This window comes from Pseudophryne corroboree, chromosome 1, assembly GCF_028390025.1.
Source record: "Pseudophryne corroboree isolate aPseCor3 chromosome 1, aPseCor3.hap2, whole genome shotgun sequence".
Lineage (NCBI taxonomy): Eukaryota > Metazoa > Chordata > Amphibia > Anura > Myobatrachidae > Pseudophryne > Pseudophryne corroboree.
Window position 1 is genome coordinate 383,651,950 of NC_086444.1, and position 141,611 is coordinate 383,793,560.

The 141,611-nt window shown below is 46.4% G+C and overlaps 1 protein-coding gene across 2 annotated transcripts; it reads left to right on the forward strand.

Moving 5' to 3' along the window:
- Positions 1-9,459: 9,459 nt before the first annotated feature.
- Positions 9,460-108,430, forward strand: SLC7A4 (solute carrier family 7 member 4). 2 transcript variants are annotated; one of them, XM_063913165.1, is made up of 5 exons: positions 9,460-9,733; positions 87,898-88,961; positions 92,690-93,384; positions 93,965-94,073; positions 99,654-108,430. In XM_063913165.1, exons 2-5 carry the CDS (start codon positions 87,980-87,982, stop codon positions 99,848-99,850), a joined length of 1,983 nt encoding a protein of 660 aa, XP_063769235.1. In that variant the 5' UTR covers positions 9,460-9,733; positions 87,898-87,979; the 3' UTR covers positions 99,851-108,430. The 2 variants fall into 2 exon arrangements, with proteins under 2 accessions (XP_063769235.1, XP_063769236.1); XM_063913166.1 differs by lacking the exon at positions 9,460-9,733 and adding an exon at positions 9,745-10,161.
- The last annotated feature ends 33,181 nt before the right edge of the window (positions 108,431-141,611 follow it).

Genomic DNA, 141,611 nt, shown 5'->3' on the forward strand with positions numbered 1-141,611 from the left:
CTGTTTGTATCTGGGTCCCTCTGTGAAGACACCAGGCCACTGTTACCTATATTTGGAGTGCCACACCTACCTGTGTATTTTGTCAAGATAGATAGATAGATAGATAGATAGATAGATAGATAGATAGATAGATAGATAGACAGACAGACAGACAGACAGACAGACAGACAGACAGAAACAGACAGACAGACAGACAGACAGACAGACAGACAGACAGACAGACAGATAGATAGATAGATAGATAGATAGATAGATAGATAGATAGATACAGGGTGATGCCAAAAAAACTCACAGATTTTCAATGGCATGGATTATGCTTTTCAAAATTTTAGTACATAATCTAAAAGTGCATGGAATAGTTAATTTTGAATTGGTTTTGAATTGAATATTGTAATTTCTTGGCGTATAGCAGCCTTCAGTTCATTAATGGTTCTTGGTTGATGTTTGTAGACCTCAGCTGTCAGATGGCCCCGTTGGCAGAGACGGATTTAGGGGTATATTTACTAAGCCTGTGGATAAAGTTGCTGGAGATAAAGTACCAGCCAATCGGCTTCTAACTGAAATGCCACAGGCTGGGTTTGAAAAATGGCAGTTAGGAGCCGATTGGCTGGTACTTTTATCTTCAGTGACTTTATCTCCATCCAAGGCTTAATAAATAGACCCCTTAGACCTCAATGGGCCCTAAGCAGGATATCAGTTTAGTGCCCCCTCCCTCAACTGCATGCAATTTCACACACACACACTGTCCCCATAGCCACGCACGCACACACACACACACACACACACTGCCCTATAGCCACACATACACACACTGCCCCTTAGCCGCGCAAAAACTGACCCCATAGCCGCACACACACACACTGAACCATAGTCGCGCACACACACACACTGCCCCATAGACACACACACACACACTGCCTCCATAGTCTCACACACACACACACACACACACACACACACTGCTTTCTTCGCTGCACACACACAAATGACCTTACTGACACGGACACACCTTACTCATAGAGATTTCACTTGCTGACACAAACACAATGATGCAGGCACACTGAAGCAGACACACTGACACAAACACTTACTGACACACACTTATTGACACAGACACCACTTACTGACAGACACACGTACACAGACACAAACACACTTATGACAGACACCCTTACTGGCAAAGATACTGCTTACTGACAAACACCATTTACTGACATGGTCACCCCTTACTGACACATATTACTGTACTCTTACTGGCACAGATTACACTTACTGACACAAAAACAAGGACAGATAGCACTTATTGACACAGGCACCCCTTACTGACAGACACCACTTACTGACACAGACACCCCTTACTGACAGACTCCCCTTACAAACACATCTTACTGACACACACACTTTTGCCCTACCCCATACCTCCCAACATAACCCTCTCCAAGAGGGACAGAATGCTCTGTTTCTGGACTTTTCTCTTAATGTATGATTGCCACATTGGCGCTTCTATAATGGGTGCAGTGTGTGCGGTGCACACGGGCCCCTGAGTCCTGGGGGGGCCCCACACCGCACACACTGCACCCATTTCTCCTATACTTACCTTTCCGGAGTCCGTCGCTGACCGTGTGTGGGCCCCCTCCTCTCCCATAGCCGTCGCTGCTAGGGCACTGACCACTAGAGACTCTGGCACAGTGCCAGAGTCTACAGCGCATGCGCAGGACTCTGAAAAAATGGCGCAGCGGCCATTTTTCGGAGTCCTGCGCATGCGCTGTAGACTCTGGCATTGTGCCAGAGTCTACAGCGCTCAGGGCGCTAGCAGCTGCGCGACGGCTACGGAAGAGGAGGGGGCCCGCACACGAAGTCTGCACACGGGTCCCCTCCTCTCTAGAGACACCCCTGGATTGCCGGCACCTGTTTTGGACAGATTAATGGATAAGAAAGGTGTTTCAGCACAGGTGATGGCAATCATAAATAAAGAGGGTAGTCCAGAAGCAGAGCATTCTGTCCCTCCTGGAGAGGGTCATGTTGGGAGGTATGCTACCCTGACACACACACTACTGACAGCCCACCCGCTGACACTCCGCCCACCACTCCCGGCAAGCCCTTCCACATTTGGAGCGGGTGAAAGTTAGTGACAAATTATTAAGCTGCAGGAGGTGTACGGAACCTCTCCTTCAATTCTTGGATCCTCTTTGAGAACTGTAGTTCAGCCCTACTCCTTATCTCCCTCATCACTGTGGTCCACAGTATAAGTACTGTGCACTGGGAGTCAACCCTGTTGGTTGAGATTTTAAACTACCTCTTAAACTTATGACTTCTCCGGAAACCCCACCCACCCAATGACGCTAACTCCAGCAGCCACTTTCCAGCCTCATCCCATCCTGCACCCTCTTATGTGCCTGGCCGCGGCTACCTACCTAGTGGGAGCACATAGATACCTTAAACACCCAGCGGTATGTCCAGCAGTGGACACTCTGCCGGGTACAATGCCTTGGCCGGTGGCACCTCCTTCTGCTGTCTATGTGACTGATGGCTGATGGGGCGAGTCTTATGGGAGGCAGCCATTATGCCCACTTGGCCTTACATCTTGGGATGATCTCACACCCTTTATCAGGTCTGGATTTCGTGGGGCTCGGTTATGGGTCCCCTGGGACCTGCCGGGCCCTAGGCAGGTGCTTAGGTCGCATAGTGGTAAATCCGGCCCTGCCCGTTGGCTGTGTAGAGGCCTTTCAAAAAGCTGATGTTTTCCGCCCAGTTACAAAACTTCCGCTTATTACTGTAGCCAGACAGATGAAAGTGACCGTCATTAAGAAATTGCAATGATAACGGGGAATGACCCACTGAGTGATGCAAAACTTCAGAAATCGACTACAAATGTGTATCACAAATGAAGGCAGCCATATCATATTTTCTCATACGTCCTAGAGGATGCTGGGGATGCTTCAAGAACCATGGGGTATAGACGGGATCCGCAGGAGACATGGGCACACTATAAGACTTTGAATGGGTGTGAACTGGCTCCTCCCCCTATGCCCCTCCTCCAGACTCCAGTTAGATTCTGTGCACACTGAGGAGCTCTCCAGAGTTTCTCAGAAAAAGACTTTTATTAGGTTTGTTATTTTCAGGGAGACCTGCTGGCAACAGACTCCCTGCATCGTGGGACTGAGGGGAGAGAAGCAGCCCTACTTCTTCTGAGTTCAAGGGCTCTGCTTCTTAGGCTACTGGACACCATTAGCTCCAGAGGGTTCGATCACTTGGTACGCCTAGCTGCTTGTTCCCGGAGCCGCGCCTTCACCCCCCTCACAGAGCCAGAAGACAGAAGCCGGGTGAGTATGAGAAGATCAGAAGACTTCAGTGACGGCAGAAGATGGCGTTTGAGGTACCGCGCAGCGGCCGCGCTGCGCGCCATGCTCCCACACATAGCTCGTCACTGCAGGGTACAGGGCGCAGGGGGGGCGCCCTGGGCAGCATGAACACCACAAACGCCACTGGCATAAGTTATAACAGTGCCCAGGCACTAGTTAAGGGACCCCCGCCAGTATAAAGATAATTTTGAGCGGGACTGAAGCGCTCCATGTAGGGGGCGGGGCTTAGCCCACACATCTCTGACCAGCGCAATTTTCTCTTCACAGAAGCTGCAGAGACGCTGGTCCTGACTGCTGTACAAGTAACAGGGTGTAAAACGGGGGGGGGGGGGGGGGGGGGGCACAAGTGATTTGGTACTGAATTATATATATAGAAAGCGCTAACAGGTCTGGGCAGTCTTGTTAATTATTCAGTACCGGGATAGGCGCTGGGTGTGAGCTGGCAGAACTCTCTCTGTGTCTCTCTTGCAGGCTTTATTGTGGGTCTGTCTCCTATAGCCCCAGTGTGGTTGTGGGTGTCGGTACGTGTGTATCGACATGTCTGAGGTTGAATGCTCTTCCCAGGAGGAGGCTGGAGTGGGGACAGAAAATGCTGTGAGAGTGGCCGTGCCGGCACCGCCGACGGATGATTGGGGGAATATGTTGAGTGTTTTAAACGAAAATGTGACTAGGTTGACTAAGAGATTTGACAAATCTGAGTCTAAGAACCAGACATGGAGGAAATCCATGGAAGATGCTTTGTCACAGGCCCAGACCCCTTCGGGGTCACAGAAACGTGCATTTACCCAGATAGCAGATACAGACACCGACATGGACTCTCATTCCAGTGTCAACTATAGTGATGTCAGATTGCATCCAAAACTGGCTAAGAGTATTCAGTACATGATTGTGGCGATAAAAGAAGTATTACATATCACTGAGGACCCTGCTGTTCCTGATACAAGGGTCTGTATGTTTAAAGGAAAGAAACCTGAGGTAACGTTTCCTCCCTCTCATGAACTGAACAGACTTTTTGAGAAGGCTTGGGAAAATCCTGACAAAAAGATACATGTTCCCAAAAGAATTCCAGTGGCATATCCGTTCCCCTCTGGGGACAGGGAAAGGTGGGAGTCAATCCCCACAGTAGACAAAGCTTTGTCGAGTCTATCCAAAAAGGTGGCGCTTCCATCCCCTGACACGGCAGCCCTAAAGGATCATGCGGATCGTAAGCAGGAATATACACTAAAATCCATTTATGTCACTACAGGGTCGCTACTCAGGCCTGCCGTTGCTTCGGCATGGGTGAGTAGCGCTATTGAAAAGTGGGCAGATAACTTGTCATCTGAGGTAGTTACCCTAGACAGGGATAGTGTGCTTTTGACTCTGGGTCATATCAGGGATGCTGCAGCATATTTAAAAGAAGCTGTGAGGGATATTGGCCTTTTGGGATCAAGGGCCAATGCCATGGCAGTCTCAGCAAGAAGAGCATTGTGGATTCATCAATGGAATGCTGACGCTGACTCTAAGAAAGCGATGGAGTCTCTACCGTTTAACGCTAGGGTCTTGTTTGGTGAAGGCCTTACTGACCTGGTGTCTACGGCTACCACGGGTAAGTCTTCATTTTTACCTTATGTTCCGGCACAGCAGAAGAAATCGCCTCACTATCAGATGCAGTCCTTTCGGCCCAATAAATTCAAAAAAGGACGTGGGTCCTCCTTCCTTGCTGCGAGGGGGAGAGGATGGGGAAAAAGGTCACAGGCTGTGGCAAGTTCCCAAGAGCAGAAGTCCTCTCCGGCTTCTACCAAATCCACCGCATGACGCTGGGGCTCCTCTGCGGGAGTCCGCACCGGTGGGGGCACGTCTCAAGCTCTTCAGTCAGGTCTGGGTGCACTCAGATCTGGATCCTTTGATAGTAGACATAGTAACCCAAGGGTACAAGTTAGAGTTTCAAGACGTGCTCCCTCGACGATTTTTCAAATCGGCCTTGCCAGCTTCTCTTCTAGAAAGGGAGATAGTAAGCGCTGCGATACTAAAGTTGTGTCAAAATCAAGTAATTGTCAAGGTGCCCCCATCACAACAGGGGGATGGCATTTATTCGAGCCTGTTCGTGGTCCCGAAGCCGGATGGCTCAGTCAGACCGATTCTGAACCTAAAATCCCTCAATTTCTTCCTAAAAAAATTCAAATTCAAGATGGAATCTCTCCGAGCAGTGATCTCCAGTCTGGAAGAGGGGGATTTTATGGTGTCGGTCGACATAAAAGATGCCTACTTACATGTCCCTATATATCCTCCACATCAGGCTTACCTGAGATTTGCTGTGCAGGATTGTCATTACCAATTTCAGACGTTGCCGTTTGGTCTGTCCACGGCTCCGAGGATTTTCACCAAGGTAATGGCGGAAATGATGGTTCTCCTGCGCAAGCAGGGAATCACAATTATCCCGTACTTGGACGATCTCCTCATAAAGGCGAGGTCCAAGGAGCAATTGTTGAAGAGTGTTGCCCTTTCACTGACGATTCTGCAACAACACGGTTGGCTCCTAAATTTGCCAAAATCACAGTTGGATCCGACGACACGGCTGTCGTTCCTGGGTATGATTCTGGATACAGAATTGCAGAGAGTTTTTCTTCCAGTGGAAAAAGCTCTGGAAATACAGAACATGGTAAAACAGATTCTGAAACCGGCAAAGGTGTCAGTTCTTCAATGCACTCGTTTGCTGGGGAAGATGGTGGCGGCCTACAAGGCCATTCCGTATGGCAGGTTCCATACCAGGGTGTTTCAGTGGAACCTGTTGGACCAGTGGTCTGGGTCTCACCTGGATATGCACCGGAAAATAATTCTATCTCCCAGGACCAGAATCTCCCTTCTGTGGTGGCTGCACAGTTCTCACCTTCTGGAAGGACGCAGGTTCGGGATTCAGGATTGGATCCTGGTGACCACAGATGCAAGCCTCCGAGGATGGGGAGCAGTCACACAGGGAAGAAACTTTCAGGGAAAGTGGTCGAGCCAGGAAGCTTGTCTACACATAAACATTCTGGAATTAAGAGCCGTTTACAACGGCATACTGCAAGCAGAACATCTTCTTCATGGTCTGCTTGTCTTGATTCAGTCAGACAACGTGACAGCAGTGGCTTACATAAACCGCCAAGGCGGAACAAGGAGAAGAGCGGTGATGGGCAAGGCCACGAAGATTCTTCGCTGGACAGAAAGACATGCCACCGCTCTGTCAGCAGTCTTCATTCCGGGAGTGGACAACTGGGAAGCAGACTTCCTCAGCAGACACGATCTCCATCCAGGAGAGTGGGGTCTTCATCAAGAGGTCTTTGCAGAAGTGACAAGTCATTGGGGAGTTCCTCAAGTAGACATGATGGCGTCCCGCCTCAACAAGAAAATTCAGAGATATTGTTCCAGGTCAAGGGACCCTCAAGCGATAGCGGTGGACGCCCTAGTGACACCGTGGGTGTTTCCGTCGGTATATGTGTTCCCTCCACTTCCACTCATTCTAAAGATGATAAAAATTATAAGAAGAACAAGGGTTCAGGCGATCCTCATTGTTCCGGATTGGCCAAAAAGGTCTGGTATCCAGATCTTCAGGAATTACTCATAGAAGATCCCTGGCCTCTTCCTCTTCGGGAGGACCTATTACAACAAGGGCCGTGCGTGTATCAGGACTTACCACGGCTGCGTTTGACGGCATGGCGGTTAAACACCAAATCTTAGCCCGGAAGGGTATTCCCAGTGACGTCATTTCCACACTTCTTCATGCTAGAAAAGAAGTAATGGCAAAGCATTACCACCGTATTTGGAGAAAATATGTGTCTTGGTGTGAGTCCAAGAAGGCTCCTACGGAAGAATTTCACCTGGGGCGTTTGCTCCATTTCCTACAAGCATGTGTGGATGCGGGCCTAAAGTTAGGCTCTGTTAAAGTACAGATTTCGGCCTTGCCGATCTTTTTTCAGAAAGAATTGGCTTCTCTTCCAGAAGTTCAGACCTTCGTAAAAGGTGTGCTGCACATCCAACCTCCATTTGTGCCTCCTGTGGCACCGTGGGATCTTAATGTGGTGTTGCAATTTTTGCAATCACATTGGTTTGAACCTTTGCGAAAGGTTGAGTTAAAATTCCTTACTTGGAAAGTGGTCATGTTGTTGGCCTTGGCGTCCGCAAGACGAGTGTCTGAATTGGCGGCTTTGTCTCACAAAAGCCTCTATTTGATTTTCCATGCGGATAGAGTAGAGTTGAGAACTCGTCAACATTTTCTGCCAAAAGCGGTTTCATCTTTTCACGTAAACCAGCCTATTGTGGTGCCAGTGGCTCCTGAGGCCTTGGCGGAGTCAAAGTCTCTCGATGTAGTCAGATCTTTGAAAATCTATGTCGCCAGAACGGCTCAGATTAGGGAAACAGAGGCTCTGTTTGTCCTGTGGGCTCCCAACAAGATTGGGGCTCCTGCTTCCAAGCAGACTATTGCACGCTGGATCTGTAATACGATTCAGCAGGCTCATTCTACGGCAGGATTGCCGTTACCGAAATCGGTGAAAGCCCATTCTACCAGAAAAGTGGGCTCATTCTGGGCGGCTGCCCGAGGGGTCTCGGCATTACAGCTTTGCCGAGCTGCTACTTGGTCGGGGTCAAACACCTTTGCGAAGTTTTACAAGTTTGATACCCTGGCTGAGGAGGACCTCTTGTTTGGTCAATCAGTGCTGCAGAGTCATCCGCACTCTCCCGCCCGTTCTGGAGTAGTATAAACCCCGTGGTTCTTGAAGCATCTCCAGCATCCTCTAGGACGTATGAGAAAATAGGATTTTAATACCTAGCGGTAAATCCTTTTCTCTTAGTCCGTAGAGGATGCTGGGCGCCCGTCCCAGTGCGGGCTGTATCTGCAGTTTGGTTATAATTACACTCATGTTGCGTTGAGTTCAATCAAATCTGTGACTGCTGTTGATCATGCCGTTGCATGCGTTGTTGTTGAATGCCATGTTGTACGGTGTGTTGGTGGTGTGAGCTGGTATGTATCTCACCTTAGTTTAAAATAATTAAATAAATCCTTTTCCTCTAAATGTCCGTCTCCCTGGGCACAGTTCCTATAACTGGAGTCTGGGGGAGGAGCCAGTTCACACCCATTCAAAGTCTTATAGTGTGCCCATGTCTCCTGCGGATCCCGTCTATATCCCATGGTTCTTGAAGCATCCCCAACATCCTCTACGGACTAAGAGAAAAGGATTTACCGGTAGGTATTAAAATCCTATTAAAACTAACTGAAAATAAACTATATTCCATGCACTTTTACATTATGTACTAAAATTTTGAATAGCATTTAGCATAACTTGTTTATTAACCTTCAACATTTCAGATTGTTTTTTTGCTTATATACCTACATTATATGTACAATAGCTATATATCCATATATAGATTTATATTATATATCTATAATATATATATATATATATATATATATATATATATATGTCCAAATAGGGGCACTCTCAAGAATTTCATACTGTATCTGCAAATAACAATTTATTGGTTAATATTGCATACTCATCTTGAATGTTTTCGGTCCATCCGGACCATCCTCGGGAGTCACACAGCATAATACAACTATAATGCATAGCTCATCACAGTCCAGCAGCCGGCTATGCATTATAGTTGTATTATGCTGTGTGACTCCTGAGGATGGTCCGGATGGACCGAAAACAGATGAGTATGCAATTTTAACCAATAAATTGTTATTTGCACATATGAAATTCTAGAGAGTGACCCTATCTGATCACCTATGTGTCGACACTTTGCTGTATTGAGGGTGACACCCCAGTGGATACAATATGGAAAATGAGAATGCGACCCTATAATGATATTTATATATATATATATATATATATATATATATATATATAGATATAGGTATAGTATAACGTTACATTCAGGCGTTTTTTTCTCCTATAAATCTATATATACTGTAGATGCATATATATATCTATCTATCTATCTATATATATATATATATATATATATATATACATATCTATCTATCCATCTATATATAACGACGCTTAGCTCTGGTAACATTTGGTTGAAATGGTTAAAGCTGTAGCTCGACGTCATCAGTACATGGAAATGCTGTGTCCCTTTAATGACTCCAGGATCTGTACACATTGCTCCTCCCTGAGCACCCTCAGCAGCTCTCATTATACACGGGAACCCCTGGCTGGCTGGCTGGCTGGCTGGCTGGCTGGACTGGAGTAATAGCAGGCTCGGTTTGTGACAGGTGAGGTGACCGGATCTCCTCATTGGTGCACACTGTTCATCGGCCTGACGGCAGCAGCAGCAGCGCCCGGCCACCGGCTCCCCCCTTCTCTGGCAGCCCGAACTGGGCGGGTACAATACATCAGGAACAGGTGAGGACATAACAGCTGCCTGGGAACATGGGCTTAGCTGGGGAGAGGCTGCATGCACCTGCTAGGGGCATATACTGATGGCACCGTTAGGAAAGATGAATCCATTAGGAAACCTGTTACCACCCTGTGTGGGCACACTGCCTCCGCCACATTACTGGTTTTATCATGTCGCCCCGGTCGCTCAGCCTGAAGGTGGCCTTGCTCTTTCCAGTGCTAAATAATGAATGATGGTTTGTGCTTGCCTGCTTCTACTCTGCCGGAGCATCTGTTCTGCCCACTGCCTGTGTGGGTGATGAAGCACAATCATGGAGCCTGGGAGCTAACAGGATTATGGCTTTCTGTCGTTCTACAGGAAATATTGGTTTAGCAGGTCTGCGTGTAGCATGTCGTTCCACTGTAGCCGAGGAGCAGCCCGGGGTGTACTTACTGTATGTGACCCACAGCACTCTGTGCTAGCATGCTTTCTGCTCACTGTATTTCATTGTTTGCACAACTTGTACATTTATTTTGTGTAGGCTATACTGACACATGTTATCCATGGCACATCACCTGTACATTTGCTGAACAGTTTACTGTGTTTGGCAAAACATTGCATCCCTCTTATAGAATATTGGTATGTTATATTATGAATTTAATAATAATTATAACAATGTGCCTGGAAGAAGCTATTCATTTTGCAAAACAAACACAATGTAGCCGTAGGCCAAATATACCCAAATATAATACAGAAAGGTTATTTACATTTGTTGTAAATAAAATATTTACAAACCACTTTTTATTAAATTAGTTTGTAAACAAAAATTATATATATATATATATATATATATATATATATAATTTTTTTTAATAGCGTAATAACAGCTCAGGGGAGCAAAGCATTTTGATGTGAAAAGGTGACATAAATGTTTTTTTACAAGTGTCATGCAAACCTTACATTAGATGCAGGCATACAAAGATGTCACAAACCTGTTACATTGGGTGAGAGTGGCATTCGGGGACTGAAGCACATTCCCTAGTTACAGTATTACTACTATGCTCACCGGTGACTGAGTTTTTGTTTTTTTACAATGTATTCTATGTGGGGGGTTTTAATGCCTGCAAAGTACTGGTCACTGAGAATGGCACTAGAAACCAGGGCTTCTGGTGTTACCATACCCATTGGCGTTTTGCTTGCAATGTGTTTCAGTTGCATTTTTTGTTCCTTTGTAAATGCAGGGTAAACACATTGCGTTATACCTAAAGTGCTTTTAGTAACACATAGAATTGCGTATTCCTTAAACCTATCTGAGGAGATGTATCGTGTAATAACACAATTGGTAGTACTTAACGTTTAGGAAAGTGGTCAACATATGGGCAGATATTTCTTAATCCATGGATATCGACAATTTTGTCATGTGAAAAGAAAAAAGACGTATAATTGTGCAGATTATTTCAAATAGGTTGCAGATTTTATTAAATGGATCCACTTACAAGTGTAGACTTTAAATTGAGCCTGTCCCCATCAGAGAACTCTGCTGTCATCAAGACAGAGTAGAGAACTGGATTATTCCTCGGACATCAGGAACTTACCTTTGCTGTCTTGCCAGTGGGGCACCCGTTATGCTGTATTTCTATCAAGTTTTTGTAAGTGCATATGTGTATTAAAACTTTGGATTGTTTTTACGTACTCGCACTATTTATATTTCTTCCTTACGGTATTGTGCATTCTCATTATGGAGTCTGCATGAAAGTTCCCCTACGACCTTGAAAATTGATGTACCTGTCCGTTGCTGTATTCTGCCAGTTTTGGAATTCAATCAGGCTCAATTTAAAGTCTACACTTGTAAGTGGATCCATTTAATAAAATCTGCAACCTATTTGAAATAATCTGCACAATTATACGTCTTTTTTCTTTTCACATGACAAAATTGTCGATATCCATGGATTAAGAAATATCTGCCCATATGTTGACCACTTTCCTAAACGTTAAGTACTACCAATTGTGTTATTATTCATATTGGTGGCAGACGTCTGTTTGTGGTGCTTTATAGAAAAATATATTGTGAATGTGGTATTCTCCTTAGCGCTAGATGGTGTATATCTATCTTCTTCTTCTAAATCACCCTTCCTGAGTAATACGGATGCATTACTCTGATATACTTAACTAGCTGCATTATAGGAGGTTTTTTTGCGCACAAGAAACTGGTAACACCTTGTATATTGAGATGTATCGTGTGCAAATAACAAAAATACTAAATAAGAGACAGGGACATAAATTTGGCAGAAATAACATCAGCTGTTTATTTAATGAAATATATACTTATATAAATAATATATACTTTGGTGGTAAAGAAAGGACAGCCAGAATCCAAACAATCCACAATGCACAATAACCAACAAGAGGCCTTAGCCCAAGGTGCAGAACTCAACTATAACACACAACAAAGAGCATCCACTCAATCTTTTTACTTGGCTGTCCCCGTGGGGTGGAACAGTCAACGAAGGAAGCACACCCAAAATTAAATGATTGTACCCAGACTCGTGAGCTGCTTTTCTTTCCCATCGTAAAATAGCCAGCAATTAATCATCAAACAATAAAAACTATAAGGCAGGGCACTAAAAAAAAAAGAGGCTTTTGGCCCACAGCCCAAGCCTTTAAGGACTGTCCAACACAGACATACCCCTGCCACACCACAGGCAAAATAATGGGCTGATTCAGAGATGGACAGAAATACAATGCTGCATTGTGTTTCCGTCCGATATCCAGGAGGGTCATGCAGGCTATGTCTCAGTAGAAGAGACACCTCCTGCATGTATCTGCAATCCCAGCACTGCGACTGACGTTGCAAGTTGGGATTCAGCTGGTCGCGATGTTCCACGCAGATGGCAAGCTGAGTTAGCTCCAGTCTACTAGGCTGTCTGACAGAAGCGGCAGCTACGAGACCAGCAAGTCTGCGTGGTGACACACAGACCCCAGGCTCTTTCCTCTCAGAAAACGGGACGACATGCAGCAGCCCGGGCATGGGTAATCAGTACTTGCCTCCCCCCTTACAGCTCCTGTGGCTCAGAGGAAAAACCCACAGCTAACTGAATTTCCCACTTATAGTGCATCCTTTTTTTTTTTTTTTAACTAATGGTTCTCCTAATGTATTTGCGATTGTATAGTGCATCTCCTGCAGAGTTTCTTAGAAGTTACCACCATATTCTATGTTGTATAATACAATGTAATAGCCTCTGGTGCCACGGGGCTCATCTGTACATAGGGCCTAATTCAGAGTTGATCGTAGCAGCAAATTTGTTAGCAGTTGGGCAAAACCATGTGCACTGCAGGTGGGGCAGATATAACATGTGCAGAGAGAGATAGATTTGGATGGGGTGTGTTCAAACTGAAATCTAAATTGTAGTGTAAAACTAAAGCAGCCAGTATTTACCCTGCACAGAAACAAAATAACCCACCCAAATCTAACTGTCTCTGCAAATGTTAAATATGCCCCCCCTGCAGTGCACATGGTTTTGCCCAACTGCTAACAAATTTGCTGCTACAATCAACTCTGAATTACCCCCATTGGCTTTACCACTATTTCCAACACTTGCTCACGGGTGACTGTACAGAGGGGGTAATGTATCTGATCTCCATAATCTCTGTGCACAACAGAAGTTCAGTATGTGGGCACAATGGGTCGTTCTGGATATAGTCATCTGATTTGTTTAGGTGTAATGTATTTCTCATAGACTAGTTAATTGTACAGTGGTACAGATGCATCCTCCTACATCTATCCTCAATATGCCATGCAGCGCAAGATGCCTGGCATGAGTGAACCGCCAGGTCCCGTATGACTCTACTAACGCCTGGCATCTATGTTTTTGCCAAAAATGCATCTTAGTCACAAAGACATGAACTAGGATGCAAAAGGAGACTGTGCGTATTAATTTAATATATGACTCTTGTATATTGTGTGTGACTTAGTCTGTAATACGGAGCAGAGCAGAACTTGTACTGGAAAAAAATTGCTATATTTATTAAGGGGGTGGATTGTCAGATCGTCAGTCAGAAGGTCGACAGTCAAAATGTCGACAGGGTCAAAAGGTCAATATGATAAAGCTAGACAGTACAAAAGGTCGACAGGGTCAAAATGGTCAACATGAAAATGGTTGGCCACAAAAAAAGGTTGACGCAAGTTTTATTTTTATTTTGTATGTTTAAACATATATTACCCAAATTAGTAGAAAGTGTACCCATGTCAGTTTAAAAGTTATGGGGGGGGAACAGTCATTTTTTCTAATTTTTATTTCCAATTATGCCCAGAAAGGCCGGGTTTGACCTGTTTGGGCCCCCAAATAGGTCAGTTTTAGCGAGCTGAAATGTGTCTCCCCGCAACTGATCAAGGACGAATGGAGCAACGACTGAATTGCTCTGTCGGGCGCCCTCTAGTGCTGGCTACAGGAAGAAACAATTGAATTCCCCCCAGAGACTCAGTCATACACAATTATACAGGATGCAGTCATGTGACCGGCGGTCACCATGGTGGCACCGGAATCCCGAGCACTCAAAATGCCGGCAGTCAGAATGCCTACCCACAGGGTCTATTCCCCCGATTTCCCCCCCCCACACCCCTCCTCCCCTTTGCTGGTACTCTGCTGTTCCAGGATAAGTATGCTGATTGCTGGGATCCCGGCAGGCGGCAACGCGTGCGCATCTCAAATATACAAGTGTCACATATACTAATTAGTACAGTCTCCTTGTCTGTCCTGTCGCATTGAGTAGCAACTAAGACACATTTTTGGCAAAAAAAACCCAACACAACCCTTAAGATTCTCAAGTGACCTGGTGTGGCAAGAGGGGATGTTTGACATGACTGCAGCTAAAGATGTATGAGGACATATCTGTATTTACTGTAGTGCCAGTATGTTGAAGGTACTGCCTATCTTTCTCATAGAGGCTATAGAGGATTATGTGCTGCTACATGGACAAACAACATTCTGGTGATGAAATTGCACGTGGAATGTTGGCCTTACATTGAATGAACTGAGACCCAGACATGTGATCATTGAAATCATGTTTGCTACTGTTCATCTTTCACTGTATATTGGGGGTCATTCCGAGTTGATCGCTAACTGCCGTTGTTCGCAGCGCAGCGTTCAGGCTAAAAATCTGCATTTCTGCGCATGCGTATGCACCGCAATGCACACGCGCGACGTACGGGTTCAAAGGCTTTTGTGGTTGTTCACAGCTTCTAGCAAAGTTTTCAGTCGCACTGACGGCCGCAAGAAGATTGACAGTAAGGGGGCGTTTCTGGGTATCAACTGACCGTTTTCAGAGAGTGTTTGCAAAAACACAGGCGTGTCTGAAAAAACGCAGGCGTGGCTGGGCGGGTGTATGATGTCAAATCCGGACACGAATAGGCTGAAGTGATCGCAAGCGCTGAGTAGGTTCTGAGCTACTCAGAAACTGCACAAACTCTTTTTGCTGAGCGCGGCTGCACATGCGTTCGCACTTCTGCAAAGCAAAAATACGCTCCCCCGTGGGCAGCGACTATGCGTTTGCACGGCTGCTAAAAACAGCTAGTGATCGATCAACTCTGAATGACCCCCATAGTAAGTAAGGTTGTACTGTAGTAGACTCAAGAAGAAAACTGAACTTTCTCTGACTTCCTAAGTGGATGCTGGGACTCCGTAAGGACCATGGGGAATAGCCGCTCCGCCGGAGACTGGGCACAACTAAAAGAAAGCTTTAGACTAACTGGTGTGCACTGGCTCCTCCCACTATGACCCTCCTCCAGACTTCAGTTAGAATCTTGTGCCCGGTTGAGCTGGATGCACACTAGGGGCTCTCCTGAGCTCCTAGAAAGAAAGTATATTTTAGGTTTTTTATTTTACAGTGAGATCTGCTGGCAACAGACTCACTGCAGCGAGGGACTAAGGGGAGAAGAAGCGATCCTACCTGACTGGAGGTAGCTTGGGCTTCTTAGGCTACTGGACACCATTAGCTCCAGAGGGATCGAACACAGGACCCGACCTCGATCGTTCGGTCCCGGAGCCGCGCCGCCGGCCCCCTTACAGAGCCAGAAGCAAGAAGTGTTCCGGAAAATCGGCGGCAGAAGACTTCTGTCTTCAACAAGGTAGCGCACAGCACTGCAGCTGTGCGCCATTGCTCCTCATGCACACCTCACACTCCGGTCACTGATGGGTGCAGGGCGCTGGGGGGGGTATAATACACCTTGGCTGGCAAATCTACACCATATATAGTCAGGAAGGCTATATAGGTGTAAAAATACCCCTGCCAGAATTCCAGAAAAAGCGGGAGAAGTCCGCCGGAAAAGGGGCAGGGCTATCTCCCTCAGCACACTGGCGCCATTTTTCCCTCACAGCTCCGCTGGAAGGACGCTCCCTGGCTCTCCCCTGCAGTGTCAAGCTACATAAGGGTAAAAAAGAGAGGGGGGGCACTAAATTTAGGCGCAGTATATATAATATAAGCAGCTATAAGGGAAAAAACACTCATTTATAGTGGGATCCCTGTGTTATATAGCACTCTGGTGTGTGCTGGCATACTCTCTCTCTGTCTCCCCAAAGGGCTTTGTGGGGTCCTGTCCTCTGTCAGAGCATTCCCTGTGTGTATGCGGTGTGTCGGTACGGCTGTGTCGACATGTTTGATGAGGAGGCTTATGTGGAGGCGGAGCAGATGCCTATAAATGTGATGTCACCCCCTGCGGGGCCGACACCTGAGTGGATGGTTATGTGGAAGGAACTACGTGACAGTGTCGACTCCTTACATAAAAGGTTTGACGACATACTGAATATGGGACAGCCGGCTTCTCAGCCTGTGCTTGCCCAGGCGTCTCAAAAGCCATCAGGGGCTCTAAAACGCCCGCTACCTCAGATGGCAGACACAGATGTCGACACGGATACTGACTCCAGTGTCGACGACGATGAGACTAATGTAACTTCCAATAGGGCCACACGTTACATGATTGAGGCTATGAAAAATGTGTTGCACATTTCTGATGTTACCCCAGGTACCACAAAAAAGGGTATTATGTTTGGAGAGAAAAAACTACCAGTAGTTTTTCCTCCATCTGAGGAGTTAAATGAAGTGTGTGAAGAAGCGTGGGCTTCCCCCGATAAGAAACTAGTACTTTCTAAAAGGTTACTAATGACGTACCCTTTCCCGCCAGTGGATAGGTCACGTTGGGAAACATCCCCTAGGGTGGATAAAGCGCTTACACGCTTGTCAAAGAAGGTGGCACTACCGTCTCCGGATACGGCCGCCCTAAAGGAACCTGCTGATAGAAAGCAGGAGGCTATCCTGAAGTCTGTATATACACACACAGGTATTATACTGAGACCGGCTATTGCTTCAGCATGGATGTGCAGTGCTGCAGCTGCGTGGTCAGATTCCCTGTCGGAAAATATTGATACCCTAGACAGGGACACTATATTGCTAACCGTAGAGCATATTAAAGACGCAGTCTTATACATGAGAGATGCACAGAGGGATATTTGCCGGCTGGCATCTAAAATATGTGCAATGTCCATTTCTGCCAGGAGAGGGTTATGGACTCGGCAGTGGACAGGTGATGCAGACTCAAAAAGGCACATGGAAGTTTTGCCTTATAAAGGTGAGGAGTTGTTCGGGGATGGTCTCTCGGACCTAGTTTCCACAGCAACTGCTGGGAAGTCTGCATTTTTACCCCATGTTCCCTCACAGCCAAAGAAAGCACCGTATTATCAGGTACAGTCCTTTCGGCCCCATAAGGGCAAGCGGGTTAAAGGCGCGTCCTTTCTGCCCAGAGGCAGAGGTAGAGGGAAAAAACTGCAGCATACAGCCAGTTCCCAGGAGCAAAAGTCCTCCCCCGCTTCCTCTAAGTCCACCGCATGACGCTGGGGCTCCACAGGCGGAGCCAGGTACGGTGGGGGCCCGTCTCAAAAATTTCAGCGATCAGTGGGCTCGCTCACGGGTGGATCCCTGGATCTTTCAAGTAGTATCTCAGGGGTACAAGCTGGAATTCGAGACGTCTCCCCCCCCCCCCCCCCCCCCGCCGTTTGCTCAAATCTGCCTTGCCAACAACTCCCTCAGGCAGGGAGGCAGTGATAGAGGCAATTCACAAGCTGTATTCCCAGCAGGTGATAGTAAAGGTGCCCCTACTTCAACAAGGACGGGGTTACTATTCCACAATGTTTGTGGTACCGAAACCGGACGGTTCGGTGAGACCCATTTTAAATTTGAAATCCTTGAACACATATATAAAAAAATTCAAGTTCAAGATGGAATCGCTCAGGGCGGTTATTGCAAGCCTGGACGAGGGGGATTACATGGTATCACTGGACATCAAGGATGCTTACCTGCATGTCCCCATTTACCATCCTCACCAGGAGTACCTCAGATTTGTGGTACAGGATTGTCATTACCAATTCCAGACGTTGCCGTTCGGTCTATCCACGGCTCCGAAGGTCTTTACCAAGGTAATGGCCGAAATGATGATACTCCTTCGAAAGAAGGGAGTTTTAATTATCCCGTACTTGGACGATCTCCTGATAAAGGCGAGGTCCAGGGAGCAGTTGTTGGTCGGGGTAGCACTATCTCGGGAGGTGCTACAACAGCACGGCTGGATTCTAAATATTCCAAAGTCACAGCTGGTCCCTACGACACGTCTACTGTTCCTGGGGATGGTTCTGGACACAGAACAGAAAAAAGTGTTTCTCCCGGAGGAGAAGGCCAAGGAGCTGTCATCTCTAGTCAGAGGCCTCCTAAAACCAAAACAGGTGTCGGTGCATCACTGCACGCGGATCCTGGGAAAGATGGTAGCTTCCTACGAAGCAATTCCATTCGGCAGGTTCCATGCAAGAACCTTTCAGTGGGACCTGTTGGACAAGTGGTCCGGATCGCATCTTCAGATGCATCGGCTGATAACCCTGTCTCCAAGGACCAGGATGTCTCTGCTGTGGTGGCTGCAGAGTGCTCATCTTCAAGAGGGCCGCAGATTCGGCATACAGGACTGGGTCCTGGTGACCACGGATGCCAGCCTCCGAGGCTGAGGGGCAGTCACACAGGGAAGAAACTTCCAAGGACTATGGTCAAGTCAGGAGACTTCCCTACACATAAATATTCTGGAACTGAGGGCCATTTACAATGCCCTAAGTCAGGCAAAACCCCTGCTTCAAAACCAGCCGGTACTGATCCAGTCAGACAACATCACGGCGGTCGCCCATGTAAACCGACAGGGCGGCACGAGAAGCAGGACGGCGATGGCAGAAGCCACAAGGATTCTCCGATGGGCGGAAAATCACGTGTTAGCACTGTCGGCAGTGTTCATTCCGGGAGTGGACAACTGGGAAGCAGACTTCCTCAGCAGGCACGACCTCCACCCGGGAGAGTGGGGACTTCATCCAGAAGTCTTCCAACTGATTGTAAACCGTTGGGAAAGGCCACAGGTGGACATGATGGCGTCCCGCCTAAACAAAAAGCTAGAAAGATATTGCGCCAGGTCAAGAGACCCGCAGGCGATAGCTGTGGACGCTCTAGTGACACCGTGGGTGTACCGGTCGGTTTATGTGTTCCCTCCTCTTCCTCTCATACCAAAGGTACTGAGGATAATAAGGAGAAGAGGAGTAAGAACTATACTCATTGTTCCGGATTGGCCAAGAAGAGCTTGGTACCCGGAACTTCAAGAAATGATCTCAGAGGACCCATGGCCTCTGCCACTCAGACAGGACCTGCTGCAGCAGGGGCCCTGTCTGTTCCAAGACTTACCGCGGCTGCGTTTGACGGCATGGCGGTTGAACACCGGATCCTGAAGGAAAAGGGCATTCCGGAGGAAGTCATTCCTACGCTGATTAAAGCTAGGAAAGAAGTAACCGCAAACCATTATCACCGCATATGGTGAAAATATGTTGGGTGGTGTGAGGCCAGGAAGGCCCCAACGGAGGAATTTCAGCTGGGCCGTTTCCTGCACTTCCTACAGTCAGGGGTGACTATGGGCCTAAAATTGGATTCCATTAAGGTCCAGATTTCGGCTCTATCGATTTTCTTCCAGAGAGAACTGGCTTCACTACCTGAAGTTCAAACTTTTGTTAAGGGAGTGCTGCATATTCAGCCCCCTTTTGTGCCTCCAGTGGCACCTTGGGATCTCAACGTGGTGTTGAATTTCCTAAAGTCACATTGATTTGAGCCACTTAAAACCGTGGAATTGAAGTATCTCACGTGGAAAGTGGTCATGTTGTTGGCCTTGGCTTTGGCCAGGTGTGTATCAGAATTGGCGGCTTTGTCATGTAAAAGCCCTTATCTGATTTTCCATATGGATAGGGCAGAATTGAGGACTCGTCCCCAATTTCTCCCAAAGGTGGTATCCGCTTTTCATCTGAACCAACCTATCGTGGTGCCTGTGGCTACTAAAGACTTGGAGGCTTCCAAGTTGTTGGATGTAGTCAGGGCCCTGAAAATTTATGTTTCCAGGACAGCTGGAGTCAGAAAGACTGACTCGCTATTTATCCTGTATGCGCCCAACAAGTTGGGTGCACCTGCTTCAAAGCAGACTATTGCTCGCTGGATCTGTAGTACGATTCAGCTTGCACATTCTGCGGCTGGACTGCCGCATCCTAAATCAGTGAAAGCCCATTCCATGAGGAAGGTGGGCTCTTCTTGGGCGGCTGCCCGAGGGGTCTCGGCTCTACAACTTTGCCGAGCAGCTACTTGGTCGGGGTCAAACACATTTGCTAAATTCTACAAGTTTGACACCCTGGCTGAGGAGGACCTAGAGTTTGCCCATTCGGTGCTGCAGAGTCATCCGCACTCTCCCGCCCGTTTGGGAGCTTTGGTATAATCCCCATGGTCCTTACGGAGTCCCAGCATCCACTTAGGACGTCAGAGAAAATAAGAATTTACTCACCGGTAATTCTATTTCTCGTAGTCCGTAGTGGATGCTGGGCGCCCATCCCAAGTGCGGATTGTCTGCAATACTTGTATATAGTTATTGTTTAACTAAAGGGTTATTGTGGAGAGGCTCAGTTGTTATCATACTGTTAACTGGGTATTGTATCACGAGTTATACGGTGTGATTGGTGTGGCTGGTATGAGTCTTACCCGGGATTCAAAATCCTTCCTTATTGTGTCAGCTCTTCCGGGCACAGTATCCTAACTGAAGTCTGGAGGAGTCATAGTGGGAGGAGCCAGTGCACACCAGTTAGTCTAAAGCTTTCTTTTAGTTGTGCCCAGTCTCCTGCGGAGCCGCTATTCTCCATGGTCCTTACGGAGTCCCAGCATCCACTACGGACTACGAGAAATAGAATTACCGGTGAGTAAATTCTTATTTTCTTTTGCCCCCAGTGGGGTGGGGAGTATGTGTTGGCCGCAGTACACCTAAACGCGCTTAGTCCATGTGGTAACAATCCTTTTTCCATTTTCCCCATAGGACAGGTATGCTTAGAACAATAGTTTATAACATGTCATTCTGATGAGGGTTTCAGGTCACGCGTTCTATGGGGGTCATTCCGACCCGTTCGCTCGCTGTGTTTTCATGTAGCAGAGTGAACGTGAACGGGTCCCTGCTGCGCTTGCGCCGGCGCCTTTGTGCGCCTGCGCACGTGGGACGACCGACGGCAGTGGCAGGAAAGCAATCGCCTCTGCCTGATTGACAGGCAGAGGCGATCGATGGACGGGCAGGGGCGAAACGGCGGCGTTTGGCCGCCGTTTCGTAGGTGCGGTGGCCAGACCGAACGGTGGGCGTGCCGCAGCAGCTGCGTGACGTCACACGCAGCCGCTGCGGGCCAGGGAGTGAGGGGTAGCTTCCGGCCAGCTCGCTAAAACTGCGCTGGCCGGGAGTTACTCCTTAAGTGCAAAGGCATCGCCGCTGTGCGATGCCTTTGCACTTCTGCGAGGGGGGCCGGACTGACATGCGGGGCGGACTAGCCCCATGCTGGGCGTCCCCCTGCATGTCAGGAAAGTTGATCGTAGCTGTGCAAAATTTTGCACAGCTACGATCAACTCGGAATGACCCCCTATGATCTGTCTTGCTTTATGTAAGCAGTTTTGTAGGATGACCAGAATCATGAACCTAAATTACATACATTTTGTTATATTCCCTGCAAGATCCATCAAAAGGATTCAGTATCCATCCTTTCTCACTCCACTCATTATGTTGGCATCTGTGATCTGATCCTTTATACTACAGGACAAATTAAACATTAATAATTGAATATGTTTAATGTATTCACTATTGATATTATTTGTTGCCTGCAAAGGAAGGTACGCATCTTTGTAGCTAAAACAAAGACTTGTAACTGGTTTAAAATATATGGGTTGACCCAATGTATTGTGATTCAGAGAAAATAGGAGTTCTTGTATGTAATCCATCAAAATGTATGTGGGGAAAAAAATCAGGAAGCCAAACACAGAATAAACAGTGATGTTATAACAGCAGAGGTTAGAGACATTTCTAGTTCTAGTTGATATAAAGGTAACAATCCATGAGAAAACTGTACACATTTTTTTATTTCTTTTACGTCCTACAGGATACTGGAGTTCACATTAGTAACATTGGGTATAGACGGGTCCACTAGGAGCCTTGGATACTTTAAGAAATCAATAGTGTGCACTGGCTCCTCCCTCTATGCCCCTCCTACCAGACTCAGTTTAGAAAATGTGCCCGGAGGAGCCGGTCACGCATAGGGAAGCTCCTGAAGAGTTTTCTGCATTTATTTTCTATCTTGTTGTTTTCAGGCAGGGCTGGTTGGCACCAGCCTGCCTGCTTCGTGGGACTTAGGGGGGAGAACGGCCCAACTTCATGGAGAGTTAATGGTCCAGTTTCTCAGCTGACAGGACACTGAGCTCCTGAGGGAGTTATTCGCAGGCCACACCACGGTGCAGCGTACCCTCCCGCAGCACGCCGCCACCCCTAACAGAGCCAGAAGAAGAAGAGTGGTGAGTACAGCGCCGGCGTCCCGGTTAGTGGGTCGCCGGCGGGAATGGCGGCACAAGGGTAGGAGCGCAGCATTGAGTACAGGCTGCACTCCAGGGGATTCAGAAGGGCATGCGGCTGCGTGTGTCCCGCTGTGAGGGGCGCGCTGAGCCACCAATGATACCCACACTGGCACCCATGGCTGACAAGCGTTTTAACCCTCTGTTAGTCTGAAACTTACCTCAGGCCAGTCTAAATAAAAGCGGGAAGCCGAGCGCCATTAAGGGGGCGGGGCTTCACTGAGAGCGGATCCAGCAGCTCACCAGCGCCATTTTCCCTCTGCAGCATGCTCTGACAGGAATCTCAGGGAAGCGCAGCTCCTCCACAAAGACTCCAAGTCTCCTCAGGGGTACCGGGGAGTCTTAGAAGGGGGGGAGCAGTGTTAAGTATTAAGTACTAAGTACTCTTAAGGGACTTAGGGGATAATTCAGTACGGATCGCAAGTAGAGAGTCGTACGGAATTATTGTGGGGGTGCCACGGGCGCATGCGCAGCGGGCCCTACTGCGCATGCGTCCTTATTTTCTGCGGGGGGCCGTAAAAAATGCGATCGCTTCTGCCTGTCAATCAGGCAGAGGCGGGGCGGGAGGGAAGCGGCAACGCTCCATTTTCTGGGCGAAAACGGAGCGTTGCGAGGGTGTGCCAGCCCAAACGGTGGGCTGGTACGTGCGAACGGGGGCGTGTCGGGTGCAGTCGCGGCAGCTGCGTGACGTCACACGCAGCCGCTGCGACAGGAAAAATGGCGCCGGGACTCCTGCGGCCGCAGCTAAGCTGCGCCGGCAGGAGTCATCCTTACTTTCTGCTAACAAGCAGAAATTGTGTGCTGTTAGCAATTTCTGCTTGTTGAAGTGGGGAGGCGCCGGTCAGCATGCTGGGCTGCCTTGCCCAGCACTGGGCGGCCCCCAGCATGCGTGCTAAAGATTAGCAAATTCTGCTGATTAGCAGAATTTGCTAACCTTACTGAATTGGCCCCACAGTGTGGCGACCCAGCTGATAATTTCTTGGCTACAGCGGCGCTGTGTGTGACTGGCTCCAATATCTGTGTCTCCCTGGGGGCTCTGTGTGGGTTAAACTGTGTTTTTCCCCTTCTGTGTGTGGGTGTATGTGTGTGTCCCTTCACATTACCATGTCCAGGGACTATGGGGGGTCATTCCGAGTTGATCGCTCGCTAGCAGTTTTTAGCAGTCGTGCAAACGCATAGCCGCCTCCCTCTGGGAGTGTATTTTAGCTTAGCAGAAGTACGAACGAAAGGATCGCGGAGCGGCTGCAAAAAAAAATTGTGCAGCTTCAGAGTAGCTCCAGACCTACTCCTAGCTTGCGATGACTTCAGACTGTTCAGTTCCGGATTTGACATCACAAACACGCCCTGCGTTCTCCCAACCACGCCTGCGCTTTTCCTAGCACGCCTGCATTTTTCCAAACACTCCCTGAAAACGGTCAGTTGACACCCAGAAACGCCCACTTCCTGTCAATCACTCTTCGGCCAGCACTGCGACTGAAAAGCTTCGCTAGACCTTGTGTAAAACTGCATCGGCCGTTGTGAAAGTATGTTGCGCATGTGCATTGCGCCGCATACGCAGAAGTGCCGTTTTTTTTGCTTCATCGCTGCGCAGCGAACATTTTCAGCTAGCGATCAACTCGGAATGACCCCCTGTGTTTCCTGCACGGCTGAGTGCCTTTCTTCCCCTGGAGACGGAGACTCACTACCCTGTACCCAGGATAGTGCTCATTCTCAGGCTAGTGGGGTATAACCCCCATGGTTAGCTTCCATTAAAGGGATGATATTGAATATTTCAACTAAATTATCCAATAATGAGAAAGAGACACAAATTTTAAGACAGTCTATGGATGACCTGATAAATAGAGATTCAATTCCCAGACCAGTGTCTCAAAACCCCACCATTTGCCCACAAAAGCGTTCTCTGGCCCAGCTCATGCAGGATGACACTGATGACGATACATCAGATCCAGAGGAGGGTCAGGTGGATGCGAGCAGGGGATATGCTGTCTTATCACAGGGCATACAGGCCCTGATAGAGGCTATCAGAAATGTCCTGCACAGGTGGAGGAGGAATCCTTTTTTCTCTATCGTCCTAGTGGATGCTGGGGTTCCTGAAAGGACCATGGGGAATAGCGGCTCCGCAGGAGACAGGGCACAAAAAGTAAAGCTTTAGGATCAGGTGGTGTGCACTGGCTCCTCCCCCTATGACCCTCCTCCAAGCCTCAGTTAGATTTTTGTGCCCGGCCGAGAAGGGTGCAATCTAGGTGGCTCTCCTAAAGAGCTGCTTAGAAAAGTTTAGCTTAGGTTTTTTATTTTACAGTGAGTCCTGCTGGCAACAGGATCACTGCAACGAGGGACTTAGGGGAGAAGAAGTGAACTCACCTGCGTGCAGGATGGATTGGCTTCTTGGCTACTGGACATTAGCTCCAGAGGGACGATCACAGGTACAGCCTGGATGGTCACCGGAGCCTCGCCGCCGGCCCCCTTGCAGATGCTGAAACGAGAAGAGGTCCAGAATCGGCGGCAGAAGACTCCTCAGTCTTCTTAAGGTAGCGCACAGCACTGCAGCTGTGCGCCATTTTCCTCTCAGCACACTTCACACGGCAGTCACTGAGGGTGCAGGGCGCTGGGAGGGGGGCGCCCTGGGAGGCAAATGAAAACCTTTTTTGGCTAAAAATACCTCACATATAGCCTCCGGGGGCTATATGGAGATATTTAACCCCTGCCAGAATCCGTTAAGAGCGGGAGACGAGGCCGCCGAAAAAGGGGCGGGGCCTATCTCCTCAGCACACAGCGCCATTTTCCCTCACAGAAAGGCTGGAGGGAAGGCTCCCAGGCTCTCCCCTGCACTGCACTACAGAAACAGGGTTAAAACAGAGAGGGGGGGGCACTAATTTGGCATTAGAAATATATAAAAAAGATGCTATAAGGGAAAACACTTATATAAGGTTGTCCCTATATAATTATAGCGTTTTTGGTGTGTGCTGGCAAACTCTCCCTCTGTCTCTCCAAAGGGCTAGTAGGTCCTGTCCTCTATCAGAGCATTCCCTGTGTGTGTGCTGTGTGTCGGTACGTGTGTGTCGACATGTATGAGGACGATGTTGGTGAGGAGGCGGAGCAATTGCCTGTAATGGTGATGTCACTCTCTAGGGAGTCGACACCGGAATGGATGGCTTATTTAGGGAATTACGTGATAATGTCAACACGCGCCAAGGTCGGTTGACGACATGAGACGGCCGACAAACAATTAGTACCGGTCCAGACGTCTCAAAAACACCGTCAGGGGTTTTAAAACGCCCGTTTACTTTAGTCGGTCGACACAGACACAGACAGGGACACTGAATCCAGTGTCGACGGTGAATAAACAAACGTATTCCTTATTAGGGCCACACGTTAAGGGCAATGAAGGAGGTGTTACATATTTCTGATACTACAAGTACCACAAAAGAGGGTATTATGTGGGATGTGAAAAAACTACCGTAGTTTTTCCTGAATCAGATAAATTAAATGAAGTGTGTGATGTTGCGTGGGTTCCCCCCGATAGAAAATATGGGCGGTATACCCTTTCCCGCCAGAAGTTAGGGCGCGTTGGGAAACACCCCTTAGGGTGGATAAGGCGCTCACACGCTTATCAGAACAAGTGGCGGTACCGTCTATAGATAGGGCCGTCCTCAAGGAGCCAGCTGACAGGAGGCTGGAAAAATATCATAAAAAGTATATACACACATACTGGTGTTATACTGCGACCAGCGATCGCCTCAGCCTGGATGTGCAGAGCTGGGGTGGCTTGGTCGGATTCCCTGACTAAAAATATTGATACCCTTGACAGGGACAGTATTTTATTGACTATAGAGCATTTAAAGGATGTATTTCTATATATGCGAGATGCACAGAGGGATATTTGCACTCTGGCATCAAGAGTAAGTGCGATGTCCATATCTACCAGAAGATGTTTATGGACACGACAGTGGTCAGGTGATGCAGATTCCAAACGGCACAAAGGTGTATTGCCGTATAAAAGAAGAGGAGTTATTTGGGGTCGGTCCATCGGACCTGGTGGCCACGGCAACTGCTGGAAAATCCACCGTTTTTACCCTAAGTCACATCTCTGCAGAAAAAGACACCGTCTTTTCAGCTTCAGTCCTTTCGTCCCTATAAGAGTCATATCTGCCCAGGGATAGAGGAAAGGGAAGAAGACTGCAGCAGGCAGCCCATTCCCAGGAACAGAAGCGTTCCACCGCTTCTGACAAGCTCTCAGCATGACGCTGAGACCGTACAGGACCCCTGGATCCTACAAGTAGTATCCCAGGGGTACAGTTTGGAATGTCGAGACGTTTCCCCTTCGCAGGCTCCTGAAGGCTGCTTTACCAAGGTCTCCCTCCGACAAGGAGGCAGTATGGGAAAAAATTCACGAGCTGTATTCCCAGCAGGTGATAATTAAATTACCCCTCCTACAACAAGAAAAGGGGTATTATTCCACACTATATTGTGGTACTGAAGCCAGAAGGCTAGGTGAGACCTATTCTAAATCTAAAAAAATTTGAACACTTACAAAGGTTCAAATCAAGATGGAGTCACTCAGAGCAGTGATAACGAACCGGGAAGAAGGGGACTATCTGGTGTCCCGAGACATCAGGGATGCTTACCTCCATGTCCCAAATTTGCCCTTATCACTAAGGGTACCTCAGGTTCGTGGTACAGAACTGTCACTATCAGTTTCAGACGCTGCCGTTTGGATTGTCTACGGCACCCCGGGTCTTTACCAAGGTAATGGCCGAAATGATGGTTCTTCTTCGAAGAAAAGGCGTCTTAATTATCCCTTACTTGGACGATCTCCTGATAAGGGCAAAGTCCAGGGAACAGTTGGAGGTCGGAGTAGCACTATCTCGGATACTGTTACAACAGCAGGGGTGGATTCTAAAGATTCCAAAATCGCAGCTGATCCCGACAACAAGTCTCCTGTGCTTAGGGATGATTCTGGACACAGTCCAGAAAAAGGTGTTTCTCCCGGAAGAGAAAGCCAGGGAGTTATCCGAGCTAGTCAGGAACCTCCTAAAATCAGTGCATCATTGCACAAGGGCCATGGTAAAAAAATGGTGACTTCCTTCGAAGCAATTCCAGTCGGCAGATTTCATGCAAGAACTTTTCAGTGGGATCTGCTGGACAAATGGTCCGGATCGCATCTTCAGATGCATCAGCGGATAACCCTATATCCAAGGACAAGGGTGTCTCTCCTGTGGTGGTTACAGAGTGCTCATCTTCTAGAGGGCCGCAGATTCGGCATTCAGTTTTGGATGTTGGTGACCACGGAGGCCAGCCCGAGAGGCTGGGGAGCAGTCACACAAGGAAAAAATTTCCAGGGAGTGTGATCAAGTCTGGAGATTTTTCTCCACATAAATATAGCTAAGGGTAAATTTATAATGCTCTAAGCTTAGCAAGACCTCTGCTTCAAGGTCAGCCGGTATTGATCCAGTGGGATAAAACATCACGGCAGTCGCCCACGTAAATAGACAGGGCGGCACAAGAAGCAGGAGGGCAGTGGCAAAAACTGCAAGGACTTTTCGCTGGGCGGAAAATCATGTGATAGCACTGTCAGCAGTGTTTCATTCCGGGAATGGAAACTGGGAAGCAGACTTCCTCAGTAGGCACGACCTCCACCCGGCAGAGTGGGAACTTCATGGGGAAGTTTTCCACATAATTGTAAACCGTTGGGAATTACCAAAGGTGGACATGATGGCGTCCCGTCTGAACAAAAAACGGGACAGGTATTGCGCCAGGTTAAGAGACCCTCAGGCAATAGCTGTGGAAGTTCTGGTAACACCGTGGGTGTACCAGTCGGTGTATGTGTTCCATCCTCTGCTTTTCATACCTAAGGTACTGAGAATTATAAGACGTAGAGGAGTAAGAACTATACTCATGGCTCCGGATTGGCCAAGAAGGACTTGGTACCCGGAACTTCAAGAGATGCTCACAGAGGACTTATGGCCTCTGCCGCTAAGAAGGGACTTGTTTCAGCAAGTACCATGTCTGTTCCAAGACTTACCGCAGCTGCGTTTGACGGCATGGCGGTGGAACGCCGGATCCTAAGGGAAAAGGCATTCAGGAAGAGGTCATTCCTACCCTGGTCAAAGCCAGAAAGGAGGTGACCGCACAACATTATCACCACATGTGGCGAAAATATGTTGCGTGGTGTGAGGCCAAGAAGGCCCCACGAAGAAATTTCAACTCGGTCGATTCCTGCATTTCTTGCAAACAGGAGTGTCTATGGGCCTCAAATTGGGGTCCATTAAGGTTCAAATTTCGGCCCTGTCGATTTTTCTTCCAGAAAGAATTGGCTTCAGTTCCTGAAGTCCAGAAGTTTGTCAAGGGAGTATTGCATATACAACCCCTTTTGTGCCTCCAGTGGCACTGTGGGATCTCAACGTAGTTCTGGGATTCCTCAAAACACATTGGTTTAAAACCAGTCAAATCTGTGGATTTGAAGCATCTCACATGAAAAGTGAACATGCTCTTGGACCTGGCCTGGACCAGGCGAGTGTCAAATTGGTGGTTTTTTTCTCAAAAAAGCCCATATCTGTTTGTCCATTCGGACAGGGCAGAGCTGCGGACTCGTCCCCAGTTCTCTCCCTAAGGTGGTGTCAGTGTTTCACCTGAACCAGCTTATTGTGGTGTCTTGCGCCTACTAGGGACTTGGAGGACTCCAAGTTGCTAGATGTGGTCAGGGCCCTGAAAATATAGGTTCCAGGACGGCTGGAGTCAGGAAAACTGACTTGCTGTTATCCTGTATGCACCCAACAAACTGGGTGCTCTTGCTTTTAAGCAGACTTTTGCTAGTTGGATGTGTAATACAATTCAGCTTGCACATTCTGTGGCAGGCCTGCCACAGCCAAAATATGTAAATGCCCATTCCACAAGGAAGGTGGGCTCATCTTGGGCGGCTGCCCGAGGGGTCTCGGCTTTACAACTTTGCCGAGCGGCTATTTAGTCAGGGGCAAACACGTTTGTAAAATCCTACAAATTTGATACCCTGGCTAAGGAGGACCTGGAGTTCTCTCATTCGGTGCTGCAGAGTCATCCGCACTCTCCCGCCCGTTTGGGAGCTTTGGTATAATCCCCATGGTCCTTTCAGGAACCCCAGCATCCACTAGGACGATAGAGAAAATAAGAATTTACTTACCGATAATTCTATTTCTCGGAGTCCGTAGTGGATGCTGGGCGCCCATCCCAAGTGCGGATTATCTGCATTACTTGTACATAGTTACAAAAATCGGGTTATTATTGTTGTGAGCCATCTTTTCAGAGGCTCCGCTGTTATCATACTGTTAACTGGGTTCAGATCACAGGTTGTACAGTGTGATTGGTGTGGCTGGTATGAGTCTTACCCGGGATTCATAAATCCTTCCTTATTGTGTACGCTCGTCCGGGCACAGTACCTAACTGAGGCTTGGAGGAGGGTCATAGGGGGAGGAGCCAGTGCACACCACCTGATCCTAAAGCTTTACTTTTTGTGCCCTGTCTCCTGCGGAGCCGCTATTCCCCATGGTCCTTTCAGGAACCCCAGCATCCACTACGGACTCCGAGAAATAGAATTATCGGTAAGTAAATTCTTATTTTAATGTAAAAAAGAAATCATCATCTACTTTTCATGCATCAAGGGAATTGAATGCCCTGTTTGAAGAAACTTGGCCTAACCCTAACAAGAAATTTCATATCCCTAAAAGGTTGATAACATCCTTTCCCTTTCCCCTGGATGATAGAAAGAAATGGGAAAACCAGCCGATTGTCGAAGCATCGGGATCTAGATTCTCACGTAAGATTGTCTTAATGGTGCCTGGGGCAGCATCCTTAAAGGACACAGCTGACCGCAAAATTGAGAACACACTCAAATCACGTCGTTCTGAGGAAGCCGCCGATCTGTCTTGAAGGCGGAGAAACGCATAAACCTTCTTATTTATTCATAACAAGCCGGCTTTTTTCATTTCCATTACATTGAGGATCAACTTGACCTGCATGCAGTGGAGGCTATTGGGTGCTCAGGGAGCGAGTGGCATCTGCAGCGGTGCCTGCCGTGCGGCTCGTGTGCGGCGTGCAGCCCGACACAGAGCATGGAGGGAGCCAGCTACGAAGCGGTCTGGGGAGAGAGCAGCACTTGAAGCAGCGCCTGCCGCACAGTTCATGTGCGGCGTGTAGCCTGATACAGAGAACGAGGTGAGCACTCATTATTACACCTCGCCCCATTGGGAACATTACTGGAAAGCTCTCATACCATCAGCTAAATAACCCTTCGTTTAAAGAGAATCTCTGATCCGTTTATGATATACTGATTGAGAGACTGTTTCACCTTGATTGAATACTAATTGAACATCACCTGATGAGCCAATATCACTTTCTGGTAACTTTTAAACAACTACAAGTTAAACGTTTTCATTTGACCTCCTGATATGTCCGCATATAAAGGAACTGCTACCAGCGGCCGGGAGGAGTGATTATAATAATAATGTTGGGCTCACGTTTTAGGTGGAATAAACCATCAGTATTTGGATATCTAAAAACTTTAAAGGACATTTCTCTAACGTCCTAGTGGATGCTGGGGACTCCGTAAGGACCATGGGGATAGACGAGCTCCGCAGGAGACATGGGCACTTTAAGAAAGAATTTAGGTTCTGGTGTGCTCTGGCTCCTCCCTCTATGCCACTCCTCCAGACCTCAGTTTGATACTGTGCCCAGACGAGCTGGGTTCTTTTCAGTGAGCTCTCCTGAGTTTGCTGAGAGAAAGTATTTTGTTAGGTTTTTTATTTTCAGGGAGCTCTGCTGGCAACAGACTCCCTGCATCGTGGGACAGAGGGGAGAGAAGCAGCCCTACTCTCTGAAGCTAGGTCCTGCTTCTTAGGCTACTGGACACCATTAGCTCCAGAGGGATCGTACGCAGGATCTCACCCTCGCCGTCCGATCCCAGAGCCGCGCCGCCGTCTCCCTCGCAGAGCCGGAAGACAGACGCCGGGTGAGTATGGGAAGCAAGAAGACTTCAAATCGGCGGCAGAAGACTCTGTTCTTCACTGAGGTAACACACAACACTGCAGCTGTGCGCCATTGCTCCCACACACCTCACATACTCCGGTCACTGTAAGGGCGCGGGGGGGGGGGGGGGCCTGGGCAGCAATTGGGACCTCTTTTGGCTAAAGTTTAACATATATACAGTTCTTTATTTTAAGGATTGTTCAAATAGTGGAATACATTTTATTATACTTACCGGCCGGTAATAACAAAAATAATCTTTTTATCAGATTTGAATAATAAACCAAAATTATATATATTGGTATATGGTGTATTTATTAATAATAACCTAATTGACAGTTTGGATACCTTACCCAGGTGGGACATTGTTTTACTCCTGCAGCATATACAAGATTTTGCTAATTTTATGGTGGAGGCCTAAAAGGAAATTGGTTTGCTCAACGCATGCACCACTGCCATGGCAGTGTCAGCACGCAGGGGATTCTACGCCAGTGGACTGCGGGTGCGGACTCCAGAAAAGGGAGTGGAAAATCTGCCTTTCTCAGTAGAGGTCCTGTTCGGGGATGAACTGGATAAGCTAATATCCAAAGCTACGGTGGGTAAGTCTACGTACCTTCCTTCCGCTACAACCTCAGCTAGGGAAATCTACACTGCTCCAACTCTGCAGTCTTTTCGGACAGCCAAGTTCAAAGGCAAGTCCAAGAGTTCCTCTTCTACCTTCAAAGGTAATAGAGGTAAAACCAGGAAACCAGCAGCTGCATGTTCTCAGGAATAGACCTCCGGTCTGCTTCTTCAACGCCTTCAGCATGACGACGGACCGCAGGTGGGAGCACGGTTACATTATTTCAGTCACGTTTGGGCAATTTCTTGCCAGGACCCCTGGGTCACCGACCTTATTGCCCAGGGATACAGACTGGAGTTTCAGGAACTTCCACCTCACAGATTCTTCAAATCAGGCTTACCAGCTTCTCCGGAAGCAAGTATGACTTTACAGGCGGCAATTCAAAAACTGGTGCTGACTCAGGTCATTGTCCCAGTTCCACTTCAACTACAAAACAAGGGTTATTACTCCAACCTGTTTGTTGTGGTACCGAAACCGGACGGTTCGGTGAGACCCATTCTCAACCTCAAATCTCTGAACCCGTATTTAAGGGTGTTCAAATTCAAGATGGAGTCTCTGAGAGCTGTGATCTCAGGTCTGGAGGAGGGGGAATTCCTGTTGTCTCTGGATATCAAGGATGTGTACCTTCACATTACGATTTGGCCGCCTCATCAGGCGTATCTAAGGTTTGCACTGCAGAACTGTCACTATCAGTTTCAGGACCTGCCATTTGGCCTCTCCACGGCACCGAGGGTATTCACCAAGGTAATGGCGGAGATGATGTTTCTCCTCTGCAAACAGGTAATGAACATAATACCATACCTGGACGATCTGCTGATAAACGCGCCTTCCAGGGAGAGGTTGTTGGACAGCATTGCCCTCTCAACCCGACTACGCCAGGATCACGGGTGGATTCTGAACCTGCCAAAATCCCACCTGGAACCAACACGGAGATTTCCGTTCCTAGGAATGATCCTGGATATGGAGGAACAAAAGGTGTTCCTTCCGTTGGAAAAGACATTGGTAATCCAGTCCAGTGTGCGGGATGTCCTAAAAAACCAACCTGGATATTGGTGCATCTGTGCATTTCCCTTCTGGGGAAGATGGTAGCCTCTTGCCAGGCCATTCCAGCTGGATATGTTGGACAAATGGTCCGGATCGCATCTTCACATGCACCAGAGGATATGTCTGTCGCTAAAAGCCAGGATTTCTCTTCTGTGGTAGCTCCAGACTTTTCACCTGACTGAGGGTCAATGGTTCGGGATTCAAAATTGTATTCTACTAACCACGGACGCAAGCCTCAGAGGTTGGGGAGCAGTCATCCAAGGGGAACAGTTCCAAGGAAAATGGTCAAGTCAGAAAGCCATTCTTCCGATCAACATTCTGGAACTACGAGCCATATATAACGCCCTTCTACAAGCTTCGCATCTTCTTTAAGATCAAGCCATTCAGGTTCAGTCGCACAATGTAACGACAGTAACATACATAAACCAACAGGGCGGAACGAAGAGCAGAGCTGCAATGTCAGAGGTAACAAAAATTCTCCTCTGAGCAGAAAGACACGTGGTGGCGCTGTCGGCAATCTTCATTCCGGGAGTAGACAACTGGGAAGTGGACTTCCTCAGCAGACACAACCTCCACCCAGGAGAGTGGGGCCTTCACCCGCAGGTGTTCGAGTCCTTAACAAGTCTGTGGGGAATTCCACTGATAGACATAATGGCCTCTCGTCTCAACAAGAAGCTAAGGCGCTATTGTTCCAGGTCGAGGGACCCACAAGCAGTGGAGGTGGACGCGCTGGTGACTCCATGGGTTTACCAGATAGTTTACCTGTTGCCACCTCTTCCACTGATCCCAAGAATTCTCAAGAGAATAAAAAGGGAAAAGGTTCAAGCAATTCTCATTGCTCCAGATTGGCCGAGAAGGGCATGGTACGCGGATCTATTGGAGTTGCTCCTGGAGGACCCGTGGCCTCTGCGAGAGGATCTTCTGCAACAGGGGCCGTTCGTCTATCAAGACTTACTGCGGCCACGTTTGACGGCATGGAAGTTGAGCGTCAGATTTTAGCCCGAAAAGGCATTCCAAGCAAAGTTATTCCAACCCTGATTCAGGCTAGGAAGGGGGTAAGGTCTAAACATTACCACCGTATTTGGAAAAAATGTCTTGTGGTGTGAAAACAGGAAATTTCTTGCAGTGGAATTTCAACTGGGACGTTTTCTCCTTTTCTACAGTCAGGGGTGGATATGGGCCTACGTTTGGGCTCCTTTGAAAGTCCAGATTTTGGCCTTATCTATTTTCTTCCAGAAACAATTGGCTTCCCTCTCTAAGGTTCAGACGTTCTTGAAGGATGTTATGCACATCCAGCCGCCCTTTGTGCCTCCCACGGCACCTTGGGATCTTAACGTGGTGTTGCATTTTCTGCAATCGGACTGGTTTGAACCTTTACAGGAGGTTGACATTAAGTTTCTTACGTGGAAGACTGTTACACTGTTGGCCTTGGCTTCTGCAAGGCATGTGTCTGAACTAGGGGCGTTGTCTCACAAAAGCCCCTATTTGATTTTCATGAGGATAGAGCTGAACTCAGAACTCATCAGCAATTTCTTCCTAAGGTGGTGTCTGCATTTCACATCAACCAACCTATTGTGGTTCCGGTGCTTACTGACACCTCTGCTACCTCAAAGTCCTTGGATGTTGTGAGGGCTTTGTACGTGAAGAGGACAGCTCTGTATGATCCCAAGAAAATTACGTGTCTTGCTTCAAGGCAGTCTATTGCTCGCTGGATCAGGCTTACTATCCAGCATGCTTATTCATGGTCAGGATTTCCGCTTAAGTACAGGCCCACTCTACTAGATCAGTGGGTTCTTCCTGGGTGGCTGCCCGGGGTGTCTCGGCTTTACAGCTCTGCCGAGCGGCTACTTGGTCTGGATCTAACACATTTGCTAAGTTCTACAGGTTTGATACTTTGGCCTCTGAGGACCTTCAGTTTGGTCAATCAGTTATGCAGGCATCTCAGCACTCTCCCACCCGGTTTGGGAGCTTGGGTACATCCTCGTGGTACTAATGTGGACTCCAGTATCCTCTAGGACGTAAGAGAAAATAGGATTTTAATTACCTACCGGTAAATCCTTTTCTCGTAGTCCGTAGAGGATACTGGGCGCCCGCCCAGTGCTTCGGGTTTCCTGGCATGTTACTTAGTTAAAGTACTGTTGTTGGTTCAGCTGTCACTGTTCCTGTTCAGTTTGGTTAGCACAGCTTTCCTCTTGTTTCTGTGTGCTGGTTTGACTCTCACCACTGTTCTGTTACATCCTTCCTCAGGATATGTCCGTCTCCTTGGGCACAGTTTCTAGACTGAGTCTGGTAGGAGGGGCATAGAGGGAGGAGCCAGTGCACACTATTGATTTCTTAAAGTGCCCAAGGCTCCTAGTGGACCCATCTATACCCCATGGTACTAATGTGGACCCCAGTATCCTCTACGGACTACGAGAATAGGATTTATCAGCAGGTAATTAAAATCCTATTTTTTTTATTTCTCTGATATGCAATCTTTCTGTGCACTGTGGCCGCAAGACTCTTCTGGTATAGGGCGTATTTGTTGACAAAAATGCGTCTTACTCGCAATGCACACTGCTTAGTCACACTATGGCGAACAAGCAGACTGTGCTGATTAATTTAATATGTGACACTGGTATATCTGTGTGCAACTGAGTCTCTGAATCTGTATGTCAAGTGCTACTAAGCAGAAGCCGCTGCTTCTTATACAGACTCCGTTGCACAGAGATAGACAAGTGTCGCACATGAAATTATTTAGCACAGTCTCCTGGTGTGACTAAGACGCATTTTCAGCTAAAGAATATGCCCAACGCTAACAGTCTTACTCACTCTCGCCAGGCATCTCGCACTGCGTGCTGTATTGAGGTTAGATGTACGAGAACACAACTGTATGTGGGATCTACTAAGCATGTGCAGTCCTGCGCCAACCAGAAGAGGCATAGCGCTCTGCTCTTTTGAGAGCAGCACAGTAAATTCAAGTGGGTGTGGTACAAAATGTTGACATTCATTTTGTTGACACCATAATGTCAACATTCAGTTCATCAACATGTTCACAATGTCGACATTTGACATATACCCCTTTCAGACCGCCAGCTTGTAACCCGGGTTATTGCACATCAACTCGCCAAACCTGGGTTTCTGTGCGGTCTGAAAGGGCCCAGGGGAAATATCCCAGGTCGAGCGACCGGTATTTTAACCCTGGTAGTGCCTAGGGTTGAACACAGTTTCAAGCCTGCCCGCTGTGCGGTGTGAACGGGTTGCCAGGTCGATGCGACCTGTTTCCCATTCAAACTGTATGGACGGGCTTGGAGATAACCTCATCTACAAGCGCCACCCCGCACCCATCACTGCTGATGTCACAAACCCGGCAATGGGGGTAATTCCAAGTTGATCGCAGCAGGATTTTTGATAGCAACTGGGCAAAACCATGTGCACTGCAGGGGAGGCTGATATAACATGTGCAGAAAGAGTTACATTTGGGTGGGGTGTGTTCAATCTGCAATCTAATTTGCAGTGTAAAAATAAAGCAGCCAGTATTTACCCTGCACAGAAATAAAATAACCCACCCAAATCTAACTCTTTCTGCACATGTTATATCTGCCTCCCCTGCAGTGCACATGGTTTTGCCCAATTGCTATCAGAAATCCTGCTGCGATCAACTTGGAATTACCCCCAATATGCTGGGCTACTGACAGAGGTGTGAACGGGGCTCAGGCAGATTGCACCTGTGTACGGCTCCTGGGTGCGACCCACCTTTTGTTGTCAGAAAGGGGTAATAGTGTCAACGTTTGCATTATGTAGACCTTATGAGTGTTGACAGTCCTATTTTAATTGTAAATACAAAAATAAAAGGGGGTGCACTGCGCTCAGCTGCTAATGTGTACAGTGAATTCGTAGTAGTGTTTATTCATCCTGCATGATAGGTGATAATGTGTCTTTCCAATCAGCCTGAATAAGATACAGTGTTTCCACAATGTATAGTTTATCAGAATAGCAATAACACTGAATGATTATTCCTTACAACATAGTGATTTATGATTTGAATTGTAAATACATTTATTCAGTATGGAGTCACAATGCTCCATATGAGATAAATGCTATGTACACGTGGTATACAATGTGATGGTACAGATAGTTAAAAAAAAAAAATGAGTATCACACTGCGCAGGTGGAGCTAATTCTTATGTATGTTTTTTACTATCTGTACCATTACATTGTATACAACGTGTACATAGTATTTATATTATATGGAGCGTTGTGACTCCATACTGATTGCAAAGACACATTATCACCTATCATTCAGGATGAATAAACACTACTATGAATTCACTGCACAATTACTAGCTGAGCATAGTGGATCATAAGGGATGTAATCACCATCCCGGAGGTCAGCATACCGATGCCGGGATCCCAGCTGCCAGAATGCCGGCAGGGGGCTCAGGACTATTCCCATTCGTGGGTGTCCACATCAAACATGGGGGCAGATGTATTAACCTGGAGAAGGCATAAGGAAGTGATAAACCAGTGATATGTGCAAGGTGATAAACATACCAGCCAATCAGCTCCCATATGTAAATTAACAGTTAGGAGCTGATTGGCTAGTGCATTATCACCTTGCATTCAACACTGCTTTATCACTGGTTTATCACTTCCTTATGCCTTCTACAGGTTAATACATCTACCCCATGGAGTGGGAATAGAACCTGTGGCGAGCCTGCATGGTTCTCCGTTGCACTTGCCCCTCTGCCGGCATTCTGGCGGGTGGGATCCCAGCGTCGGTATGCTGACTGCCGGGATCCCTGCCACTGGACGCACAAACCCAACCTGAGCATAAGTATCCTAGTCGGGAAGGTCACCTACTAGCACAGCAGCTTGCTTGTTACATTAGCTATACTACGCTCAGTGCGCAGTGAGAAGTTCGATAGACTTCTTGGAAAACAGCCACTAACCCCTATTGCACACTGTAACTGAAGCCGCTGCGGCTGCTGTAATAAATACTCTGTCCCCAGTTAGCGTACACACGCCGGAATAGCCGTGCAGCTTACACTTAGTGCATACACACAGACCGACACGCTGAGAGCACGAGGCAGCTCTAGGTGTGGCAATTATACTATACAAACGCTCAACAGAAACTGAATGCGACACCAGTATTTGATTGTATGTTGTGGTCCAAAGCAGCAACAAGTAATAATATATTTGTAAAAGGGGGTTACAATAAGTTAAAATATAATGGTACAACACAATACAATTCAATCACAGAGAGAGAGTCACACCCAATGATACGTACGCTTTGTCGCTTGCGCCACCCGGATCCGGTCCCCAGCCGTCTGGCAAGACGACCTATGAGTCTTTTAAAAAGCAGAGAGAGAGTGACCGGCCCAGGTGCAAGGTTTATATACCCTTGCCCAAAATACAATACAGTGGGGTTGTATGCTCTCCACTGATTGGTTGGAGGGATGGTCGTTTACAGTACAGGAGAGGTCATTGGTCGGTTTGAAGAGATGGGCGATGCCTTGATCCAGGGGGGTGTAGCTCTGGATTCCAGCCGCATACCAAGTACATAATAAACACAAATATACCTTTAATCTGCCTTTGCGAATAACTATTCGCAACGACATGCGATCTTCTCCAAACCAACACCGGATTATTACTCATAATTATCCGAACACGTAGATACCATGCATGATGCTCTGATCAGTTACTGTCCCCTCGCATACTGTAAAGGTGTATAATTCCCTTGTTGTGCCTTGCAAATAAGTAAAAGTTGCATGAGGGGAAAGGGGAGTCTATGTGCAATGTGTGCACCAAGTTTGGGAAACATGCAATGTGTGACAGATATTTCCATGTTCATTAGGTTACCCTGTCATGCGATCTCTCAAAGCAACATGATCCTACACATGAAATGACCAACCATTCTCAAGATACACACACACACACATATATATATATATATATATATAATTCCAAGAATTTTGACTATAAATGTTACACCTCTGATTCATGTAAGTTGTCAGCTGCTAGTGATCTGTATCAGCAAGGCCTGTGCTCTTTGTATAGTATATTTTTCTCCTATTGTCCTGGTTTCCATTAAACAATGACAGTTTGGTTTGTGTGTATCTTTCTTCACAGACCAGGGGGTCTGTTCAAACATTGGAATACCAAGACATTGTGTTGGAAGGATGTGCATGTTTGGTTAGATTAGTGTGTGTGTGAACAGTGACTCGACACAGGCTGAGCACTGTGGCATGTCTCTGCATTAATAGTAGGAATCTTTCTGTAATTGCTCATACCACACCCGTACGCGCACTCCCGTGGGAGGCGATTGTACGCAATTTGCGAGTATGCTGCACGCACGCCAGACTAAGTACATATATGGATGCCATCTGTGTGGTGTTTGCATGTGGTGTGTGTATTGCAATATTTTCCGACTTCGACAGTCCACCCTTTGGCAGTCAACAATAACTGCCACTAAAAAAAATATTTACATGCTATACATTACAATGGGCGAGTATGTACCTTGGAAGAGGGAGAAAAGGTCATAGGTGAGAAATGGATGGCCTAGTGTGATAGGAAAAACGTGTATGTATGAGTAACTGCCTGAGGAGGATGTATCATCGTGCATCACTAGCTTCTAGGCTTTGCGAAGTATTCATTATATTCCTTCTCATCCCGTATTAAGGGTCTGTACATGGTCCAACAAACTCCACCGAGCTATATGATAAATGGGGAGCACATTTATCTGATGATACATCGTGGGGATCCATATGTGTGAGCAATTATGTGTCCCTATTATCTAATGACTATGTTTGTTTCACTAACCTAGCCCTACAGAGATGAACAGAAGACATGTAACGGTACATACAACAATAAAATGAAATTTTTGGTGATTGATGAGTTGGGTTCCGGTTTGTGGATTTCCTTTTTCTGATGCTAGCCTTGGGAAAAGTGATACGCTGATCCTGGGGTCCTACCAACCCGTACTCTCCATCAGAACTCACTCCAGATCCTTGCTCCACCTCTCTGGGACCCTCACAAAAACAAGTTGTCCTTATTAAAACCAAAGTCACTAACAGAACCCGAAATGCAGTCTCTTATAACCGATCCATTTCGTTAGGGGAAAGGAGGAAAAATAAGAAGGAGAAAAGAAAGGAAAAATGCAGGGGGAGGTGAAAAAAGAAAATGGTACGACAACCGTTCTAACTCTCGTTATTCTCCGTGCTCAGATGCCTTTCAACAGTCCTGCCTCTCAACTTTCCCGGAACAAGCACTCTAGTGATACGAGGTTCTCTTCCACCTGCTCTTTGTCACGAGTCTTCTGCGGGTCAGCGACCTTCTTGCAATGGGACGAGTGGACCCAAGTCTCTCTCTCGGCAACCTTCAATGCTGTTGTGCTGGTTAACAAAACTTGGTATGGTCCTTCCCACCTGTCTATGAGGCAACCTGAGCGTAAGAAATTTCGAATCATCACATAATCCCCAGGTTCAATGTCATGACAATTACTGTTTGGTAGGTCAGGAATCGCCAGCTTTAGATTTCTTTGTTGATTTCTGAGCTGCTGGCTCATCCTAACCAAATATTGCACAGTCACTTCGTTATTACATTTCAAATCATCCTGGGGGTCAATCATTACGTGAGGTTGTCGCCCAAAAAGAACTTCAAAGGGTGATAGGTTAAGTGGTGACCTGGGAGTGGTTCTGATGCTGTACAACACTAGTGGCAATGCCTCTGGCCACAACAATCCAGTTTCAACCATCACTTTGCTAAGCTTGTTCTTAATAGTGCTATTCATTCTCTCCACCTTTGCGCTCGCCTGTGGCCGGTACGGAGTATGTAGCTTGCTATTAATACCCATCAGTTTGCACATGACCTGAAAGACTTCACCTGTAAAATGGGTACCCCTATCACTTTCAATTATTCTAGGGATACCATATCTACACACAAATTCCTGCACAATTTTCTTTGCAGTGAACGTAGCAGTATTTGTGGCAGCGGGGAATGCTTCTACCCAATTTGAAAAGACATCTGTACACACTAGGACATATTTCAGATTCCTACAGGGTGGTAACTGTATGAAGTCTATTTGTATTACCTGGAAGGGTCCGTCCGTAGGAGGGATATGGGATGGTTCCGTCGGTATTGTCTTCCCAACATTCTTTCTCATCCAGGTGATACAAGCCATTGCCCTCCTACCTGCATGAGATGAGAACCCTGGTGCACTCCAGTATGCCCTGACTAGTTTGCACATACCCTCCTTGCCCAAGTGGGTCAGGCCGTGAGCTGCTTCCGCTAGGGCTGGAAGATATGCCTTGGGGGCCACTGGCTTACCGTGCCCATCTGTCCAGAGGCCCAAAGACTCTCTTCCATATCCCTTCGCCTTCCAGACGGACTTCTCCTGCAGGGAACACAAATCTTGCATTTCAATGAGTTGTTGTGTGCTTATTGTGTTAAATGTCATCAGTGGTGAGATGTTGGTTAGTGTGGCTAAACTTGCTGCTGCCTTGGCAGCTTCGTCTGCCCGGCTGTTACCAAGTGACACTGGGTCTTGACTGTAAGTGTGGGCTTTGCACTTGATAACAGCCACTCTGTCGGGGTCTTGTATTGCTGAAAGCAATCTTTTGATGTGGGTCGCATGCGCCACGGGTGTGCCAGCAGCTGTCATGAAATTTCTGAGGCGCCATAGGGCCCCGAAATCATGTACCACTCCAAAGGCATACCTAGAATCTGTGTATATATTAGCTGACTTACCCTTGGCCAGTTCACACGCTCTGGTTAGGGCGACCAGCTCAGCAACTTTTGCTGAGTGCGGTGGGCCCAGGGGCTCAGCTTCTATGATACCTCTGTCGTCTACAACTGCGTACCCAGTGCACAGGTCTCCCGAGTCCGTCTGGCTGTGGCAACTACCGTCAGTGTAGAAGGTAAAATCTACGTTTTCCAGTGGGTTGTCACTAATGTCAGGTCTCGCAGTGAAAGTCTGGTTCAGATATTCCATACAATCATGCGTATCTGTGTCTGCACTAAATCCTCCTTCACCAACATTCTCATCCTCCACCCTTTGTGTCTGTTCAGGCACACTTGGCAGATAAGTTGCAGGATTTAGTGTGCTGCATCTCTTAATGGTGATGTTTACGGGGGCCATTAGTGCTAATTCCCACTTTGTAAATCGTGCCGATGAGACATGTCTGGTTTGAGCGGAGTTCAGTAAGGCTGATACTGCATGAGGTGTATGGACGGTCAGGTTGTGTCCTAACACTATGTCTTCGCTCTTACTCACTAGCAAAGCTATCGCTGCAACACTTCGCAAGCATGTGGGGAGAGACCGTGCTACAGTGTCCAACTGTGCACTGTAGTATGCTACTGGTCTGCTGGCATCACCATGTTTCTGTGTTAAAACACCTGCCGCAGACCCAGCACACTCTCTACCATACAATTCAAAGGGTTTCCCATAATCTGGCATACCTAATGCAGGTGCCTGTGATAGGCACTGTTTGAGTCTCTCAAATGCCAGTTTGGACTCATCTGTGTGCGAAATCCGATCTGGTTTGTTTGAACAGACCATCTCTTGCAAAAGTAAAGCCAGTATGGAGAACCCTGGGATCCAGTTTCGGCAGTACCCACACATTCCTAGGAAAGTGCGGATCTGTTGCTGGGTTTGTGGCAGAGTCATGTTGCGAATCGCTTCTATCCTATCAGCAGTGAGGTGTCGTTGTCCTTGTGTCAAGCAATGCCCCAAATACCTCACCCTTTTACTGCACAACTGTAATTTATCCTTTGAAACCTTGTGTCCTGTCTGGGAGAGGTGAAGCAGCAGCTGCTTCGTATCTGCCAAGGACGTTTCAAATGAGTCAGAGCACAACAAGTCATCAACATACTGTATTAGCACTGAGCCATTTTCAGGTTGAAAGGATTGCAAACAGTCATGCAGTGCTTGGGAGAAGATACTTGGGCTGTCAATGAAGCCTTGGGGGAGACGAGTCCAGGTGTACTGTACTCCCCTGTAAGAGAAGGCGAAAAGGTACTGACTGTCTGGGTGGAGAGGGACAGAAAAGAAGGCAGAACAGAGATCAATGACAGTGAAGTATGAAGAGGTTGCGGGGATCTGCATCAAGATGACAGCTGGATTGGGCACTACGGGAATTGACTCTCAACTATTTTGTTCACCCCTCTTGAATCCTGCACTAGCCGGTAACCCCTCCCCCCACTCTTTTTCACAGGGAAGATGGGGCTATTGGCTGTGCTGGACGTCCTGACTAGGATGCCCTGTTGTAGCAACCGCTCTATGACGGGGTACACTCCTAATTCTACCTCTGGCTTCAGAGGATACTGAGGGATTTTTGGAGCTATCCTACCATCTTTTACTTGTACTACTACTGGGGCTACATTCGCCATCAATCCAGTGTCTTGTCCATCTTTGGTCCAAAGGGAACCCGGTATTTGTGAGATAATTTCCTCTACCTTTGATGGACACTGGTCTAGAACAGCAGAGTGCGACATTAGCCTTTGAGGGGTGTCTAATATATCTTGCACTTCTTGAACGTGATTCTCGGGTATATCCAAGAAGACACCCTCAGGAGTACAATATATGACACACCACATTTTACACAATAAATCTCTGCCGAGCAGATTAGTCGGAGCCGATGCAGCCAGCAGAAAAGAGTGTTTGGTCTGCAGGGGCCCTATCGTAATCTCTGCCGGTCTACTCAAAGGGCAGTGTTGCACCGTTCCTGTTACTCCCATAGCCGAAATGGTTTTGCCCGTGGTCAGTAAATTGGTTGGAGCTTTGAGTACAGATCTGGCCGCCCCTGTATCTACAAGAAATGGTTGTAGTGTTCCTGCTACTTTGACCAAGACCTCAGGTTCATTCCCAGGGCCAGCGATCAGCTTCACAGGCTGCAGACTACAGGTTTGGCCTAACCTCTATTGGGGCCGTGGACCCACCCTTTGGGCGTTGGCGGCTATGATATGTGAGGGGGATAACGGTAAGTCTTCGGGGGTTCGCCAGTCCTCCCGTGGTGGATACCTCCTTGTTTCCCCTCTATGCGGCTCGTACTCTCTCCTATATGATCCCTGATCTCCTCTATGTGTATAATTACTTTGCTCGTGTTCTTGTCTAGGGGGTCTGAATTTTTGTCTGCTGTTACAATTGCTGGCATAATGCCCTTCCTTTTTACACAGATAACGAACTCTTGACTTTTTCCATGTGTCAGGGGCCTGGGGTTTTGGTCGAGTTGGTGCTCCTTCCAGTGCTTGGATGCTCATCACCATCAACCGCTCCCCTTGTGCCTCCCTGGTTTTCTGGATATTACGGTCGTGCTCCAGTGCTGATTCCCTAAGTGCAGTCACCGTAATACCCCTCCAGTTTGGCATAGAAGTTTGCACCCTGGTTTTCAGTGCCTCCTTCAATCCCTCCATTAATACAGAGACAGCTACTTCCCTGTGGTTGACATTGTCTCTAATATCCTCAACCCCAGTGAATTTAGCCATTTCCATCAAAGCTCTGTGGAAATATTCGGATGCCAGTTCATTCTCTTTCTGTCTTATGGAAAAAATCTTATTCCATCTAACTACGGCTGGGAAATACAAACCTAGTTGTATATTGACATATATATATTGGTAGATGCTCAATTAGCTTAGTGATATCATTCAGGTGCTCGAAAGGGAGGGGTATTTCTAAGCAAGAAAAAAAGGCATTTGTTTCCCCCAGCACCCTGAATGATAACCGTAACCAGATATAAATTCCACATGATAACAGAATTCAGAGATCTTCGTTACACATATTTGCGCAAATGTGTGAATAAGCCCCAAAGCCGCATCAAGGCGTCTCTGTATATTTGGGGTCCCTAGCGCTATATCTAGGTGCAGGGTGTGGCACCCCAAAACACCAGCATAAGCCAGAAAGCCCAGCGTAGCATACCAGTGAAAAAACTATAGTGTTAATAAATTAGTATTTAGGAAGCCGAAGCTATAGAGAAAGTGATACAAAAATGAAATGCAATTAAAATAGAGAAATAGTGTTAAGAAATGAATAAGTGAAAAGTGTTAATAGAATGTAAAGGTATGCCACACTAAGGCCATCCAGCTAAGCCAGTCCAGAGGCAGGTGTGGTGCCTCTGGACTGGCTGAGCTGGATGGCCTTAGTGTGGCATACCTTTACATTCTATTAACACTTTTCACTTATTCATTTCTTAACACTATTTCTAAATTTTAATTGCATTTCATTTTTGTATCACTTTCTCGATAGCTTCGGCTTCCTAAATACTAATTTATTAACACTATAGTTTTTTCACTGGTATCCTACGCTGGGCTTTCTGGCTTATGCTGGTGTTTTGTGGTGCCACAACCTGCACCTAGATATAGCGCTAGGGACCCCAAATATACAGAGACGCCTTGATGCGGCTTTGGGGCTTATTCACACATTTGCGCAAATATGTGTAACGAAGATCTCTGAATTCTGTTATCATGTGGAATTTATATCTGGTTACGGTTATCATTCAGGGTGCTGGGGGAAACAAATGCCTTTTTTTCTTGCCTAGTTGTATATTGATTTGCCTGACATTCTCCTGATTGTAAGCATCAGTGAGTGGCACTTCTGCATCTAGGTTGCAGTCTGTAATAAATTTTGGGATGTCGATGTTAGAGGGGAGACTCGCTCGCAACACCGTCCGCCAATCTTTGTTTGTGGGTTCTTGGGAAAGTCCTAAATCTTTTATATATTTCTGGCATCCGACTAACTCCTTTCTGGGGTCAGGGAATTCTGCCATAATTGACCTCCGCTCCATACGGGACCAGGGACAGTACATTGCAATGTTCCTGATTGGGGTCACCCCCTGAGTGTCAGTTCTCCCGTTAGGGACTGCAATCACCCTAACTGGATGCAACTCAACCACATCTTTCTTGTTTGTCTCTACAATACGGGGAGTCACTGTTTCTGCATAATGGACGGTACCGTACTTACCAGTCGCCACGATCTCATCTGCCCCCTCACCGGCTGATGTGGCCACTGCCCTTGGTGGTTGGGCAATGCCCACCCTTGTGTCGTGTATGGTGGCAGCCAGGGCAAGGGCTGAGATCATGCTAGGCTCATCCTCTACGTTGCTGTAATCTTGGGGAGAAGGTAAAACAGGGTACAAGGTACAAGCGTTAGTTTTAATACATTCGCTGCGCATTTCCCTGACCTCTACCTTTGTATCATTGGTGGTGACACTCTTCTCTCCATCAACATATGGTGGTGGTGGTGCTGTCGCATTCACGCTTCTGCCTGGTTTGGAACTTGCTGTGCGAGCAAGCTCCCTTTGCACATCACCCTCTTGTTGCCACAAGTTTAAACAATCTGTATGCCTTACCCTTTGCTTTCTGGATTTGAGCAGACATATTATAATCCTTACATTGTGTAGTACCTCTGGATCAAAACTACCTATCCCAGGAAATGATGCTTTATCCCCCATAGTCATTCGTGTCCATTCATCACAAAAGGTCTCAGTGTGGGGACCATACTTCCCCCACATTACCAACCGAGCTGATTCCCTGGGTCTCAATTCTGCTGTCTGAACCCTGACTGAGGAACGTCCCTGTGTTGTGCACTTGGCTCCCATTGTGGACCCTTTTAACACGGGAAAACTTCCTAAAATGCTCCAAACACAGTAGTCTAACGGTGGAAGTCCTCAAAGTTCTTCCACTAACTTCTTCTGCTCCGAGTACCACGGATCCGCCCTATTTAGCAGACACGCGTAGCCAGTGCAGGCCCTACTTCGGCCTATATCCCCTGGGCCTTTAGGAGTAACTTACCGTACCCAGTGAATATCTGCCTAAAAGACAATTTTTTACACAAATCACGCTTGCATGTGCTTTACACCGCGTATGATGACGAGATTTACGCACAAATATGCAAAACTTCGTATCACGTTGCGCCACGTATCGCTCACACAACCGTGCGGTCCAATCGTACATCTTATAGACACTTGCTATCTATAAGTTGTAGGATCACTGGAGTCTTCACACTGTGCTCCAAAACAGCCGGAGTGTAATACCAAGAAAAAAACCTTTAAAACAACAATTTCACAAAGCTTTATCACACTCCGTTGCACGTGTTCACCTAGACCGTGCTCACCAAGTTCACAGAGTTCACCAAGTTCACCAAGCGGAGTTCAATACATTCACGCCTTTTTCAGCCCACACTAACACTCTATAGTTTTCTGATCAGAAAAATATCCTTTCCTGTTAACTGATAGCTTTCCCCAGAGGTAACACACTTTATCAATGTTATTCTAATCTGCGTTTGAAACCGGATAGTTATGTGCTATTTGTAGATAAACATCTACTACTCCGCTTTAAATAGAACTATTGTGTGGTTTGTCCTTGGCGTTAGCGATCTTACGCAACTTGCGTAATTACGCAACCGCACGTGCCTTTTCACGCTTGTGCATGCTCACGTACTTTGTCTGGGCCACGTGTACAAAAGTGCGCCCGCACTAAAACAAATCACACAGTATAAATGTGAGCGATATAAACTATTGTCGCTCACGAACACACCCCACAATTGCTCTGTTTTAACCTAAAAGACTAGGCCAGAGCTGCGTTTTGTGTTCTTACAACTATATCATTAACACAGTTACTTCAAAATGTATATAGCAACACAGATGTATCCGGTTTCACACAAACCTATAAATGACCGTTGTAACCTATGGCAACAATATGTGGGATGGATGCAAAGTATGGGTACGCTGTGTGCGCCTTTACGCAAAGTTACATGTGCAAAAGAAAAAACAACAAACTTTTAAATGGCCTTTTTTTTTTTTTTTCCCCTTTGTCCTTGCGGTTCACGCCAGCATCCCTAACCAATGCAGTACAGGCGCGTTTCAGCAGCACAAGATAGCTCAACACAATATAATAATGCTAATCCACCCTTGCTGCTGGCAAGCGCCTGTACTGTTGTGCAAAAGCCGGGTATGAGACGAGCCGGACGATGTCCAGAATTGAGAAGTTCGATAGACTTCTTGGAAAACAGCCACTAACCCCTATTGCACACTGTAACTGAAGCCGCTGCGGCTGCTGTAATGAATACTCTGTCCCCAGTTAGCGTACACACGCCGGAATAGCCGTGCAGCTTACACTCAGTGCATACACACAGACCGACACGCTGAGATCACGAGGCAGCTCTAGGTGTGGCAATTATACTATACAAACGCTCAACAGAAACTGAATGCGACACCAGTATTTGATTGTATGTTGTGGTCCAAAGCAGCAACAAGTAATAATATATTTGTAAAAGGGGGTTACAATAAGTTAAAATATAATGGTACAACACAATACAATTCAATCACAGAGAGAGAGTCACACCCAATGATACGTACGCTTTGTCGCTTGCGCCACCCGGATCCGGTCCCCAGCCGTCTGGCAAGACGACCTATGAGTCTTTTAAAAAGCAGAGAGAGAGTGACCGGCCCAGGTGCAAGGTTTATATACCCTTGCCCAAAATACAATACAATGGGGTTGTATGCTCTCCACTGATTGGTTGGAGGGATGGTCGTTTACAGTACAGGAGAGGTCATTGGTCGGTTTGAAGAGATGGGCGATGCCTTGATCCAGGGGTGTGTAGCTCTGGATTCCAGCCGCATACCAAGTACATAATAAACACAAATATACCTTTAATCTGCCTTTGCGAATAACTATTCGCAACGGCATGCGATCTTCTCCAAACCAACACCGGATTATTACTCATAATTATCCGAACACGTAGATACCATGCATGATGCTCTGATCAGTTACTGTCCCCTCGCATACTGTAAAGGTGTATAATTCCCTTGTTGTGCCTTGCAAATAAGTAAAAGTTGCATGAGGGGAAAGGGGAGTCTATGTGCAATATGTGCACCAAGTTTGGGAAACATGCAATGTGTGACAGATATTTCCATGTTCATTAGGTTACCCTGTCATGCGATCTCTCAAAGCAACATGATCCTACACATGAAATGACCAACCATTCTCAAGATACACACAAATAAATATATATATATATATATATATATATATATATATATATATATATATAATTCCAAGAATTTTGACTATAAATGTTACACCTCTGATCCATGTAAGTTGTCAGCTGCTAGTGATCTGTATCAGCAAGGCCTGTGCTCTTTGTATAGTATATTTGTCTCCTATTGTCCTGGTTTCCATTAAACAATGACAGTTTGGTTTGTGTGTATCTTTCTTCACAGACCAGGGGGTCTGTTCAAACATTGGAATACCAAGACATTGTGTTGGAAGGATGTGCATGTTTGGTTAGATTAGTGTGTGTGTGTGTGTGTGTGTGTGTGTGTGTGTGTGTGTGTGTGTGTGTGTGTGTGTGTGTGTGTGTGAACAGTGACTCGACACAGGCTGGGTACTGTGGCATGTCTCTGCATTAATAGTAAGAATCTTTCTGTAATTGCTCATACCACGCCCGTACGCGCACTCCCGTGGGAGGCGATTGTACGCAATTTGCGAGTATGCTGCACGCACGCCAGACTAAGTACATATATAGATGCCATCTGTGTGGTGTTTGCATGTGGTGTGTGTATTGCAATATTTTCCGACTTCGACAGCAGGTGAAACAACCCATTATCTATTTTCATTGCAGCCGTACCCTACTTTCATGTGTCTATATTCTCACTGATAACATTTTGTGCATGTCAACATTGTGAATGTCATCATGTTAAATGTTGAAATTCTGGACATGGTGACATGCTGAATACAGACCTTATGGTGACATGCTGGATTACATCCGGATTCAGGTAGGGTGCAGACAGAGGCTTCTGGCAGAGTTCAGGTCTTAAACCTGGATGGTACCTGGTGTTGCTATGCCTCCGTTACTTCTGGATCCCATTTCGGGCACAGTCCCTGCCCCCACAATTTCTCCACCACTCATTCTGGAGTCCTTGTCTACAAACAGACATTAATAGAAAACATCGGGCAAGGGCTAAAATGATACTTGGGCTGCAAAAGAAAACATAGCCGCAAAAACTTCAAGAAATGAACACTTACAGCTCTGGGGGGAAAAGCGGAAGACTTGATATGATACAAACATTTCAGTACATCAAAAATATAATAGATTTGTAGCATTTTTCTCTACTTTAATGGAATATCCAGGAGACTACCAAACTTCATGGAGTTCTAGGGTAGAAGACCTCCCACCTGGATCTCTCTCACGTCATTAATGAATCGCATCATCATGACCCTGTCCCCCGCTGCATAATGAGCCTCATTCAGGTGCAGTTGTTCATGCTGCTGTCGTTGCTATCTTTTGCTGTACGCTACTGCGATTATATGCTAATAGGGGCAGAAGCTAACCTGAGCATAGGAACGCCCAACGTAATTGCATCTGATGGCGTATAATTGCTGATACATTAGGACCATCGTCGCAAATCGGGTCATGTCGCTCAGTCGGAGTGTGCAGGCTGAGCCGCTCTCCCGAGAGCTCTCCAGTAGCAACTGAGATGGCAACTGCTAATTTATGCACACACCGAAAACGCTGTCTGATTGGCCATGACACACCTGCGTTGGCCAGCCACTACCCAAACACTGACTTCCTGTCACTCACTCTGAGACTAATTCCTCAGTGCGACTGCAATCGCAATTCACTCAGTGTGTGTGCAGCGCATGCGCAGTAAGAAAACCTTGATCCATGTGCATACAAAAGCAGCTTTGCAACCGCAACTGAATGATCCTCATTACCTCAATTTGTCACACCCCTTCCAGGTAGATCCAAAATGGAGGCAGATATGATTTACAGTACTTTTGAAAATTAAAGGGTTTCTAGAAGAAGGGAACACATTCAGGAACATTATATTTCTCTATCGTCCTAGTGGATGCTGGGGTTCCTGAAAGGACCATGGGGAATAGCGGCTCCGCAGGAGACAGGGCACAAAAAGTAAAGCTTTTCCAGATCAGGTGGTGTGCACTGGCTCCTCCCCCTATGACCCTCCTCCAGACTCCAGTTAGATTTTTGTGCCCGGCCGAGAAGGGTGCAATTCTAGGTGGCTCTCATAAAGAGCTGCTTAGAGAAAGTTTAGCTTAGGTTTTTTATTTTACAGTGATTCCTGCTGGCAACAGGATCACTGCAACGAGGGACAGAGGGGAGAAGAAGTGAACTCACCTGCGTGCAGGATGGATTGGCTTCTTGGCTACTGGACATCAGCTCCAGAGGGACGATCACAGGTACAGCCTGGATGGTCACCGGAGCCGCGCCGCCGGCCCCCTTGCAGATGCTGAAGTAAGAAGAGGTCCAGAATCGGCGGCTGAAGACTCCTGCAGTCTTCTAAAGGTAGCGCACAGCACTGCAGCTGTGCGCCATTTTCCTCTCAGCACACTTCACACGCAGTCACTGAGGGTGCAGGGCGCTGGGGGGGGGCGCCCTGGGAGGCAAATGAAAACCTATTAAAAGGCTAAAAATACCTCACATATAGCCCCCAGAGGCTATATGGAGATATTTAACCCCTGCCTGGATTCACAAAATAGCGGGAGACGAGCCCGCCGGAAAAGGGGCGGGGCCTATCTCCTCAGCACACGGCGCCATTTCCTCTCACAGCTCCGCTGGTCAGGACGGCTCCCAGGTCTCTCCCCTGCACTGCACTACAGAAACAGGGTAAAACAGAGAGGGGGGGCAAATTTAATGGCAATATTTTGATATATATAAAGCAGCTATAAGGGAGCACTTATTATAAGGCTATCCCTGTCATATATAGCGCTTTTTTTGGTGTGTGCTGGCAGACTCTCCCTCTGTCTCCCCAAAGGGCTAGTGGGTCCTGTCTTCGTGTAGAGCATTCCCTGTGTGTCTGCTGTGTGTCGGTACGTGTGTGTCGACATGTATGAGGACGATATTGGTGTGGAGGCGGAGCAATTGCCAAATATGGGGATGTCACCTCCTAGGGGGTCGACACCAGAATGGATGCCTTTATTTGTGGAATTACGGGATAGCGTCAACTCGCTTAAGCAGTCGTTTGACGACATGAGGCGGCCGGACAATCAATTAGTGCCTGTCCAGGCGCCTCAAACACCGTCAGGGGCTGTGAAACGCCCTTTGCCTCAGTCGGTCGACACAGACCCAGACACAGGCACTGATTCCAGTGGTGACGGTGACGAATCAACCGTATTTTCCAGTAGGGCCACACGTTATATGATTTTGGCAATGAAGGAGGCGTTACATTTAGCTGATACTACAGGTACCACTAAACAGGGTATTATGTGGGGTGTGAAAAAACTACCTATAGTTTTTCCTGAATCAGAAGAATTAAATGACGTGTGTGATGAAGCGTGGGTTGCCCCTGATAAAAAGCTGATAATTTCAAAGAAATTATTGGCATTATACCCTTTCCCGCCAGAGGTTAGGGAGCGCTGGGAAACACCTCCTAGGGTGGACAAGGCGCTAACACGCTTATCTAAACAAGTGGCGTTACCCTCTCCTGAGACGGCCGCACTTAAAGATCCATCAGATAGGAGGATGGAAAATATCCAAAAAAGTATATACACACTTGCAGGTGTTATACTACGACCAGCTATAGCGACTGCCTGGATGTGCAGTGCTGGGGTAGTTTGGTCAGAGTCCCTGATTGAAAATATTGATACCCTGGACAGGGACAATATTTTACTGTCGTTAGAACAAATAAAGGATGCATTTCTTTATATGCGTGATGCACAGAGGGATATCTGCACACTGGCATCACGGGTAAGTGCTATGTCCATTTCGGCCAGAAGAGCTTTATGGACGCGACAGTGGACAGGCGATGCGGATTCAAAACGGCATATGGAAGTTTTGCCGTATAAAGGGGAGGAGTTATTTGGAGTCGGTCTATCAGATTTGGTGGCCACGGCTACAGCCGGGAAATCCACCTTTCTACCTCAAGTCACTCCCCAACAGAAAAAGGCACCGACTTTTCAACCGCAGCCCTTTCGTTCCTTTAAAAATAAGAGAGCAAAGGGCTATTCATATCTGCCACGAGGCAGAGGTCGAGGGAAGAGACAGCAACAGGCAGCTCCTTCCCAGGAACAGAAGCCCTCCCCGGCTTCTACAAAAGCCTCAGCATGACGCTTGGGCTTCTCAAGCGGACTCGGGGACGGTGGGCGGTCGTCTCAAAAATTACAGCGCGCAGTGGGCTCACTCGCAGGTAGATCCCTGGATCCTGCAGATAATATCTCAGGGGTACAGGTTGGAATTAGAGACAGATCCACCTCGCCGTTTCCTGAAGTCTGCTTTACCAACGTCCCCCTCCGAAAGGGAGACGGTTTTGGAAGCCATTCACAAGCTGTACTCTCAGCAGGTGATAGTCAAGGTACCTCTTCTACAACAAGGGAAGGGGTATTATTCCACTCTATTTGTGGTACCGAAGCCGGATGGCTCGGTAAGGCCTATTCTAAATCTGAAGTCCTTGAACCTGTACATAAAGAAGTTCAAGTTCAAGATGGAGTCACTCAGAGCAGTGATAGCGAACCTGGAAGAAGGGGACTTTATGGTATCCTTGGACATCAAGGATGCGTATCTCCACGTTCCAATTTACCCCTCACACCAGGGGTACCTCAGGTTCGTTGTACAAAACTGTCACTATCAGTTTCAGACGCTGCCGTTTGGTTTGTCCACGGCACCTCGGGTCTTTACAAAGGTAATGGCCGAGATGATGATTCTTCTTCGAAGAAAAGGCGTATTAATTATCCCATACTTGGACGATCTCCTAATAAGGGCAAGGTCCAGAGAACAGCTAGAGATGGGATTAGCACTATCTCAAGAGGTGCTAAAGCAGCACGGATGGATTCTGAATATTCCAAAATCCCAATTAATGCCGACAACTCGTCTGCTGTTCCTAGGGATGATTCTGGACACGGTTCAGAAAAAGGTTTTTCTTCCCGAGGAAAAAGCCAAGGAGTTATCCGACCTGGTCAGGAACCTCCTAAAACCAGGAAAGGTGTCTGTACATCAATGCACAAGAGTCCTGGGAAAAATGGTGGCTTCTTACGAAGCAATTCCATTCGGCAGATTCCATGCAAGAATTTTCCAAAGGGATCTGTTGGACAAATGGTCAGGGTCGCATCTTCAGATGCACCTGCGGATAACCCTGTCTCCAAGGACAAGGGTATCTCTTCTGTGGTGGTTGCAGAGGGCTCATCTATTGGAGGGCCGCAGATTCGGCATACAGGATTGGATCCTGGTGACCACGGACGCCAGCCTGAGAGGCTGGGGAGCAGTCACACAAGGAAGAAACTTCCAGGGAGTGTGGTCGAGCCTGGAAAAGTCTCTTCACATAAACATTCTGGAACTAAGAGCAATCTACAATGCTCTAAGCCAGGCGGAACCTCTGCTTCAAGGAAGACCGGTGTTGATCCAGTCGGACAACATCACGGCAGTCGCTCATGTAAACAGACAGGGCGGCACAAGAAGCAGGAGTGCAATGGCAGAAGCTGCCAGGATCCTTCGCTGGGCGGAGAATCACGTGATAGCACTGTCAGCAGTGTTCATCCCGGGCGTGGACAACTGGGAAGCAGACTTCCTCAGCAGACACGATCTTCACCCGGGAGAGTGGGGACTTCATCCAGAAGTTTTCCACATGCTAATAAACCATTGGGAAAGACCAATGGTGGACATGATGGCGTCTCGCCTCAACAAAAAACTGGACAGGTATTGCGCCAGGTCAAGAGATCCGCAGGCAATAGCTGTGGACGCGCTGGTAACACCTTGGGTGTACCAGTCGGTGTATGTGTTTCCTCCTCTGCCTCTCATACCAAAGGTATTGAGAATCATACGGCAAAGCGGAGTAAGAACGATACTAGTGGCTCCGGATTGGCCAAGAAGGTCTTGGTACCCGGAACTTCAAGAGATGGTCACGGACGATCCGTGGCCTCTACCTCTGAGAAGGGACCTGCTTCAACAGGGTCCCTGCCTCTTTCAAGACTTACCGCGGCTGCGTTTGACGGCATGGCGGTTGAACGCCAGATCCTAAAAGGAAAAGGCATTCCAGAAGAAGTCATTCCTACCTTGATTAAGGCAAGAAAGGAAGTCACCGCGAAGCATTATCACCGCATTTGGCGGAAATATGTTGCGTGGTGCGAGGATCAGAGTGCTCCGACGGAGGAATTTCAACTGGGTCGTTTCCTACATTTCCTGCAATCAGGATTGTCTATGGGTCTCAAATTGGGATCTATTAAGGTTCAAATTTCGGCCCTGTCAATATTCTTCCAAAAAGAATTGGCCTCAGTCCCTGAGGTCCAGACTTTTGTCAAAGGAGTACTGCATATACAGCCTCCTGTGGTGCCTCCGGTGGCACCGTGGGATCTAAATGTAGTTTTAGATTTCCTCAAATCCCATTGGTTTGAACCACTAAAAAATGTGGATTTGAAATATCTCACATGGAAAGTGACTATGTTACTGGCCCTGGCTTCCGCCAGGAGAGTATCTGAACTGGCGGCTTTATCTTATAAAAGCCCTTATTTAATTTTCCATTCGGATAGGGCAGAGCTGCGGACGCGTCCGCATTTTCTCCCTAAGGTGGTATCAGCGTTTCACCTGAACCAGCCTATTGTAGTGCCTGCGGCTACAAGCGACTTGGAGGACTCCAAGTTGTTGGACGTTGTCAGAGCTTTAAAAATATACAATTCAAGGACGGCTGGAGTCAGAAAATCTGACTCGCTGTTTATACTGTATGCACCCAACAAGTTGGGTGCGCCTGCTTCTAAGCAGTCGATTGCTCGTTGGATTTGTAACACAATTCAACTTGCACATTCTGTGGCAGGCCTGCCACAGCCTAAATCTGTTAAGGCCCATTCCACAAGGAAGGTGGGCTCATCTTGGGCGGCTGCCCGAGGGGTCTCGGCATTACAACTCTGCCGAGCAGCTACGTGGTCAGGGGAGAACACGTTTGTAAAATTCTACAAATTTGATACCCTGGCAAAAGAGGACCTGGAGTTCTCTCATTCGGTGCTGCAGAGTCATCCGCACTCTCCCGCCCGTTTGGGAGCTTTGGTATAATCCCCATGGTCCTTTCAGGAACCCCAGCATCCACTAGGACGATAGAGAAAATAAGAATTTACTTACCGATAATTCTATTTCTCGGAGTCCGTAGTGGATGCTGGGCGCCCATCCCAAGTGCGGATTATCTGCAATACTTGTACATAGTTATTGTTAACTAATTCGGGTTATTGTTTAGGGAGCCATCTTTCAGAGGCTCCTCTGTTATCATACTGTTAACTGGGTTTAGATCACAAGTTGTACGGTGTGATTGGTGTGGCTGGTATGAGTCTTACCCGGGATTCAAAATCCTCCCTTATTGTGTACGCTCGTCCGGGCACAGTACCTAACTGGAGTCTGGAGGAGGGTCATAGGGGGAGGAGCCAGTGCACACCACCTGATCTGGAAAAGCTTTACTTTTTGTGCCCTGTCTCCTGCGGAGCCGCTATTCCCCATGGTCCTTCCAGGAACCCCAGCATCCACTACGGACTCCGAGAAATAGAATTATCGGTAAGTAAATTCTTATTATTAATAGCAGAAGGATGACTTTTATGAGTGACATATTTCGTTGTCTGAACAAATCTTATACCAAATTAAAGGTCCTGTTATTATCAATATTGGCGTTGTAATTGGTTGCTTCGTTTCGGAGTTATGTGTCAAAATGTCCGCCTGCCATTTACAATGCATCACTATTGTGCTCTGGTCAATATGATGACCTGGAACATGTGACCTTCTGGGTGGTCTAAAAAACTGTTATTTGCAGCTGCACACTAAGGAAGGATTTTTTAAAAATTCTATTCTTAAGGGAGTAAAATGGGATAAAATGTTACACCCAGCAAACCTTTGTCCGGTTGAAACCAGGCACATCAACTAGATGATAATGATAATAATAATAATTAATAATAATAGTAACAACAGAAAGATCAATTTAACAGTCCTTGTGTTGTTAATTTATTGGTAATAGCAATGATGATGCCATTGTTTTCTGTGACATGGCTTTATTGGACAGAGCAGGATTAACCCTTCCTAGTCATTCCATTTTACCCAGACAGCTCTGGGAAAGATTACAACTTTAAACAAGTGACATCCTACAATTTGCGCAGAGTTTTAATCACCCTGGGGCAGATGTATTAAGCCTGGAGAAGGGATAAAGAAGTAAAAAGGCAGTGATATGAGCAAGGTGATAACGCACCAGCCAATCATTACGGATTAGAAAAATGACAGTTGTGAGCTGATTGGCTGGTGCATTATCACCTTGCACTTATCGCTGCTTTATCACTTCTTTATCCCTTCTCCAGATTTAATACATCATCCCCTCTGTTCTTTGGACCACACCTCTTTTTGTTGCCTTCTCTTTGACACCACATGCAGCACCCATTCACCACAACTTATTATGTAGAGCAGCTGTGAATGGTATCTGCATCCCAACTGCTTAATTCAGGGCAGCGTATGAATCATGTGGCCAGATTATACTTCAGGTCATGCTGTCGTCAGGGGTTTGAGTTTAAAAATGTTAGCGATATATAGACAGGCAATGTAAATTTACAGATGGAATCGCCTCTAACCCTCTCCATTCCTCTCTAGGTGTTAGCCTTACTTATTGATTTTTCCATTGTCATTTTGAATCCCTGCTGCTGATTGTTTACAATAAAATGTAATATGATCTAGACTCCATTGATAGCAGATTCCAGTAAATACTAGCTATCTCTGAAATGGAACACATGCACATCTAGAGGTGCCCATACACTTATGAGATAATCGGTGCTATCCTTCGATTTCAACCACATCTGTGAGAGAAATCGAAGGATTGTATGCACATTTTAGGTACCTTGAGACGCAATGCGCGGGCACGCGGTCGCATATCGCGTCACAAGATATTATGTGCTGCACATAATATATTTCGCATCGCAGTGCGATCGCATGTGGTTTCAAACCCACATGAGATATATCGCACTGCGATGTGCGATGGGCATCCGCCAGGAGCGGCCAGAGGCCGCTCCCAATCGGCGGTGACGTGCTCATCACGTGATTACCATGTGATCTATCGCATGAACGCATGGTAACAACTTTGGCAGTTCAGGTGCGATTTGATCGCACCCGAACTGCCGGTGTGATGTCCCACGTCGCGGGGCATCGCACAAGTGTATGGCCAGCATAACTCCTCTGTCTGTCTGGTGCTAGCCAAGAGCAGGGTCTTCACCCTAAAAAATTTAAAAAACATACTGTACACCTAAAAGAAAAGGCAACAGACAGATACTAGTGATACACTTGCGCAAATTGGAGTACATGTTCTGCCCAAAACTGCTTTTGTATTGTGCAGGAATGTAATTTTACTCTTTTTAAATGACCCTCTTGCATATTTCAGTGTTCTTTATGGAATTTAATAATTCAAAAGTTTCCAAATATCCTGTTCTATCAATATTAATTGTGGGGCCCTGATTACTTGATTTGCATCATTAGACCACACCCATTGGTGTATGCACAGGGGTGGGGCCTTATGCAGATCACATCAACAAAGCCCCAACATCTATAAAAAAGAAAAAGAAAAAAAAAAGAGAAGTAGGATCCAGGAGTGGGGTCTACACTCCCAGGAGTCTGAGATAGTCTCCAGGACATTCCAGGAAAGTAGGCAAGTATGGATTACCAACCATGCAAATTTATTTTGTTGGGCTGCAGCCAAATATTCATCTAAATAATGATTTCAGGCCACCTAAGTGCTGTGTAAGATCTTCCGCTGAGAAGTATTTTACCTACTTTTTGAACCGTTGCATTTCCCCTGCCATTACTATGCTTGTCTTCTACACTGTTCCATGATGATGAGTGTTTCCCACACAGTTGCATCATTCTTGCCATGATGGTGCACGTTTCCCACATTGTTGCATGTCCCCTGCCATGATGATGCGTGTTTACCACACTGTTGCATCATCTTTGCCATGACAATGCACGTCTTCCACACAGTTGCATTTCTCCACCATGATGATGTGCGTTTCCCACACTTGCATTTCCCCTGCCATTACAATGCATGTCTTCTACACTGAAATGTTTTATCTAGTAGTGCCAGAATCATATTTTTTTTTCCTATTTTCTAATTTACTTTCTCTAACGTCCTAGAGGATGCTGGGACTCCGTAAGGACCATGGGGATAGACGGGCTCCGCAGGAGACATGGGCACTTTAAGAAAGACTTTGACTCTGGGTGTGCACTGGCTCCTCCCTCTATGCCCCTCAGTTTGATACTGTGCCCAGTGGAGACTGGGTGCATTTCAGGAGCTCTCCTGAGTTTCCTGTAAGAAAGCATTTTTGTTAGGTTTTTTATTTTCAGGGAGCCTGCTGGCAACAGACTTCCTGCATCGAGGGACTGAGGAGAGAGAAACAGACCCACTTCTCTGAGTTTCAGGGCTCTGTTTCTTAGGCTACTGGACACCATTAGCTCCAGAGGGATCGGTACGCAGGTCTCACCCTCGCCATCCGTCCCAGAGCCGCGCCGCCGTCCTACTCGCAGAGCCGGAAGAAAGAAGCCGGGTGAGTATGTGAGGAAAAAATCATCACAGGCGGCAGAAGACTTCAGAATCTTCACTGAGGTAACGCACAGCACTGCAGCTGTGCGCCATTGCTCCCTTCACCTCACACACTGTAAGGGTGCAGGGCGCAGGGGGGGGGCGCCCTGGGCAGCAATAAAAACCTCTTCTATGGCATATATGTGGATATACATGTACAGCTGGGCACTGTACATGTATATTAAGAGCCCCCGCCATATTATTAGTTATTTTGAGCAGGACAGAAGCCCGCCGCCGAGGGGGCGGGGCTTCTCCCTTAGCACTCACCAGCGCCATTTTTCTCCACAGCACCGCTGAGAGGAAGCTCCCCGGACTCTCCCCTGCTTGACACACGGTGAAAGAGGGTTTTAAAGTAGAGGGGGGGCACATAATTGGCGCATATACATATTACAAAAACGCTGCTGGGTAAACATACTGTGTTTTTCCTGGGTCATATAGCGCTGGGGTGTGTGCTGGCATACTCTCTCTCTGTCTCTCCAAAGGGCCTGGTGGGGAACCTGTCTTCAGAAAAGGGCTTCCCTGTGCGGTGTGTCGGTACGCGTGTGTCGACATGTCTGAGATTGAAGGCTCATCTAAGGAGGAGGGGGAGTGTATGAATGCTAGGTCTCCGTCGGCAGTGCCGACACCTGACTGGATGGATATGTGCTAATGTTAATTTATTGCACAAAAGATTAAACAAAGCTGAAGCTGGGTTACAGTCAGGGAGTCAACCCATGCCTGTCCCAATGTCGCCTGGACCTTCGGGGTCTCAGAAGCGCCCACTATCCCAAATAGCTGACACAGATACCGACATGGACTCAGACTCCAGTGTCGACTACGAAGATGCAAAATTGCAGCCAAGGGTGTCTAAATGTATTCGATATATGATTATCGCTATAAAAGATGTTTTGCATATCACTGAGGAACCCCCTGTCTCTGACACGAGGGTACACATGTTTAAGGGAAAGAAACCAGAGGTCACCTTTCCCTCCTCACATGAGCTGAACGAATTATGCGAAAAAGCATGTGAAACTCCAGACAAAAAACTGCAGATTCCCCAAAAAATTCTTATAGCGTATCCTTTCCCGTCACAGGACAGAATACGGTGGGAATCCTCCCCTAGGGTGGACAAAGCTTTGACACGCTTATCAAAAAAGATAGCGCTTCCATCCCAAGATACGGCTACCCTCAAGGATCCTGCGGACTGCAAGCAGGAGGTTACCTTGAAGTCCATTTACACTCATTCTGGTACGTTACTCAGACCGGCTATTGCGTCGGCCTGGGTTTGTAATGCTGTAGCAGCATGGACAGATTCCTTATCAGCGGATATTGAGACTCTTGATAAGGATACCATTTTAATGACCCTAGGGCATATAAAAGATGCTATAAATTTAGAAAACATCGCGCTGTTAATAGAATAAAATATAATAATAGTAATTTTTGTGATATTAGTTATCGGGCTGTAAAGTTGTCAGAAATGATGTCGGGAGACTGTATAAAGATAATAATAGGAAATATATACTTTTTATTTTAAACCAAATACTACACCATAAAAATAAAACATATATATATATATAATATAATATTATATATATATATGTTTTATTTTTATGGTGTAGTATTTGGTTTAAAATAAAAAGTATATATTTCCTATTATTATCTTTATACAGTCTCCCGCCCTCATTTCTGACAACTTTACAGCCCGATAACTAATATCACAAAAATTACTATTATTATATTTTATTCTATTAACAGCGCGATGTTTTCTAAATTTATATCATTTCGTTTATGCTAGAGACCCTAACCAAGTCTCAAAACAGACGCTGCTGTTTACTTATATGAAATAAATAAAAAATCTTTTTATACTAATAATTTCTTAAACTGTAAAAATATATTGAACAGCGCCGGGAGAGTGAGATTAGCATACCACTGGGGATTTTTATCTCCTCCATATCTTTGTATATAAAAGATGCTGTCTTATATATGAGAGATGCTCAAAGAGACATTAGTTTACTGGGTTCCAGGATAAACGCCATGTCTATTTCTGCTAGGCGTGGCTTATGGACCCGGCAGTGGACAGGTGATGCCGACTCCAAGAGACATATGGAGTTGTTGCCTTACAAGGGTGAGGAATTGTTCGGAGAGGGCCTCTCGGATCTCGTCTCCACGGTTACGGCAGGTAAATGGATTTTTTTGCCATATAATCCCTCACAATCTAAGAAAGCGCCTCATTATCAAATGCAGTCCTTTCGTCCCAATAAAAGCAAGAGAGTGCGGGGATCGTCCTTTCTTGCCAGAGGTAGAGGCAGAGGGAAAAAGCTGCACAACACAGCTAGTTCCCAGGAACAGAAGTCCTCCCTGGCCTCTGCAAAATCCACTGCATGACGCTGGGGCTCCCCTGGGGGAGTCCGCTTCAGTGGGGGCGCGTCTTTGACTTTTCAGCCACATCTGGGTTCACTCGCAGGTGGATCCCTGGGCAATAGAAATTGTTTCCCAGGGATACAAGCTGGAATTCGAAGAGGTGCCTCCTCGCCGGTTCTTCAAATCGGCCCTACCGACTTCTTCCCTGGAAAGGGAAATAGTGTTACAGGCGATTCACAAATTGTGTCTGCAACAAGTGGTGGTAGAGGTTCCCCTACTTCAAAGAGGGAAGGGGTACTACTCAACTCTGTTTGTGGTCCCGAAACCGGACGGTTCGGTCAGACCCATTTTGAATTTAAAATCCCTGAACCTTTACTTAAAATGGTTCAAGTTCAAGATGGAATCGCTCAGAGCGGTCATCGCCAGCCTGGAAGGGGGGGATTTTATGGTATCTCTGGACATAAAGGATGCATACCTGCATGTTCCCATATATCCTCCTCATCAGGCGTACCTGAGATTTGCGGTACAGGATTGTCATTACCAATTTCAGACGTTGCCGTTTGGGCTTTCCACGGCCCCGAGAATTTTCACCAAGGTAATGGCGGAAATGATGGTGCTACTGCGCAAGCAGGGTGTCACAATTATCCCGTACTTGGACGATCTCCTCATAAAAGCGAGATTACGGGAGAAGTTGCTGAACAGCTATATCACTTTCACTGAATGTGTTACAGCAACACGGCTGGATTCTCAATATTCCAAATTCGCAGCTGAATCCTACGACTTGTCTGCCCTTCTTGGGCATGATTTTGGACACAGACCAGAAGAAGGTTTTTCTTCCGACAGAAAAAGCGCAGGAACTCATGACTCTGGTCATGAACCTGTTGAAGCCAAAACAAGTGTCAGTACATCATTGCACTCAAGTCCTGGGAAAAATGGTGGCGACATACGAAGCCATTCCCTACGGCAGATTCCATGCAAGGCCCTTCCAATGGGACCTATTGGACAAATGGTCCGGGTCACATCTGCAAATGCATCAGCGGATCACCCTGTCGCCCAGCGCCAGAGTGTTTCTCCTGTGGTGGCTGAAAAGTGCTCACCTTCTAGAGGGCCGCAGGTTCGGAATTCAGGACTGGATCCTGGTGACCACGGACGCGAGCCTCCGAGGTTGGGGAGCAGTCACACAGGGAAGAAATTTCCAAGGCCTTTGGTCAAGTCAAGAGGCTTGTCTTCACATCAACATCCTGGAACTAAGGGCCATATACAACGCCCTATGTCAAGCGGAGATCTTACTTCGCGATCGACCAGTTCTGATCCAGTCAGACAACGTCACCGCAGTAACTCATGTAAACCGCCAAGGCGGCACAAGGAGCAGAGTGGCGATGGCGGAAGCCACCAGAATTCTTCGCTGGGCGGAGAATCATGTCAGCGCTCTGGCAGCGGTGTTCATTCCAGGAGTGGACAACTGGGAAGCAGACTTCCTCAGCAGACACTATCTGCATCCGGGAGAGTGGGGACTTCATCAGGACGTCTTCGCGCAGATTGCAAGTCGGTGGGGATTGCCCCAAATAGATATGATGGCATCCCGTCTAAACAAAAAGCTACAAAGGTATTGCGCCAGGTCAAGAGACCCTCAGGCGGTCTGTGGGTGTTCCAGTCGGTCTATGTGTTTCCTCCTCTTCCTCTCATACCCAAGGTGTTGAGGATAATAAGAAAAAGAGGAGTGAGAACAATTCTCATTGTTCCGGATTGGCCATGAAGGACCTGGTATCCAGATCTGCAGGAAATGCTCACAGAGGATTCGTGGCCTCTTCCTCTAAGGCAGGACCTGTTGCAACAAGGTCCCTGTCTGTTCCAAGACTTACCGCGGCTGCGTTTATCGGCATGGCGGTTGAACGCCGGATCCTAGCGGAAAAAGGTATTCCGGATGAGGTCATTCCTACGCTAATAAAGGCTAGGAAGGACGTGACATCTAAACATTATCACCGAATATGGAGAAAATATGTTTCTTGGTGTGAGGCCAGGAATGCTCCTACGGAAGAATTCCACCTGGGCCGTTTTCTTCACTTCCTACAAACTGGAGTGAATTTGGCCCTAAAATTAGGCTCCATTAAAGTTCAGATTTCGGCCTTATCCATTTTCTTTCAAAAGGAATTGGCCTCATTACCTGAAGTACAGACTTTTGTGAAGGGAGTACTGCATATTCAGCCTCCTTTTGTACCTCCGGTGGCGCCTTGGGACCTTAACGTGGTGTTAAGTTTCCTTAAGTCACATTGGTTTGAACCACTTAAGACAGTGGAGTTAAAATATCTCACTTGGAAGGTGGTCATGTTATTAGCCTTGGCTTCGGCTAGGTGAGTTTCGGAATTGGCGGCTTTATCGCATAAAAGCCCCTATCTGGTTTTCCATATGGATAGAGCGGAATTGCGGACCCGTCCTCAATTCCTGCCTAAGGTGGTCTCATCCTTTCATATGAACCAACCTATTGTCGTGCCTGTGGCTACACGTGACTTAGAGGATTCCGAGTCCCTTGATGTGGTCAGGGCTTTGAAAATTTACGTGGCCAGAACGGCTAGGATCAGAAAAACAGAAGCACTGTTTGTCCTAACATAGTATCTGAGGTTGAAAAAAGACAATTGTCCATCGAGTTCAACCTATTTGTGGTCTCCTATGCATGATGATTTGACTAAAATTTCTGACTGATGCTGCTGTCAGCCGTTACATTTTATCCCTATTTATAGTAACTATAATGCATGACTATGCACCATACCCCTGGATATCCTTATCCATTAGGAATTTATCTAACCCATTCTTAAAGGTGTTGACAGATTCCGCCATTACAACTCTCTCGGGCAGGGAATTCCAAACATGTATTGCCCTTACCGTGAAAAAGCCTTTACGCCGTATTGTGCGGAATCTCCTCTCCTCTAACCTGAGCGAGTGTCCACGAGTCCTCTGTGTTGATCTAACCAAAAACAGGTCCCGCGCAAGCTCTGTGTATTGTCCCCTTATATATTTGTAGATGTTGATCATATCCCCTCTTAGTCTCCGCTTTTCCAATGTAAACATGCCTAGTCTTTCAAGCCTTTCCTTGTATTCCATCGTCTCCATGCCCTTAATTAGTTTGGTCGCCCTCCTCTGTACCTTTTCAAGCTCCAGGATATCCTTTTTGTAGGACGGTGCCCAGAATTGTACACAGTATTCAAGGTGTGGCCTCACTAGTGATTTATATAACGGGAGTATAATACTCTCGTCCCTAGCATCAATACCCCGTTTTATGCATGCTAATATCTTATTAGCCTTCTTTGCTGCAGTCCTACTTTGGGTACTACTGCTTAGCTTGCTATCTATGAGGACACCTAAGTCCTTTTCCAGTACAGAATCCCCTAATTTTACCCCATTTAGTAGGTAGGTGTAATTTATGTTCTTGTTACCACAGTGCATTACCTTACACTTGTCTATGTTGAAGCGCATTCTCCATTTGGCTGCCCATGCTTCTAATTTAACTAAGTCGTTCTGAAGAGACTCGGCATCCTCCTCTGTATTTATAGCCTTACACAATTTGGTATCATCTGCAAAAATTGACACCATGCTCTCTAGACCTTCTGTTAGGTCGTTAATGAAAATATTGAACAATAGCGGTCCTAATACTGAGCCTTGCGGCACACCACTTAGCACTTCAGTCCAAGTTGAAAAAGATCCATTAGCCACAACACGCTGCTTCCTATTATCTAACCAGTTTTTGACCCAAGTGCATATTGTGCTTCCTAGCCCTGATTCTTGTAGCTTGTAGATAAGTCTCATGTGTGGTACAGTATCGAACGCTTTGGCAAAGTCTAAAAAGATTACATCCACGTCTTTACCCTGATCTAGGTTTGCGCTTACTGTTTCATAAAAGCCAAGTAAGTTGGTTTGACAGGATCTGTCCTTCATAAACCCATGTTGATTCCTTTTAATGTATGCCGCCAACAAGGTTGGCGGCCCTGCTTCAAAGCAGACTATTGCTCGCTGGATCTGTAACACGATTCAGCAGGCGCATTCTACGGCAGGATTGCCGTTACCAAAATCGGTTAAGGCCCATTCCACTAGGAAGGTGGGCTCTTCTTGGGCGGCTGCCCGAGGGGTCTCGGCACTACAGCTGTGCCGAGCTGCTACTTGGTCGGGGTCAAACACCTTTGCAAAGTTCTATAAGTTTGATACCCTGGCTGAGGAGGACCTCCTGTTTGCTCAATCGGTGCTGCAGAGTCATCCGCACTCTCCCGCCCGTTTGGGAGCTTTGGTATAATCCCCATGGTCCTTACGGAGTCCCAGCATCCTCTAGGACGTTAGAGAAAATAAGATTTTAAACCTACCGGTAAATATTTTTCTCGTAGTCCGTAGAGGATGCTGGGCGCCCGTCCCAAGTGCGGACTACTTCTGCAAGACTTGTATATAGTTATTGCTTACATAAGGGTTATGTTATAGTTTCATCGGTCTTGGACTGATGCTATGTTGTTTTTTCATACTGATAACTGGGTAGTATATCACAAGTTACATGGTGTGATTGGTGTGGCTGGTATGAATCTTGCCCTTAAATTACAAAAATCCTTTCCTTGTACTGTCCGTCTCTTCTGGGCACAGTTTCTCTAACTGAGGTCTGGAGGAGGGGCATAGAGGGAGGAGCCAGTGCACACCCAGAGTCAAAGTCTTTCTTAAAGTGCCCATGTCTCCTGCGGAGCCCGTCTATCCCCATGGTCCTTACAGAGTCCCAGCATCCTCTACGCACTACAAGAAAAAGATTTACCGGTAGGTTTAAAATCTCATTTTCTCTGACGTCCTAAGTGGATGCTGGGGACTCCGTCAGGACCATGGGGAATAGCGGCTCCGCAGGAGACAGGGCACAAAAGTAAAAGCTCTAGGATCAGGTGGTGTGTACTGGCTCCTCCCCCTATGACCCTCCTCCAAGCCTCAGTTAGGTTTTTGTGCCCGGCCGAGAAGGGTGCAATCTAGGTGGCTCTCCTAAAGAGCTGCTTAGAGTAAAAGTTTTGTTAGGTTTTTTATTTTCAGTGAGTCCTGCTGGCAACAGGCTCACTGCAACGAGGGACTTAGGGGAGAAGAAGTGAACTCACCTGCGTGCAGGATGGATTGGCTTCTTAGGCTACTGGACACTAGCTCCAGAGGGACGATCACAGGTACAGCCTGGATGGGTCACCGGAGCCGCGCCGCCGACCCCCTTGCAGATGCTGAAGAGAGAAGAGGTCCAGAAATCGGCGGCTGAAGACTTCTCAGTCTTCATGAGGTAGCGCACAGCACTGCAGCTGTGCGCCATTGCTCTCAGCACACTTCACACCAACGGTCACTGAGGGTGCAGGGCGCTTGGGGGGGCGCCCTGGGCAGCAATGAAAGTACCTATGCTGGCTAAAAATACATCACATATAGCCCCTGGGGCTATATGGATGTATTTAACCCCTGCCAGGTTGTCAGAAAAACGGGAGAAGAAGCCCGCCGAAAAGGGGGCGGGGCCTATTCTCCTCAGCACACAGCGCCATTTTCCTACACAGCTCCGCTGCTAGGAAGGCTCCCAGGCTCTCCCCTGCACTGCACTACAGAAACAGGGTTAAAACAGAGAGGGGGGGCACTTATTTGGCGATATTATTATATATTAAGATGCTATAAGGGAAAACACTTATATAAGGTTGTCCCTGTATAATATAGCGTTTTGGTGTGTGCTGGCAAACTCTCCCTCTGTCTCCCCAAAGGGCTAGTGGGGTCCTGTCCTCTATCAGAGCATTCCCTGTGTGTGTGCTGTGTGTCGGTACGTGTGTGTCGACATGTATGAGGACGATGTTGGTGAGGAGGCGGAGCAATTGCCTGTAATGGTGATGTCACTCTCTAGGGAGTCGACACCGGAATGGATGGCTTATTTAGGGAATTACGTGATAATGTCAACACGCTGCAAGGTCGGTTGACGACCTGAGACGGCCGGCAAACCAATTAGTACCTGTCCAGGCGTCTCAAACACCGTCAGGGGCTTTAAAACGCCCATTTACCTCAGTCGGTCGACACAGACACGGACACTGACTCCAGTGTCGACGGTGAAGAAACAAACATATTTTCCATTTGGGCCACACGTTACATGTTAAGGGCAATGAAGGAGGTGTTACATATTTCTGATACTACAAGTACCACAAAAGAGGGTATTATGTGGGGTGTGAAAAAACTACCTGTAGTTTTTCCTGAATCAGATAAATTAAATGAAGTGTGTGATGATGCGTGGGTTTCCCCCGATAGAAAATTATTGGCGTTATACCCTTTCCCGCCAGAAGTTAGGGCGCGTTGGGAAACACCCCTTAGGGTGGATAAGGCGCTCACACGCTTATCAAAACAAGTGGCGTTACCGTCTCCAGATACGGCCGCCCTCAAGGAGCCAGCTGATAGGAGGCTGGAAAATATCCTAAAAAGTATATACACACATACTGGTGTTATACTGCGACCAGCGATCGCCTCAGCCTGGATGTGCAGCGCTGGGGTGGCTTGGTCGGATTCCCTGACTGAAAATATTGATACCCTTGACAGGGACAGTATTTTATTGACTATAGAGCATTTAAAGGATGCATTTCTATATATGCGAGATGCACAGAGGGATATTTGCACTCTGGCATCAAGAGTAAGTGCGATGTCCATATCTGCCAGAAGATGTTTATGGACACGACAGTGGTCAGGTGATGCAGATTCCAAACGGCACATGGAAGTATTGCCGTATAAAGGGGAGGAGTTATTTGGGGTCGGTCCATCGGACCTGGTGGCCACGGCAACAGCTGGAAAATCCACCTTTTTTACCCCAAGTCACATCTCAGCAGAAAAAGACACCGTCTTTTCAGCCTCAGTCCTTTCGTCCCCATAAGGGCAAGCAGGCAAAAGGCCAGTCATATCTGCCCAGGGATAGAGGAAAGGGAAGAAGACTGCAGCAGGCAGCCCATTCCCAGGAACAGAAGCCCTCCACCGCTTTTGCCAAGTCCTCAGCATGACGCTGGGGCCGTACAAGCGGACTCAGGTGCGGTGGGGGGTCGTCTCAAGAGTTTCAGCGCGCAGTGGGCTCACTCGCAAGTGGACCCCTGGATCCTACAAGTAGTATCCCAGGGGTACAGATTAGAAATTCGAGACGTCTCCCCCTCGCAGGTTCCTGAAGTCTGCTTTACCAACGTCTCCCTCCGACAGGGAGGCAGTATTGGAAACAATTCACAAGCTGTATTCCCAGCAGGTGATAATCAAAGTACCCCTCCTACAACAAGGAAAGGGGTATTATTCCACACTATATTGTGGTACTGAAGCCAGACGGCTCGGTGAGACCTATTCTAAATCTGAAATATTTGAACACTTACATACAAAGGTTCAAATCAAGATGGAGTCACTCAGATCAGTGATAGCGAACCAGGAAGAAGGGGACTATATGGTGTCCCTGGACATCAAGGATGCTTACCTCCATGTCCCAAATTGCCCTTCTCACCAAGGGTACCTCAGGTTCGTGGTACAAAACTGTCACTATCAGTTTCAGACGCTGCCGTTTGGATTGTCCACGGCACCCCGGGTCTTTACCAAGGTAATGGCCGAAATGATGATTCTTCTTCAAAGAAAAGGCGTCTTAATTATCCCTTACTTGGACGATCTCCTGATAAGGGCAAGGTCCAGAGAACAGTTGGAGGTCGGAGTAGCACTATCTCAAGTAGTTCTACGACAGCACGGGTGGATTCTAAATATTCCAAAATCGCAGCTGTCTCCGACGACACGTCTGCTGTTCCTAGGGATGATTCTGGACACAGTCCAGAAAAAGGTGTTTCTCCCGGAGGAGAAAGCCAGGGAGTTATCCGAGCTAGTCAGGAACCTCCTAAAACCAGGAAAAGTGTCAGTGCATCATTGCACAAGGGTCCTGGGAAAAATGGTGGCTTCTTACGAAGCGATTCCATTCGGCAGATTTCACGCAAGAACTTTTCAGTGGGATCTGCTGGAAAAATGGTCCGGATCGCATCTTCAGATGCATCAGCGGATAACCCTGTCTCCAAGGACAAGGGTGTCTCTTCTGTGGTGGCTGCAGAGTGCTCATCTACTAAAGGGCCACAGATTCGGCATTCAGGACTGGGTCCTGGTGACCACGGATGCCAGCCTGAAAGGCTGGGGAGCAGTCACACAAGGGAAAAATTTCCAGGGAGTGTGATCAAGTCTGGAGACTTCTCTCCACATAAATATACTGGAGCTAAGAGCAATTTACAATGCTCTAAGCTTAGCAAGACCTCTGCTTCAAGGTCAGCCGGTATTGATCCAGTGGGACAACATCACGGCAGTCGCCCACGTAAACAGACAGGGCGGCACAAGAAGCAGGAGGGCAATGGCAGAAACTGCAAGGATTCTTCGCTGGGCGGAAAATCATGTGATAGCACTGTCAGCAGTGTTCATTCCGGGAGTGGACAACTGGGAAGCAGACTTCCTCAGCACGACCTCCACCCGGGAGAGTGGGGACTTCATCGGGAAGTCTTCCACATGATTGTGAACCGTTGGGAAAGACCAAAGGTGGACATGATGGCGTCCCGCCTGAACAAAAAACTGGACAGGTATTGCGCCAGGTCAAGAGACCCTCAGGCAATAGCTGTGGACGTTCTGGTAACACCGTGGGTGTACCAGTCGGTGTATGTGTTCCCTCCTCTGCTTCTCATACCTAAGGTACTGAGAATTATAAGACGTAGAGGAGTAAGAACTATACTCGTGGCTCCGGATTGGCCAAGAAGGACTTGGTACCCGGAACTTCAAGAGATGCTCACAGAGGACTCATGGCCTCTGCCGCTAAGAAGGGACTTGCTTCAGCAAGTACCATGTCTGTTCCAAGACTTACCGCGGCTGCGTTTGACGGCATGGCGGTTGAACGCCGGATCCTAAGGGAAAAAGGCATTCCGGAAGAGGTCATTCCTACCCTGGTCAAAGCCAGGAAGGAGGTGACCGCACAACATTATCACCACATGTGGCGAAAATATGTTGCGTGGTGTGAGGCCAGGAAGGCCCCACGAAGAAATTTCAACTCGGTCGATTCCTACATTTCCTGCAAACAGGAGTGTCTATGGGCCTCAAATTGGGGTCCATTAAGGTTCAAATTTCGGCCCTGTCGATTTTCTTCCAGAAAGAATTGGCTTCAGTTCCTGAAGTCCAGAAGTTTGTCAAGGGAGTACTGCATATACAACCCCCTTTTGTGCCTCCAGTGGCACTGTGGGATCTCAACGTAGTTCTGGGATTCCTCAAATCACATTGGTTTAAACCGCTCAAATCTGTGGATTTGAAATATCTCACATGGAAAGTGACCATGATGTTGGCCCTGGCCTCGGCCAGGCGAGTGTCAGAATTGGCGGCTTTGTCTCACAAAAGCCCATATCTGATTGTCCATTCGGACAGGGCAGAGCTGCGGACTCGTCCCCAGTTTCTCCCTAAGGTGGTGTCAGCGTTTCACCTGAACCAGCTTATTGTGGTACCTGCGGCTACTAGGGACTTGGAGGACTCCAAGTTGCTAGATGTTGTCAGGGCCCTGAAAATATAGGTTTCCAGGACGGCTGGAGTCAGGAAAACTGACTTGCTGTTATCCTGTATGCACCCAACAAACTGGGTGCTCTTGCTTCTAAGCAGACGATTGCTAGTTGGATGTGTAGTACAATTCAGCTTGCACATTCTGTGGCAGGCCTGCCACAGCCAAAATATGTAAATGCCCATTCCACAAGGAAGGTGGGCTCATCTTGGGCGGCTGCCCGAGGGGTCTCGGCTTTACAACTTTGCCGAGCTGCTACTTGGTCAGGGGCACACCCTGGCTGAGGAGGACCTGGAGTTCTCTCACTCGGTGCTGCAGAGTCATCCGCACTCTCCCGCCCGTTTGGGAGCTTTGGTATAATCCCCATGGTCCTGACGGAGTCCCCAGCATCCACTTAGGACGTCAGAGAAAATAAGAATTTACTTACCGATAATTCTATTTCTCGTAGTCCGTAGTGGATGCTGGGCGCCCATCCCAAGTGCGGATTGTCTGCAATACTTGTACATAGTTATTGTTACAAAAATCGGGTTATTATTGTTGTGAGCCATCTTTTCAGAGGCTCCGCTGTTATCATGCTGTTAACTGGGTTCAGATCACAGGTTGTACAGTGTGATTGGTGTGGCTGGTATGAGTCTTACCCGGGATTCAAAATCCTTCCTTATTGTGTACGCTCGTCCGGGCACAGTATCCTAACTGAGGCTTGGAGGAGGGTCATAGGGGGAGGAGCCAGTGCACACCACCTGATCCTAGAGCTTTTACTTTTGTGCCCTGTCTCCTGCGCAGCCGCTATTCCCCATGGTCCTGACGGAGTCCCCAGCATCCACTACGGACTACGAGAAATAGAATTATCGGTAAGTAAATTCTTATTATTTCTTGCTTGTTTGTTTAAATATACCCATAATTCTAGATGTTTAGATTTTTGTAAGTGTGGGTTTAAAGGTTGTCACAATTCTTCCAAAGAAGACATACCCACTTGTCATTTATGTAATGTATCTGCAGCTGTTCAGGATTAGATGACTGGATGGCAGTAAATATTGGTTTCATATATGCACAGTTTTTTCCAAACTAGAGTCTACATGTACATCCAGAAAGTTACCTAACACAATCAATATTGTGTGTTTCCTTTCTAGTTCATTAGCAGGCAGCGGCGCCACAATATTTTTAAGTTGTGGGGCCAAGATATTTACTTTTGGTGCCCCTAAATTGCTGAATGTCATCCCCTCAGGGGCAGCTGGACTTACCCGCCACAGCACCTACCTGATGGAGATAGATATGTATAGCTATATTTATATAGAGATTTGTATCTATCTGTTGGGGTAGGGGGTGCTGCGAGGGGAGGAGGAACTGAGGGGAAAGAGGGGAGGAATATATGAAGGGGAGGTAAGAAGGGGATAGGACTGGTCCCAGGGAAGGGGACACAGCCCACAGTAAATAGTCACACACTGTAGGGATTGGAGCTGGGTGCAGGATGGAGGAGGGCCCTGGAAGCGGGTGGATAAGGTTCGTGGGGAGGGAGGAGGTGGATTAGCCAGAAAGGGGTTTTTCTCTGGCTGGGTCCACAGGATTATCCACAGGATAACATTGGGATATTGTCGAGCGACAGCAAAAATGGCACCAACACGGTCACGAGCTTTCTGGCCTCCCAGGATGCATTGGGGCCTCCACTATATAGTCCCGCCCACTGACTCAGTCAGATCAGTCTTTTGCTTGGTGCGGCAGGAAGCCGCATGGTCACAGGGCTGCTGTGAGAGCAGCCTCAAGCTTTTATTATTTTATTTTTATATACTTACTATATTGTTTCTTGAGCGACTTCTCTTAACAGCGTCTTAAACGCATACTAGAAAGAGTCGCTCCAACAACTCCTCACCGGGTCGCAACAACGCTTACCTTCGGGTATCAGTGCTGTCTCGACGGGCGTCTGTGTCGGATGTTCTAGCAGGTCCAGCAGACGTAACCAGGCTGTGGCCGGAGCATGGGGAGACGGTGTGTCTATGGACTTTCTCTTACTAGAGGTGTCAGGACACAGCTACACTGATTTGGTGGAGACTACAAACAGTGTGTTGATGCGCCGAACATCTAGAGTGCGACAGCGCTACGCTCCTGGGATCATAGGCGCCAGGACTAGGTAGAGGCCGCGATCCTGGGAGTTTAAGTCAACAGGGGGATTCAGACGCTCTCCTGGCCGCCCCTCCTCCGAGTTCATGGCCAGTTCCCGCGTGTCTCTCGTTTCATGAACTGAATGACCTCACTTCCGGCTCAGACGCTACCACGAGGGTACTCGGTCGCAGCTTAGACGCTGCGGTTGTGTACAATGGAGATAAACCTGCCAGACTGAGTCGCAGGCCTTAGCGTCTGCATACACGTGGAAGTCGCTCAGCGTCCGTGTCCGTTGGTGAGCGTCCGTGTCCGTTATCAGTTATCAAGAAGCGGCAGTGTACACCAGTAGCGTCTGAATCCACTCAGCGTCTTACGAGCGTATGTGCTTGGATATGGAAGTGTGGTGAGTCTCCCTGTATCCCGCTCTCAGGAGGCAGGGTATACAGTACTAAAAATTCTCTCTACTTCTTAGTATGCATTGTTAATTTTTAGTACCTATTGCATATGAGACCTGTGTATTACTGTGTTTTCTGCATGTTATGTTGAAAAAAGAACCAGTTAAAACAGAAGTACAATTTTCCTACTTATGTATAAGTTGTTATGGAGGTTGTATTCTCATATGGCAATGTCTAATGCTTTAACATGTGACTGACTGCTAGTATGTGTGCTGACTTTTCTGTGTAATGTCAGTCCTGTTCTGACCCTCAAATCAGGTGCACTGTGGTCAGATTGATCTCACCTCTATATACTGACATATAGGGTGATTTTCAGTCACAAATTGTGTAGTCAATAACAGGTTAATACCATGTCTGTGAGCGGCAAAAGTGATGAGGAGAATTTATCAAGCACTCCTACAGCCCTAACATGCTTATCTGGTAAGTCAGGGGTAATTGATATGAATCAATTGGTCACTTATGAGGGTTTGTGTGCAAACTGTTTCGCTTTCCAGTGAAGTAAAAAACAGGAGTTGGTTCAACCACCAACAGAGCCACCATGGAATATGTTCGCAAAGACTCTATCTTCAATAGCGGACAGGTTAATTCCGGTAGCACCACCTCAAGGGTTAGGTTACACTATGGACCCATACATGCAGCTCCCTTCCTATGGTTTGGTTCCAGTAGCCTCCAGGAGACAGGTAAGACTAAGACAGATACGTCTGTGTGGCAGACTACACAAGATGATACATCGGACGATGATGATACAATAGATTCGACTCCGTATGATGATCAGTCGCAGAGTTTTAGTTCAGATGATGTAGCTGAACTGATTAATGCTGTGAAGGCTGTTCTCTCGTTGGAAGAGCCAGCCAAGACAGTGTTAAAAACGAAAGCACCTGTATTACGAACAAAGTCAGTGAAAGCTGAATTCCCAGCGTCAGATGAGCTGACAGAAATGATGGATGAATCATGGGCGGTGCCCAGTAAAAAGTATAAGATTCCTAAAAGATGGGATTCTTATTATCCATTTCCTGCTGTGGATTGTTTGAAGAGAGAAGTTCCTCCAAAAGTAGATGCACATGTTCTGCAACTCGTGCATAAATCTGCTTTACCACTGTCATCTACCTCATTGAATGATGTCACAGACAGAAGGGTAGAGAGACTTTTGAAAAATATTTTTTCTCTAGTAGGAGCAGTGGTAAGACCTGCTATGGCTTCGGCCTGGGTAGCAAAGGCAATGGGCGAATGGATAGAGGAACTAGAAAATAGCATCCCTTCTCCTACTGGGGAGCAAGAGGATCGATTTTGCCGTTTAAGACAATCTGCCCAATATTTGGAAGAAGCAGCAATTGATGTAGGTACAGTTGCTTCTAAAGCTTCAGCCTTGACAGTAGTCGCTCGCAGAGCAGTTTGGCTACGTACCTGGAAGGCAGATGTGGAATCCAAGAAGGAATTGGAAGCATTGCCTTTTGTCGGTAATATATTATTTGGAAAACTTTTATCGGATATCCTAGAGTCAGAGGCTGAATCGAAAAAGGTCAGATTTCCGGCTACCTATAACCCTAAGTCCAAGGGTTTAAAATTTTGCTGTTTTCGTTGGCAAAGCGAAAGCAAAAGAGGAGCATAAACAACCCCAGTTTTAAATTCAGGGGTAGGAAGCAGTGGGCTAGCAAAAAGCCAGCTTCCAAACCTGAACAGAAACCATCAGCCTGAAGAGACGGGCCTCCGCCTGGAGGATTCCAGGGTTGGGGGCCGACTCCTTCATTTTGCACACATATGGCAGTAGTCAACAACAGATGCTTGGGTGCAGAAGGTAGTATCTCAGGGGTATGGGTTCCCATTCAGGAGGCAGCCTCCTCAAAGATTTTTTTGCACCAGCCCGTCTCGTATAGAGTCGAAGGCCAATGCCCTGCAAGAAGCAGTCCAAAAATTACTGCAGTCAGGTGTGATTGTCCCAGTACCTCCATCACAAAGGGGACAGGGGTTTTACTCCAATCTATTTCTAATCCAGAAACCAAATGGGTCATACCGACCAATCTTCAATCTGAAAATGTTGAACAAATACATTTGGATCCCGAAGTTCCTTATGGAGACGCTACGCTCCATAATGTTGGCTATGGAACCGGGAGATTACATGGTATCTCTGGATGTACGGGATGCTTACCTACATGTGCCTATAGCACTGTCACATCAGTGTTACCTCAGGTTTGCCATCCTCCAGGAACAGTTCCAGTTCCAAGCTTTGCCTTTCGGGCTAGCTACAGCACCCAGGGTGTTTACCAAGATCATGGTGGTTATGGCAGCTTGTCTGCGCATACAAGGGATAAGAATATTCCCATACCTCGACGACCTGTTAATCTTAGCACAGTCGCAAGATTTACTGTTGAGCCATCTTCAACAGACGATAGTTTGTTTACAGAGACACGGGTGGCTCATAAATTGGGAAAAGTCGTCCCTGAATCCGTCACAGCGGATGGTTCATTTGGGGGCCATATTGGATTCAGACCTACAGAAAGTTCTCTTACCAGAGAAAAAGATAGTCAAGTTGCAGGTCATGGCTCAGGAAGCGTTGCAAGCCCAGACAATGTCAGTCCATGCAGCAATGCGACTGTTGGGACTGATGGTATCAACCTTCGACATGGTGGAATATGTGCAATTCCACTCCAGACCGTTGCAGCACCTTATTCTGACCAAATGGAACGGAAATCATCAGATGATAAAGATTCCAGTAAAAGTAAAAAGGTCTCTAGCGTGGGGCGTGGCCTGGACGGGCATGGAGTAGCACTTGCAGTGTGCAGCTCTCCAGCCACTTGATCCTGTTTTACCATCCTGTACTCCCCCCCCCCCCCCCCCCGGGTCTAATGTCGAGGCCATCGATGTGTGAATATCTCCTGCCCCTCCTGGAATGTGATTGATCCGGCTGCCGCTATTATTTGAGGTCCTGGAGCCCTATATACCTGGCGGGCCTTGATCCGTGTTGGGCCGGCGCGTGGGACCGCTGCCTCGTGTCTCCCTATACCCGGAAGTCCGGCTCCTGTTACTTACCGCCGCCCGCTGCGGCCAGCCGTATCCCTGGAGGACGGGAGCGCGGGGCTCTCATCTGCCGCCTGTCAGCCTGCTGATACACCCGGGTGGAGTCCTGTGTGGGGCTGCCTACACTGCCCAGCGTTGCCGCGGACTCGCGCTGCACGGGAAACCAGAAGTGCGGCTCCCGCTGTCCACCGCCGCCCGCTGCAGCCGTCCGGGGGCATTGTTACATGCATTGCTGGTCCACACTACCCGGCCCTCTAGCTGTGGGTGAAGCCTGGAGGGAGCACAGTGCGGCCACCATGAGGTTTATTCACTGCCTGCCTTAGCGGCCATTTTCCGGACCCCTGGCTGTTGTACATCCCCTTCCAGACTGGGACTCAGGTACTTGGGATGCAAGTTTACTGCTGCGGGGAGCATTAATATTTGGAGCCTTAACTGTGCCGACCGGAGGGTCATTGAGCTGCATACACCCTTTCCCCCTTCCTCCTGTTTCGCTCCTCTGGCGTGTCGACCCTGCCCCCATCATATGTGGCGCGCGCTTCCCTGCTGTGCCTGGAGGTTGGTGCCGGGGGACTGATCCCTTGTACCCCAAGGCTTTGTTTGAGGGTGACAATCCCTGCTACCTTAGGCGGACACTTTGCATTATCATTGGAGACTCTGGCCCTGTTGTCTATTTATACATATCTATATACTCTCTCGCACCCGCTGGCCTATCTGTGGGGTGGTGGAGCGGGCGCCCCCCTCTGCCTGTATTTGCTTTGATATATCCTGCTCGCTGGAGGGAGTGACACCGTGTTGTCCAAAATGGTGAGAGGCCGCCAGACTGGCGCGGCGGCGGGAGCGATGGATAAGTTTGTCCGTAACCCTGGTTCTCAACAACAGAGGGGAGAGACTGTAAGATCCGAGGCATCACCCCCATCTCCTGCGTATAGTTCCGCCTCCTCCGACCCTCCGGATGCCGCATTGCAGAGAGTATTGGTTTCGGTGACTGCCAGCGAGGTGCGTCTGGCTGATAAAATCGGGCAAGTGCAGTCTGATCTCTCCATTATTCATCAGGACCTTCAGCGGGTGAGAGAGAGAGTGGGAGAGGCTGAGACCCGCTTATCCAATGTTGAAGAATCTGCCGGCCAGCTGGGTCGTCGCACTGATGCCTTGGAATCTCAAATGACAGATGTGCGCAAAAAGCTGACGGATATGGAGGGACGTCTGCGGCGCAATAATGTCCGTTTCGTTGGCCTGCCAGAGAAGGAAGAGGGCTCCGCTCCTGAAGAGTTTCTCGTAAAATGGCTCCGGGATGCCTTTGGATCTGAGGAATTTTCGCCTTACTTCACTGTTGAACGGGCTCATAGAGTTCCGATGCGCCCGCTGCCTCCTGGGGCTCCACCCCGCACCTTTATTGCTAAGTTCCTCCACTTCCGTGATTGTGACATAGTTTTAAGGCTGGCTCGTACCAAAGGCCCTTTAAAGTGGAATGGGTCGCCCATATCGGTGTTCCCGGATTTTGCGGTGGATGTACAAAAAGATAGGGCTCAATTCCTGCCTGTTAAGAGGAGAATCCGTGAACTTGACCTGCCATATGCCATGCTCTTCCCATCTAGACTGCGGGTGGTGGCTGATGGGGAAACAAAGTTTTTCACAACTCCTCGTGAGGCCATGGTATGGCTGGACAGACGGTTCCCGGCGAGGCGTGCCCTTGCGGATCCTTGAATTCCCGGCTTCGCTCTAGAGGCAGACTTTCTCCTGTTTTTTTTTTGTGTTGTTTTCCTTGTTGTTTATTCTGCTTGCTGTGCTTATATAAGCTATTTACTGCAAAGCGATAGGATGTGGGAGGGTTGGATTGATGTTGATGTCCACTTCATCCCCCGCTATTCTGCTCCCGCGGTTTAGACAGGTTATATGGTTATTCGCTTGCCTGCTCTGATATCTCTGTTATGTGGGGGGTTTTTTTGGTGGGTTTTTTTTCCTTCTTTCCCTGGGGGGGGGGTTATATATATGGTTGGATAGGTCTTGTTCTCTGATATCCATATATGTTTCGCTTTGTGTATTGGATTGACCTAAGGGGTGGATCTCTATGATTTCCTCTCAATTTTTCGGGGGGCAGTAGTTGGTGGCTGGATGCTACCTCCTTTTTTTCTTTTTCTTTTTTTCCCGAGAGTCATTATATTCTTGGCCCCGATTAAGGTGTGCTTGCACTAGTTTATGGTGCTACGAAGTTTTGTTTATTTTTATTTCTAGGTTTTTGCACTCAGTTTTGGGATCCAAGTATGCTGCATGTTGGGGGTGGTATACAGGGAGGTGGGCGGGGGAAGGTTTTGGGTTGTACTTATTTTTTGTGTGGAAGTTTATGTTGTGAATGTACATGGTTTGCTGCTGTACTCAGGGCCGGCGCTACCATTAGGCAGCTTTAGGCAGCTGCCTATGGGTGCCGGCACTTGGAGGGCGGTGCTGAGTGGAGTGCAGTACAGTATGTCACAGGATGTGCGCTGTGGGGGATGCGAGGCGCCCGCTCCCTGTTCACCCGGTGTTGGATGTCCGGGTCCTGTCCCCCCCCCCCCCCCACCACCACCACCACCACCTCCCCCTCCTGCATCGCTCTCCCCCTTCCCTGCTGCCGCGATGACCAGGAAGAAGATCCGCTCCCTAGCTACGCTGACAAGTCGTGTAAGGAGAAGAGCTGCTAGAGGACGGGGGCGGCACCTTCACCCGGGATGGCAAGATTTACAGCAGCGGCCAGTACTTCTCCAACCACCGGCTGATCGCTCAGCAAGGTCTGCAAAGCAGGGAGGCGCTCTCCCTGCTCTGCTACCTTGCTGATGTGCACTGTAGCCGCCGCAGCCTCTGCCCTTCACTGAATGTCAGGCAGTGAGTAGCGGCACCAGCAGCATGTAGAGCGCGTCCCGCCTCTCCCCCTCTCTCGGTGACCGTGCCCGGCGAAACTAAAGGGGGTCCAGGTGTGCACCGGGCCGGGACCAACATTGGCCATATAACAGAAATTTTAAATATACTTCCGCTGTCGCCGCCCGCCCAGTCAAATCCAGGAGGAGACTAGCAGCTCTGAGTCCCGTCCCGAGCTCCGCCTCCCCATTGCGCTGGGTAGCACGGGTAGCTGCTTGGTGTGACATGATGATGTCACACCAAGAGCAAAGCCTGACCCTCCCCCTGCAAAGACTAACCGAGGAGGAGCGGCACCCAATAACCAGGAGGTGGAGACGAGACATCAGAGATAGAGACCCACGTGTGACAGCTGCCTGTCCCTTAAATGAAGAGGAGGCACTGCTTCAGCCTTTATCAGGTAAGTGACAGTCGGGGGCTCTCTGCATTGCATATAGACTACATATTAAGTTTAATTGACACATAGATTTAAAGCATTTGTTTATTTTAATAGAGCTATATTTTTTAATGTTACACATACACACATATATTTATATACACATCATTTTAAATAAAATTCCACAGAAGACATATGTCAGGAAAAGTATTTCTTAGGACGGTACACAGATTACTGCATCCTATGTACACATGCCCCCACACTCTCATTGACTCCCAGTCAGCGTCCCGACCATCACCGTCCCTCTAACCCCATCAGCGTCCTCACCCTCCCTCTAACTCCCTGTCATCGCCCCTGCCCTCACCCTCCCTCTAACCCCCCTCAGTGTCCCTACCCCCACCCTCCCTCTAACCCCCCTCAGTGTTCCTACCCTCACCCTCCCTCTGTCCCCCCCTCAGCGTCCCTGCCCTCACCCTCCCTCTAACCCCCCTCAGCATCCCTGCCCTCACCCACCCTCTAATCCCCCTCAGCGTCCCTATCCTCACCCTCCCTCTAACCCCCGTTAGCGTCCTACCCTCAACCCCCTTCTAACTCCCCCTCAGCGTCCCTACCCTCACCCTCCCTCTAACCCCCCTCAGTGTCCCTACCCTCACCCTCCCTATGTCTCCCCCTCAGCTTCCCTGCCCTCACCCACCCTCTAACCCCCCTCAGTGTCCCTGTCCTCACCCTCCCACTGTCTCCCCCTCAGCGTCCCCGCCCTCCCCCTCCCTCTATCTCCCCCTCAGCGTCCCTGCCCTCACCCTCCCTCTAACCCCCCTCAGTGTCCCTACCCTCACCCTCCCTCTATCTCCGCCATAGCGTCCCTGCCCTGCCCCTTTCATGTGAGACCACACACCCTTTTTTGCAGCACGCTGTTCCTTTATGAGTTAAAGGAGGGTGCAAAATTATAGTTTGCAGTGCTGCTTCTTTATCAGGCGGTGGCTGTGAAACCTATAAGATGGCGCCCCCACACTTTATCACTTAAGGGACTGTGTATTTGGGATGGGGGGTGGGGGTGTCCCCGAAGATTTGCCTAGGGAGCTGAGGATCCTTGCACCGGCCCTGGCTGTACTATTTAAGCAATGGTGTCCGGTAACTGCACTTATGCATGGCGGACTTGGCCGGCTGCGGGGTGTTGCGCTTATTACACTTCTGACGTCCTATGGCTGGGCTTAAAATGATATCATGGAATGTGAGAGGGCTCAATGATGGCGTTAAGAGGTCCCTGGTACTCCGACAGATTAAACATTATTCCGCTGATATTGTCTGCCTCATGGAGACTTACTTGGTGGGGTAGTAAGATTCTCTCTTTGAAAAGACCCTGGGTGGGGTGGGCGTACCACTCCATGCACACTTCTGCCTCTCGTGGAGTTTCAGTCCTTATTAGGAGGACCGTCCCCTTCGTGCTGGAGTCTATACAAACGGATCCCTGGGGGAGATATGTGTTTTTGAAATGTAGACTATTTTATGTCCCTGTCCTCCTTCTAGCTGTTTATGTGCCCCCTCCCTACTCTCCTGATGTTCTTAAGAAGGCTGCTGGGTTCATGGCCTCATTCCCCGGGATTTCTGTTATTTGCCTAGGGGACTTCAATAATGTGCTAGATGCGGCGAAGGACAGGCTCTCTATGTCTCCATCCGCTGCATGTCCTGGGAAATACACTTTTGCAAATGTGGTGTCGGGGTTGGGCCTGGTCGATCCTTGGAGATTGAGACACCCGTCTCTTAAACAATACTCCTGTTTCTCTCATTCTTCGTTCTCCAGGATTGACCTGGCCCTCCTCTCGAACGATATGGTTCCCCGGGTTGGTAGTATTAGGTATGAGACTAGGGATATATCAGATCACTCCCCCTTGTCCTTTACTTTAGACTTTAACTGCTCTAGGGGCCAAGCTGTATGGAAATTTAATCCATTCTGGCTCGTACACATGGGGGATGGCTCTGACTTGGTGGCTGCATGGCGGGAATTCTTTGTACTGAATAGTGCCGAAAAAACTATCTCTAATTTATGGGACACGTTTAAGGCCTTTCTGAGGGGGAGTTTGATTAAAAGGGTGTCTAATTTGAAGTCCTTTTATAGGCGACGGGAGGCTGAGCTGGAGGCCCAGAGTGTCGCTGCAGAATTACAATACTTACAAGATTCTTTGAACAGTTCTAAGCTGGCCTGGTTATCGGCTCAGAGGGAATGAAAAGACTCGGCATAGACTCCTTTTCTCCTCCCATACCTTTTACGCTACTGGTGATAGGCCGGGGACATACCTGGCCTCCCTGGCCCGGGGTGATAGACCTACTAGTGTTGTGATTGAGATTGTGAACTCTGATGGTGTTTCTTTGACCCAGACTCCACAAATGGCGGCTGAATTTGTATCCTACTATAGCCGTCTGTACGAATCCAAACTGGATTGTACTCCGTCGCAACTGAATGACTATTTAGACAGTGTTTGTTTCCCCACCTTGTCCAGCGAAGCTTGTGACCTGTTGGAAGCGCCTGTCTCCTCTGCTGAAATTATGGCCGCTGTTAGGGCCTCCGCTAGTGGTAAAGCCTCGGGTTTGGATGGCATACCCTCTGAGGTCTATAAGCAACACTTGGATTTCTTTGTCCCTCGTCTCCTTGAGTTGTATAGCCAAATCTTTGCACAGGAGTCTCTCCCCCCGTCTATGGCGGAGGCAGTGATTGTGGTTCTCCCTAAACCCGACAAGGATCTTAGGAAAGTTGAGTCCTATCGCCCTATATCCCTCTTACCCACTGATATAAAAATTTTGGCCAAGGTGCTGGCTGGCAGATTAAATGCAGTTATTTCCCACATAATACACCCGGATCAGACGGGATTTATGCCCAATAAATCGACTTCCATTAACCTTAGACGCCTGTTTACTCTCCTACAAATTCCCCGTAAGGACCCCTCCTCCTCTATAGTCGTTTCGTTAGATGTCGCTAAGGCTTTTGATTCTGTGGAGTGGGATTATTCGTGGGAAGTTATGCGTAGATTTGGTATAGGCCCAAACTTTATTAAATATGTTCGATTAATGTATTCCTCTCCTTCGGCGAGTGTAGCGGTAAATGGATTTGTATCTCACTCCTTTACCCTATCTAGGGGTACGCGACAGGGTTGCCCACTGTCTCCTACTCTGTTCGCTATAGCCATTGAACCCCTTGGTGCCTCCTGAGGGCGGACGTGGGGATTTCTGGCTTTAAAGTGGGTGCCCGTGAGGACAGGGTGGCATTATACGCCGACGACATTTTGTTGTTTGTGGATCGCTATGCTGAGTCTATGCCTAGGATTTTGGAAATTATTATTGGGTTCAGGCGATACTCTGGGCTCCTGATTAATTGGGAGAAATCATTTATTACCCCACTTCGGGGCGAAGTTCCTACCTCCCCGTTAGTAGCTCTCCCATTGCGGTGGGTGGACTCCTTCAAATATCTGGGCATTTGGGTGTCTAATGATCCTCAGAAATTCTCTTCCCTGAATATTACTCCTCAGATTACGTATCTCCGTAGCCGGGTGAAGGCTTGGGGGAAGCTACCTTTAATGGTCACGGGAAGGGTTAACATGGTAAAAATGTTTTTTCAGCCCAAACTTCTATATGTTTTGCAGCACTCTCCCGTTTACATTCCGCAGAGGATTTTTAAGCAAATAAAGGGGTTGCTTTCCTCCCTGGTGTGGGCTAGTAAGCGGGCACGTTTGAGACTGGATACCCTAACCAGGTCACGGGAGTTGGGGCGTTTGGCCCTCCCCAACTTCCGTTTTTATTATGCAGCGCAACTGACACATGTCTGGGAGTGGGTTAGCGACATTGATGCCCTGGCTTTGCACTCGCTGATGATGCACCATGACTATCCTGGTGGCTCCCCATTACAGCTACTTCTTTGCGGTAGTGTCAAAATGTCCACACTGCCACTGATTAAACAATCCATCCTAATACGGAAATTGGTGCATTCTGTGATGCGTGGTCACGGTGTTGATCCTGATACCCCACTGGATAATGCTTATGGGCTGCCGGAGCTGTGTCAGCTTCAAGTCCGGGAGGTCTGGGGAAACTGGGGAGTATATTCTTTAGGCTATTTGTATAGTGATGGGACCCTTAACTCATTTCAACATCTTCAACAGGTGCACAATGTCCCCTCTGGGCTCTTCTTTGATTCCTTCAGCTGAGACATGCTCTGGCTGCCCAGTTCCCGACTGGCCCTTCGGTCCTCGTTGATTCCCCGGTCAAATTAATGCTGCGGACACTGGACTCGGGACATCTAGTTTATAAGATATATGGTCGCATTCTCCAGATGCACCATAGTGACCCTCTAACTTCTCTCCGTGGTAGGTGGGAGTCGGATGTGGGTGTGTTATCAGACGATGCATGAAACAGTGCTATGGGATCCCATCGGATCTCCACTTCCTCTGTTAGATATCAGCAAATACAATTATATATTCTACACAGGGTGTATATGACCCCGGTGAGGTTAGCACATATTGGGGGGTCTCATAGCTCACGGTGTCCTAAGTGTGGAACCATGGGTGCCGACTTCTGGCATTTGGTTGTGGCCTAATATATCTCTGTTCTGGAAGGCTGTTATAGTGTTCACTCTAGGAGTAAAAAGGGGCAGGACGCCGGACTCCGGGGGCACATGTGCGCGCACGCGTCGAAGCCAGAGTAGTGAGAAAGATAAAACAGGCAAAAGGAGCAATCATTCTAATAGCTCCAGCCTGGCCAAGAAGGCATTGGTACACAGATCTGTTGAGAATGTCCATGGAAGCACCGATACTGCTACCTCAACGTCCAGATCTGCTAATGCAGGGTCCTTGTTGTCACAGTCATCTGGATCGCCTGTCTTTGACGGCGTGGCTATTGAAACCTCTATCTTAGAGGCTAAAGGATTTTCGAAACAAGTAATCCAAACTATGCTTAGAGCAAGAAAGCCTTCTTCGGCCCGTGTGTATCATAGAATATGGCAAGCCTATATTCACTGGTGTACTGGAAAAAATTTCAATCCGAGATCTTTTAAAGTAGCTAGGATTTTGGATTTCCTTCAAGCAGGATTGGATAAAGGTTTGAAAGTTGCTTCCTTGAGGGTTCAAGTATCACTGTTAACTGTATGGTTTCAGCAGAAGATTGCTGATTTACAGGATGTACGTACATTTTTTCAAGGAGTAGTACATATTCAACCTCCATTTGTTCCTCCTGCAGCTCCCTGGGATTTGAATTTAGTTCTTAAATTTCTCCAGGGTCCTCTGTATGAACCACTTGAGAGAGCAGATCTTAAGTGGTTAACGGTTAAAGTTCTTTTTTTACTGGCAATGGCGTCAGCCAGAAGAGTGTCAGATTTAGGAGCATTATCATGTAAGTCTCCTTTCCTAAGTTTTTTTCCAGACAGAGCAGTTCTCAGAACGAGATCTAGCTATCTTCCAAAGGTGGTATCAAAGTTTCACCTGAATGAAGAGATTGTAGTCCCAGCTTTTCAGGTATCTGGACTTTCTGCGGGAGAAGCGTCACTGGACGTGGTCCGGGCTTTAAGAATCTACATAGATCGTACTAGTGCCATCAGGAAAACAGATTCTCTCTTCATCCTCTACGGATTCCATAGAAGGGGATGGCCTGCTATTAAACAGACGCTGGCGAAATGGCTCCGAATGGTAATATCAGAAGCCTATTCTCATGCAGATCTCCCTATTCCGGCTAATGTCTCTGCACACTCTGCAATCAGGAGCGTCCCCACCACTAAAATGTCTTTGGGAATCCCAATGTTATCCTGTGGATAATCCTGTGGACCCAGCCAGAGAAATATACGTTATGCTAAGAATTTACCGTTGATAACGTGATTTCTCTTATGTCCACAGGTATCCACAGGGATCCCACCCTGACTCATCTGATTTGAGGATCTAGACAATCACTAAAACCTCTTCCTTCTTGTATGGAAGGGTGTGCATGTGTGTTCTTATCGCCTAAACAGGTTTCTGCCTGATGTTCCTGCCTAAAATCGCTGTGGAAAGAACTGATCTGACTGAGTCAGTGGGCGGGACTGTATAGTGGGGGCCCCAATGCATCCTGGGAGGCCAGAAAGCTCGTGACCGTGTTGGTGCCATTTTTGCTGTCGCTCGACAATATCCCAGTGTTATCCTGTGGATACCTGTGGACATAAGAGAAATCACGTTATCAACGGTAAGTTCTTACCATAACGTATATATCTCCATCCTTATAGGGGGTACACATGGATAGATCAGTGCTTAAAATCTAAGCAATCTGACTAGATTGCTTAGAAGTTAAGTACGGATCTCTCCGTGTGTATGCCCCCCAGCGATAGCGATGCACGGCCCTGAGCGTCGCTATTGCTGGTGCTAGATTGGCACAATCTAGCACTTCGCTCATTTCACACGCTGGGTGAAATTAGCGCCCCTAACTCAGCACACATCGCGCTGTGTGCTGAGTGGTCTGTGATAGATCGCTCAGCACACATCTCTCGTGTGCTCTGCCCTTAACACTACCTGTGGTAAACCTAGATGATAGCCGCACTGTGCCTGCAACCCAGTACATTGTCTGGTGAATCTCAAATATTTGGGGAGGGGGACAGCTGCCCCCTTACCCCCCTCCCCATTCCAACACCCATGTTAGCAGATGACCAGGCTGAATGTGGTTTAATGTTAATCTCACCAGTACCTCTAAAATGATAAGAATGTGAAATCTACATCGATCAAGCTTCACGTGTTTTATAAAATATTACAGAAAGAATCAACAAAAGGGAGAAAAGCAATAAATATATATATATATTTTTTTTTTTTTTTTTTCGTTTTTGGGTATACTAATGTCCATGTATGGTTGAATCAGCTTACTTTGAAACAAATGTACAGGTAACATAAAGTGATTATTACTAATACACTAAGCCAGTGGTTCTCAAACTCGGTCCTCAGGACCCCACACAGTGCATGTTTTGCAGGTAACCCAGCAGGCGCACAGGTGTATTAATTAATCACTGACACATTTTAAAAGGCCCACAGGTGGAGCTAATTATTTCACTTGTAATTCTGTGAGGAGACCTGCAAAACATGCACCGTGTGGGGTCCTGAGGACCGAGTTTGAGTACCTGTGCACTAAGCTAATATAATATAATATCCAGCTAATATCATATAATCAGAGAGTAGGTGCCTAGAAAAATAGATACATAATGTGATTTTATACCCTAACTTGCATTTAATGTAATAAGCCAAAAATGACCTAAAGAATATAAGAAATTACTTGTGATATATTTTGAGCAGCAGAATTACTGTCTACCGTATACATAATAATAATAATAATAATTTCTCTTTGTTGTTTTAGATATTTACTGCCAATAGACATGAAGGAAATACATCAGTAATTCGTTATCCTGGGCACTTGGTAAGGAATAACTCCTTGTAAGATGGGTAGCAAACTACCCACTACTGCGTCTCTGGTTCGGCTCTGCCAGAAACTGAACAGGGTTAAGACTCTGGAAGATGACCTGATGGAGACGTCATTGAAAAGATGCCTTTCGACCCTTGACCTCACACTTTTAGGTGTAGGTGGAATGGTGGGTTCTGGCCTTTATGTACTGACTGGCACAGTGGCTAAGGAGATAGCAGGGCCAGCTGTCCTTATATCATTTATAATTGCCGGGTTTGCCTCTTTGCTTGCAGCTCTCTGCTATGCTGAGTTTGGTGCTAGGGTGCCAAAGACTGGCTCTGCATACATGTTTACGTATGTTTCAGTCGGTGAAATATGGGCCTTTCTCATTGGCTGGAATGTCATCTTGGAATATATGATCGGTGGGGCAGCAGTTGCCAGAGCTTGGAGTGGATATTTAGACTCTATATTTGACCACAAAATCAAGAACTTCACGGAAAGCCATGTTGGAACTTGGAATGTACAGTTCTTGGCTCATTACCCTGATTTTTTGGCTGCTGGAATCTTATTGTTTGCCACAGCATTTATATCTTTTGGGGTCAGAGTATCGTCCTGGCTTAATCACATTTTTGCTGCCATTAGTATGGGTATCATAGTTTTTATTCTAATATTTGGGTTTATCCTTGCAGAGCCAAAGAACTGGTCTGCTGAATATGGAGGTTTTGCTCCATTCGGGTGGTCTGGCATTATGTCCGGCACTGCCACATGCTTTTATGCCTTTGTTGGTTTTGATGTGATTGCATCCTCAAGTGAAGAGGCGAGGAATCCTCAAAAATCTATTCCTATTGCAACAGCTGTGTCTCTAGGCATTGCAACGTCGGCCTACATCCTGGTGTCTACTGTGCTGACTCTAATGGTGCCTTGGAACACACTGATACCAGATTCTGCTCTTTCTGATGCATTTTTCCGACGAGGTTATTCTTGGGCTGGATTTATTGTGGCTGCTGGCTCTATTTGCGGTAAGTAAAGCCTCACAGCTTGCCATCACTACTGGCTTTTCCACTTTAGATCCACCTACTCACTACTCATATTCCCCTCTTGTTTTTACCCATAACCTTTATGCTTTAGAGCTACTGTTTTATAATAATAATCCTTTTTTTTTTTTATAAAATGTTTGTTTACCCACAATGTTCTATTTTATATTCTCTCATGATTTCAAAAAACAACGGGAAAGCATACTGTATGTTTGTTTACCCACAATATTGTATTTTATATTCTCTCATGATTTCAAAAAACAACAACGGGAAAACATACTGTATGTTTGTTTACCCACAATGTTGTATTTTATATTCTCTCATGATTTCAAAAAACAACAACGGGAAAGCATACTGTATGTTTGTTTACCCACAATGTTGTATTTTATATTCTCTCATGATTTCAAAAAACAACAATGGGAAAACATACTGTATGTTTGTTTACCCACAATGTTGTATTTTATATTCTCTCATGATTTCAAAAAACAACAACGGGAAAGCATACTGTATGTTTGTTTACCCACAATGTTGTATTTTATATTCTCTCATGATTTCAAAAAACAACAACTGGAAAGCATACTGTATGTTTGTTTACCCACAATGTTGTATTTTATATTCTCTCATGATTTCAAAAAAACAACAACGGGAAAGCATACTGTATGTTTTGAAAATGTTGATTAGTAATACAGCACAGGGTACACACATGGCTGTTTCCAGACAATTTGGCTCCTAGTGCGAACAGTACAAAATGTCTGTCCATCCCCCATATACATAAAAAAAAACTATTTTGCGCGCACTCCCAACAAGCGGGCATGGCATCACAGGAAAAGACTTCCTTACACGCCAGTCTTTGACCCTGCTCCAACAGGCCTCGGCCACCACAGGAAAGAAAAAAATTCCACCATATTAAACCTCACGCAGTAATGCCCCTTGCACCATATTATGCCCCCTGCACCATATTATGCCACACACCACAATGCCCGTGATGCATTATGCTTAACAGTAAGGCTTCTAATTACTTTTAAATGACCTGCTCATTGCCAGGGGTTTCATGCTCTAGACTCCATGCTCGTTGCCAGGGGGTTCCATGCTTGTTGCCAGGGGTTTCATGCTCTGGCTCTGGGTGTCATGCTCGTTGCCAGGGATAATGCTTGTTGCCAAGAGTGTAAACTCTCTGCTGCTATCCTGCCCCCTCTCCTCCAGTCAATAGTACTCTGCTCGGGGGCGGAGTTTCATGAAATTACACTGTTGCGTTGTGACGTCATGACACAACCTCGTCATTTCTCAAAACTCCGCCCCCTGAGTAGAGTACTATGGTAGGGAGGAGAGGGATCAGGATAGGAGCCAGCAAGTGCCACGGTGGCCGCCCCGTGCGATCACACGGCTCATCCGCCACTAGAAACGGCACTGGGTACCCATATGTTTGAAACAATTACAAAAATACATAACTTGGAAACTCTTATTTGTGTGAGCATTAATTGGATATAGGAGTTACAACAGTTTAATTTAAGCTATACTGTAGAAATAATAACCTCAGCTGAGTATGTTGATATGTTGTAGAAAAGGGTGACCTCTTTGTGCATAAAGTTCCTTAAATTGTTAATCTCCCAAAACTGTCCTGTAGCATTGCTTTAGCAGGGTTTCATGGCTGTATTTATAGCGCTTACTTTTGACACATGGGGGGAATGTAATAGGGTGTGACACTGATAATCAGAAAGTGAGAGATTTTGTGAGAGTTCTCCTGTTTTTTTTAAATCTCACACTTTCTGATTATCACACCCTATTACATTCCCCCCATGTGTCAAAAGTCATTCCCCCACATTGCAGAAAAAGTGGAGAGAGATGAACAAATCTGCTTCTTACTTTCATTTTATAGACAGTGGGTGAGATGCAGCAAGCACAAATCTGCAGCAAAACCTCCGAAAGTGCAGTTTCTAGAGGTTTGGCTGCGTATCGCATATGGAATGCGCTGGGGAATGGACTAGATTCCGTGGCTTGGATGCGGTGGACAATGCCATCTTCAGATGGCAATAGAAGCCTATGAACTTCTATCGCACCTCCCCACTGAGAGGGATCCAACCGGATGTCTCCCATCACCCCCCAGCGGCAGGCGCATCACTGGACGCATGCGCAGATAGGACTTCCGGGTTTAGGACCCTGGAGTTCTATCATCGCAAAGGACAACTCTTACTACAAGAGCTGTCCTTTTGTGATTTTCTTCATACATACGGCATTAGTAAACGCCTATATGCATGTGGAGATTTGCAGGATGCATCGTAAGCATAATGCGATGCTTGCTGCATCCCGCCCTGTGTGTTTGAAAAATTACAAGGGCTGATTGGTTGGTACTTTATCTCTTTCACGTTATCTTTTTCCAGGTCTTGCTAAATCTACCCTTCAGATTCTGTCTGTCCAACAAGTTCTATTCAATCTGTTGTGTTGCTTTACTCCTTTAAAAGCATTTTAGAAAATAAATGTTTTTGAAGTTAAAATGACGCTAAATTGTTACTCTTGTATTTACCCTTCAATAGATTATCTGTTTTGCATATCTTGCCTTAAAGATGAGCGTTTCATACAGATGAACAAATCAGAGTCATCAATCTATAATGTTATCAGTAGTTTAAATTTTCTCCTAATTATATTTATTGACCTACACTGCTCACGTCTTCACCTCCCTAGAGAACTGACATTGCTGAGCTAGAAAATGCCACTGACCATTTAGTACATGCAACAATAATGACAAGTAGAAGAATTGATTGAACTAATTGCTGAGTTCTGAGGCTGAGGACTGACTATGGATTTATACAATGCTGGGTTCTTGTTTAGACATTTTCCACAATAACTAAAGTATTTAATTTCTAAGCTCCAACCACTGCTTTGGATGGTATGAGTTATGGCAGTGTTTCCCAACTTCACTCCCGAAGATGCCCTTACAGTGCATATTTTCCATGTGCCCTCACAGATTCACAATTAAATAATTAGTATTACTTATGGATCTATTAGAAATATTTGAATCTTTGGAGTATTTGGATCTTTTAAAATGAATACACTTGTTCTAGTGCAGTGTATGGAAAACATGCACTATTAGGGTTCCCTAGGACTGAAGTTGGCAAATGCTAAACTACTGTATGGTATTGCAAGAGCTGAGTTCTGCAACCTTCAATGCAGTGTCCTAACTAGAGATTACTAACTCCAAAATGTTAAATTATTATTAAACCACTTTGTAGCTCTACTGCATTACTAAGGTCACACACTAGTGTTGGATATAGTAACTATATAGATACTCAGTTGGATTTTCATATTCCAACATAATCTCTCCCAATATGTACCCTTAATACAGGTGCCTCTTAAATACCAAGCAGGTAGAAAGTGAATTAGGGACAACCCAGTATTTGTAAGCATTGGCTATGTCCTTGGGGGACATGAAACACTCCAATGATTTACAAGTACTTTAAGTTCGATTGATATAATGGTATTTTGTAGTCTTCAAATTCCATGTAGAAGTTCCAATATGTCACTTACTTCATGGGACACCACCAGTAAGACGTGTTATTCTGGGCCCAAGTCCTGGTGGGTCAAACTGCTACTTCTATCCCTCTAAAAATGACTATGTATTCAGTAACATGACTAGTATGTCATTCTATATTAAGACTGGTTTGTTGATATTGTCCCTATTTTATATGATTAACATGCCTTCTTGTCTTCCATTAAAGCTATGAATACTGTGCTGCTCAGTAACCTCTTCTCCTTGCCAAGAATTGTATACGCAATGGCCGAAGATGGGCTATTTTTTCAGTTCTTCTCCAAAGTGAACCCGATTACCAAAGTACCTGTCATAGCAATTGTGGTATTTGGCACTTTGATGGCATTCTTGGCACTCATTTTTGACCTGGAAGCATTAGTGCAGTTTTTGTCTATTGGGACCCTTCTGGCCTACACATTTGTTGCAGCCAGTATCATTGTGTTGAGATTTCAGCAAGAAAAAACAGAACCCCCAAATGCAGCCGACCAGGAACAGAGTCCTCAGCACCAGGAGCCCGGAGTCGGTGCAGAGAGGATTGGTGGAGAGGAACTTAAGGAATACGAGTCTTTTTCTGACAAGCTTCAACTGGTTGAAACTCAGAAAAAAGCCAAAGACCGTAGAGAAACGGGACATTTGAAAGCTGCCTTTGAACCATACCTAAAGTTCTTGAGTGACTTTTATCCCGGTGAAGTTGTCACAATTTCAGTAGTGATGATGATGGTCTTTGCCACATGCATGTGCTCTATCCTGGTGTTTGGAAATAATCAATTACATCTCCCCAAGTGGTGTTTCTATTTACTGATTATCATTTTTCTGATCGGGTATTTATGCAGCCTGTTTTTAATTTGGGTCCATGAGCAACAAAAGAAAACCACAACATTTCAGGTAAGTCTGTAAAGCTTTTATGGTGACCAGTGTTCTAAGCAATACACATGTTTTAATACATAGGTGCTATGAATTGTATCTGGGGCTTTGTGTTCATACCCCTTGTACCTGCGTCTCCTTTTCCTGGAGCCCACCGTGTATGCACCATATCCAGGCAGATGCCAAATTATTTCATGACATTCACAGGAGCTTTCAATCTCGGCCATCCAGTACTTTGTACTGATATTTGTCTTTGTGTCATAGATGATTTTCAGGTAACGTAAAGATATGGAGTTGTCAACACACCTTGTTCCTGCCCAACAGCAATGTTGTTAGGAATTGTTTTAATGTTTGATAATGCTGAAAGCCGCATTAAAAAGTAAAATATTAAGTGTTCATGAAATTATTTCACCTCTGTAAATCTCAAGCAATTAAATGTATTTCTAGTATTTTCTGTTGCTATAAAATTCTGCTTAAAAACAAAAGTGTTTATAAATGGTTCTATAAGAATAAATAGGTTATGTTTAACTTCTTATTTATGTGATGCATTGACTTGCTTACTTTGCTTAACAGCTAAAACCTGTCAATGTTTGAAATGTAGGTCCCGTTGGTTCCGCTGATTCCATCTGTGAGTATCCTGCTAAACATATATCTCATGCTGAAGCTGAACTACATGACATGGGTGCGGTTTTCCATATGGCTTGCTGTTGGTAAGCCTTTTTGTATTATACTTGTGGGTATTGTGTTCAGCAATCAGCCAATATTTATTTCAGTTCATTTGTTTGGATTTGATACAATATATAACTTATGAGCTGGATTTTTTTTCTGCTTCACATTTCCGTGTGTTAAACAGACCCAGTTCCACACACCACACACTTGCGATTATCCGACTGTACATATATGCATGTGCACATCCCCTCATATTTATTGCTGTATAAGCATAGTAAAATGTAGGCTATATAAAGATGCATTTATCAGCTTAGAGAGGTTCTCCTCTTCTCCAGTCCTTAATTTGGATAATAGCTGAGTATCCCTTCTCGTGGATATCTTTCAAATTCCTGGCAGTGTTGTGGGGTTCCCTCCCCATTAATTTCAGAGGGGGGTGTGGATACAAAGATTGACAGTAAATATGTCAACAGTCAATAGGTTGATGCCATGTGGTCAACATGTATTAGGTGACAGAGTCAAAAGGTCAACATGGAAAAGGTAGGCAGTACAAAAGGTCAACAGGGTAAAAAAACTCTACATGGAAATCGCCAACACAGGGTTTTTTGGTGTCCTTTTGTATATTTAGCCATACCTAAGCCAAATTAGTGAAAACATGTACCCTCGCTGGCTCATTTTGTCTGTCACACTTCAGGCAAGGTGCCCCGCTTTGCTACCGCTGGTTACTATTCCCAATCGTAGTCCATGAGAGTGGTTAATGATGAAAAAGTTAATGAAACGATATCAAAAAATAAACCTTGCGTCGACCATTGTCGTGACCTTTTGAACCTGTCGACCTTTAGCACTGTTAGCCTTTCATCTGTTGACCTTTAGTACCTGTTAACCTAATGCATGTAGACCTATTGACTTTCGATCTATCATCCGAAACCCGAAATTCACATTCATCCTAATAGGGAAACTAATAAAAAGGGAGATTATGGGAGGCAAGTTAATTGAATTCTTATTTAATCTGCTTTGTTTTCACCTAAAAGTTTTAATATATAATTAATATATAATTAGCCCTGACCAGAGGCATAGCGTGGAGACATGACACCTGGAGCAGGGTCATGTCACGGCACCCCCACCCACCACTACACATACATACATACATACACACACACACACACACACACACACACACACACACACACACACACACACACACACACACACACACACACACACACACATATTTAGGCACAGACATACATAAACACACAAATACATTATGCACAGATAAATACACACACATGAACACACAAATATACACACACAGATATACACATATACACACAGACATACATAAACACACACATATACTCACACATACTGTATACAAAGATATATATATATATACACAAACACACATACATGTATACACATTAGCACACAGACATATACACCCACATTTACACACAAACACAGACATATACACATAAACACACAGTATACACATCCATATATACACAGTAATTCCCACCAAGAGGCCAGCAGCAGAGCAGCTCCTCGTTCCAGCCTGGAGGGGCAGAGCTTCTATGTGATTGACAGGCTGGACCTCAGTGGGTAGATGGAAAGGACTGAGGAAAGGGAAGGGGTGGCCACCACACTGCCTGCATGTTCCAGATCACTGAATGCAGATCCCTGACTGCCAGGAAAGTTCTTCTGACAAGCCTTCAAACCTCCCCTCTTCCCTAACAACACACCGCACTGCACTGGACTCTCTGCACTGCAATCAGTGACATGGAACATGCAGGCAGTGTGATGGCCACCCCTTCCCTCTCTACTAGTCATCTCCTCCTACCCCTGCCCGAGATCCCGGCTCTCAGCTGTGCAGTGAGCCGGCGCCTTCTGTCCCCAGCATCGTCTGGAGCTCGCGCTCCACTTGTTCCACCCTCCCTACGCCCCTGGCATTGACTAACAGGTAATTTGCTGAAATCGGAATGGGGGCTGCTCTATGACATGTAGGGGCTATCTAGATAGTGATTGGTTTTGTAGAATGTAAACAATAGTGCAGACCTATGTAATCACAGGAGCTTTATTAGTGTCAAAAAGCAAGTTTTCAGTGAAGACTCGCAAAAGATGGACTTGCTGCTGCAGAGGTACCTGGTGCAAGCTGGCAGAGACTTGCAGAGCAGAAAAGCCATCAGAAGTGATGCCTGCTTGGAAACATCTGAAGTTAATGATTGGACCTTAACTGTGTTATAAGGTTGTGACTTTTACAGAAATGTTTTGACTAGTACGGTGTATAGTTTTAATTTAATTTTCAAACATATATTAGTCACTTGATAATACCACAAAGTTCTTTTAAGATCAGAGTTGCAATCCGTAACTAGTCAGAATGAATTTCCTTTTAACAAGATATTTGCTGGAGCAAAGCTCCCTTGAGTGATGCAGATGGCCCATAAGTGTCTCTAGTATTCCCAGTTTTGGAGTGTTGCCTAATTGCAAAAAGATAAGGTTTTAATTCAGAATATATCAATGTGTCTCTACAAGGGTTGTTGTGACAGCTGTAATAAGGAAATGTTCTACGCCTATTTTTTTTACCCACGTATGGGATACAGTTAGCACAGGGGAAATATCTACTGCATCATAAGTGATTCAGATATTCTCTTTTATCGAACGCCATATAAATAAGAATCTAAGGCTAGAGATATACCTCTGATAGCACCCTATGATCAGCTGCCAGCTACTTGTCTCCTCTCTCTGTAACAGCTGGCCTATTAAGTAACCAGACAAACTAGCTGTTCATTGCGGTGCTATCCTCAGACTGTCGGACAAAGATGTGATACTGCTGATTTATCCTTAGGAATAAAAGCTATACCTTAAACACACCTTAAATACACTTTAACATGGAGCCGCTACTGCCGCTGTACCTAATACACACTCTACGTACTTTGTCCGCTATTAGCGTACAAAGTCCCGTACTGTGCACGGACTTAGCGTACAAATGCCGTGCTGACGGTACAAAGTACTCACAGCGCGTACACACCCAGAGATACACTTTAAACCTTTTACAGCAATGCAATGCAATGATAATACACTTTAAACCTTAGCAGGGCAATGAAGACACGACACCAGATTGTAATTAAACCGCTGGGTTCCAAAACCACAGCGTATTATTGCTGAAAGGGGGTTACAATACAAATAATACAATACAATATAACAGAGTAAATGGCTACATTCATTGGTACATACATGAGTGAATTCGCTTGCGCTTCCCGGTCCGGTCCTCCGTTATCTGATAGATAACGTTGTGAGTCTTGTGTCTGACCAGGCCTGCAGCAGGCTCTCTTTATACACTTCTTCCAAAAAGCAATACAATAGATTCTGTAATCCCTTTGTCCATTGGACACAGGGATGCACATTTACAGTACAGGAGAGGTCATAGGTCGGTTTGAATAGGTGGGCGATGTCTGATCCAACTGCTCATGTGGGTGGTCTCCTCTGGATTCCCGCCGCATACATAATGTACAGTAAATACAGTTTATAGCTATATTCTGCTCCTGCACATAACTATCCACAGGAACATGCGATCTTCCTCAAACTAACACCGGAATGTTACCCTTAAAATACCCTTCAGCTGGATACCAAACACCAACTTATAACCTTGTTCTGTCCCCTCCTATTCTGTAAAGGTGAATCCCTTTGTTATGTTACCATTTAAACTGCTGTTACTTTCTGATGTGGTGCAGGGGGACTATGTGTACATTGTGCACTATTTGGATTAAATATGTAATGTGTTTTGATAGCCTTCCATGCGTCCACAAACTCTACCGTAAATACCCATACCACGCGCTAATGCGCAGGACCGCGGGAGCAACCATACGCAAATTGCGAATATGTGCACGCACGACAGAACAAGTACACGCGCAGAGGCCATCTGTGTGTAGTTTGTACGTGATGTGTGTACTGCAATATTTTTCGACTTTGACTGATGCATCTCACAACCTCTGTCCATCTGTAGCTAGACGGCACAGCAGCTCGCTACGTAGTGCTACCAGTCTTTACTGTGCCAGCAGATATAGGAAGAGCGAAGACAATTGGCTAACAACTGGGATCAGAAGCGACCAAGTCTAAGACTCTCTAACTAATATAACCTAATAATTTATCCCTTAAACCTAGTCCGCTAAGTTGTAAGTTAGTGAATTGACTGTGGATATAGATGTAGCCGATAGCTTCACTTCGGTGACGTGACATGGTCTTAGGGTTATCCTGGCTATATTTTCTCTCTTCCTATTTTACTTGTTTTATCAATGATCACTTTAGAGTAAATTTAATAAGCTGGGAGTTTTTTTAGAACTGGTGATGTTGCCCATAGCAACCAATCAGATTCTATCTATTATCTTCTAGAAGCAGCTGGATAAATGTTAAGTAGAATCTGGTTGCTATGAGCAGCATCACCAGGTCTAGAAAGAAAACTCCCACCATAGTAAATAAACACCCTATGGCCACAAATCGTAAACTCTGTAGAAGCAAAACATTATTATGACCATTCTTGCTTGGCCTGTAGTACACTGGAAAATCCTTCAGTTAAGAACTATTGTTTTTATTTAATATATTGTAACCCTGGTGTTATTGTTGTTACCTGTTCATAGTGAAAGCATAGTTGCAATGATCTATAGCCAGGGGCGGATCCAGAAGAAAATGAAAGGGGGGGCACCATGATAGGGGAACGGTAATAGTTATATTTACATGCACCTAAGGCACGCGTGCTCCCAGATAAGAGGAGTGGTATCACAGGGGGCATGGCCTCACAGAATACGCCATAAGGTAATGATTGGCTGTAGGAGCGCATCCTGGTTTATTGCCAATGTTTCACCCTGATGAAAAGGCTGATTGGGCCTTGAAATGTTGGTCACCTGTTCCACTAGTTATGGGAGCCTGGAATGCACACCAGCACAATATAATTATTATAGTTTTTAGTTGGTGGTGGCAGGTGCAGCATACCTTGTTTTGGGCAATGCAGTGAGACTCAGACTACAGGACATGAACTGCCCATCTTTGATTAGCAGAAGCAGCCAGCTGGACCTCCAACAAGCAGCATAAGACATCTGCAGGACAGCCCTGTCACAATCACACGGGCTGCCTTCTCAAAGCTGAGCTGAGTTTGACTGCACCTAGCATAGTGGTAAAGGAAGTGGAGGAGGAAGTGCTTGGAAACTGTGCGGTGCAGTGAGGGCTAATGAAGCCTTCTGCGCCATCATAAATAACAGTCTTACTCGATGCTGGCATTTGAACCCCGCGCCTGGGCTGGACTCTGACTGGCTGGCAGTGGGTGAGGTAGGTTGCAGTGTGAGCAAGGGGAGCCCATTGGATACCACACGGACTTGCTGTTAGAGCAGCGGCAGGTCCTAGTGCCTGCCGGCTCTTTTATCAAATCTGACTGACAGAAATAGCAGTAGTGCTGCTGCTGTTCCCCCTGGATCCGCCTATGTCCATAGCCACCCCAGGGAAGAACCTTTGCACTATATATATTGTAATAGTTAAAAAAGTTATTTTAACAATCGCAACTTAATTAAAAGTGGAATATATTTTGTTTGAAACTCAGAATAGGTTCCCATTACTATCTTTGCTTTCCTTTGCAGGTCTCATTGTTTATTTTGGTTATGGCATCTGGCACAGCAAAGAAAACTTGCGTGGACCAAAGAGTCACGGCGTCACTGCGCGTTATGTAGTATTCCCAAACAGCTGTCTAGAAGAGACTGTGCAGCAGATCCAGCCCAACATCCAGGATGCCATGGGAAGGGCTGAGATGACAGATGAAGAAATCATAAAGAGATGATAGTTAAAGGGTCCATTTAGGTATAGTGAAGCCTATATGTTAGGAAAGTCTTATGTTGTACTTTTTTCCTTCGCTAGAAGGATATGCCATTTGCACTGAAATGTTAAAAAAAAAAATCACATGAAAATCACAAGTCTAAAGATACTTTCAGAAAAGCATAAGGAGCATAAGCACTGTACAAACTCCGGGTTCTGTTTCCTTCTGAAATCTGGAGCAATGATTAATACAGTACGTACATCTAAGTTCCTGTGACTATACTTAGCCTTACAGAATGTCACTGAATTACATAGTGCATACATTATGTTCTACCAGTAATTTATATATAACAAACTCCTCCAAATTTATTGCATGGCTGGACCTCCAGAAATGAGGGATACTAGTATTTTATCATCGGTTGAAAAACCTTTTTCAGTAGAATAATACAGAATATATTTATGTAGTTAGCTGGCAAGTGTAGGATTTTTATAGAACTGTTAATATTGTATGTACTGTATATACTGAACACATAATATATCTAGCAAGTGTTATGTAAGTACAGTAGTACTACCAATCTCAAAGACCCTCAAGCCAGCCTAAACTTCTTGGCCTAGAAGGTTCACTCTGAACCTTGGTCACCCCTCTATATGTTTGACTATGTAATAAAACTAAAAAAATTCAAGGACAAATATATTGGCTTTCTAAATATTGGGGTATTATCTTGCTGATTCAGAATGGTGTGTAATGCTGGTTATATGTACGGTAATACCTGTACATCTTGCTGAGATATTGCTGAAATCTAGCATTCGGATTAGTGTTGGAGCTTTTGTGGCATGAAATTGACTGTGATGCAGATGAAAATCCAATTACAGGAAATTCAGTCATTATGGGCATTTTGGTAAATGCAGACAGATGACGACTGCAGATTTCTTCAATTGAATGGCCAATATATTGTGGGCACGTCGCCTGGTGTGTACCCCTGATACGTCTGTTATCGACATCGTCCACAGATATATCACGTCGGCCCTGCAGCACAGCCGATGGCCAATATATCAGCGCATCGTGCTGTGTGTATGTACACTTGCTGCAGAGGTCGCCAGTGATTGACATCACAACTGGCCGGGCAGATGTAAATGCCAGCCCAGTTGTGATATCAGGCCGACTATCTGTAAGTTTACTGTACACCCACTTACTGATCGTCACATAGGCCGGACGGACAGCTGATCCGTCGGCCTAGTATGTACCCAGTTTAAAAGACCATTGACAAGGCAGAAGCAAATCCACCACGTAGCTCAGGGGGTGCCAGGATTAGCCCAGGCTTGTTTTAAGTAAGTGTATTGACCATGGCTCTAAAAAAAACTCTTTAATGGCGCTAATATAGTTGTTTGTTCTATTTATTTTTTTGTTTTAGCAAATGTTTTTGAATCGGAAAGATAAGGTAATTTTATCTCCCCTTTACTCTGAAACTAAAACATTGAGGGGCTGATTTATCAACAAGTTTTATCATACGCAACAAGTGTTTAAAACTCATTGTGTACGATAAAACTTGATAAATCAGCCCCTCGGTTTGTTATAGGAGTGTTTGCCATATAATATACAGGCTCAGAAGTTCTCTGTTGTTTGGACTTTATTGTAAATCATAATATTCTGGATACAGGAGGTCATGCATGTTTGATAGCACAATTATGAGGATATTTGGTATAGCACAACATGTTGTGGATTTCACAAGAATTTATTTATATGATGTTTGTGTTTAAAACTTATTATAAAACCTGTACTTCCCCTATTTTAGGTTAAGTTTTACAGTCCTTGTTTAACCCATCTATAACCTAAATGTTAGACCTCTGTATAACAATGCATGCAAGTAAAACTTCAGACACTGTACATTTGCGATCCACCTAATGATTTCAGGTACACATATAAGTGTAAAAGAACCAACCGAAATCTGGCTGCAGCCATTGTGTCACACACACACCAGTGTGTTTGTGGTTATTAAATGACCATTAATAACGTGCTGGAGATACTAGTTCTCATCCCAGTATTCACCTTCAATGCATCTTACTGGTCTGTTTTCTGAAGCTTAAATCAAGCTATATAAAAATCCTATGGTAATTACTTATAAACCTGTAGTATGTGTACTCCAAGGGGTACCTCATAGATTCAAGTGTTAATTCAGTTTCTGAAATTTAACTCTTAAAAACGTTAAATGTATTAGTAATGAAAGGTACTTAAAAAAATAATAAAAAACATACGTAAATTTAATTTAGGTAGAACTTACCTATATTTATAGTATTTTGAATAGATATGCACACATTAAGGATACTTAGATACAATAAAACACTTAGGGGGGTCCTTGGTAACATATACTATCGCATAGGGACGTGCGGTGAGCTAAATGGGTCAGGAGGCACTAGCTAGTACCAGAGCCAGATTTACACACAATATATGAGCCCAAGGGTTCATGTCAGCATTTTATACAGGTTCAGTAGTATATACTGCTGGAAATTTGGTGAGTTTTGATCAGAGATGTGCAGAAAAGGAAGACAGGGAAGGCGCTGCCTCACCTGTCGGAGACATTTTTTACTCCAGAGTTTTGACTATAAAAATGATCAGAATAATACAAAGAAGATATTTCTAATATATTATTTGTATTTTTCATATACTTTATATAGTCAAAACTCTGGCTTTTATGTTGGTATTACAGGAAAGGCTCTGCCTCGCCTCACCGCACGTCACTGCTATCGCACATGCTGGGTTTTTATAAAAATGTATTCATTTTCATAATAATAATAGAAATTCCTGAAATACTATTGTTAGTGTGTACTTGGTATATGTAAGTACATTTGAAACTAGGTTGGTCACTTAATGCAATTTAAGTGGTCTGTACGAAGATAATGATATATGGGGAAGATGTATCAACCTTGGAGAGAGAGAAAAGTGCCAACCAATCCACTTCTGTTGTTCCACAAATACAGCCTGCAAAATTGCAGTTAGAAGCTGATTGGATGGTACTTTATCTCCCTCCACTTTAACTCTCTCCAAGGTTTGATAAATCTCCTCCCTCTGTCGTAAGAATTGTTAGTGCAATATCAAACATTGCACAAAATCAGGGGTTCTGTTTTATTTCAGATACCCTGGGGTATACAGCACATCAATACATAATTCAGTACTTATTGTTCTACGCAAAAAAAATTTTTTTACAGTGTTTAGATGTGTTGCAAGCTTTGGCTAACATGTAATGTACAGTTATCTATCTTAGTTACTGATTTGCTGAGCCTGACATTACTTTGATATAAATTTTTATACAATTATGCGCTTACAGTATGCAGAGTTGATCACAAAACGGGTATAAGTACACACCAATGTAGAACATGTCCACCCATAAAGTAAGCAGAGCCACACCTTCTGGATGTGTCCAGCAACTGATTCGCAGCACATGCAGCTGATTTACACCAAGTACTCATCCGCGTGTATTTTCACCAAAAAATCCACCACCTACCAGGCTTGTGTGCATGGCTCTGCAGATCTGGATGAACCACATTTCTGTGAACATGTCTTTACTGTACTCATTTTGCATTTGCACAGCCATCCCCATCCTCATTCCACTTCTCCAGTTTTAGAATGGCACAAGTGCCAGATACTTGATAATCTCCATTGGTGCATATGTGTGCATTTTATTGGTCAAACACAGTGTGAATTTGTGATAGCAGGTTCTAAGTGTTTTGTTGCTTTTGCCGTTTATCAGCAGGAGTAAAATATTGTAAGAAAAAATATTAAATATAAAACTACTAGAGTATTTACATCCAACAATTTAAATGTGCTCCACGTACTGGGTACTCGCACATATAGCTCATCAGTCATACTGAAGTGCTGGCTTGGCGCACACAAATAATATGTTTGCCTACTTGAGTACTTCTCCAGTTATTGGTTTTTAGATTTACCTTTTGATTTTGGCTAGATGTTTTTTTGTGTTTAAGTGTTCCCTGACCTAGTCATTCTGCCTGACGTTCGTTCTTGCTTTTTACCTGGTTCCCCATTCACCTTGCATGTGTCGTAGCAGCCCTGACAACAGACTGCGTAACGATTCCTCCATCACTGACCATAAAGTGTCCTTTGGTTTTGCAGTTTGCCATATCCCTGTAATTATTCATCAGCTGCCTACTGGAGCTAGTTCAGGGTGTGTAACATGAGGGATTGAGTGATAACTTCTGTGCATCTTTGATGGGCTTCTAGTGAATACGGTATACCGCAGGTTTTATTTCATATACGTTTTTTATGCCAAGCAGAAGCAACAGAATTGCGCAAAAGGAACAATTAAACATATCCTCTAAAAAAAAGTTACTGAGTTTACTCCCATCACACCGTGGTGTTTGCAGCTATTGGGGCCCATACATCTGCAATTAATTGGGGCAATTCCCCATTCTGCCTTTGTGTGGTTTGGTGGATCGGCAAAATCCAACATGTTGGACAATTTTGAATCGCAGCTTCTGACCAGATTGGATTTAGCAAATCAGGGCTTTTTAACATGCAGTACTTTGCCGATCCCCAAGAAATCGCAGATCATCGGAGTTCACCGATTGGCATTGGGGAATTGCGCTTAGATGTATGGCCCGCATAACACAGTAGACAATGGGGTTCATTATGAGTTGATCGCTCGCAAGCTACTTTTTGCAGCGATGTGATCAGGTAGTCGCCGCCTATAGGGGAGTGTATTTTCGCTTTGCAAGTGTGCGAACGCTTGTGCAGCTGAGCTCTGCAAAAAACATTTTGTGCAGTTTCTGAGTAGGTCTGAACTTACTCAGCCCTTGCGATCACTTCAGCCTGTCTGGTCCCGGAATTGACGTCAGACACCCGCCCTGCAAACGCTTGGACATGCCTGTGGTTTTCCAAACACTCCCAGAAAATGGTCAGTTGACACCCACAAACGCCCTCTTCCTGTCAATCTCCTTGCGATCGGCCGTGCGAATTGATTCTTCGTTAAATTCATCGCTCAGCAACGATCCGCTTTGTACCCGTACGATGCACCTGCGCATTGCAGTGCATGCGCAGTAGTGACCTGATCACTGCGCTGCGAAAAACAGCAGTGCGCGAACAGGTTGGAATGACCCCCAATACCAGATAATGACCGCTTTCAAGAAAGTGATGACTGGGCTAGTTGCAAAATTTTTCATTTTGGAATTGTCATGAATTATTCTGGTGCTGTTGATATATGCGGAGCCTTTCCTGTTATGAAGGCAGGCATTTGCAGTGTTTTTTCCAAGTATAGAAAATATTCTAGTAAAAAGGAATATGCTCTTTAAGGTTGCCCATAACTTTCAGTAGCAAATAAAGAAGGAATACAGAACAGTTACTTCTCCTTTTAAGAATATTTATGTTTGGTTTTGTTTGAAAGTGTACGTGCACATAGCATTAATCAGACAATAGACTATTAATCGATGTTTACCTAGAACCATTATTGTCATTTGTAGGTCAGTTAAGGTTTGTAAGAAAGATGTCCAAGCCAGAATGAGGCAATTATTTCTAATAAAGTTGGGGAAATCACTACATGTTTGTGAAACCTGCTTGCTAAGTAAGGATATGGAGCATGGTGTCTTACTTTGTTCATGTTATAAAATTGGTGAGTGAGCGGAAAATCACAGGAATACACTGGCGTGCTCCACTGCACTGACAAGATTAGCTGTAATGGTGAGACAACTGTTTGTCTGTGTAACCTGTAGTTCAAATTGCCAATATGACACTTAATAACGTACTTTTACATTGTTTGGCTATTAATATTGTGTTCTTAATAGTTTATAGTGATTGAGTGTTTTGGCTTATTACATAATTCTCAGCAATATTATCCAGCCCTACAGAACAGCATGTGAAGTTCTGTTACTGGCACTAGAGGTCATTTCTTAATCTTCTGGATAAATACATTGGGCAATGTCCAGTTACCCGCGGTCGATGACCGTGGGTAATTGTTTCCCCAGGGGCTATCCTGTTAGACTTGATGTGGCGTGCTCCTCCCCCCAATCCAGCACCAATAGAGCAGTACCAATTGATACTTTTTATAGTGCCCGCCAATTAACTAAAAAATTTATTAATTGTCGGGCCGCACCATGGGATGTGAGAGCATGGGGACACAGAGGTTTAAGGGGGCCTGCTTCAGGGGTGGTTTAAGAGAGGAGAAGGCCCGTGTGCAGACACCGTCTGCCCCCTTCTCTCTGGCAGCACAGTAGACTCTGGCTTTGTGCCAGTGATTTGGATGTGAAAACACTAGCAATATTTTTAATAATTTGCCCATTAGTGACTTGGATACTCCTGAAATGAGTCACTTTATAATTTAAGAATTTTCTGTTGAACTAAGGATTGGAGCATTACTTATTATGTGTATACTTTATGGCAGTGTTTCCAAACTGGCTCCTCAAGGAGCACAGTTCATGTTTCCAGGTCTGCCGGCAGGTGTACTGTGTATCACCAGCTGGCATATTTCAAGTAGGTGTAGGCCAGCACATGTTGGTTCCCACTAAACTGTGGTCTATATCAGACCAGCATTAATAGTGACTGTAGTAGTTGTTGAGACAATCACTGTTTGGTGAACATGTCTATTCCGAATACAATAGGCCGGCAGTGCTCCCAAGAGTTAGAAAGAATATTTATACTGGAAATAATACTCAGAACATCACCAGAACATTTGTGCATTGGTGTTCTACTACAAGTTGGTATTAAAAGCTTTCTTAATATCTATTTTAATTAAGATGTTTTCTTGTGAAGCTGAATTATTTACTTTTAATATTTATAGCTGCGGTACCAGCATGGTTGCAGAATACTTACGGTTGTCACTATAAAATGGTTGTATTGGAGCGGGTAGGTGAAGGCTGCAGAGGCAAACGCAGGATTTACACTGATTGCAGTTGCAGTATGTGCTGAGATGGTCTCTGAAAAAAACAATCAGTCCATCATGGAGGGGTTTCTGGGTACTCGGAACCCCCTCATACCCTGCGTGTGCCTCTGGGCTGCGGGAAGATTGGTCAGAATCTTCATGCTCTTAATGCAGCTTTTTATTGGTTTTCCCCTTCACGCATTGCCTAAGCAAATCACAGAAAAAAACAGTGCATGGTATCAGGAGGGGAGGAAACAAGTAACTGCATCCATGGTATTGTAGTTTTAAAGATCTAAACTCTGGACAAGGGTTTAAGGAACTACATAAGAAAGAAAGAAAGAAAGAAAGAAAGAAAGAAAGAAAGAAAGAAAGAAAGAAAGAAAGAAAGAAAGAAAGAAAAAAAGAAAGAAAGAGAAAAAATAGCATGATAAATGTTATAACATCAGGCATGGGCTTACTGCAGCTAGGTGTCCTCGTTTTCTGTTCTTCCACTATATGCTACTGCGTCACTTCTGCCATTGAGGTCCCTGGCCCCAACCTCTACCATGTAACATCTTTATAAAAGAAAGATCAGTAAAATGCATCTGTCAGCATTTAATAATGGTCACATTAACACTAAGGGGTTTATTAACTAAGCGCATTAGCCGCTGCTTGTCTGCGTGTTTATGCACCAAAAACAAGCAATATTTTGAATAACAAAATACTGGGTGAATTTTTTTTAATTTGGGGCTTAAAGATACCGGCAACTGGAGACTTTAACAAGCTGCCACTTAGTAAATAGTGTGGACCTACTTAATAAATATTGCAGACCTAGGTCTAAGTTGGAAAGCATATATGTAAACAAAGATGGTAAAATGATTAAACAAGGAGCAGCTGCCTCTTCTGAAATTCTTAGGCATAGACCTATTTTGCCTTATTACAAATCTGGACCTGTTGTGTAAGAATCAAAAGGTATAAGAAAAAGTATGTCTTTATGTGCAGATATCTTGTTTATTTTGCACACTGCTGATCACCATTGTACAGTAATACCTATGTACATTTAGCCTTTTACAACACTCCAGCCTTTTGAAATTTTGTAAATATTCATATTTATTTGGAAGTAAATCACTTTAATAAAGCTTATAAATAAGTCGAGGCTGGTTATGCTCAGAGAGCACATATCACTATAAAGTATAGTTACATTGATTGTTATTTACAGTATGTCTAAGCCTCTTTTAGTTTCTATTGTAACAGAAGAAATGAGGAAATGTTATTATTTAAAGGGTTATCCATTCTTTCTGTTACTAAGTGGGACCAAACCTGTTTACCATGTACATTTCCTTTTCAGCAAGCATCCACTAAAACTATCATTATTTTAGTTTTTTTCAATCTGCTGTTTGTGTTATTACTGCACATATAACCTATATTGAAACTGGTAAAGTACTGTTCTTTATGAAGCACTGTTCTAGTTGGCTTTGAAACACTGTCCAAGGAACTTGTGAGCTCTGATCATGTGATTACAAGCCAACGTTCAGAAAATCATGTGGCTGTTTAATTGTATTATTAGTGCTTCTGGCAACTTTACTACAACAACAAAATATTGTATTTTTGTATTAATGTATTTTAACTTTATCTGGAAAAAAGTGCTTACTACAAATGCTATTTTACAATTAATTTGGCTTTTTTTCCTGTTTGCTATTCTTGTACAGTGATGTATTTACTTAATGAATAAAACAGTTAATAAATGTTTAGTGAAGCAAAAATCTGGCATTGAGTGTATTCAAATGTAATTGTTTCCGATATTGTGGTTGCATATATTTACAGCTCAGATTAGGTTTTAAAGGTTTTTGTGAAAAAGAAATCCGAGTTAGTATGTAATAAAAAAAAAAAAAATCAAATTGCTGAGGTGCAGAAAATAAAGTTTGTATGATTTTATAGCAATGTATCAAGCAACTTGTTGTTAATGTGTATATAAAGAGGCAGCACTGAAACTACACCATTTGGAGTACTTTTAATAACACCTGGTCATTGTCGTACTCTTCTAATGTATAAATAATACTAAATATTCATTTCATCATTTAATGATGTAAGAGTTAGAGGGGTATATTCAATTGAAGTCGAAAGCTGCCGTCTGTCGAAAAGACATCAGTTTTCGACTTTTTTAGGTCGGAAGAGGTTCCGACCTATTCAATATAACCCCAAATTATTCCACAAGTCGAGGAATTCGACTTGTCGAAAAGCACGTGGATCGGTGGAATAGCTGCTGATCCATGTGCTTGTGTCGAAAACGGAACCAAAACAGACAGGTTTTGGCCCCCTTTTCGACCATCTCAATTCGACTTTAAAAAAAGTCGAAGTGAGATGAGTGACCTGAGACCGGGAGAGCCACAGGCAGAGCAGCGCCGGAGGATGTCACAGCCACCGCTCACAGCAGCGTCCACCTGGCTCCAGCAAGCGATACCTTGCTTGCTAAAGCCAGGTGGACACTGCCGTGAGCGGAGGCTATGATGCGGGGTCGGGGAGAGGCAGAGAGACGGGGGGGGGGGGGGGGAGACGGGTAGAGCTGCGGGCAGACGGGGGAGAGCGGCGCTACAGCAGTGGTTATATAGCCACTGCTGCAGCGCTGCTCTCCCCCGTCTGCCCACGGCTCTCCCCAGTCTCCGCTCCCGCATCTCAATTCGACTTTTTTAAAAGTCGAATTGAGATGACATTGAATAGCCCAGGTCAGATCCATTCCGACAAATGAATGTCGGAATGGATCCTACTTCAATTGAATATACCCCAAAGTCTCTCCAGAGAAGAAACTTTATTTCTTTATTCATAGTGTAAATGATGACCCCTTGTCCTTTATGAAGACTCTTGTGTAAAGATTTCCTGAGAGTTACTTCTGTGGCCTCTGAATATAAGATGATCTCACCCTTAGGAGTGTAAACAAACCCAATGTACTTTTCAATGAATCACTGAATGCATTTAAGCGGTTTATTCAGATTTGTCAGCAAACCCCAAAAATGCAATTGGGCAAAACCATGCTGCACTGCAGGTGGGGCAGATGTAACATGTGCAGAGAGAGTTAGATTTAGATTTCAGTTTGCGTTCCCTTTATTATGATGCTACATTTTCGAGAACTCTGATGTTCTACATAACTTTGAGTAAACTGAAAACACCAATACATTGCTTTCAGTCCATTCTAGTTAGGCCTTATGGTGGCTTCCTTGTGCCCAGAAATTGCCTGTGGGTGCTGAAAATCTTAGTACATGTCCAGGCACTGCATGGGATTGGGAGCTGAACAGGACAGTTGTGTGCTTTCTTCTCTATGTAATCAGGAAGCTCCCAGCTCAGGGATGAGGCTTTCTGATCTGCGGGGAAGACCTAATTCAGAGGTGCATGCAGGCAATTTCTAACATTCACACGTGATCTCCTATTGAATGTCTGAGCAATGCTCAAGTGCGCTGGTGGATCTGATTCATCGGTTGTAACATCGACTCCTCCAGTAGCCCTTGCCTGGTGCAGAATCTCCCTTGTTTCTTCTGAAATGGCCACTGTGGCAGTAGTGCTGCAAAAGAGATTGTAACTACATGCAGAAACACATCTATGACCCTTCCTCTTTTAGCGAAGACTGTAGTTTATCTCCCAATTTCCACCCTGAATTGCCCATGGATTGCAGATGCCATCTCAAATAATAGCGATGTCGTATACAAATGCATGTACTGTAAGGGTTTCCAAACTTTTTGTGCATGCACTTAAGCAAATAATCGCTCAACTGCTCAAAAATCAGTACTCCGTCCACCTCTGAATCATGCCCAGTGGGTGAGAACTGTCAGTTAAGGAAGGACATTGGAAACCTGGCATTGAATGGTTGAATGGTTGCTGGACTTACGACATGCAAATGCGATCACTACTAGTCATCGCATCTTAACGGTATAATCATTCATGGTTATTCTATGCACAGAATCAGTCTGGGCTTTGTGCAAGGGCACTGAAGCTAAACTGGACACCACTTCTATGTGTCTTCTGCTGAATTATAACAGCTGGCAACCATCACAAACCTGCTGTTCGATGCATAGAGTACTTCCATCAGATAGGGAACGTAGATGGTTGCGAACAATCCGTTTCCAATGTCTAGCCTACTGTCAGTGTATATGACTTGTGAGCCTGTCTTCTGCCCGGACGGTGTGTCTGTGTGTATTGTGTTTCTGTATAAATATGTTGGCTTACACTGCCTGCTTGACAAAACACAACATACTCTTGGTAATAAATTTACTAAGCAGGGCCTTGCAAACAGATGGGCATTGCCACAGATTGATAACTGGTTCTAAGTGCAAAGTACAGTACAGGTTGAGTATCCCTTATCCAAAATGCTTGGGACCGGAAGTATTTTGGATATCAGATTTTTCCGTATTTTGGAATAATTGCATACCATAATGAGATATCATGGCGATGGGACCCAAGTCTAAGCACAGAATGCATTTATGTTTCATATACACCTTATATACACACAGCCTGAAGGTAATTGTAGCAAATATTTTTAATAACTTTGTGCATTAAACAAAGTGTGTGTACATTCACACAATTCATTTGTTTCATATACACCTTATATACACAGCCTGAAGGTAATTTAATACAATTTCTCTATCGTCCTAGTGGATGCTGGGGTTCCTGAAAGGACCATGGGGAATAGCGGCTCCGCAGGAGACAGGGCACAAAAAGTAAAGCTTTAGGATCAGGTGGTGTGCACTGGCTCCTCCCCCTATGACCCTCCTCCAAGCCTCAGTTAGATTTTTGTGCCCGGCCGAGAAGGGTGCAATCTAGGTGGCTCTCCTAAAGAGCTGCTTAGAAAAGTTTAGCTTAGGTTTTTTATTTTACAGTGAGTCCTGCTGGCAACAGGATCACTGCAACGAGGGACTTAGGGGAGAAGAAGTGAACTCACCTGCGTGCAGGATGGATTGGCTTCTTTGGCTACTGGACATTAGCTCCAGAGGGACGATCACAGGTACAGCCTGGATGGTCACCGGAGCCTCGCCGCCAGCCCCCTTGCAGATGCTGAAACAAGAAGAAGGTCCAGAATCGGCGGCATGAAGACTCCTCAGTCTTCTTAAGGTAGCGCACAGCACTGCAGCTGTGCGCCATTTCCTCTCAGCACACTTCACACGGCAGTCACTGAGGGTGCAGGGCGCTGGGAGGGGGGCGCCCTGGGAGGCAATGAAAACCTATTTTTGGCTAAAAATACCTCACATATAGCCTCCGGGGGCTATATGGAGATATTTAACCCCTGCCAGAATCCGTTAAGAGCAGGGGAGACGAGGCCGCCGAAAAAGGGGCGGGGCCTATCTCCTCAGCACACAGCGCCATTTTCCCTCACAGAAAGGCTGGAGGGAAGGCTCCCAGGCTCTCCCCTGCACTGCACTACAGAAACAGGGTTAAAACAGAGAGGGGGGGCACTAATTTGGCGTTAAAAATATATAAAAAAGATGCTATAAGGGAAAACACTTATATAAGGTTGTCCCTATATAATTATAGCGTTTTTGGTGTGTGCTGGCAAACTCTCCCTCTGTCTCTCCAAAGGGCTAGTGGGTCCTGTCCTCTATCAGAGCATTCCCTGTGTGTGTGCTGTGTGTCGGTACGTGTGTGTCGACATGTATGAGGACGATGTTGGTGAGGAGGCGGAGCAATTGCCTGTAATGGTGATGTCACTCTCTAGGGAGTCGACACCGGAATGGATGGCTTATTTAGGGAATTACGTGATAATGTCAACACGCGGCAAGGTCGGTTGACGACATGAGACGGCCGACAAACAATTAGTACCGGTCCAGACGTCTCAAAAACACCGTCAGGGGTTTTAAAACGCCCGTTTACTTTAGTCGGTCGACACAGACACAGACAGGGACACTGAATCCAGTGTCGACGGTGAATAAACAAACGTATTCCTTATTAGGGCCACACGTTAAGGGCAATGAAGGAGGTGTTACATATTTCTGATACTACAAGTACCACAAAAGAGGGTATTATGTGGGATGTGAAAAAACTACCGTAGTTTTTCCTGAATCAGATAAATTAAATGAAGTGTGTGATGATGCGTGGGTTCCCCCCGATAGAAAATATGGGCGGTATACCCTTTCCCGCCAGAAGTTAGGGCGCGTTGGGAAACACCCCTTAGGGTGGATAAGGCGCTCACACGCTTATCAGAACAAGTGGCGGTACCGTCTATAGATAGGGCCGTCCTCAAGGAGCCAGCTGACAGGAGGCTGGAAAATATCATAAAAAGTATATACACACATACTGGTGTTATACTGCGACCAGCGATCGCCTCAGCCTGGATGTGCAGAGCTGGGGTGGCTTGGTCGGATTCCCTGACTAAAAATATTGATACCCTTGACAGGGACAGTATTTTATTGACTATAGAGCATTTAAAGGATGCATTTCTATATATGCGAGATGCACAGAGGGATATTTGCACTCTGGCATCAAGAGTAAGTGCGATGTCCATATCTGCCAGAAGATGTTTATGGACACGACAGTGGTCAGGTGATGCAGATTCCAAACGGCACAAAGGTGTATTGCCGTATAAAGGAAGAGGAGTTATTTGGGGTCGGTCCATCGGACCTGGTGGCCACGGCAACTGCTGGAAAATCCACCGTTTTTACCCTAAGTCACATCTCTGCAGAAAAAGACACCGTCTTTTCAGCTTCAGTCCTTTCGTCCCTATAAGAATCTGCCCAGGGATAGAGGAAAGGGAAGAAGACTGCAGCAGGCAGCCCATTCCCAGGAACAGAAGCGTTCCACCGCTTCTGACAAGCTCTCAGCATGACGCTGAGACCGTACAGGACCCCTGGATCCTACAAGTAGTATCCCAGGGGTACAGATTGGAATGTCGAGACGTTTCCCCTGCGCAGGCTCCTGAAGTCTGCTTTACCAAGGTCTCCCTCCGACAGGGAGGCAGTATGGGAAACAATTCACGAGCTGTATTCCCAGCAGGTGATAATTAAATTACCCCTCCTACAACAAGAAAAGGGGTATTATTCCACACTATATTGTGGTACTGAAGCCAGAAGGCTAGGTGAGACCTATTCTAAATCTAAAAAAATTTGAACACTTACAAAGGTTCAAATCAAGATGGAGTCACTCAGAGCAGTGATAACGAACCGGGAAGAAGGGGACTATATGGTGTCCCGAGACATCAGGGATGCTTACCTCCATGTCCCAAATTTGCCCTTATCACTAAGGGTACCTCAGGTTCGTGGTACAGAACTGTCACTATCAGTTTCAGACGCTGCCGTTTGGATTGTCCACGGCACCCCGGGTCTTTACCAAGGTAATGGCCGAAATGATGGTTCTTCTTCGAAGAAAAGGCGTCTTAATTATCCCTTACTTGGACGATCTCCTGATAAGGGCAAAGTCCAGGGAACAGTTGGAGGTCGGAGTAGCACTATCTCGGATACTGTTACAACAGCAGGGGTGGATTCTAAATATTCCAAACGCAGCTGATCCCGACAACAAGTCTCCTGTGCTTAGGGATGATTCTGGACACAGTCCAGAAAAAGGTGTTTCTCCCGGAAGAGAAAGCCAGGGAGTTATCCGAGCTAGTCAGGAACCTCCTAAAATCAGTGCATCATTGCACAAGGGCCATGGTAAAAAAATGGTGACTTCCTTCGAAGCAATTCCAGTCGGCAGATTTCATGCAAGAACTTTTCAGTGGGATCTGCTGGACAAATGGTCCGGATCGCATCTTCAGATGCATCAGCGGATAACCCTATATCCAAGGACAAGGGTGTCTCTCCTGTGGTGGTTACAGAGTGCTCATCTTCTAGAGGGCCGCAGATTCGGCATTCAGTTTTGGATGTTGGTGACCACGGAGGCCAGCCCGAGAGGCTGGGGAGCAGTCACACAAGGAAAAAATTTCCAGGGAGTGTGATCAAGTCTGGAGACTTTACTCCACATAAATATAGCTAAGGGTAAATTTATAATGCTCTAAGCTTAGCAAGACCTCTGCTTCAAGGTCAGCCGGTATTGATCCAGTGGGATAAAACATCACGGCAGTCGCCCACGTAAATAGACAGGGCGGCACAAGAAGCAGGAGGGCAGTGGCAAAAACTGCAAGGACTTTTCGCTGGGCGGAAAATCATGTGATAGCACTGTCAGCAGTGTTTCATTCCGGGAATGGAAACTGGGAAGCAGACTTCCTCAGTAGGCACGACCTCCACCCGGCAGAGTGGGAACTTCATGGGGAAGTTTTCCACATGATTGTAAACCGTTGGGAATTACCAAAGGTGGACATGATGGCGTCCCGTCTGAACAAAAAACGGGACAGGTATTGCGCCAGGTTAAGAGACCCTCAGGCAATAGCTGTGGACATTCTGGTAACACCGTGGGTGTACCAGTCGGTGTATGTGTTCCATCCTCTGCTTTTCATACCTAAGGTACTGAGAATTATAAGACGTAGAGGAGTAAGAACTATACTCATGGCTCCGGATTGGCCAAGAAGGACTTGGTACCCGGAACTTCAAGAGATGCTCACAGAGGACTTATGGCCTCTGCCGCTAAGAAGGGACTTGTTTCAGCAAGTACCATGTCTGTTCCAAGACTTACCGCAGCTGCGTTTGACGGCATGGCGGTGGAACGCCGGATCCTAAGGGAAAAGGCATTCAGGAAGAGGTCATTCCTACCCTGGTCAAAGCCAGAAAGGAGGTGACCGCACAACATTATCACCACATGTGGCGAAAATATGTTGCGTGGTGTGAGGCCAGGAAGGCCCCACGAAGAAATTTCAACTCGGTCGATTCCTGCATTTCCTGCAAACAGGAGTGTCTATGGGCCTCAAATTGGGGTCCATTAAGGTTCAAATTTCGGCCCTGTCGATTTTTCTTCCAGAAAGAATTGGCTTCAGTTCCTGAAGTCCAGAAGTTTGTCAAGGGAGTATTGCATATACAACCCCCTTTTGTGCCTCCAGTGGCACTGTGGGATCTCAACGTAGTTCTGGGATTCCTCAAAACACATTGGTTTAAAACCAGTCAAATCTGTGGATTTGAAGCATCTCACATGAAACGTGAACATGCTCTTGGACCTGGCCTGGACCAGGCGAGTGTCAAATTGGTGGTTTTTTTCTCAAAAAAGCCCATATCTGTTTGTCCATTCGGACAGGGCAGAGCTGCGGACTCGTCCCCAGTTCTCTCCCTAAGGTGGTGTCAGTGTTTCACCTGAACCAGCTTATTGTGGTGTCTTGCGCCTACTAGGGACTTGGAGGACTCCAAGTTGCTAGATGTGGTCAGGGCCCTGAAAATATAGGTTCCAGGACGGCTGGAGTCAGGAAAACTGACTTGCTGTTATCCTGTATGCACCCAACAAACTGGGTGCTCTTGCTTCTAAGCAGACTTTTGCTAGTTGGATGTGTATTACAATTCAGCTTGCACATTCTGTGGCAGGCCTGCCACAGCCAAAATATGTAAATGCCCATTCCACAAGGAAGGTGGGCTCATCTTGGGCGGCTGCCCGAGGGGTCTCGGCTTTACAACTTTGCCGAGCGGCTATTTAGTCAGGGGCAAACACGTTTGTAAAATCCTACAAATTTGATAACCTGGCTAAGGAGGACCTGGAGTTCTCTCATTCGGTGCTGCAGAGTCATCCGCACTCTCCCGCCCGTTTGGGAGCTTTGGTATAATCCCCATGGTCCTTTCAGGAACCCCAGCATCCACTAGGACGATAGAGAAAATAAGAATTTACTTACCGATAATTCTATTTCTCGGAGTCCGTAGTGGATGCTGGGCGCCCATCCCAAGTGCGGATTATCTGCAATACTTGTACATAGTTACAAAAATCGGGTTATTATTGTTGTGAGCCATCTTTCAGAGGCTCCGCTGTTATCATACTGTTAACTGGGTTCAGATCACAGGTTGTACAGTGTGATTGGTGTGGCTGGTATGAGTCTTACCCGGGATTCATAAATCCTTCCTTATTGTGTACGCTCGTCCGGGCACAGTATCCTAACTGAGGCTTGGAGGAGGGTCATAGGGGGAGGAGCAGGTGCACACCACCTGATCCTAAAGCTTTACTTTTTGTGCCCTGTCTCCTGCGGAGCCGCTATTCCCCATGGTCCTTTCAGGAACCCCAGCATCCACTACGGACTCCGAGAAATAGAATTATCGGTAAGTAAATTCTTATTATTTGTTAATAACTTTGTGTATTAAACAAAGTTTGTGTACATTGAGCCATCATAAAACAAAGGTTTCACTATCTCACTCTCGCTCCAAAAATTCCGTATTTTGGAATATTCCATATTTTGGAATATTTGGATATGGGATACTCACCTGTATTTACTAAAGGTCCTTAAAAAAAACAAAAAAAACCCACTGTTGATTCCCATTGGTTTGTAAAGCCTAGTTCTGCTGCGCTTCACTGCCGTGCACAGTGCCCAAAGATTTGTGCATGATTTTTATAAAATGTGAAAATTCGCTTTAAAAAAATAAAAATAAATGATGTGAGGACTCCCACTTAAGTAATATCTAGAGCTCCCAGCTTTTATGCCTAGGCAGGTACTGGAAACAATTTCCATTTACCAGCCAGGACTTAAAAAATCATAGAGGGGAGACCGGAAGTGTAGGGGTCCTCCTACCATGAATCCAACCAGCCCTAGGGACAGTTGGTACCAAGGCTAGGTTTCCTATTGGAAACATGCCAATAGCATTAGGGCTTATGCAGTACACATGTAGTAGTGCAATTATTTACTAGCATGGCCCAGTGTACAGAATGTCTGTCAGGGCGTGCTTGCAATTTGAGAACTGTAATTGCCTGTTTGCCTATGCACATAGGACTGCTGCCACTTGTATTGCACTAGGGGGGGAAAATAAGGCCATTAATTACAGGTCACTAGCTGACACACATAAGAATGAATTGGAGTGGTCTGATTAATCAGAGTATGGCAACTCCCATGCCGTGACCGGTGCTCTCATTCAGACCTGTGGCAGTAATAGGGATCTGTGCAGTACTTCCTGCAAACAGAGGCAGGCCATTTTTTTGGGTGGGTTTGTAGTGGGAGTCTAAACCTATCATTCATTTAATGGGGGAAATTTGACCAACATTTTTTGTTGTAAAGTGTAGTTTCTCGGTGGGATTGCTGTACTTTGTGAGCTTTTTAAATTAGTGGGATACAATCCTGCTGGGAAACTGCTGCTGTCCCACTGGAATTTCAGAGCCACCTTTAGTACAACCCTTCTAACACTTATGGTACAGTAAGAAGATTGGCAACTTGTTAGTATCTGCCTTTATCTGGTATATACACATGCATGCAGCTAAAATTGTCAATTTCTATAACTGTCCATCTAAACCAGTACCTCAGAATACAGTAAATTACATGCACGTGCTGTACGTTTAGTTTATGGTATCATCCAAGATAAGATAATCAGTATGTCTGTCCTAGTTGTTACTCGTATCACATAGACAGATGGCACCATGGCAACAACATGACATCAGATGAAACCAACTCAAAGTAATAATTATAAGAAAAATAATCTTTCTCATTTTTTTTAAAAAGCTGTCATGTTTTACAAAACACGGCAGTAGACTCCATAGTGCTACAGTTAGGTGGTTGACATCTAAAATACCCCAATGAGAGAAGTAGGAGAGGCTAATGTATCAAATCAAAAGGAATACACTTAGAACACAAGTAAGAAAGAAGGAAAGTCTGGGTCATCAAAAATGTTACAGTATATTGTTTGGGGTTTTTGTTTTATTTAATCACAATAGCAAGATATGGGTGAAGATGTTTTCTATAAGTTTCTCCAACAGTGGAAGTGAAGCTAAAAATACATATCAAATAATAAGAATTTACTTACCGATAATTCTATTTCTCGTAGTCCGTAGTGGATGCTGGGGACTCCGTAAGGACCATGGGGAATAGCGGCTCCGCAGGAGACTGGGCACAAAAGTAAAGCTTTAGAACTACCTGGTGTGCACTGGCTCCTCCCCCTATGACCCTCCTCCAAGCCTCAGTTAGGATACTGTGCCCGGACGAGCGTACACAATAAGGAAGGATTTTGAATCCCGGGTAAGACTCATACCAGCCACACCAATCACACCATATAACTTGTGATCTAAACCCAGTTAACAGCATGATAACAGAGGAGCCTCTAGAAAAGATGGCTCACTACAGCAATAACCCGATTTTTTGGTAACAATAACTATGTACCAGTATTGCAGACAATCCGCACTTGGGATGGGCGCCCAGCATCCACTACGGACTACGAGAAATAGAATTATCGGTAAGTAAATTCTTATTTTCTCTAACGTCCTAAGTGGATGCTGGGGACTCCGTAAGGACCATGGGGATTATACCAAAGCTCCCAAACGGGCGGGAGAGTGCGGATGACTCTGCAGCACCAAATGAGAGAACTCCAGGTCCTCCTCAGCCAGGGTATCAAATTTGTAGAATTTTACAAACGTATTTGCTCCTGACCAAGTAGCTGCTCGGCAAAGTTGTAAAGCCGAGACCCCTCGGGCAGCCGCCCAAGATGAGCCCACCTTCCTTGTGGAGTGGGCATTTACAGATTTTTGGCTGTGGCAGGCCTGCCACAGAATGTGCAAGCTGAATTGTACTACAAATCCAACGAGCAATAGTCTGCTTAGAAGCAGGAGCACCCAGCTTGTTGGGTGCATACAGGATAAACAGCGAGTCAGATTTTCTGACTCCAGCCGTCCTGGAAACATATATTTTCAGGGCCCTGACAACGTCTAGCAACTTGGAGTCCTCCAAGTCCCTAGTAGCCGCAGGCACCACAATAGGTTGGTTCAGGTGAAACGCTGAAACCACCTTAGGGAGAAACTGAGGACGAGTCCTCAATTCCGCCCTGTCCGAATGGAAAATCAGATAAGGGCTTTTACAGGATAAAGCCGCCAATTCTGACACGCGCCTGGCCCAGGCCAGGGCCAACAGCATGACCACTTTCCATGTGAGATATTTTAACTCCACAGATTTAAGTGGTTCAAACCAATGTGACTTTTGGAACCCAAAAACTACATTGAGATCCCAAAGTGCCACTGGAGGCACAAAAGGAGGCTGTATATGCAGTACCCCTTTTACAAACGTCTGAACTTCAGGGACTGAAGCTAGTTCTTTTTGGAAGAAAATTGACAGGGCCGAAATTTGAACCTTAATGGACCCCAATTTCAGGCCCATAGACACTCCTGTTTGCAGGAAATGTAGGAATCGACCCAGTTGAATTTCCTCCGTCGGGCCTTACTGGCCTCGCACCACGCAACATATTTTCGCCAAATGCGGTGATAATGTTTTGCGGTTACATCCTTCCTGGCTTTGATCAGGATAGGGATGACTTCATCCGGAATGCCTTTTTTTCCCTTCAGGATCCGGCGTTCAACCGCCATGCCGTCAAACGCAGCCGCGGTAAGTCTTGGAACAGACAGGGTCCTTGCTGGAGCAGGTCCCTTCTTAGAGGTAGAGGCCACGGATCCTCCGTGAGCATCTCTTGAAGTTCCGGTTACCAAGTCCTTCTTGGCCAATCCGGAGCCACGAATATAGTGCTTACTCCTCTCCATCTTATCAATCTCAGTACCTTGGGTATGAGAGGCAGAGGAGGGAACACATACACTGACTGGTACACCCACGGTGTTACCAGAGCGTCTACAGCTATTGCCTGAGGGTCCCTTGACCTGGCCCAATACCTGTCGAGTTTTTCCCAACGGTTTATAATCATGTGGAAGACTTCTGGGTGAAGTCTCCACTCTCCCGGGTGGAGGTCGTGTCTGCTGAGGAAGTCTGCTTCCCAGTTGTCCACTCCCGGAATGAATACTGCTGACAGTGCTATCACATGATTTTCCGCCCAGCGAAGAATACTTGCAGCTTCTGCCATTGCCCTCCTGCTTCTTGTGCCACCCTGTCTGTTTACGTGGGTGACTGCCGTGATGTTGTCCGACTGGATCAACACCGGCTGACCTTGAAGCAGAGGTCTTGCTAAGCTTAGAGCATTGTAAATGGCCCTTAGCTTCAGGATATTTATGTGAAGTGATGTCTCCAGGCTTGACCATAAGCCCTGGAAATTCCTTCCCTGTGTGACTGCTCCCCAGCCTCGCAGGCTGGCATCCGTGGTCACCAGGACCCAGTCCTGAATGCCGAATCTGCGGCCCTCTAGAAGATGAGCACTCTGCAACCACCACAGGAGGGACACCCTTGTCCTTGGTGACAGGGTTATCCGCTGATGCATCTGAAGATGCGACCCGGACCATTTGTCCAGCAGGTCCCACTGGAAAGTTCTTGCGTGGAATCTGCCGAATGGGATTGCTTCGTAGGAAGCCACCATTTTACCCAGAACCCTTGTGCATTGATGCACTGAGAGTTGGCTCGGTTTTAGGAGGTTCCTGACTAGCTCGGATACTCCCTGGCTTTCTCCTCCGGGAGAAACACCTTTTTCTGGACTGTGTCCAGGATCATCCCTAGGAACAGAAGACGAGTCGTCGGAACCAGCTGCGATTTTGGAATATTGAGAATCCAATCGTGCTGCCACAACACTACCTGAGATAATGCTACACCGACCTCCAACTGTTCCCTGGATCTTACCCTTATCAGGGAATCGTCCAAGTAAGGGATAACTAAAATTCCCTTCCTTCGAAGGAATATCATCATTTCGGCCATTACCTTGGTAAAGACCCGGGGTGCCGTGGACCATCCATACGGCAGCGTCTGAACTGATAGTGACAGTTCTGTACCATAAACCTGAGGTACCCTTGGTGAGAAGGGTAAATTGGGACATGAAGGTAAGCATCCTTGATGTCCCGAGACATCATGTATCTTCCAGGTTCGCAATCACTGCTCTGAGTGACTCAATCTTGAATTTGAACCTCTGTATGTAAGTGTTCAAAGATTTTAGATTTAGAATCGGTCTCACCGAGCCGTCCGGCTTCGGTACCACAACAGTGTGGAATAATACCCCGTTCCCTGTTGCAGGAGGGGTACCTTGATTATCACCTGCTGGGAATACAGCTTGTGAATGGCTTCCAAAACTGTCTCCCTGTCAGTAGGAGACATCGCTAAAGCCGACTTTAGGAAACGGCGAGGGGGAGACGTCTCGAATTCCAATTTGTACCCCTGAGATATCACCTGAAGGATCCAGGGGTCTACTTGCGAGTAAGCCCACTGCGCGCTGAAATTCATTGAGACGGGCCCCCCACCGTGCCTGATTCTGCTTGTAAAGCCCCAGCGTCATACTGAGGGCTTGGCAGAGGCGGGAGAGGGTTTCTGTTCCTGGGAACTGGCTGATTTATGCAGCCTTTTTCCTCTCCCTCTGTCACGGGGCAGAAATGAGGAACCTTTTGCCCGCTTGTCCACGAAAAGACTGCGCCTGATAATACGGCGTCTTCTCATGTTGAGAGGCGACCTGGGGTACAAACGTGGATTTCCCAGCTGTTGCCGTGGCCACCAGGTCTGAAAGACCGACCCCAAATAACTCCTCCCCTTAATAAGGCAATACTTCCAAATGCCGTTTGGAATCCGCATCACCTGACCACTGTCGTGTCCATAACCCTCTACTGGTAGAAATGGACAACGCACTTAGACTTGATGCCAGTCGGCAAATATTCCGCTGTGCATCACGCATATATAGAAATGCATCTTTCAAATGCTCTATAGGCAATAATATACTGTCCCTATCTAGGGTATCAATATTTTCAGTCAGGGAATCCGACCACGCCAATCCAGCACTGCACATCCAGGCTGAGGCGATTGCTGGTCGCAGTATAACACCAGTATGTGTGTAAATACATTTTAGGATATCCTCCTGCTTTCTATCAGCAGGATCCTTAAGGGCGGCCATCTCAGGAGAGGGTAGAGCCCTTGTTCTTACAAGCGTGTGAGCGCTTTATCCACCCTAGGGGGTGTTTCCCAACGCACCCTAACCTCTGGCGGGAAAGGATATAATGCCAATAACATTTTAGAAATTATCAGTTGTTATCGGGGGAAACCCACGCATCATCACACACCTCATTTAATTTCTCAGATTCTGGAAAACTACAGGTAGTTTTTCCTCACCGAACATAATACCCCTTTTTGGTGGTACTCGTATTATCAGAAATGTTTTTCATTGCCTCAATCATGTAACGTGTGGCCCTACTGGAAGTCACATTTGTCTCTTCACCGTCGACACTGGAGTCAGTATCCGTGTCGGCGTCTATATCTGCCATCTGAGGTAACGGGCGCTTTAGAGCCCCTGACGGCCTATGAGACGTCTGGACAGGCACAAGCTGAGTAGCCGGCTGTCTCATGTCAACCACTGTCTTTTATACAGAGCTGACACTGTCACGTAATTCCTTCTAACAGTTCATCCACTCAGGTGTCGACCCCCTAGGGGGTGACATCACTATTACAGGCAATCTGCTCCGTCTCCACATCATTTTTCTCCTCATACATGTCGACACAAACGTACCGACACACAGCACACACACAGGGAATGCTCTGATAGAGGACAGGACCCCACTAGCCCTTTGGGGAGACAGAGGGAGAGTTTGCCAGCACACACCAGAGCGCTATATATATACAGGGATAACCTTATATAAGTGTTTTTCCCCTTATAGCTGCTGTATTGTTAATACTGCGCCTAATTAGTGCCCCCCTCTCTTTTTTAACCCTTTCTGTAGTGTAGTGACTGCAGGGGAGAGCCAGGGGAGCTTCCCTCCAACTGAGCTGTGAGGGAAAATGGCGCCAGTGTGCTGAGGAGATAGGCTCCGCCCCTTTTTTGCGGACTTTTCTCCTGCTTTTTTATGGATTCTGGCAGGGGTTAAAATTCATCCATATAGCCCTGGGGGCTATATGTGATGTATTTTCGCCAGCCAAGGTGTTTTTATTGCTGCTCAGGGCGCCCCCCCCTAGCGCCCTGCACCCTCAGTGACCGAAGTGTGCTGAGGAGCAATGGCGCACAGCTGCAGTGCTGTGCGCTACCTTGGTGAAGACAGGACGTCTTCTGCCGCCGATTTTCCGGACCTCTTCTGTCTTCTGGCTCTGTAAGGGGGCCGGCGGCGCGGCTCTGGGACCCATCCATGGCTGGGCCTGTGATCGTCCCTCTGGAGCTAATGTCCAGTAGCCTAAGAAGCCCAATCCACTCTGCACGCAGGTGAGTTCGCTTCTTCTCCCCTTAGTCCCTCGATGCAGTGAGCCTGTTGCCAGCAGGTCTCACTGAAAATAAAAAACCTAAAACTAAACTTTTCACTAAGCAGCTCAGGAGAGCCACCTAGTGTGCACCCTTCTCGTTCGGGCACAAAAATCTAACTGAGGCTTGGAGGAGGGTCATAGGGGGAGGAGCCAGTGCACACCAGGTAGTTCTAAAGCTTTACTTTTGTGCCCAGTCTCCTGCGGAGCCGCTATTCCCCATGGTCCTTACGGAGTCCCCAGCATCCACTTAGGACGTTAGAGAAAAATAAGAATTTACTTACCGATAATTCTATTTCTCGTAGTCCGTAGTGGATGCTGGGACTCCGTCAGGACCATGGGGAATAGCGGCTCCGCAGGAGACAGGGCACAAAAATAAAAGCTTTAGGATCAGGTGGTGTGCACTGGCTCCTCCCCCTATGACCCTCCTCCAAGCCTCAGTTAGGATACTGTGCCCAGACGAGCGTACACAATAAGGAAGGATTTTGAATCCCGGGTAAGACTCATACCAGCCACACCAATCACACTGTACAACCTGTGATCTGAACCCAGTTAACAGCATGATAACAGCGGAGCCTCTGAAAAGATGGCTCACAACAATAATAACCCGATTTTTTGTAACAATAACTATGTATAAGTATTGCAGACAATCCGCACTTGGGATGGGCGCCCAGCATCCACTACGGACTACGAGAAATAGAATTATCGGTAAGTAAATTCTTATTTTCTCTGACGTCCTAGTGGATGCTGAGACTCCGTCAGGACCATGGGGATTATACCAAAGCTCCCAAACGGGCGGGAGAGTGCGGATGACTCTGCAGCACCGAATATGAGAACTCCAGGTCCTCCTCAGCCAGGGTATCAAATTTGTAGAATTTTGCAAACGTGTTTGCTCCTGACCAAGTAGCAGCTCGGCAAAGTTGTAAAGCCGAGACCCCTCGGGCAGCCGCCCAAGATGAGCCCACCTTCCTTGTGAAATGGGCATTTACATATTTTGGCTGTGGCAGGCCTGCCACAGAATGTGCAAGCTGAATTGTACTACACATCCAACTAGCAATCGTCTGCTTAGAAGCAAGAGCACCCAGTTTGTTGGGTGCATACAGGATAACAGCAAGTCAGTTTTCCTGACTCCAGCCGTCCTGGAAACCTATATTTTCAGGGCCCTGACAACATCTAGCAACTTGGAGTCCTCCAAGTCCCTAATAGCCGCAGGTACCACAATAAACTGGTTCAGGTGAAACGCTGACACCACCTTAGGGAGAAACTGGGGACGAGTCCGCAGCTCTGCCCTGTCTGAATGGACAATCAGATATGGGCTTTTGTGAGACAAAGCCACCAATTCTGAACTCGCCTGGCCGAGGCCAGGGCCAACCGCATGGTCACTTTTCATGTGAGATATTTCAAATCCACAGATTTGAGCGGTTTAAAATGTGATTTGAGGAATCCCAGAACTACGTTGAGATCCCACAGTGCCACTGGAGGCACAAAAGGGGGTTGTATATGCAGTACTCCCTTGACAAACTTCTGGACTTCAGGAAGTGAAGCCAATTCTTTCTGGAAGAAAATTGACAGGGACGAAATTTGAACCTTAATGGACCCCAATTTGAGGCCCATAGACACTCCTGTTTGCAGGAAATGCAGGAATCGACCGAGTTGAAATTTCTTCGTGGGGCCTTCCTGGCCTCACACCACGCAACATATTTTCGCCACATGTGGTGATAATGTTGTGCGGTCACCTCCTTCCTGGCTTTGACCAGGGTAGGAATGACCTCTTCCGGAATGCCTTTTTCCTTTAGGATCCGGCGTTCCACCGCCATGCCGTCAAACGCAGCCGCGGTAAGTCTTGGAACAGACATGGTACTTGCTGAAGCAAGTCCCTTCTTAGCGGCAGAGGCCATGAGTCCTCTGTGAGCATTTCTTGAAGTTCCGGGTACCAAGTCCTTCTTGGGCAATCCGGAGCCACGAGTATAGTTCTTACTCCTCTACGTCTTATAATTCTCAGTACCTTGGGTATGAGAAGCAGAGGAGGGAACACATACACCGACTGGTACACCCACTGTGTTACCAGAACGTCCACAGCTATTGCCTGAGGGTCTCTTGACCTGGCGCAATACCTGTCCAGTTTTTTGTTCAGGCGGGACGCCATCATGTCCACCTTTGGTCTTTCCCAATGGTTCACAATCATGTGGAAGACTTCCCGATGAAGTCCCCACTCTCCCGGGTGGAGGTCGTGCCTGCTGAGGAAGTCTGCTTCCCAGTTGTCCACTCCCGGAATGAACACTGCTGACAGTGCTATCCCATGATTTTCCGCCCAGCGAAGAATCTTTGCAGTTTCTGCCATTTCCCTCCTGCTTCTTGTGCCGCCCTGTCTGTTTACGTGGGCGACTGCCGTGATGTTGTCCCACTGGATCAATACCGGCTGACCTTGAAGCAGAGGTCTTGCTAAGCTTAGAGCATTGTTTTATGTGGAGAGAAGTCTCCAGACTTGATCACACTCCCTGGAAATTTTTTTTTTTTTTTTTTTTTACCTGTGTGACTGCTCCACAGCCTCTCCGGCTGGCATCCGTGGTCACCAGGACCCAGTCCTGAATGCCGAATCTGCGGCCCTTTAGTAGATGAGCACTCTGCAGCCACCGCAGAAGAAACACCCTTGTCCTTGGAGACAGGGTTATCCGCTGATGCATCTGAAGATGCGATCCGGACCATTTTTCCAGAAGATCCCACTGAAAAGTTCTTGCGTGAAATCTGCCGAATGTAATCGCTTCGTAAGAAGCCACCATTTTTCCCAGGACCCTTGTGCAATGATGCACTGACACTTTTCCTGGTTTTAGGAGGTTCCTGACTAGCTCGGATAACTCCCTTGCTTTCTTCTCCGGGAGAAACACCTTTTTCTGGACTGTGTCCAGAATCATCCCTAGGAACAGCAAATTGTCGTCGGAAACAGCTGCGGTTTTGGAATATTTAGAATCCACCCATGCTGTCGTAGAACTACTTGAGATAGTGCTCCTCCGACCTCCAACTGTTCTCTGGACCTTGCCCTTATCAGGATATCGTCCATTTTCTTTGAAGAAGAATCATCATTTCGGCCATTACCTTGGTAAAGACCCGGGGTGCCGTGGACAATCCAACCGGCATCGTCTGAAACTGATAGTGACAGTTCTGTACCACGAACCTGAGGTACCCTTGGTGAGAAGGGCAAATTGGGACATGGAGGAAGCATCCCTGATGTCCCGGGACACCATATAGTCCCCTTCTTCCTGGTTCGCTATCACTGCTCTGAGTGACTCCATCTTGATTTGAACCTTTGTATGTAAGTCTTCAAATATTTCAGATTTAGAATAGGTCTCACCGAGCCGTCTAGCTTCAGTACCACAATATAGTGTGGAATAATACCCCTTTCCTTGTTGTAGGAGGAGTACTTTGATTATCACCTGCTGGGAATACAGCTTGTGAATTGTTTCCAATACTGCCTCCCTGTCGGAGGGAGACGTTGGTAAAGCAGACTTCAGGAACCTGCGAGGGGGAGACGTCTCGAATTTCCAATCAGTACCCTTGGGATACTACTTGTAGGATCCAGGGGTCCTGTACGGCCCCAGCGTCATGCTGAGGACTTGGCAGAAGCGGTGGAGGGCTTCTGTTCTTGGGAATGGGCTGCCTGCTGCAGTCTTCTTCCCTTTCCTCTATCCCTGGGCAGATATGACTGGCCTTTTGCCCGCTTGCCCTTATGGGGACGAAAGGACTGAGGCTGAAAAGACGGTGTCTTTTTCTGCTTAGATGTGACTTAGGGTAAAAAAGGTGGATTTTCCAGCTGTTGCCGTGGCCACCAGGTCCGATGGACCGACCCCAAATAACTCCTCCCCTTTATACGGCAATACTTCCATGTGCCGTTTGGAATCTGCATCACCTGACCACTGTCGTGTCCATAAACATCTTCTGGCAGATATGGACATCGCACTTACTCTTGATGCCAGAGTGCAAATATGTGCTCTATAGTCAATAAAATACTGTCCCTGTCAAGGGTATCAATATTTTCAGTCAGGGAATCCGACCAAGCCACCCCAGCGCTGCACATCCAGGCTGAGGCGATAGCTGGTCGCAGTATAACACCAGTATGTGTGTATATACTTTTTAGGATATTTTCCAGCCTCCTATCAGCTGGCTCCTTGAGGGCGGCCGTATCTGGAGACGGTAACGCCACTTGTTTTGATAAGCGTGTGAGCGCCTTATCCACCCTAAGGGGTGTTTCCCAACGCGCCCTAACTTCTGGCGGGAAAGGGTATACCGCCAATAATTTTCTATCGGGGGAAACCCACGCATCATCACACACTTCATTTAATTTATCTGATTCAGGAAAAACTACATGTAGTTTTTTCACACCCACATAATACCCTTTTTTGTGGTACTTGTAGTATCAGATATATGTAACACCTCCTTCATTGCCCTTAACATGTAACGTGTGGCCCTAAAGGAAAATACGTTTGTTTCTTCACCGTCGACACTGGAGTCAGTGTCTGTGTCTATGTCGACCGACTGAGGTAAATGGGCGTTTTAAAGCCCCTGACGGTGTTTGAGACGCCTGGACAGGTACTAATTTGTTTGCCGGCCGTCTCATGTCGTCAACCGACCTTGAAGCGTGTTGACATTATCACGTAATTCCTTAAATAAGCCATCCATTCCGGTGTCGACTCCCTAGAGAGTGACATCACCATTACAGGCAATTGCTCCGCCTCCTCACCAACATCGTCCTCATACATGTCGACACACACGTACCGACACACAGCACACACACAGGGAATGCTCTGATAGAGGACAGGACCCCACTAGCCCTTTGGGGAGACAGAGGGAGAGTTTGCCAGCACACACCAAAACGCTATAATTATACAGGGACAACCTTTATATAATTGTTTTCCCTTATAGCATCTTAATATATAATCATATCGCCAAATAAGTGCCCCCCCTCTCTGTTTTAACCCTGTTTCTGTAGTGCAGTGCAGGGGAGAGCCTGGGAGCCTTCCCACCAGCAGTTCTGTGAGGGAAAATGGCGCTGTGTGCTGAGGAGATAGGCCCCGCCCCCTATTCCGGCGGGCTCTTCTCCCGGTTTTTCTGAGACCTGGCAGGGGTGAAATACATCCATATAGCCTCAGGGACTATATGTGATGTATTCTTTTTAGCCAGAAAAGGTATTAACATTGCTGCCCAGGGCGCCCCCCCCCCAGCGCCCTGCACCCTCAGTGACCGTTGGTGTGAAGTGTGCTGAGAGCAATGGCGCACAGCTGCAGTGCTGTGCGCTACCTCATGAAGAATGAAAAGCCTTCAGCCGCCGGTTTCTGGACCTCTTCTTACTTCGGCATCTGCAAGGGGGTCGGCGGCGCGGCTCCGGTGACCCATCCAGGCTGTACCTGTGATCGTCCCTCTGGAGCTAGTGTCCAGTAGCCTAAGAAGCAAATCCATCCTGCACGCAGGTGAGTTCACTTCTTCTCCCCTAAGTCCCTCGTTGCAGTGAGCCTGTTGCCAGCAGGACTCACTGAAAATAAGAAAACTATCAAAACTTTTACTCTAAGCAGCTCTTTATGAGAGCCACCTAGATTGCACCCTTCTCGGCCGGGCACAAAAACCTAACTGAGGCTTGGAGGAGGGTCATAGGGGGAGGAGCCAGTGCACACCACCTGATCCTAAAGCTTTTATTTTTGTGCCCTGTCTCCTGCGGAGCTGCTATTCCCCATGGTCCTGACGGAGTCCCAGCATCCACTAGGACGTCAGAGAAATTTAATTTTGAGTAACCCTTACGTTCCTGTAAAACAGCTGTGTTCCTTCAAAATGCAACTAGTAGAACCAGTGACTGTAACAGAAGGTTCTCTGTAAATGCAGCCTGGGAAATTTTGTATGTAAACTCTACTGTGTTTGTTTGTCAGACGTTAATTGGAAATGCCATGGTTTTGCCTTTAAACTATTATTTACTGTATACGCTGGTGTAATACGGGTGATCTTCAGTTTGCCGGCTGTCGGGATCCCGGCGCACAGTATACCGGCGGCATACCCTACTACACCCGTGTAATACATCTGCTGCACTATGTAGACTAGTAATACTTGTCCGTAACCTAATATGCTATTAACCATTATTGTTATTTGAAAGGAGAGTGCCCATCAGTGTCGGACTGGGGCACGACGGTCCCACCGGGGGGGGGGGGGGGGGGGGGGGTGCAGTTGTAGGGGCCCATGCTTAGTGGTGTGACCATCCACCATAGAGGCTTGGCTAACCATTAGAAAGTGCATGGTCTGGGCCCCATGATAAGTATATCTATATCACTTTTAGTGCATGCATGATAATGTACCAGATTAATAACAACAATGCACTCTAGAGAATACAACATAGTCCTGTGCAGTATAAGGTAACATATGTATAATGTATAATTTAAGTGCACATTCCGGAACTTGATTTCTAGAGGAAGAGGTGGGAAGAAAAAAACAAACAAAATAAATCCCAGTCAGTGGGGCCCATCGGGGAGGGTGGTCCAACCCTGCTGCCCATAAGGTATATGGATAAATGATAGAACGCAGAATAAACTGGAGGAAATCCGTGTGCGAGCGAGAGGCATCTATGCATAAATCTATTCAGTAAATGGTTTTCAGGTTTGTAATAGCTTGTTCTAAAATGTCTATTTCCATTAATTTCAAAGCTCCCACACGTTTCACTTGAGTTTGTAGTACAGTACTTGTAGTATGCACACAAGAAGCTCCATTGCAATGAATGGGTACTCTAAAATCAATCAGATAAGCTCAGAGATTTTAAGAAGCGCTGATGATACTACATTGTTTCAATACACACCAATACATTTTCAATTTTCTGATGTACAGTATAATAAATTATATATTTGATATTCTGTGTTTTTCAATTGCCACTATTATAAAATGCATAAATCGTTTTTAAAATTGTTTGTTTATTTATTCTATCTAAATATACAGGATACATCACAAGCTATTATGATCTCTTAATCAACCTGTTTAATCACACACATAGACCTTTCCATGAGTCATCTTTCCAACGAGGCTGTTGACATGGAAACTTTCTAAGAGGTGAAAGGCCTTATTGACACTGGGTTCTGGGATTATTGATGGTCTGGAACACAGAACAGTATTACAAAGAAAAAAAAAATTACTTGTAATTTACATGTGGTAAATTGAGTTCTATTTTAATTTCTATTTTCCAAATTTTGCTAATTTTCCAAATATATCCTGCAGGACCAAGCCCAAGTGATTAATTCAAGAGACAGGACTCTCGTGGTTTCTAAGGAAATCCTCACAACATGCTGTGAATTTAAATATCACATGATTTAAAATGTAGCATGATACAGCATGTTACATACATGTACTATATAATCAGTGGTCTGCAACCCGCTGCTCCGGAGTCGCATGCAGCGGCTCCCTTCTAGGGGCTACAAGTCCAGCAGTCTGGGACTTCTCCTTCATTCAATGCACTCTCCATCATTTCCAGGAGTGCATTGCGGGTCCGCAATGACGTCACCGCATCCACAGAGGGACCGCCGACGCCAAGCCCAGGCTCCCAGCAGCTGCAGAAGCCCATCGTCGCTACAGCACAGCAGGGACGCAGGGAGGGACTACTGTAGCCCGGCCGGTACCAATTCAAAGACCTCCTGTAGGCCAACCATGGATAAATCCAAGAAAAGAAAAGTTTCTGAAGAAAACAGAACATTTAATGCTGCATGGGCAAATTCATTAGTTTTTACTGCTGACAAGACTGGTTTACCGGTATGCTTAATATGTGGTGAGAAATTGTCAAACATCAAATAGTCAAATGTTGCAAGACATTTCCAGAATAAACACACAGCCTTTGCTGAAAAATATCCGGATGGAGATAAGAGAAAAAAAAGCCGTTTCGGAACTGATGCGGAAGGCTGATCTGAGCAAAAATCATTTCAAGAAGTGGATTAAAGTCTGCAAATTCAACTACATATGCTAATTTTATGGCCGCTCAGGAAGTAGTCAGGCATGGGAAGCTGTTCACAGATGGAGAATATATAAAAGAATCATTCATTAAGATTTCAGAACATCTATTCTCGGACTTCAAAAACCAGAGTGAAATTGTGCAGAAAATCAGAGATATGCCTCTCTTTGCGAAGACCGTCAAAGACAGAACCATAAAAATGGCAGAAAACATCAACAGACAGCAAATTAAAGACATAAATTCAGCTGTGGAATGCTCAATCACCTGTGATGAGTCCAAAGACAAAGGTGACAAATAGCGCTGTTCTGCCGATATGTGAACTCTGCTGGGCCACAGGAAGAAATTATTAAGTTGATACCACTAAAAGGCCAAACACGGTGGGAGGACATCTGTGAGGCTGTATTGAATGGTTAAGAGCCAAAGAAATAAACACCATCCACCTGGTGTCAGTGGCTACTGATGGGGCACCGAGTATGACGAGCGCAAAAGGCTTTACTGGAGAAGTCACTGGGTAGAATGCTGGTGACATTTTACTGCATCCTGCACCAAGAGGCATTGTGCGCTCAAACATTTCCTCCGGAATGCACAAAAGTAATGAATGATGTCATTCAGATTGTCAATAAAATAATGGCAAATGCTTTAAATCACCGTCCGTTCCGTTTATTACTTGACGAGGTGCAAAGCACGTATTCTGATCTCTTACTACACAACAAAGTACGGTGACTGCCCAGAGGGGAAGTGCTAAAACGCTTTTCCGCATGTCTGGAAGAGGTGAAAACTTTCCTGGGCAAAAAAGGGTTCACCTTTCCTGAGCTGGAAAAGCCAGAGTGGCTGGAAAAGCTACACTGTGCCCTATTACCACCATGTAACCTATCAGGAACGTGAGGGATCATACGATACTTAAGGGAACATTAAGAGTGAGCACAGGTAGCTCGACACTTTGCTTGTATTCCAGTGCTATGGTGATGGATTGTGTCACTAGTCAGTGCCGGCATGTGACCGACGTAATGACGTCATTCATTGGGCGCCTCTGGCCGGGTTTGTGGTCCCGCTCCAGGAACGCTGTAGTAAATCACTGGGTGTCCTCTGTATTTAAGATGTGATCTATTTTAATGTGTGTTAGTCCTGATGAAAATGTCGTATGATACTGTATCTAAAGGCATTGAAATGTTGATTATTTTTTTTCTACCTGTGCAGTTTAAATTATTACTTGGAGTGCTGCTGTCTGTCGAAATAAATAAATATATATATATATATATATATATATATATATATATATTTCCAGTAAAGAAGAGGCGGCACTCAGGGGCTTATTGTTGCAAAATAATTTTAGTGAAAACACTGCATAATCACATCAACGTTTCGGGGCGCTTAGCCCCTTCATCAGGATAACCACACACTGCAAACAAAACACAATATATAGGTGGAAACAATAAATACTGGAAAGAATTTTTTGCACTTAAGCCGCAAAAAATGGAATGGTGTCCCAAAAAGGGTGTTCCCTCACCCTCAAATGAACTCAGGAAAACTATTTTTTGGTATGGGGCACCTTTCCTTTTGCGCTCAAAATTTCAGGGAAAGTAGAAAAAGAGGTCAACTTAACTTAAAAGGATGAGTCCTCTATTTCTGTGTATACACCTCCACAACTGGATACCTTGCATGTGTTATACGTACAGAACATCCAAAGTACATAAATAAGGGAGAGAAAAAAGAAGAACCATCTAGTGCAATATGTTTGTCACAGTGTACGTCATATGCATGAAAACTGTTTCTCACCCAAATGAGATTCAATGAATATATTAAAAACAAATGGCATTTAATAACAGAATTTAAAATAAGAATGTTCCATTATTTCCACAAATGGATAATCGACATTCAATGATGTTACAATCCAGGATTTTATGAAGGTGGCTTCCTACCAGAAATCAGACAATAGAAGTGCTCTTAAAGAAAGCTGTATAGATGTTCCAAATCCCCGGGGAAGAATCAGCTCCTATAATGGGCACCCCGTCTTTGTCCACGTCTGGTCAGTCTGCCGTTAAGGCACTGAGAGAACTGTTTCTGTGTGAACAACTCAGGATCTGGGATAAGTTCTTAGATGCAGGTGTTTTTTTATATAGGTGCACTACTCTGAAGACTTCCCCCATGCCTAGACACCACAGCCACGCCGTCCCGGGCCCGTCGTCCGCCCACCTAGAATGACAGCTTCTGCCGGAAATGACGTTGCGGGTCCCGGCCGCGTTACCGCGGTGACCCTGCACAACAATACAGGGTTGTTACGGAAATGTCCTAAACAGTGCAAACATTATTTTGTAACGATAAGCCTCTGAGTGCCACCTCTCCTTTACTGGATACATATGGAGGTGACACCCTAGTGGAGGGCACCAGTGCAGGAGAGCCCATGGGGGCGGACCAAGTGCCAGCGTCACAAGTGTGTGTGTATATATATATATATATATATATATATTTAATGTATAAAATTAGCATTGGTTGGCACGCACTGAGAAAATTCCAAGATGCCTGGGATGCTCCTTAATGCTGACAATAGCTGAAGCTTCCATATGTAACAAATTCCAATAACGTGAACTAACCAGGGACTTTTTTCAAAAAGCAATACTTTACTTCACCTCAGTAAAAGGGTCATGTCATCATCTAGTCATGTCGAGTTTTTGACCATAGAACAAGGCCGTCATCAGGACATCCCATCCAAGTGGGACCAAGGTTCTCCTCCGTGGTACCACTTGGATGTGATGTCCTGATGATGGCCACGTTCCGTGGTCAAAATGTCGACATGATTATGTAATGACATGACCCTTTTACTGAGGTGAAGTAAAGTATTGCTTTTTGAAAAAAGTCCCTGGTTAGTGCACTTTATTGGAATTTGTAATATCAGAATCAGCTTTATTGGCCAGGTATACTCGCATATACTAGAAATTTTTTTGCGGTACAATGCATCGCCAAATAACAGATGGGGAGATACAAACGTGATATGTAACATACATGTATACAAACATACATAACATGCTTAACTATGGGAATACTGTGTAGAATTGCATCTCCGTATGTAGCACCAGACATATAGACATCGTTTAGTAGATGGCCAGCTAGTGGGAAGAAGCTTTTAGTGGTTCTAGTTGTCCTGGCGGGAATGGACCTGTAATGCCTGTCTGATGGGAGCATTTCAAACAGGTCGTGGCCGGGGTGTTGCTTGTCTGCCGCAATTTTCCCTGCACTCTTCTTGACTCTGGACAGGTATAGATCTTGAACAGTGGGGAGATCGGTCTCGACAATCTTTTCTGCTGTCCTCACCACCCTCTGTAGCCTTCGTCTTTCACACTCTTTGGCAGCTTCATACCAGACTCTTATCAATGAACATAGGACAGACTCCACAATGGCTGTGTAGAAGATGTGCAGCAGATTCTGCAGATTATTACATTTCTTGAGTTGCCTTAGAAATAACATTCGCTGTTGTGCCTTCCTGACGATGGCGCCTTTGTTTGGTCCCCATTTAACGTCCCTAAATGGGGACCTTAAATGGGGAATTTTTGACCCTAGGAATTTAAAGGAGTCGACCCACGACACCACGTGGTCGGCAGTCACGAGTGGGGGCATGGCAGCAGGTTTCCTTCTGAAGTCCACTACCATCTCAACCGTTTTGAGGGGATTTAGGTTGAGGTTATTCCTGCCGCACCATTGTGTTAGCCGGTCAACCTCGCGTCTGTATGCAGACTCATCCACGTCCTCGATTAGACCAATGATGGTGGTGTCGTCCGCAAATTTTATGATTTTTACTGATTGCTCGGCCGAGGAACAGTCAATGGTGTATAGAGAGAAGAGCAGGGGGGAGAGGAAACAACCTTGGGGGGCCCCTGTGCTGATCGAGCGCATGTCAGACGAGAGCTTTCCTGCTTTCACCACCTGTTTCCGTGCTGTCAGGAAATCTACGATCCAAGAGCATGTTGATGCAGGAACCCCTAAGGAGAGAAGTTTCGGCTGCAGGATACATGGGACGATTGTGTTGAATACTGAGCTGAAGTCCACGAATAGGACCCTCGCGTAGGTGCCTGGATGAGCCAGGTGTTGTAGAATGTAGTGCAGCCCCAAGTTGACTGCATCCTTGATGCTCCTGTTAGCACGGTAGGCGAACTACAGGGGGTCCATTTGAGAGTTGGTAGCTTCTCTCAAGTGGTTTAGCACCAGCCGCTCAAACGCTTTCATGACCACAGATGTAAGCGCAATTGGCCTGTAGTCATTCAGATCTTTTATGGTTGCGTTCTTGGGAACCGGGATAATTGTTGAGCATTTAAAGCAGGAGGGAACCTTACAAATCTTAAGCAAAGTGTTGAAGATCCTGGTAAAGATAGGGGTGAGCTGGACAGCTCAGGTCTTCAGGGCAGATGGCGACACGCCGTCTGGGCCTGAGGCTTTCCCTGGTTTGGCTTTTTTGAATGTTACTTCTACATCTCCTGTGTCTACCCGCATGGCCGCACGGGGGGGGTATACTGTGCCCAGATCAGGGATAGATCTGAAACTGGGGGCTTCCTTCTCGAATCTACAATAGAAGTTTTTCAGCTCATCTGCCAGATTTTGCTGTGTGACAGTGGGATTTCTTGTAGCTAGTCATGGCCTGCATGCTTCTCCACACTGACGCGGGGTCGTTGGTTTGAGAGGTTGTTTGTCAGCTCATTAGAGAACTGCCTTTTTGCCTGCCTAACTTCACGTGTCAGGGAGTTTCTGGTCAGTTTGTACAGATCCCTGTCTCCGCTTCTGTAGGCCTCCTCTTTCACCCGACGGAGCTTCCTGAGCTGGCGCTAAACCACGGCTTCTTGTTGTTATAGGTTCGAGATGTTTAGGTTGGTACACGCATTTCCTCGCAGAAGCTGATGTAGGATGTCACTATGTCAGCCAGTTCATCTAGGTCAGTAGTAGAAGTTTCAAAGACCCTCCAATTTGGGCAGTCGAAACAGGCCTGGAGGTCTAGCTTTGCTTCGCTTGTCCAGCTTTTTACGGACCTGACCACAGGCTTTGCCAATCTCAGCTTCTGGGTGTAGGTTGGAAGGAGGTGAACTAGGCAGTGATCGGAAAGGCCCAGGGCTGCATGAAGGATAGACCGGTAGGCAGTCTTGATGGTTGTGTAACAGTGGTCCAGGGTGTGCCCTTCCCTAGTGGGGCATTTGACTTGTTGCTTGAACTTCGGTTGCTCCTGGCTCAGGTTTGTGTTGTTGAAGTCACCTAGCACTATAAGCGGTGAGTCCGGATATTTGAGTTCTGCGTCCTTTATCCTGACGGCCAGCTGGTGTAGGGCTTTGTCTGCTCTTGCTTTGCGGGGAATATACACTCCTACCAAGACTATTGAGGCAAATTCCCGGGGCGAGTAGAACGGCTTACAGTTGATGATAAGCGTCTCCAGTTGCGGGCTGCATGATTTGTATAGGGTAGTGACATTGGTGCACCACCCTTCATTTATGTAGAAGCAGATACCTCCCCCTTTGGATTTACCGGTGAGCTCCTTGTCACGATCCGCCCTGAATAGGCTAAAGCCCAGCAGGGACACTAAGGAGTCGGCAATTTGGTTGTCCAGCCACATCTTAGTGAAGCAGAGGATAGACAACCCAGCGATGCTCAATCTAGCATCGCTCATGAGCAAGGATAGCTCATCCATCTTGTTCACAATGGATCGTGCGTTAGAGAGTAGGATTGATGGGAGTGCTGACCGGTGGCCTCTGCATGTCCACTTTACTAGGGCACACGCACGGCAGCCCCTCCTGCGCCTCTGGAAGGCTCCTCGCCACCTTACTGATTGGTTGGGGGCCGCCCCTGGCTCCAGGCAGTTGTGTCATCTGCAGCAGCGGGGGCGTGACTTACCCTTTTGGGGGTTGCCCCTGCCCCACTGCTGAGAGTTAGGCTGTGGTGCACTTGCAGGTCATAGCCCTATTCGCCGTTGGCTCTGGCTGGACCGGTATTTAGTTGGGGCCTTTCGTCATGCTGGGGAGCAGGTTTTCTGCTGCTGCTACTTCTATGGGGGGAGGCAACATCGCCCCCTTCAGGAGCTACAGCTGCACCGCAGCCAGGCTGGGGGACCTTGTCTCTGCTCTGAAGGGGGGGGCCCTGCACTGCCGCCACTGGGGTCTGCATCTGCGCCACTGATATACTGGGGTCCCCTATTCATGTAGCGGGGGCAGTCTTCCTACTGCCGCATCTTGGGGCCCCCTACCCACTGCGACAGGGGGAGTTGCAGCTATGGGGTGGGCCAGCATGGCCAAGGGCTGTGCAAGGAGCAGCAGCTGGGGGGAGAGCCAGGAGGGCCAAGAGCAATGCTATGACAGGTCTGGGGTCCACTACCACAATCCCCTGGGGCTGATGCCTCCTCACCTGGCTTGCTGTGTATCCCAAGGGGGCTGCCGCTGGAGCTTTCTGTAGCTGGGTAACTGCGGCCGCTGGTTCCCCTGCCTCTGGAGGACGTGGCCGGTGGGGCCGCCAGGCCAGGAGTCGCCACGTCTTTCGCCACATGGGCTCCCCTCCGGGAGCCACTGCAGGTTCTCTAGGGGTCTCTGGAGGGTCTCGCTCCCTGCTGATGTGCCGCTGGTCGATCCTTCGCTGCCGGAGATCGCGGCTGGGGCGCCACCAGGTCGGGAGTCGCTGCATGCAACGCCACTGCTTCTACTGCCAAGGGCACAATTGCTCCTCCGTGATCCGGCGCAGGGTCTCCAGGGCCGCACACACTGCACTGATGCGCTAGCTCTCCGGGGGCAGCTGTTCCGGGCCGCCGTCTTGCTTCTATTGTCCATGCACAGGGCTGAGAGGGCAGCGTGAGCTGCTGAGCTGGCCAGGAGTGGAGTCCCATCATGTGCGTGAGAGCTGAGTGTATCATAAGGGGTGGGGTGGGGGGGGGGGGGTGGGGGGGGGGGGGTGTGTGTGTGTGTGTGTGTGTGTGTGTGTGTGTGTGTGTGTATATATATATATATATATATATAAGTCGATGACGAAACTCGTTAAGGCGGAGTCGAGTGACGTATCGAAATCCCTGCAGTTGACTGAACGAGTAGTCACGGACGTTTGTAATCCTGCCCGTGAGTCTCAGGAAAATCGCCGCCGGCGGGTGGAGGATTCCATCGCGATTTGGTCTGACCCTTGTTCCAGTACTGCCTGGTGATTATCTGTGGAATCATGTGGTAACCAGCCCACACTGGTTGCCTTCTGGTACGAGTGTAATAGCTACATTTGTTATAAGCACCTTCGTGTTTGTTTGATTTTAAAATAAAAAAAGTTTATGCACTATGGAGCACCCCCTCTATATGTTTTATTGACAGATTATATATATATATATATATATATAAAATCAGAAAAGACCTTATGATACACTCAGCTCTTACCCCTGGGCCTAAACACAATGGGACTCCTATAATATAGTATTATATAAAATCAGTGGCGTGCGGTGGGGTTAGGCAGGTGAGGCAGAGCCTTTCCTGTCATACTAACGTTTAAACCAGAGGTTTGACTATAAAAAGTATATACAAATACAAAGAATATATTATAAATATCTTCTTTTTACTATTCTAATGATTTTTATAGTCAAATCTCTGGAGTAAAAGTCTATAGCAGGGGAGGCGCTGCCTACCTTTTCCACACATCTCTGATCAAAACTCTCCAAATTTCCAGGAGTTTATGTACCCTTTAGGTCATACATTGTGGGTAAATCTGGTTCTGGTACTAGCCAGTGCCTCCTGAGCCACTTACCTCACGGCACATCAAGTTTAAAGACATTTAGGAACCTGGAAATGGACCTGAATTTATCTTTTTAGAATTGATTGTGAATTGTATATATTGACGACATACACTATATATCTCTATCTCTATATATATATATATATATATATAAAAAATGTCTGTTGTTTAATATATATGCTCCGCCAGGAAGGCACTGGCACATATTACATTGCAGGCAAGGAGGAGTGACAGCTCATCACAAACTATATAACTTATATATATATATATATATATATATATATATATATATACAATAAGGTCGCACCTGGGTATCATGTCATAGATATTGTTCCAATGGGAGCACTCTCCAGAATTTTTAAGAGTAATCCTGATGAAGGGGGGCCTCCTGATGAAGGGGGGCCTTCATCAGGAGGCACGTCATGGCAATTTAGCAAACAACAGAGATATCTTCCTTCTCCATATTACAGCGGCACAGCTGATAGTGCCTATCTCTCTCCTTATATACCCCACAGCAATTCAAAAATGGCGCCAAATGGAGCCATCTAGTGACATCATAAACTTGCGTCATGCCACGCGTATAAACAACCTTAAGTCAACTGTTTAAATGTAATACATATATATGGCACAAGGTGCACCTCCGCCATACCTTAAATGCCATCAGAATCAGAACTCTATTTAAGGGATACTTAATAGCTTACAGCGTGCCCGACATCACTCATCACCAGCAGTCGCATGCGCAGTGCTTCCGGCTTCTGGTCCGTGGACCGCAAGCAGGAAGCACCCTTGCCATTCCCAAGAAAGGGGTGCACTCATGTACCCCCCAGGTTGGGTTGCAGCGGTCTGTGACCACCTGCTCAAATATACTGTACATATACCGAGGACCCCGCACTCTCCTTAGTAATTTCATTCACCTTAATACCTTAATACATAACTGGATAAATAATGGGGTTTTAGTTCATGAATTGTACAATGCATTTAAGCTTGCAGCCCACATCAAGGGACCCCATCTCACTGCAAGTCTCACTCTACACATATATTTTCACATAGATTTTTTAGAAACCTGGCAACTGCTATCTCATAGGAAAAAAGTTGCTTACCTGGTTTAAAGCTCACCTGCCAAACTTTTGGCTTTTAAAGGTAAGACAGTCACCAACACAACTCCACAAATGTGCTCACTTGGTTTAAAGCTCACCTGCCAACTGATTAATGGCTTTCTAGAGTGAGACAGTTGCCAGGTTTCTAAAAAGGTCTATGTGAAAATGTATATGATAGAGTATCCGGTATCCCTAATGAAAGGGGCTAGACCTGGTTAGTTCTGGGTTCCTTGTTTTTAACAGATAGGAGAGAAAAAGTAGAGGGTGGACACTTCTACAAATTCCAGACAGCCTTCAGCACGGACAAAAACATTGGCTTTTCTGATACCGCTTTCAGATCGCAATCTTTACTGAGCGGGTGCGGCGGACGCCGGGCGCCACGGACAGTCTGGCAAGGGTATTTAGGTAAGCAGCTTGTAATTACTTGATGAAAATGTTTTCATACAAACATTGAAACGTTGACACACAAAGACAGAGTCTTGCCGTTCTTCTGTGGAGCCATGAGTGGCGCCGACTGCGAATCTCTCTCTCTGTATATATATATATATATACACAGTATATATAAGATCCTAGCACCGAAATCCTGACACGCGGCCAGAGTGCCGTCGCCGGAATCATGACATCACTGAGAATGCTGACGCCGGAATCCCAACAGCCGACATCCCGGACATACTGTAACTGTGCTGGGGCCTCCTAGGGTTAGGCCGCGGGGGGGGGGGGGGGGGGGTGAGATTTGTAGGTTTAGGCATCACTGGGGAGGTTAGGGTTAGGCTGCCAAACACCAGCGCAAATATCCGCCAGACACCAGTGCAAATATGATCTTCCGCTGCTGCCTGCTGTAGTCGTTGTTGGACGTACTGCGGGTGAGGAACTGCATGGGAAGGAGAGGACTGGTGCTGCCCCTACAAAGTGAAACTACCCCCCTGGCAGTGGGTGGCAGCACCCCTCCTCTCCTGGCAACCCTGGTGAGTGCCATACTGGCCAATGGGTAGATATGCCCCTGCTTAGTAGTCAGTATTGTT

Bases quoted from the DNA above. Each gene is read 5' to 3' on its own strand.
- SLC7A4 (XM_063913165.1), top strand. From the start codon at position 87,980: ATGGGTAGCAAACTACCCACTACTGCGTCTCTGGTTCGGCTCTGCCAG. The intron at 93,385-93,964 runs GTAAGTCTGTAA...TTTGAAATGTAG, and splicing joins AGAAAACCACAACATTTCAG to GTCCCGTTGGTTCCGCTGAT. The intron at 94,074-99,653 runs GTAAGCCTTTTT...TTTCCTTTGCAG, and splicing joins TTCCATATGGCTTGCTGTTG to GTCTCATTGTTTATTTTGGT.